At 43.3% G+C, this 144,179-nt stretch overlaps 2 protein-coding genes across 2 annotated transcripts; both read left to right on the top strand.

The window, feature by feature from the left end:
• The first annotated feature begins 8,947 nt into the window (after positions 1 to 8,947).
• Positions 8,948 to 30,865, top strand: LOC115462354 (thioredoxin-like). Its single transcript, XM_030192363.1, has 5 exons — positions 8,948 to 9,168; positions 20,565 to 20,669; positions 26,132 to 26,191; positions 28,206 to 28,271; positions 30,698 to 30,865. The coding sequence occupies exons 1-5, from the start codon at positions 9,142 to 9,144 to the stop codon at positions 30,764 to 30,766; spliced, it is 327 nt and encodes a 108-aa protein (XP_030048223.1). The 5' UTR covers positions 8,948 to 9,141; the 3' UTR covers positions 30,767 to 30,865.
• Positions 30,866 to 59,121: 28,256 nt separating this feature from the next.
• Positions 59,122 to 123,165, top strand: LOC115463333 (thioredoxin-like). Its single transcript, XM_030193740.1, has 5 exons — positions 59,122 to 59,285; positions 86,416 to 86,520; positions 111,536 to 111,595; positions 122,860 to 122,928; positions 123,046 to 123,165. The coding sequence occupies exons 1-5, from the start codon at positions 59,262 to 59,264 to the stop codon at positions 123,115 to 123,117; spliced, it is 330 nt and encodes a 109-aa protein (XP_030049600.1). The 5' UTR covers positions 59,122 to 59,261; the 3' UTR covers positions 123,118 to 123,165.
• The last annotated feature ends 21,014 nt before the right edge of the window (positions 123,166 to 144,179 follow it).

Below are 144,179 nucleotides of genomic sequence, written 5' to 3'. Positions count from 1 at the left end.
AATACTTGTACTTTCTGTCCCAAATGGGCTTACAATGAAGCATTGTTTGTATGTGGGGCAATGGAGGGTTAAGTGATTTGCCCAGGGTCACAAGGAACTGCAGTGGGAATTGAACCCAGTTCCCCACAATTTCATCCCACCGTACATCTTTAAGCTATTCCTCTACTCCAGAGGCAATTGAGGGTTAACTGACTTGCCCAGGGTCACAAGGAGCTGCAGTGGGAATCAAATCCAGTTCCCCAGGTCCAAGGCATGGCCGGTGAGTGCTGATATTCAGCGACACTGTCCAGTTAAATGCTGCTTAATATCAGCAGCTAGGCATGAACAAGAGGGTCTCCTGTCCGTTTAGATCACTTTGAATATTGACCCCTTAAAGTGTGTTTAAATCACTTGTATGCAGTGTACCTATGAATTATTGTGCAGTCGATTTGCATGCTTACAAAACTTCTAGCATACACACAATGCACACCTAAAGAACCACATGTGAATATAGCTATATGTTTATATTTATTATGAATGCTCAATGTACCACTTCATCTGACAAAAGAATATGAAAAAACAATCTGGAAAAATGTGTTGTAAACATGCACAAACCAAACTTTTTCTTCCCTGCACTCCTCTTTTATTGCTTCTTCTATGTGTGAAGCCTTCTTGACACTTAAGCCTTTCAAAATTTATACCCCAGATATATTGCCTAGAAATTTCAAGTTTTCACCCTTGACATCTCTGATTTGTACCAGAGGCAATGGAGGGTGACAATGCATTGCCCAGTTCTTAGAACACTATTCTAGTCACTAAGCCACTCCAACTGAAGCACATGTTTCATAGTTCGCTTGCTTACACACAATCTGCTACTGCCATGACTCCATCCTGGGGGTGTGGGGGGGGGGGGGGGAAGAATGTATGTGGCTATATTGAATATAAGAACATAAGCGTTGCCATACTGGGACAGCATCTTATTTCCAACAATGGCCAATCCAGCTTAAAAGTACCTGGCAAGATCACAAAACAGTACAATATATTGTATGCTGCTTATACTAGGAATAAGCAGTGGATTTTCCACGTTCATCTTAATAATGGCTTATGAACTTTTCTTTTAGGAAGTTATCCAAACCTTTTTTAGACTCTGCTAAGCTAACTGTTTTTACCACATTCTCTGGCAACGAATTCCAGAGTTTAATTACACATTGAGTGAAGAAATATTTTATCTGATTCTTCTTAAATTTACCATTTTGTAGCTTCACTGCATGCCCCCTAGTCCTAGTATTTTTGGAAAGAGTAAACAAGTGATTCACATCTACCCATTCCACTCCACTCATTATTTTATAGACCTCTGTCATATCTCCCCTCAGCCGTCTCTTCTCCAAGCTGAAGAGCCCTAGCCGCTTTAGCCTTTCCTCATAGGGAAGTCATCCCATTCCCTTTACTATTTTCGTCGCCCTTCTCTGTACCTTTTTTGAGATGTGGTGACCAGAACTTATCTTCATATTTCTATTTCGAATGTGATCCCTTGCTCTGCATTTGGTGAAAGCCTTTCTGTGTTTTGTTCTTTTAAAGTTATTCTATATGTGGTAGTAATGGCATGTTGGGAGATCAGGAAAGGAGGCAAGAGGGGATTGGGGTGCTCCCTCCTTAATTTCTGCTCTTGGCTCCAGCATGTCTAACACTGGTCCTGGATATAGAGGGGAGGTCTCTTTCCCATAATGCACATTCCTAATGCAAGCAGAATTAGGCACCTGTTTAGCCTGGATATTTGATGTCTCCAAAATTTGGTGCCCTAAACTCAGGCCTGAGACTGTCACATTCTTTTTCAAGCTAGAACCTCCACAGCTTTACAGTTTACTTTCCAGCCAAAGGGGTGGGTAAAACCTCTGCCTTCAAAAATGCACTTCACAATGGAGATAACTTAAAATCCAAGGGAGTTCCTTTTACCAGACAAAAAAACTACAGATTCAAGCTGAGAAATAAGCTGGTTTTAACACAATTGACACAGAAATCAAAATCAAAGTTCATGCTGCCACCTAGTAGTGATTGGCTAATATAGCTTTAAGCAGAATCATTGCAGCAAGTCCAGATGGAGATTCTGTATCAGAATAGTTTTACCCGCTGCTTACTACACTAAGGAGATTATTATACACAAGCACCTACATGTGTAACAAATGGCATTTACACATTTAGATTGTCTACATGTAAATAGTGATTTCAGAAAGCCACTGTTTCCAAATGTAGAGGGCTGGAGTGGGGAGATTTCAATGAGGTTAGGCTGAAAATTTATGCATTCATTATCCATTTTATAATGGAAGTACACATATATTTAATAAAATTGCCTATTGGTTATTGAACCAGATCTGAGGTATACATAGGTTCCATAAAAGTACTCTTTTGGCCAGGGCTCTAAAAAAGGGATTAAGGGGTAAATTTTCTTTAATCCTCCCTTTTTTTGCTTCAAAGGAAAAAACAATTATTTGCATGAATAGTTTTGTGAAATAGGCCACTATACTGTAGGCCACCACTTAGCCAACCTTTTGGTGTGCACCTAAGGCCTAGGCTGAAGCATATACCTCTTGCTATGAAACATCATAGACATAAACAGCAAGTTCTGCCCTGCAGCTGTAGGTGAGAAGTTGTTGACAGTGTTTCACCAGTTTAAACCAGTTTATCTGTGAAGACCGGCTGGTACAGACATAGCATAGCCTTCTGCTATAGCATCTGGTTCTTCCTTGTGCAGTGACTACCTGAACATTCCTGTCATCATCATTTTATTTATTTATTTGTGACATTTATATTCCACATTATCCCAAACAAGTTTAAGTTCAATGTGGCTTACAATAAACAGTAAAGGATACATAACAAAGAATAATGCATAAGAAAGTAATTTGTTGTAAGAATCCAATTTTAAAATACAATATCATAAACATACTGGGATAGAACATTTAGAAAATCTATTATGAATGAGAAATTGTACATGAAGCAAAGAGAAAGTTAATGGTAAATAGAGTAATAACAAATTGTTTGAAGATGCAGCCAATCAGGAGGCGTGTTTACTAAATGCAGACCAATAGCATGGAGGACTAAATCAATCAATCAATCAATCAATCAATCAATCAATCAATATCTAGCTGCTCAGCAGAAAGACAGAGCAAAGGAACTCTGGGACTCTTCTCTTGTTGACATCTTAGCTCTGTTCTATGTCCTGGCCCCTGTTGTCAGGCTTTGGCCTGTTTCTTTTCCCAGTGCCAAACACAAAGAGCGTACTGACACCTTATCCCTCTTCAAGGGAGCATCCTGAAGAAAAATAGCATCCTTTTTACTACCTGGGTGACCTGGCTGTCTTTTGCACAAAACTGGTTTTATTGGAGGCAGCTCGTAGACTGTGTGAAGAGAGATGTTCCAGTTTTGGAGAAGCTTGGATCGGGAGTCAGATGCATCAGCCACTGAAGGTTGGAGAGTGTTTTAATTCATACTCCGTGAGGGGTTAGATAGGCAAAATGATTTACTTGTAAAGTGTGGGGAGGAGGAAGTCTGATGTACTAGTCCCAATAATTTACTTTATTCCTTATCTACATACATTAGATTTTAGTTTGCAACAAGAAGTCCATGTACCTGAAATTTTTTTTAAATATCTTTATTATAGTACAGAATGTTCACAAACCATGCAATGCATTAATATTTCACATACAAATGCACTGAAAAACAAAAACAAGAAACAAAGCATGCAGGCTGTTAAAAATTGCAGGAAGACCTTAGGAAATTGGGAGACTGGGCATCCAAATGACACATGAGATCTAATGTGGACAAATGCAAATTGATGCACATTGGGATGAATAATCCGAATCATAGCTACCTGATGCTAGGATCCACCTTGGGGGTCAGCACTCAAGAAAAAGATCTAGGTGTCATTGTAAGCAAACAGGATGCTAGGAATTGTATGGAAATATTTTAAAACACATAGGAGGAAATATTTTTTCACTCTATGAATTGTTAAGCTCTGGAACTCTTTGCCATAGGGTGTTGTAACAGTGGTTAGCATATCTGGATTTAAAAAAGGTTTGGACAAGTTCCTGAAGGAAAAGTCCATAGTCTGCTATTGAGACAGACAAGGGGAAGCCACTGCTTCCCTGGGATTGGTAGCATGGAATGTTGCTACTATTTGGGCTTCTGCCAGGTACTTGTGACATGGCTTGGCCACTGTTGGATACATGATACTAGGCTAGATGGATCACTGGGCTGACCCAGTATGACTATTCATATGTTCTTATGTTCATTTCAAAGCAGAATGTGTCTCTTTTAAGTATCTTCAATCAGCTTCACTTAGGTCACCGAAATCTTTACATTCCTTCCTGCTGCATCCCTCCTAGCGCCCAGAGGCTTGTGCTGTTCCTATCCAACCAGTGACACCCAGAGAATTATCTGGATTTAGCTCATTCCTTTTCAGTAGTAATGCCTCTTTCCATGAGCCTGCTGCTAATTATAGCTGCTGTGAGTTCATAGTGGCCGGAATGAAATGCAATGCCAGTTACTGCAAGGAGTCTTTTGGTAAATTCTGGCTTTTCACTTTCTTCTCTACCTAATAGATCATGACATATCTAGTGTATGTTACAAGCAGATAAAGCTGGACAACAGATACCAGAATACATTGGGGCAGAGGCTAAGAAAAAACCAACAAGTCAGGTCTAAAATCTCTCTCCTGGATCACATCACATCTCTACATATGGCAAGTTTGTTTTTATGATGTGCCACAAACAGGCTGTTGCAAGGGTATAAGGTGAATCCTCAGCCTTGTGTCTTCATTTTACCTCACTATCCTGAGATTTTGATGGTATGAAGCCAGTTTTGCTTAGGCCAGGTGGAAAAAGAGACATTCAAGTCAAGACATGCAAAATATTTACGAAGTATTTTACCAAAGGCTCCCTGAATTTTAAAAGCCTTTAGTATAATACCTATAAAAAGAAAATGACATGTATTTAACAGTGTATACATCAGAAACAGGTATTAAAAAGAAATGGGTTAAAATAGCATCACTTGGGAACGTGTAAGTGTCAGTATTAATACATGCAGGTACTTATTTTGCAACCTAAAACTGGATAATCCCCGTCCCTCCCATTATTACTTATGTAGGTTTTCGGTTGTATTAGCTTAATCTTACTGCATTGGCGTCTGCCTTTGTGGTGCACTGTAAGCCACTTTGAGCCTGACGATGTTGGGAAAATGTGGGGTACAAATGAGATAATAAATAAATAATTAATTAATCCAACAGGAGCCAATGAAGGAGGCAAACTGTAAAACTCAAATTTGTGGCTTTTTCAGGAGGTTCTGTTCTCCACATCTGTACGCGGAATTGCTTTCTCAATGACTCCTCCAAAGCCTAGGCCCCAGTGAGCAGTTAGCTGCCCAGAACACACCCCCTTCAAAACTGTGCATACAGCGGGTAGAAAAATAATAATAATAATAGTGGCTTTTGTAAAATCACTAGTCACACAAATAGGACCATTTACATCTGTGAACTCACTATTTGCTTGTGCAAATGGCATCTGACCTTTCTAGAATGAACTCCTAAACTCATTAGTCATGATTCGTCATACACCTTCCGTCCCAGAACACAAATTGGTCATCATAGTCCTGAATATTAAACTTTGTTTTGTATACATACGGTATTGTGGAGAAAAGGGAATAATTGTGCAATGGGATGCCTTTTTGAAGAAATTCATCTAAGGTGGTGTATAGCAAGTTTAGAATTAAAACAGTGAAAATATTCAAATAACTGTGTACTATTTACAATGTCAACACAATGCACTTTAAAGCATCTTAATAGACAGGTATATGGAGATGGAACATATAGACAGAGAAGACAGAGTAACAGGGTTAGATAGCAATAAGGGTGACTAACTTAAGGAAAAATTTGCACATGGAGTCAAAAAAGGTGCATGAAAATGATTTTGTGTCGAGTACATGAGGTAAGAAGATCCTGCTGCAATAGGTGCAACAAGCGTTAGCTCTTGTCTAAAAAGTATGTGTGATAGCTAGTTAGTTGTGGTTATTTTATTAAGTCAACATATGTTCCAATGTGCTTTTGTAAAATTAGCTCAGGGAAATTCTCCTCAAGCCTTTACACTATTGTAACTCACTGTGTTGAAGAATTAAACCACAATAAAACTGCTTAGTGGGGCAGACAGGCATGACCCCTCGTCCGGCTGCTCAGTACTAGCTTCTGATCACTTTCAGAATCCAGTGTAAGAGCCTTCTTCTGGTGCTCAGGTCAATCGATTTAGATTCTCCCACCTTTTTAGCTATATCGATTTAATCGTCCAGTCGGTCCTCATTTCCTTCAAAATCCAGAATCGACATGAGGGAGCACATTTAGCCATTTTTGTTCCTGTGTTTTGGAATGCCTTACACAGGGGGTCTTTTACAAAAGCTTAGCTCGAATTATCTGCAGCAGGGCCCATTTTATTCCTATGGGCCATGTTGCAGATAACTCAAGCTAAGCTTTAGTAAAAGACCTCCATGGCTTCTAGATCTCACTGTAAGGCCAGTCTCAAGCTTATGTGTGCACATACAGGCATAACTGCCCAAATTCTACCTGAGCACTATTCTGCAAAAAAAAAGTGCTGAATGTATATAGTGCATAAAGGCAAGAGGGGTGTAAACATGGGCAGAGGGAGGACAGGGCTCAAACCTATATGCAGAACTTATAGAATAGTGTGTTATGCACTTATTGCAGCATATAGGTGCTAAGACGTACACCAGCTCTGTGGCTGGCAGAAGTGCCTGGTGCCTAACTTTTAAGCATGTATTCAAGCAGTTAGACTACTATTGTATAAAACAGGGGTTCTTAACCCAGTCCTCGGGATACACCTAGCCAGTCAAGTTTTCAGGATACCCAATGAATATGCATGGCATAGATCTGCCTAGACCAGAGGTAGTGCATGCAAATATTATCTCATGCATATTCATTGTGGGTACCATGAAAACCCGACTGGTTAGGTGTGTCCTGAGGACTGGGTTGAGAACCACCACAATAAAGGTAAGTAGGCGCTTATGTTCCTTTATAGAACAGGCTCCTTCCAAGTGTTTATTTATTGTACTTGATATCAGTGCATTTTTTTTAGCAAAAAAGGTGCTGGTACTCAAATGCCAGGCCACCGTTCAGGGGTGGGGTGATCACTGAGGGACCCACCCCACAATAGCCAGGCCCCCTGCAACCAGTCACAGAATCTATGACAAGGTAGAAGTGGTGTGTAGAGCTCTTTCAGTAAAACTTGGGGACCATGGGTCAGTTTTAGCAGACAATGGAAAAGGTGCCGGTACTCAGTACCCCCCTCAAAAAAGTCCTACTTGATAAACTGTCTCTCTGGATGAAACCAATTAAGATGGTTATTATAGGGGCCCGGTTATAGAATAACTTCCTATTTGTCTGTGTGCCTGTTTGTACAAGTATTTTATAGAAGTTCACTTGAGCACATAAAATATTGTTCTGTACACCAGTCAGGGCTGGTCTTAGCAAGTGCGGGGCCCTGTGCAGACCAATTTGGTGGGGCCCCATCCTAGCCCCACCCCCACCCTAGCTCCGCCCCCACCCTAGATCCACCCCATTGATAAGATTATTCCATTTTTAGACATTTTTTTTATTTATGAAATTTCAAATAAAGACAAATGAAGCTAAACTTGTACAAAAAAACTGATTGAAATAATAAGCACAATGCTATCATCATGAAACCTCCCCTCCCCAGAAATTATTCAGTTCAAGTCCACTACAATTAGTAGTTTCAATTCTCATAACAAAGGAGAAAATAAGGAAAAATATTAAGAAAAGATCCAGCACAGTGCTACAGTGTACAAGGTATGCCAGGAATGCTTTATCTGCCTATGGATGCGGTCCCGGTCCAGGTCGGAGCGGAGGCACGAGGCAGAGTTGAGGCACGCTGAGCGGGGCCCCCTTAGGCGCGGGGCCCTATGCGGCCGCCTTGGTCACCTCTGCCTAAGACCGGCCCTGACACCAGTGGCATAGCCACAGGGGGCCTTGGGGTCATGGGCCCCCCACTTTGGTCTCAGGCCCCCTTCAAACCTGCAGCATCTATTAAATGGCTGACAGGGATCCCAAAGCCCTGCCAGTTAAAGAAATTTGCTGCTGAGCTGCTCCCCTCCTCTTGCTGCTGCAGGAAACAGGAAGTCAGTGGCGTGGCGTGCCTCCAACTGTCAATGCCAGGAGTCCTTGCACATGCTCATTTTGCACAAGAACTGAGTCCTGGAGTATGTGGATAGAAGCACACTGCCTGCTTCCTGTTTCTTGAAGCAGCAAGAGGAGGAGGGCAGCGGCTCAGCAGCGAATTTCTTTGGCTGGCGGGGCTTCAGCATCTCCGCTGGCAAAGGTATTTCAAATGCACTGGGGGAGGGGGGAGGTAGGGAGTGCATTGCCCCCAATCCACCCCTACCCCTCCCTCCCCCAAATCAGAGGGCTGGCTACATTTCTGCTGTTACAAATCTGTTATAAAATTATCCCATCTACCTGGGTAAGTGAACTATTTGAAACTTGCTCATTATCCATACAGATAAGAGTGGGCGCTGGTGCTTTGAATTTGTGTGGCTGTCAGGACTTATTGCTTTCTTTGATGGCAGCTGCTCTTTGTCACTGCCCAGAGTCTGAAGCCCCAGTTGGTTGCCTACTTTTCCTAAAGGCTAAGCCACCCTGGTCAAAGACAGGACTTCTAAATTAGTAAGGAGAAGATCAAGAAAACATCTTGGAACAGAAAAAGGCATAGTCACATGTGGCAACAGATATGGAGGGAAACTCTCAGGGACAGCCCACTGCAGCTCCTCTACTTTCCAATTCTAAATTTGCACTGGTTGTAAAATCCCACTGCAATTACTCTATCATTCCCTTTACACACAGAAATTGCAGGGTGTTACAATAAAGCCATCTTGCTCAAAACTGCACTCTGGGTGGGAGCAAGAAGATTAGGTGTGGTGCGTGCTCTCATTAGCTGTTTCAGAGTAGAAGAGCTGGGCGTGCTGAGCATGATTGCTGCTAATACCAGGGCATCAGCTCTGATTTAGGACAGAAGGACTTCAGCCTCCTTTGTGTTCCTGTTGTGATCCTTGAAAACTCTTTGCTCAGGCTCCAATAAGAAGTAAACGTTCACAATGGTGGTAAGGGAAATCACATCAGAGGTAAGCCTTTTTATTCATTGTCCTCAATAATCTGATCTGAGGCTTGAACAGGTGGTTTTTCAGCAGGCTGGTATGTTCAGGAATTCCTCAACACGTAGTCCAGAGTGTGCATGGATGAATGAGAATTTCAGTCCTGTCCCCTTTTCCAGGCTTGCCTAAGAATAAGGGTTTATTAAAACTTGATAAATCAACTTTCATCTGAGACAACAAAACAGTGTACAATGAAACAAATTAATGGGAAAATAACACAAGCACAGAACAGCAGAAACGGAATAGACACAACATAAATAGGGTATTTACAGTAAATGAGTGTAGTGGAGGAATGCCAGTTCGTACGACAGTAGAAGAGGAAATCAAAAGGAGTAACGTAGAAGGGTTAGCACTTCCAAAAATGCAAGGAGACCAGATGATCCTTATATACAACGTTTATTTGAGATACACCAAAGAGACTCGACACGGCACCATGTTTCTGCGCTGAAGCGCCTGCTTCAGGAGTCTAAAAAAACATATGGAGGATTATTAATATGAAAAAAACACAAATATATAAAAATATAAATGAGAATATAATAATTATGAACATTAAGAAACATAAGATATAATAAAAATACAATAGTGAATATATAAAAATATAACATGTTTCAAGCAATAGATCCCAACATAAAAAGCATAATAAAAACATGGTTAAAAATATATAAAACACTTAGGGGGTCAACAAAGATCTAGGGGTAAAACAGAGAATGTATAAAAAATATGTACATCAAAATCAATGTGTATGAAGTGTTGTTAAACAGATATATATGCGCAAGGGTTTAAAAATACAAAAATTGCACAAGCCAGCAATAAACAAATATAAATGTAAAACTTATTAATACATTAAATGGATGTGCAACATTTATCACCAAAGAACCAAGATCAAACACAGGAGATCAACATAGTTGACTATGCCAGACCTCAGAAGCGACTCATTTCACACAGAGTACTTAGCCCTGTGACTCACTTAGATCTTCATCGGTCCACACTTTATTAATGACTTCAATTTTTTATATCTATGTAGAAATCTTATAAATAATTCATCTTGAAAAATTATTCAAAGACTTATCTATAAGGACTGCAGCCGACATGGGCATTACTTCATCAGGGCTGGTCCTACAATAATTTAAAAATAAAATAAATATTAATCAAACCTATTTGTTTCCACTCAGTTATTAAACTTTAAAATTTAAAATGCCTAGCTCACCTTTTATTCTGCTGTAGCTAAATCTTAATGCTACTCCATTTCAAAGATGGTGTTCACTAAAAATATCAACCTTTTAACAGGTCAGATGACCTACTGTGACCAATGGGCTGACTGAAATGTATTTAAAGGAGGACTCAACGTAATAAAGAATGCCAATCTATCTCTTCTGTTCAATTGTCTTAAGGTCTTGTTCCACATTTGAGTTAAAAATCTGGATCAGTGGGACAGCAGGTCTAGGGGGTAGCTAAGTCAATGGGTTCTTGACGCTGGAAGCACTCTTGGAAAAAGACTGGATTATCTGTAACTTTCTAGTGAATTTAAATAGATCCACTCTCATCTGAAAAGCATTATATTTAGCTGTAGAGACGAAAGAAAGGCCTTTCTGAAGAAAATGGGATTCAGTTTTGGTAAGGCTAATATTGGAAAGATTAAATATAGGAATGTTCATCTCCAGCTGTCTAGATGATGTTCTCTGTTCATATGCTGGAGAAATCTGCCCATACCCCTGCCTCTCCTGCGTCCTCTGCCTCTGAACAGATACCTGTCTCAGCTCTGGGGGGTATGGCTGGTGGAGGTGAGCTGACAAGGGCTGGTGAGTTGGACTACTGAGAGGTGAAGTATATAGGTCGCCTGACTCACTCCTAACTCGTGTACGGCTCTGTTCAGCAGGGACTCTCTCTGAAGAACATCTCTGTCTGATTGTTGTGTTACTCTGTCAGGTGGATGAACTTCTATACCTGGTTGTGGTGCAGAGTTCTGTTCCTTCTTTTGACTATAGTATGGTCTAGCTTTCTGAAAAGGATAGATAGGCCCTCTTTTGTAGTCCGCCTTGTCCCTTGCAAATTTTTTTCCTTTTAACATCTTTGATATCGTGCCTAAACATATCTAGTTTTTGATTTACAGCAGCAAGAACTAAATCAAAATTTTGATCTTCGTTTTTAAGAATACGTAGTTTTTCATGACATGCCTTCAGTAAGATGTTAATCTTATTTTTAGCAGTTTCAGCAATTAAAATCAGCAGCTGGTAGCAGTTTTTATTTTACTTTGAGAAGCCCTTTTAGCAATTGTAGAACATTTCCAATTATTTCAATCAATGCAGACCTCCATGAGTAGATATGTTTTCCATAATAGTTTTACCAAGAAACAGTGCTAGTTTATGCCTCAAACGTGGTTTTGCGCCATTAATGCTAAGGACGCTGTTCACAAAGTTCTTCAAAGTTTTTCAGTTTTCTAGTGATGTTTCCACAGTGGCGTGGTACAGTATATGCACTACTTCATATTAGGACCCCTGCTGAAGGCAATTTCTTGCCGAAACACTGCAGTGTTGGGTTTTCCTCATCTTGACGTACTTGCTGTACACTAAAATTGCTGCTCCCTCAGCAAAAGCAGCCCTCACTCTGATGCAAATAACTAACTCCCCATCCCAACAGCACACCTAAAATATAAGTCCACCCCCATATCATCATCAGCCCCTGTACCCCCATCATAAGACTTCCCCCAACATCAGTAGCCTCCTCTTGGTATAACCCAAACCCCTTGACATTACCAGCCCGTTCCCCTTATCAAAGGACCCCCACCCTAACATCAGCAGGGACCTCTTAGTATCATCTGACCATGCCATTACCAGCCCCCACTCTGTATCACAAGATATCTCTGATATCATCAGTCCCTTCCCAGTATCACCTGACTCCCGACCTTACCAGCCTCTTTTCTGCATCATCGGATCCCCCTTCTCAGAGACCTCCTCCCCCACATGTGGGCATAAGCCCAACATGTGCCAGCCTCCCCATACTCCCCCTTGTGCCCAAGGTACTTCAAAATTGGCCATGAGTCACAAGTTCCCCTAGCCCAAACCTGTGGTCTCCTTAGGCCCACTCAGCAATGTTGTTCTCGCCATACTACTGAGTGGCTAAACTGAAGCCAAGTTCTAAGTACAGTTAATCAAAATATGGGGAACTGGTCTAAGTTACAGGGTGTGCAGCAAGCTAGTCCAGGTGCGGAGTGAGTGTATAGTCAGTCACCATCTGTATTAAAGGCTTGGGATGAACCAGGCTTTTACCTGCTTCCTTAAGTAGAGGTAGTTTAGAGTTAGATGTAGCACCTCTGGGATAGGTTCCAGAATGTGGGAGCTGCTCCTGAGAAGGCTAGCTGGTACAAATCACATTGTTCAATTTCTTTTGATGAGGGTATAAATAATGATGCTCCTTGAGAGGACCTTAGAGGTCTCAAAGATGTGTAGAAGGCTAACTTGTTCTTTAAAACTCTGGTCCATTTTGTCTGAGGACCTTGAAAATTAAATGCAATTTTAAATTTAGCCCAGTAAGGTACTGGTAACCAGTGTAATTTTGCAGCAAGGGTGTGATGTGGTCACATGACTTGCAGCCATCTATCAGCCATGCTACAACATTCTGAATTAGTTGGATCTGCTGAAAACTCACTTTGGTTTGACCAGTGTACAGGGCATTACAGTAGTCCAGACATGATATTTTGTCATGGCATGGCCTACTGTGGTAAGACTCATTTATGGAGAGAGATTACATAGCTGCCTCAGGTGATAGAGACAACTTTTAAAGTTCTTTGAATTTGCAGGATCAAAATGAGTGATGAGCCTAGCAGTATCCCAAGATTGCTGACCTGTAATTTTTAGGGGGAGTTCATACTTCCCAAAAGTTGTTTTGAAGTCAGGTATTTGTCCACTTGTGTTAGGTAGCCAAAGAATCTCTGTTTTGCTTGGGTTCAGGCAGAGTGTATTGTTTTTTGCCCATTCTTGAGTTGCAGTTAGTTTACTCAAAGCTGTGGGTAGATCTGGCTCAATGGGTATGAGTAATTGCACATCATCAGTGTACATATACTGGCTGATATTCAGCCCACGGGAGGAAGGCCGGCTAAGTCCTGCGATCGGCACTGAGCCCAGATATTCAATGCCTGGCTGTTTCTGGTGACTGGCATTGAATATCTGGGGAGTTTTTTTGCCCGGTTTAAATTTAACTGGCCAAGTTAATGTTGAGCGCTGGCTGCTTAAGTTTATAGCGGCCAAAGATAGGCCTGCTATTTGCTGGTTAGTTGTGACTGAGAGGGCTGGTTCTGTTGTGGGGTTTGTTGTAGGCTGTTTTCTATTTTAAATAGCTACTTGTTTGAATTTGCACCTTGTTCAATGTGAGCCTGTATTTATCTAGGTAAGATTTTCACCATTTTATTTCAAGTTTATATTCATGACACTTAAAGCCCATAGTTACATAACAATTTCCAATTTCAATGTGTCCACAAATGAGGGTTTCAAAGGGAAAACAACATATAAAGCTCAATTTTACATAGAACATTGAGATGGCAATTGAGACCCCCAAGGTCAGGAAATTCACAATTACCCTGGTATTTAAAAAACAAAAGGCTCTGATCGATGTGGAATAGTAGTAGTGTAGAGGGCCAGAGATGGAACAACAAGACAAAGCCAGAGTTCAGAGGATGCAAATTTGTTCAAAGTCCTGACACGGCCCGTGTTTTGGCTAACGCCTGCATCAGGGGTCTGCACACATCAAAACACACAAATAAAATACACGAATCAATTAAAACATTAAAGAGTTACATAACAGATATAATTTGTAAAAAAGTTGAGAAATATATTCAAATAAAATATGGTGAAATAATTTCATTGCAGTATCAACCATGTATAAATACCATATAGAAGAAACAGCTGTGGACGCGCCTTGAAATAATTTCACCATCACCAAGAAAATCCAACAGCTGCACTAAAAAAATAATCAAAGATGAAAATAAAATAAATCTTATTCCTTAATTATCATTAAAAAAAAAAAAAAAACAGCTGAAAAGAAAGTTTTTGAACACAGCTCATTCAATCCATGATAACCAACATTATATCCAAATGGGTCTCATAAAAAATTATAGCCAATAATGGAATCACATTAAACAATCATGCCTATACTAAGATATGCTATGGGCACGTTAGCATTTTTAAGGTGCGTAAATGGCTTATGCGCATTAAATGCTAATGCCCATAGAAACGTATAGGCGCATTAGCGTTTAACATGCCTTAAATTCAAGGGCACGTTAGAAAAGCTAACATACCTTAGTAAATATACCCCTCAGTGTATAAATGTGTATGTCGCAAGAAGTTTATTCGTGCAGAGCAGCCAACTTTCCTCTGCCAGGCATGCAAAGGACAAAAAGGGGTATATCTAAAAGACTAAGACATGGCAGATAATACTACAGGAAGCACTGTTCCAGGAGTCTGTTTCACTTTGTAATGTGTTTTAATATATTTGACAGTAGGTTTATCGTCAAATATTAGCAAAATTTGCCAGAGTGTATATTTTAATTAAGTGTGGCCACTATTGAATATGCTTTTAAGAACCGAAAGGTGCATGAGACGTATGTGCACAATGAAGTTGCATTTGGAGATTTGGAGTTTATAAAACTTGCTATATCCCCTTTTTGTCCTTTGCATGTTTGGCAGAGGAAAGTTGGCTGCTCTGCGTGATTAAGCTTTTTGCAACATACACATTTCTACAGAGAAAAGTTGGTGTTTGGTGCCAAGATCAACTTCAAGGTTTTGTGTGGGGGGGGGGGGGGGGGACTTGAGTAGGTTCGACATGTTTACAAATAAAGGACCTCTTTTACCTCTTTGCACTAGTGATTTCTGGTGCGGCAAATGAGAGGAAGCCCTTTCAGTTCCTATTGGCTTCCTCTCATTTGCCACGGGGGAATCGATAAGGGGGTTTAGTAAAAGAAACCCAAACTCTTTACCTTTTATTATTATTATTTTTTAATGAAAAAATATGTCTATAATTTTCTCTGTTAGCACATTTGATAACAATAATAGATATCTAACAACATGATAGTTTATTGTGAATTATAATTTGTTTGTTGATCACTGATTGTTTATGTGATTCCATTATGAACTGTAATTTTTCATTGTATGAGGCCTATTTGGATATAATGTTGGTTATCACAGATTGATGAGCTATAGTCAAAAATTTTCTTTTGAGCTGTTTTTTTATGATAATTATAGAATAGGATGAATTTTTATTTTCATCTTTGATTTTTTTTCTGTGTGTGCAGCTGTTGGCTTTTCATGGCAATTGTGAGATTATTTCAAGGCACATCCACAGCCATTACTTCTATATTTATTTATTTATTGCATTTGTATCCCACATATTCCCACATATTTATATGATATTTATACATGGGTTGGTACTGCAATTAAATTATTTTATCATATTTTATTTATATATTTTAAAACTTTTTTATTACATTTGTTATATAACTTTAATGTTTTAATCTATTTATGTATTTTATTTGTGTGTTTTGATGTGTGCAAACCTCTGATGCAGACATTAGCTGAATCACAGGCCATGTTGGGTCTATGAATAAATTTGCTTCCTCTGAACTCTGGATCCACTTTGTTCCATTTGTGGGCTTCTACACTAATACTGCTCCACTATTTTCTGTGCAGATGTTTCCCACTGATCTGCTTGCCCTGCTCATTGTGGAGCCTTTTGCAAAATACTATAATGCTGTCCTGGAGTACACGTGTATCAGTTGGCACATCCTGAAGAAGCAACGATTTAAAAAATTTGTACATGGGGAAAAGCGCTTCCTATTCTCCCCCATTTGTGTATGGGAGTAGCTTTTTTAAATCACTGCTTTGAACACTTGATTCCATTCACTCCTGGTCTTGCCCCTCCCCTGTTCCACCGTCACTGTCTTTCCCCACCTTTTGACATCATTCCCTCCCACAGCAACAATACCCTCCTACCAGCAAGCTGCCCCTACCCCTCAATCATACCATGCTCTTACTGGGTGTTTTTGAGTTCTAGAGGGAGGAGTGATTCTCAGTTGCTCCTGCTCATTGCAGTTCCAAGTTTAAAATGGCACCTTTGACCTCTAATGGTAATCTTGTCATGCTACAGCTAGAGTGAACCTACCAACTCAGGCCTGCTTGATTCCTAATGGTGGTCTCATGAGATTATTGGTAGGGGTCAAGGGTGCTATATTAGACTAGGATCTGCAATGAGCAGGAGCAGCTGGAGATCATTCTTGCTCTCACTAGACCATCAGGGTTTCCTGATAAGAGCTAGGGGTAGGATCAGGGGGTTGGGGTGGGGGGTTTGCTGCTGGAGGGGGGAATTGATGTTGAGGGAGTGTTGCTGTCAGGGGATTTGCTGCTAGAGGGGATTGATGTCAAGGGTGGAGTTTTTGCCAGGAGGTGTTGCCACCATGGGGGGTTGATGTTAGAGGAGTGGTGATTGATGTTGCTTGCTGCCAGAAGAGTGATTGGTTTTAGGTTGAATTGAAGTCAGGGGTAGGGTGAGGTTGGGGGAAGCAGGTGCTGTTGTCAGGAGTAGGGAGACATTGGCCTTTATACCTGGCTCTTCATGCTAACACTTATATATTTGGTCTACATATCTATTCCTCCTGTGAAATAGGGAATACACATGTCAATTTTTAGCCCACCCTAACCACATCAAACCCCCTTAGAATTTATACATAGAGTGGATCCCCACGTTTAAACAGCAGCTTTCTAAACATACTATTTGCACATGTGACCAATCTACACCTGTGAAAACTGATATTTACACATGGAGATGCTTCTAAAATAAGAACCATAAGCTCAGTAACAGATACACCTAACAAAAACAATTCCCATTTTAATCAAAGATAAAAAGCAATAACAATACAATTACCTAAATACTGAAATGTCTGACGTAGCTATTGTTTTTGATGGGGTCTGTATGCATTCAAATAAATGGACAGCTGTTTTGGATCAAAAGACAAATACACTCATATATGCCAGTATTCTGGTAATTTATCTGAATTCTTGGTGCATAAATGTTGACTCTCTCCTGGAGTTTTCCTTCCCTGGTTGGAGTAAAACCAGAAACAGGCATTGTTGCTTTATGTGGGACTCAAACAAGGCATGCAGGCAGCTGATAGCAAAACTTGAACTGGATTCCTTTAAATCAAGCTAACAGGACGCTGTTTGACCCCCTTTGCCCCTGCCATGGATGTTTTAATTTTGCATACCTTTGATGCAACTAGTAAGAGAGGTTCATTTGGAAGCAAAGAGTGAAAAGGAGTCAAGACTGAGAGTAGAGGTGTGAAGGCTGGTCTGCAGCAATCCAGAGCTTTGAGACCTTTGTTTTCCAGGGAGATCAGCAAATGTGAGGATTTCCAAAGAAGACAGTTTAGCTCCCTCCCAGTTTCATATAGCAAGGAGGAAAAAGGAAATGATCTACCCTTGCTAACAAAGGGTCTTCTGGGTTCGGAGTTGAACTGCACCATGCCAGTAACCCAGCAGAAACACAGAGGTACAGCAGTGGCGTAGCCAAGGCCACCCACTTTGGGTTCAGGCCCACCCAGTAGCAGCACACCTATGATGTGGCTGGCAGAGATCCCCAAACCCCATCAGCTGAAAACTCCCAACAACTGTTCCTCCTGCATACCTTGTAAATAGCAGATCTTTGCCTGCAGCGAGCAGCGACTGTTACATACTGCTCGCACCGGCCCCACAGCCTTCCCTCTGATGTATTCTCGCCTATGCAGAAACAGGAAGTTGCTTTGGAGGGAAGACTGTGGGGCCAACATGAGCAGTGTATATTAGTTGCTGCTCACTGAAAGTGAAAAACTGCTATTTAAAAGGTATATGGGGGAGGGAGGATGTTTGAGAGACCATATGGCATATAGGCGAGAGAGGGAGAGACCAAATCATTTGTGGGACAAGGTGGAGTTCTTCTGCCCACCCATCTTGGGCCCAGGCCCACCCAAAATTGGGTGTCTGGCTACGCCCCTGATACAGACATCAGGAAGAATCTCTACTAAGAACCTGTATAAATTTTACTCAGTGCCTGGGAGGAGGATGTGAACAGCAGTTGTGGTTATTCAGCCCAGGAAGGGACTATCTGTTCAGATGGGGCCCAAAATGGGTTGTTTTCAGCACAGAGAACACAGAGGCTGCATAGTTGAGAAGATTCATCCATTTTTAGAACACTCAATGAACCGCACTGGAGAACCAAAATCCCCATAATCTCACAGTGGTCACTAACTGGACCCTGCAGAGAGTATTTGTTCTTTCAGCTTAGCCCTTTTGGTTGCCAACTCTTTATGTTTATTCAGATAAGTTGGGTGGTTTGGCCTAGGACTGCACTGCAGTTCTATGATAGTGCTATAAGGTCACAGTTTTCCGGTATTTGAAATTATTCTGAATGCTCTGTATTACTGTCAGTGTTTAATTTTTCTCCTAAATACCACTATGTGCTACAGTATACAGTACAGTTAATAACTATATGCCAGTGAAGCTCTTTGTTATTGTACATTGTGGGCCCGATATTCAGAACATGGGAGGTAGCTCATAAGCACTGCGATCGGCATTGACCCCAGATATCCAAAGCCGGGCCGTTTCCATTGACCAGCATTGAATATCCGTTTTTTTGGTTGGCTCAAACATAACCGACTAAGGTGCCCTTTTAGCAAGTTGTGGGAGAAAGAGAACGCTTGCCACATGGCCATGCGATGGGGAGCCCTTATCAACACTCACTGAGGTGGCAATAAGAGCTCCCGCACTAACCCAGCAGTAACCAGGCAGCCCACTGCGATGCCTGATTACCACCGCGCAAGCCATTTCCAGGGGTTTTCTCCCTCCCCTGGAAATAGAGCGCGCTCGGGCGGGACTATTGCCGGTGGCAGTCCCGAAAGAGCTAGTGATAAGCCTGCTTTGGGCTTACCGCCACTCTGTAAAAGGGCCCCTAAGTGAATATTCAGTGCTTGCTGATTACATTTATAGCGGCCAAAGATAGGACTGCTATTTAGGTGGTCCAATTTGGCCGCTAAACTTAGCCGACCAGTGCTTAAATATTCATGAATAGTTCAGCAGAGATAACCAGGTACCTCCCACTGAGTATTAGTGGTTAGCCAGCTAAATGCTATTTAACCTGCCAGGAGCCGTTCCTGGCCCGTTAAATAGTGCTCAATATCGGCTGCTGTCTGTTTTTTGGTAAATTCTAGGTACAAAGGAGGTTGGTCACAGAGCTCAGGGAGCAATTACTTGTTATGATACCAGCCAGTGGTGTGCTGGTAAATTTTTAACAACAGGCTCTCTCCGCTGTCCACCTCTGTGCCCCCCCCACCCCACAACAGGCTCTCTCCCCAGTCCACCTCTGCGCGCACGCCCCCCCCCCCCACAATGGGCTCTCTCCCTGGTCCACCTCTGCGCCCCCCCCCCAAATTGCAGAGCTGGCTATAGCCGGGGAGAGAGCCTGGGAGGGGGGGTAATGCATTACTCTCTCCAGGAAGACTGAGATTCTTTGGTGCAGGGCAAGCCAGCTCTGGTCTTCTCCTCTTCCCCTCCCCGCCCCTGTGGTGCAAGGCAAGCCAGCTCTGCTCCTCCTCCCCCGCCCCGCGCGAGCTACAGCATCCCAGGCTCTGAGTCCAGTACATATCTGAAGAAGGCAACCTGGTTGTCCAGTGGATTCTTCAGGGCAGGCACAAAAGATCCCCAGTCTTTCCTGCCCGCTGCCAGCGCTGACTCTCCCACGGCGCTACTGCATCACTGTTCAAAATGGCCACCAAGACTTACAAGGGCAGCCTCCAAGACTTCAGCAAAAGTCTCGCAAGGCCACCGCTGGAAGTCTCGGCAGCCATTTTTAAAGAGCGATCCGGTAGCGGGGGAGGGTCAGCGCCAGCAGCGGGCAGGCAAGACTGGGGATCTTTCCTGCCTGCCCTGAAGAATCCACTGGACAACCAGAGTGGTTGCCTTCTTCAGGTATGTACACTGGACTCGGCGCCTGGGACCCTGTAGTTCGGGGGAGGGAGGAGAGCCGGCTTGCCCTGAAGAACAACCGGCTCGCAAGATGGTAAAAAATTTAACAACCAGCTCTTGTGAGCCGGTGCGAGCCGGTTCCAGCACACCACTGATACCAGCCAACCACATTTGAGCAGAACCCTGAATCCAAATACTAGATGTCTCAGCTCCCCCGCCCCCCCCCCCCAAAAAAAAAGAAAACACAGCTGCAGGATGACAAGGGTGGGCTTAAGGTTACAAAATCTTTGTGCATTCTGAGTAATATCTTCAAAAATGCCTAGTTATCTTCTCAATCAATGAAATAAACTGTGAATGACCTATGACTTCTGGTATTTGTTTTTGCAGGAAATGTTTCACCAGGTACTGATGATGTCATATGGAACACCAGTAATCGCAATTTTCAAAGCTTCCTGGTGTGGGGCATGCAACTCTATTATTCCATATTTTCACGTAAGTTTGAAAAAAAAGAATTAGAAAGAAAATGTGACAAATTGACTGTAAAGCTCATAGGCCACCACTTTCTCCTTTTGGAAAGCACAAAGACATGAACTAAAAACAAGCTAATCTTGTCTATTTCATAACCTCCTTTCCAGGAAAGACAAATCTTACATAAGTATCTGTCTCAAAGAAAAAACAATATTTAAATCAATAAAGGGTGTGGGCATCTATTAATTCTAAGCTAATGTAAATAAAAACCCCTCTAGTTTTAAATTGAATACTTTGCTAAAAAGAAAGCTTATTATGATTTGATTTCATAAGAGGATGCCTAGGATAAAGCTGGGAAAAAGCACCTATTTTAATTTTGTACTATAAAGCAACGTAGGCACTTATGTGTCTATAATATGGGCACCTACAGCCAGCCCCACTAGTGCACAAATGTTCTGCCACAAATTTACATCTACTCAGAAGTGTAGATTTCTGGGTATATTCTATGCATGTACAAGCATTATTTATAAAATGTGTGTATATAACCAATCTGACCCAATTCCATTACCCCTCTACTAGCGGTGCATGCCTCGTTTCGCACGCGTTGTTTGTGTGCACTGAAGGAGTGTGCATAAGGCGAAGGTCCTGCTCCTTATGCATGCACCTTCATACGCACCCTTCATTTAACATCTTTTCTAGCTCCTGCTGGCTCCTTTGCCTACACTGTGCTCCTGTTTTTCTGAAACCTCCGTGTTATCATCATGTGTCTAGCACAGCTATCCCAGTCATCTGGGGCCATCAGCCACAGCCCAACCACTCTTCTTTCTTCCCAGGACAGGTAACATATCTTATAACAATACCTTCTTCCCTTTCCTTTACACATCCTCCCTCCGGACCCTTGCAATCTTTCAGCTGGCCTGCTGAGCTGCCGGTCAGTTCGTAATAAACATACTTTAATATACGATCTAGTTCTTTCCCACTCTTTTGACCTCTTTTTTTTCTCACAGAAACCTGGTCTACTGACACAGATGCTGCCTCTCTGAACCAGGCAGTCCCCATGGCTACAATTATTTTGTCTGCAACCATGCTAGTCGCCGCGGAAGGGGAGCCACGTTTATGTATTCCTCTAAATTAACTCTGTCTAACTTTTCTACTCTATCACATTCTGTTCTGGAATCACTCATAACACTTCTCCTTTAGATTTTTCTCTTAGTCTATCATCCCCTCCCCCCTCAGTTTCATGCAAATTCCTTCACTCTCTGTTAGCAGATTTTTGTCTAAATTCCTCTAACCCAGTTATCTTGGGAGATTTCAACATTCATCTTCATGACTGTCTTTCTTCTATTTCAAAATATCTTTCAACATTCCTGCTAGATCATGGACAGACACAATATGTCACCGGTCCTACCCACGGTAGAGGAAACACATTAGATCTAATATTATCCATCCCAACCCACACTCATTCTCTGCGCATTAAGTCTATCCTTGCATTGCCATGTTCAGACCACTCACTTCTGTGCTCCACTCTCTCCTCAAACACACCGCATTGCTTGCCATCACCTAAGACAAGATCTCATAGAGATCTTTCAATGGTTACTTCAACCTCTCTTCTTACCCAGTCCAACTTTGAACTTAGTTCTTTCTTCACTTGCTCCCTTCCTGATCAAATTTCTACATGGAATGCTCAGCTATGTGCAGCTTTCAACACTGTTGTCCCATTGCAAACTCAAACTCTCAGGATAGCATATGATGCATGGTGGGGCATTTTCGATAGAACGTCTAAATCAGAATTTGGACGTTTTACAAAAACATCCAAATTCTGAACAGGAAAGAAGGTCATTTTTGAAAAAGATGGACGTCTATCTTTTGTGTTCAAAAATACTATGAACATCTTGTGATTTGGACGTTTTTAACGTCCAAATGCAAAACATCCAAAACAGAAGAGGAGTGGCTTAATGGTTAGTGCAGTGGGCTTTGATCCTGACAACATGGGTTCAGTTCCCACTGCTGCTCCTTGTGACTTCGGGCAAGTCAAATGCACAAGGGGCATTTTTGGATATGACATCTAAGTCTGAATTTGGTCATTTTCTAAAAAAAAAAAAAAAGTCTATCTTTTCCTTTTGAAAAAGCTGTTTGGGAAAACATTTTGTGATTTGAACGTTTTATTGTTTGGTCCATTTTCAAACAAAAAACATCCAAATGCAAAACGTACAAAATACACGAGAAAATCTACAATAGAGTGAAACCATTCACATGTTCTAAGTGTGGTAAAAGCTTTGGTTGTAATGTAAATCTCAATGTGCATCAGAAAGTCCACATGGGAGAGAAACCATTTGCATGTGTAGAGTCTGGTAAAAGCTTTGGTCAGAAGGTAAACCTCACAATGCACCAGAGAATAAACACATGAGTGAAACCATTTACATGTCCTGAATGTGGTAAAAGCTTTGGTCGGAAAGAAAGCCTCACACGGCATCAGAGAATCCACACATTGTTTAACATTTTCCTAACTCCTCTATTGACCCTAGCACAATCCCGTGGCATGACCGCGTATGTTTACTCTGATGATATCCAAGTACTCATCCTTTTAGACATCTGTTCTTCTGTCAAAATTCCTACTGTCAATCACAAACTCATTCAGATTTCAGACTGGCTCAAGGAACACAAATTGGCTCTCAATCCATACAAGTCCAAAACCATATTTTTTCAATATAAACTGGTTCCTACTCTATCCTTGCAAATGTTTCTGTGTCCCAGGTTGACACTGTCTGTATCCTTGGAATACTTGTAGATTCCATCCTATCATTACTCCCATAAATCTCTCAGATAGTAAAACGCTCGTTCTACAAACTGCGACGTATTCGCTCTGTCCGCTCTCTGATTCACCTGACAGTGCTGAATGTATTGGTTCATTCGTTGGTCATTTCCCAATTAGATTACTGTAATTCCCTCAAGGATATCTGCCACCTATAGATTATTGAAAATACTGCCATCCATCTAATTTCCAACTCACACAAATATAATCATGTCACCCTATATCTTAGAGAAGCTCATTGGCTTCCTATCACTCATCGTATCACCTGTAAAATCCTACTGCTCATTTTCAAACCCTTGCATGCTGGACTGTCCTTTTATCTCTTCTGCCACCTCATTGCCCAGCGCAAATATTTAGGTCTGCAGAACAGAATCAATTAGTGATACCCAGCCACCAAGAAATAACCCATGAGCACACTAGACACATTAGTTTTAGTGTGCTAGGGCCTCAACTTTGGAATTGTCCCCCTGTCTCTCTCTGTCTACAGATATCACTTGACAAATTTCTATTGATTACCTTTAAGAGTGGAGTAACACGGCTAACACACCTCTTTACTTGACAAATTTAAAATAGACCTAAAGACCCACCTTTTCAAAGACATATACCATTAATGTCTGTATGTGTTTCTGGTGGCTTCCAGAGACAAAATCTCAAAGATACTTGTAGCATTCTCTCTTATCCCCCCCCCCCCCTCCTATCTATTATTGTAGTTCTACCCTCTGTCCTCAAAGTCATGTCTAATCCCCATCTATCTACTTTTTTTTTACTTCTCCTTTTATTTTAGATTGTAAGCCGCCCAGAAGACCTTCTATAGGGCAGGATAGTAAATGAATAATAAACTTGAAACTTTGAAATTACACTCCTAGTACAGATCTCATGACAGTAGGCACACTTTCTTCATGTGTATACCCACCCTCATGCACTTTTATAACAACCCTTTTGTGTATCTAAAACGTACTTTACATACAGAAAAAAACTTTACAAATTTACTTCCTTAATGTCAGAACAGTTTGTTTAACATTACCTTCATTATAATGTTTCCTTGCAGTACTATAGTTAACATTTGCAAGTGGAATTAATAGCAGCCTGCTAAAAAGTGGCATAAAGCAGCATTTGCACGTTTTTCTCACAAAAACGTCCAAATCAGTATTTTTGAAACCTATTTTTAGACGTTTTTCTATGAAGTCCGTCCAACTCTCAAGGGGGCATGTCAGTGGCGTGTTCAAGGTGGGACTTGGGCGTTCCTAAAACTTAGATGTTTTCAGCCATAATGGAACAAAACAAAAACGTCCAGGACTAAAACTTAGACGTTTTGAGATAGACCTGTTTTTATAATGAATAAGGCACAAAAAGATGCCCTAAATAACCAGATGACCACTGGAGGGAATCAGAGGTGACCTCCCCTTATTCTCCCAGTGGTCACTAACCCCCTCCCAACCCCCCAAAAATGTGATTAAAAATATTACTTTCCAGCCTCTGATGTTATACTCAGGTCCCTGGAGTAGTCTAGTAGTGGTGCAGTACACTGCAGACAGGTGGACTCAGGCTCCTACCTCCCCCTGCCTGCTACACTTGTGGAGGAAACTGTGAGTCCTCCAAAACTCACCAGAAACCTATTGTGCCCACATATAGGTGCCACCTTCACCCGTAAGGGCTATGGTAGTGGTATACAGTTGGGGGTAGTGGGCTTTTTTTTGGGGGGGGGGGCTCAGCAGACAACGTAAGGGAGCAATGGTGAGATGTGTACCTGGAAGCTTTTTATGAAGTCCACTGCAGTGCCCCCTAGGGTGCCCTATTGCTGTCTTGGGATGTCAGGGGGACCAGTCCACTAAAAAATGCTGGCTCCTCCTACATCCCAATGGCTTGATTTTGTGCATTTTGCACTTCGACGTTTTTGTTTTGAAAATGGATCAAAAAAACCCAAAACATCCAAATCACAAAACAGTATTTTTGAAAAAAAAAAAAAAAGATAGATGTTTTTCTTTTTCGAAAATGACCTTCTTTCCTATTTAGATTTTGGATGTTTTTTGCAAAACGTCCAAAGTTGGACTTAGACGTCATATCGAAAATGCCCCTCTTTGTGTGTCTAGGTTCTTTGAAAATGAGCCCCTCATCACTCTTATTTTATACAAGCTTCATTGATTGCCAATACAAGCCTGAATTCAATAAAATCTGTTGTTCGGTTTTATAAAATTTTGCATGAATTAATTCCTTACTACATGACGTCATTGACTAATGTTCCTTCTTCTAATAGAACTTTACATTCTAATCATTGTTTACCTTTATATTTTCCAGAAGTTAGAAGTATTAAATTTAAAACATTATTGATGCCTTCTTTCAGATACCAAGCGGCATATATTTGGAATATCCTTCTTTCTACTTACATTTTGGGCTTTTTTGCAAATCCCTGTTGGTATTTTGTATAGTTAATTCATTGTCGCATCATAGGAATGTCTAATTTTACTTTTTTGTAATTTGCCTTAATCTGTCATAGTAATGAACGGATAACAAGTCACTGTAGTATTAACTTTCTTTTTGCTGGCAGAAAGAGCCAGAGCTGCAATGGAAAGTAAAAGAATAAGATTGTTGCAACATTTTTCAGCTATATATGTTATTTGTAAAGTCTTCTGTTTTCTAAGCAAACTAGCATCTCAATTTTTTTTTTTTTTTTTAGGACTTGAGTAACCAGTTTAACGGTTTTCTGTTCCTTGAAATTGATGTGAATAAAGTGCAAGTAAGTGACATAACTGAAACGATACAATTAAGCCTTTATGTTTGGGGTTAATGTTGCTGCTTTCTGACTGGAAGCTTGTCCATGTAATGGAGAGTAGGAGGCCTGCTACATTTGTGGAAGATAAGAAAGTTTAATAATATAACTTTTTGTATACATTTCAAAATGAGATTGATGACTGTATTGAAATACAAGAAGACTCTTGTCCAAGAAGCAGCCAATCTAAGTAGGTACCTGATCTAAAGACAGATAAAGAGGGCAAACCGAGGATGTATGGTGAGAACCTATTTCTTAATGGCTCCTGGAAGTCCAGATTCCATCATAGAATACTAGTGTAACCTGATATCAGCATTTCTACACCTGCAGTTACACTAGCAATAGACCTGCTATAAGTGAAAGCATGCAAATGCAGCAGGGATGCGTGTAACTTACAATATTCTGTACATTACATATGTAAGTGGGAGCCCCTACCCATGCTCTGCCCATTTGCATGCCTCCCTTGCATTTACGTGCTATGTAAGTTAGGTGCACCATAACAATAGTGCATAGGTGCCTTGCTGGCACTTTTGTTGGTAAGTGTATATTTACATGTGTATGTGCTAGTATTGTGTACATTTATGCACAAGAGGGTGCATTAACGCAGATGCATGGTTTATGGAATTGTCCTTCACAGGACTCGGCCAAGATTACAAGGATTGTGAGTGAAGGAGGTAGGATTTGAATTCTGGTTTTACTGTTTCTCAGCTCTTTGTTCTAAGCCCTTGGCCACTTTCTTTTAAGATTTTTGCAGTATTATTTTATTGGGGAGAGGGCTTTGGTAGAAGAGTTTCTCACAATTCCTCAGTAGTAAGTTTCTTTCTTGGCCATTGCTTTCCCTACATACTGCTCTGTATCTAGCATCGGCCATCACTGAAAGCATTGTGCTCTCTCCCATTTGACGTCATGTTCAGCTATTCCAGCTTATACTTAAGTCCTGTGGCATGATGAAAATGTTGAAGAAGTTTATCTAAGGTGAGAAAGAGTCAAAGGCATTCCAGGGTGGTGCAGAAATGTATGCAGATAGTGGCTATGCTCGGCTGCTATCTGACAGGGCCGCCGAGAGGGGGGGACAGGGGGGACAAATGTCCCTGGGCACGGGCCTCTGGAGGGGGTCAGGCGCCACCGCAGTCAGGCCTGCCCGCCGTCGCTCCCGAACTAACCTTAAAAGCCTCCTTCCTTTCTTTTCACCACCTTCGCTGCAAGCAGCAGCAGGGAAGGCCACTCCTTCTTTCCGTGTCCTGCCCTTGCCTGACGTAACGTCCGCAAGGGCGGAGCACGGAAGGAAGGAGAGGTCTGCCCTGCTGCTGCTTGCCGCGAAGGTGGTGAAAGGAAAGGAAGGAGGCGTTTAAGGTTAGTTCAGGGCCCGGCGACCTCGGGTGGGGGGGCCCGGCGGCGACGATGACCTCAGGGGGGTGGGGGTGGGGCCCGGGGGCGGCCTTGTCCCGGGCCCGGCTCTGGCTCTCGGCGGCCCTGCTATCTGATTAACTTTATTCATTTAGGTGGATCACATAAACAGTAGTCATAACTTTAAATGGATAATTATCTTCTGTTGCTGTGGATATCTTGGTATGGATGTGTGCACTTTCCTTTCGATTTATTGGTGCTCTTGTCTGTCTTTTATATTTGTATTTATTTTATTGTACACCACCGTGATCTGCAAAGCTAGGCAGTAGCACAAATGTTAAAAAAAACTGTAAACATGTTGTTCCCTTTCTAAATTCACTGCGTTTATACCTGAATACCCAGCTGCATCTCCTTATGTGGCCAGTTTAAAGATGAACTAAATATTTTAGTACTTTTTCATTCCACCAAAAGATGTCCAAAATCTCATGGTTGCTCCCCAGCTCTAAGGAAATTGCAGCTCCCAGGGTCTATATAGTGACACCTTATAATTGCCAGTATAGAACATTGTGGTTCTAGAAAGAGCATGCACAACACTGGATTGCTTTCTCTCCCTTATTTATGTGTCTCATTGTAGGTCTTGTTTGATTCCTTTGGAATTGGACTCTATCCGACATTCATTCTCTTCAAGGGAGGCTATAAGGTATGAACACAGATTATGACAGACTAATAAGACTAATTTTCTTTCCTTGAGGCTCACCAGATCAGTCCAGATGCTTGGGTTATGCTCTCCTACCAGCAGGTAGAGACTGAGAGCTAATGAGTTATAATGCCATTCTTTAGAATCCTGTGCAGACCCTTGGCAAGTCAGTATTTATGAAAACAAGCATTAAGAAAAATTTCTCAAAGGAAAATCATCAACAAGCAACTCAAAACTAGATTTATACAGAAACTTCACGAACTCTACAGATGGAGAAGACAAGCAATACATACCGACAACCTTATCCAACTTCACTTCAGTGGCTTACCAAGGGCGGGGTGGTGGGAGCGGCCCACCCTGGGTGTATGCTGCAGGAAGGGTGCAGAGAGCAGTCGTGCGGCTGTCGGCTTCACCAGTTCCCTGCTCCCTCTGCTCTGGAACAGGAAATAACAGCAGAGGGAGCAGGGAACCGGCAGAGCCAGCCACACGGCTGCTCCCTGCACGCCAGCCGGCAAGAAGAATGCACCCGGGGAGGGGGGGGGGGGGGGCTCGGAGGTGATGCGCCCCAGGTAGCAGTTGACCAAGGAATGCCACTGTTTCACTTAATGCAAAATACAAAATACTGTTTAATACCATTCCCTATACATGTAGCAGCTACCAACTACCGTATGTAAATACATTGCAACAAGCTCATTAGTATTAAAATGAGCATTCCAAGCAATGCACAGGCATGAGCACCTACCTTTAACATGAAAAACTTTACAGCAGGTCTGGACCTGTTTCACACTGGACTGATGATTATCTTTCTCAACACACATTGAGCCTTATATTCAAATCAATTTAAGCAGGCAGGAGAGGTTCCTACCTGCATAAATTATTTGCAGGGAGATGATATCAAAAACCAGTTTATTCAGAATATTCATATCAAGGACCCTTTCTGAATAAACTGGTTTTTGATATCATCTCCCTATTGGTTTGCACATTTGTCAGCCTCTACTTTTGGTGTTTTGCTTTGACTTTCCGTGGAGGCTCCTTCTGTCTTCTTGGATTTGCATAAATTACTTGGCACCACCCAACTGGCAATATTCAGGGGCACTTAACTGGGTAGTGCATCTGAATATCAGCTCTGATCAGCCATATTTAAAGTGGGCAGGTTAGGGATAGTAAAGGAGGTGGAGTTTGGGAGGAGCCTACAGTAATGCAGTTCCAGCAATATTCACTGCTGACACCCACATAGATAACTGCGTGAATTTAAGACGACTTCAGAGCTGTCCTAATTTCATCCAGTCAACTATGCTGGCCCCGGTTGAATATCGGCCGGGACCCACAAAACTTTGTTTTGGTCGAAGCCTTGTTCCTGGTCCAAGCTGGATTGAGATTAATAAAATCAAGTTGCTTTATTCAACATATGATTACTCAATTGTGCTTGGTTGATCTCTTGGCCTTAGAATCATCAGCTTGGTTATAAGCAGCTACAGCTCACCATTGCTTTTCATTAACCCTACTCATTTTTCTGTCTACCTATTTTTGTGGGGAACCAGTTCTTCTGCTATTTTGTGGTATAACACTGATCCTGACAAAGATCCTCCAGCTGAGGACTTCTTCCGAAGCTGCCAAAACTCCCTTCTAACAAGGTCGGCAGTTGGCGGCAGTGTCAATGGCTGCTGACGCCAACAAATGAGTATGCACAGAGTGCCAGGGTTGGTGGCTCAGGGACACTGCTGCTGGTAAAAGAGAGTTCAGGGACCCAAGCTTGGTAAAAGAGAGTTCTGGCCACCTTTTTAGGAGATCTTCAGCTGGAAGGGCTTGAGGATCCTCACCAGCCAAAGAATTTATATTTTGAGTTGAGAGGCACCAGGGAAGGATGGGGACTGAGAGAAAATGTTTTGCCCACCCACCTTAGGCTCAGACCCAGCCAAAATTGGCTGTCTGGCTTACACCACTGGTTTCTACCTGAGGACTTGCCCAAGATCACAAGGAGCAGCAGGATTTGAACTGTGGTTTCCTTTGTCCTCAGTCTGCTGCTCTAACCATTAGATTACTTTGCCAATATACACTCCCCATGATCACTCACAACCTGCTACTGTAACACCATCCTGGGGGAAGGGAGTGCAGAAATAGTGAATGTGTCTGTATGTGTGTGTGTTGAGAAAGGAAATGAATGCTTGTTCATAGTAAGGGGTCACAAATGTATGTTTGCTTAGGTCCCATATAGTGTTATTTTATCTCTTCAAGCACACTGTTGTCATCTTTAAACAATCCCTTATGTTGATCTAAGAAAAGCAATCACAGCCTGCACAGAACCCAGTTTCCTCCAGAATCACATGGCTACTTGAAACCTACTATATGTATATAGGCACATAAACTGAAATCTTGTTTATCATTCTTTCTTATTCTAAAAAAATGTAAACAATTTTCTTGATTTACAGAGAAGTGAATTTAATGGAGCTGATCCGTCAAGGCTGCAAGCTGAGATTGAGAACCTGAACAACTATTGAAGTGAATGTGGATTCTTGAAACCATGTTAATAAAATGTTAACGGTTGTGTGCAATACTTTGCAACTAATCTGTACCCTTTGTTTAGAGACACTTTACTGTTTTGAAATTTTTTTTGCTTGGGTTTTTATTTTACATTGAAATTTTATTGAAAACTTTTAAAGTTATATACAGTATATATATGCAATGTGGAACATAATTTTCTTATACTAAGCAGTTTTCCAGTTAGAGAGAACAGGTTTTTGGTCAGTAATAAGAAGGATATCAAAGAGTTTTTATAGGAGTCTAAAAGACATTATATTTACGGATTGTGATTTAAAAATGATAATAGATGGTGAAGTTTCACATTTCAAGTGAAACATCTTTTTAAAGAATGGACCATACATCTTTCCAAGTAAGACATGATACAGACATTCAAATATTTGAACGGTATTAATCTGCAAATGAACCTTTTCCGAAGACGAGAAGGCAGTAGAACTAGAGGACGTGAATTGAGGTTGAAGGGGAGCAGACTTAGGAGTAATGTCAGGAAGTATTTTTTTACAGAGAGGGTAGTGGACATGTGGAATGCCCTCTCGCGGGAGGTGGTGGAGATGAAAACGATAATGGAATTCAAACATGCGTAGGATAAACACAAAGCAATCCTGTTTTGAAGGAATGGATCCGCAGAATCTTAGCGGGGATTAGGTGGTGACGCCGGTAATTGGGAAACAAAACTGGTGCTGGGCAGACTTCTACGGTCTACGCCCTGGTCGTGACTGAATAGATATGGAAGGGCTGGAGTGTAAATTTTAAGGGGCTTCAACGTTAGCTTCAAAACTTAGTACAAGAAGAGTGCTGGGCAGACTTCTACGGTCTGTGCCCTGAGAATGGCAAGGACAAATCAAACTCGGGTATACATATAAGATATTACATACCATGTAAAATGAGTTTATGTTGTTGGGCAGACTGGATGGACCGTACAGGTCTTTATCTGCCGTCATTTACTATGTTACTATGACAGTACCAAGTTGCACTCAGAAAACATATGAAGTAGAATGCCAATTCCTGAATTACAGTTCCAGCACTTATTTACTATGTTATGTTAGATGATGCCAAACCTGCTAAGAAAAGCTTAAGTGGTGTCCAGGAGGTCTTATCATATAAAAAATGAGTTGATTGCAGTGGCATACCAAGGGGGTGGGGGCGGTCCACGCCGGGTGTACGCCGCTGGGGGGGTGCCGCGTGCCGGTCAGCATCGTTCATTTCCATGCTCCCTCTGCCCTGGAACAGGAACCTGTTCCGGGGCAGAGGGAGCATGGAAATGAACGACGCTGATTGGCGCGCGGCACCCCCCCCCCCCCAGCGGCGTGCACCCGGGGGGGTTATTTTGCCGGGGTGGGGTTTTTTTTTGCCGGGGTGGGGGTGTCCCTTCGCTGAGGGGGGTCGCGCTGCATGGGGGGGGGGAGTGCTGCACCCGGGGGGGGGGGGGGCGCATCACCGATCCACCCCGGGTGTCAGTGCCCCTTGGAACGCCACTGGTTGATTGTAGAATAGATGCAGATGCTAAGGGTCTCATAGTGGATGACCAAAAATTAATCCACTGGTCATCTGAGAGAATATGACCAGCATCTGTTTCCCATGATTTTTGAAGGCCAAATACATTTTTATGAGAAGCAGTTATTAGCAGTTCGTAAATGGTATATGCCATGTGGCCAGAAGTAAGTAGGTTGTGATGTGATAAATGGAAGGTGTATCACTGGATAGTTCAGAAAGAAACTTTTTAGTAAACAATGTTGAATTTGGAGCCATTTAAAATAGTTTCCATCTGTCAAAGAAAAATGGTTTTGAAGTAGAGGGAATGATAACAATATATTTTCCTCTTGGAGAATGTCTTGAAGAGTCCATATTTCCTTATCTATCCATTCTTTCCAGAAAAAAGGAATCTTATTGATCTTAATTTGAGGATTGTACCACAGAGATACATATACAGTGTATAATAGTACATAAGTACATAAGTAATGCCACACTGGGAAAAGACCAAGGGTCCATTGAGCCCAGCATCCTATCCACAATAGCGGCCAATCCAGGCCAAGTGCACCTGGCAAGCTTCCCAAACGTACAAACATTCTATACATGTTATTCCTGGAATTGTGGATTTTTCCCAAGTCCATTTAGTAGCGGTTTATGAACTTGTCCTTTAGGAAACCGTCTAACCCCTTTTTAAACTCTGCCAAGCTAACCGCCTTCACCACGTTCTCCGGCAACGAATTCCAGAGTTTAATTACGCATTGGGTGAGAAAAATGTTCTCCGATTTGTTTTAAATTTACTACACTGTAGTTTCATTGCATGCCCCCTAGTCCTAGTATTTTTGGAAAGCGTGAACAGAGGTTTCACATCCACCTGTTCCACTCCACTCATTATTTTATAGATGCAGGATAATCCAATAATTTATCAAACTCTATCCAACACTTCAGCTGCACCTAAATTCTAATTCACGCAGTTCAAAAGGGGCATGGCTAAGGGGCAGGGAAATGGGTGTTTCATGGGCGTTCCAAAATTTATGCACGCAGTTATAGAATATAGCCCAGTGTGCGTAAATCTATGCACAGGGATTTATACCACATTTCCATTGGTGTAAATGGAGGCACATAGTTTTAGGCGCTGGGATATCAACTAAGCTTATTCTATATACCATGCCTAATTCTAAGCGCAGCTTATAGCATACACGTAGGCGGAAATGTTTACTGCATGAATTTTTTAGGTGCCTTATATAGACTATGGCCCTATAGACCTAAGATGTTGGAGGCCTACCTTGAGGTGCGATGAGCATGCTCAAATTGTAATGGAAGGTTAGCAGTGATATTTAATGCTTCTGGAAGCCAGGCAGAAAGAAATTTTATCATGTCTGTTCCTTCGGCCCCTTCTTTGAGACTGAGGATCCTGATGATATTCGGTTGATTACAATTAGACAAGTCTTCAGTATCTTGCTCTAACTTTTTAAAATGCTGATGTGCTTTTTCTTTGTGCTGTGCAAATTAAGGATGTTTGATCGGTTTTCGATTCCAGCATTTCAACTCGCAGTTGAAAAGCTGATAGGGAGGTAGTAAGCAAGCATTTGTAGTTCATTTTTTAACTCACATGTGGTCTTGTAATGTTCAGAGGTGAGGTCTCAAAAGAGCTCAGATTTCTTTGACCATAAGATCTGATGTTGTTTGAGATTTTCCTGCTGCCATCTTTTCTGGGAACGGATGATTGTGCTTCATTCATTTCAATCCAGCCGGTAAGAGATTTTGCATTTTAGCTTTCCTAGCTTTCGATGCTGACATGGCAGAAAGGCCTAAGAAGTATTAGGGAGAAGCATGATGACTCAATTTGGTGTTTTATCATATACTTGGGACAATTTTCTAATTCAGCATAAGGAGCAGAGGCTACAGACTTCCATCTACACCAGTGGCTCAACAGTGCCCCACTGTTTACAATTCAAAATTATTAACTTGATATCCTGCTATAATGAAACAAGCAGTTTACAACAAAACATTCAGTAAAGCTCAATTAAATAACTCAGTAGAACTCAAAAATAAAATCAATACAATAAAACAGTAAATGAAAAAATATAATAAAACTATCATCTCTTCAAATAAACCAGCTAGTACATATCTAAGTAGTCATGCCTTTAGATGTTTCCAGACAAACAAGTAATTAGACATGTCTCTCAGTTCTTGAGGCAAAGAGTTTCATAGCAGTGGGGTATAGTAAGACAGCGTTTCCCAAGTTGGTCCTGGAGTACCCCCTTACCACTCAGGGTTTCAGGATATTCACAATGTATATGCATGAGATTGATTTGCATACACTGCCTCCACTGTATGCATATCTCTTTCATGCATGTTCATTGTGGATATCCTGAAAACCTGACTGGCAAGGGGGTACTCCAAGACTGACTAGGGAAACACTGTAGTATGAGAACACTAAGAGGCCCTTTTACTAAAGGGTTGCCGCGTGGCAATCTGGAACTACTGCCGGCTCACCACAGCATTTCCGGCGCTGCCAGAATTTTTTAAAAATTATCACCGCACAGAGTTACCCGGAAGTAATGGGCCAGTGCCACACGCTGCCCATTGCCACTGGGTTAGCACAGGAGACCTTACCGTCACTTCAGTGGGTGGTGGTAAGTGCTCCCCCCGAAATGGCTGCTCTTCTAGTGCGAACTTACCACACAGCTATTTATTTTTTTCATCTTTTTACTCGCTGCAGTAAAAGGGGCCTCTGCATGCGGCAAAAACTCATGCTACCACTAGCGCAGGGCCCCTTGTACCACAGCTTAGTAAAAGGGCCCCTAAATGATGTGTCAAAGTCCAATAAATATCAGAGACTGAAGGCAGAAACAGTAAACCTTTATGAGAAGATTGCAAAGCCTGTTTTACATGCAGAAAGGGAGCTTCATTGTGGACACATTGTTTAGCTTGCTTGTCAATTTTCTTTTAAAGGTCTTTTTCAAGACCAACTACATATTACAACATTTCAAAGAGCTACCAAGACTCCTGAGGCAGGCCTGTGGCCGAAACACAGATCTGTATCGAGTCTTCAATAAATTGCTTCAGGTATTTGTCTGTTGCCCTGGTCTCTTGAGTCATTGGCCCACTTCCCATTGTCTGTGTACTGTTGACTCCTCGTGGGATTTTGGTGTTCGTCTACCTCTGGTAAACATTTTACCTTATCCCTGCTATTGAGACAGACATGGAGAAGCCACTGCTTGCCATGGGATTGTAGCATGGAATGTTGCTACTATTTAGATTTCTGCCAGGTACTTGTAACCTGGTATGGCCACTGTTGGAAACAGGATACTCAGCTAGATGGACCACTGGTTGGGCCCAGTATGGATATTCTTATGTTGCTCTTACACACCTAAGTGCCACTTTTCTGCACATACTCAGTTATAAAATTGCAGTTTTATTTTATACAATACCTGCATATTCATCCTCTTTATGGGCTATCATTTAACACCTGCTCTTGAGCAGGCATAAATATCTGCAGCTTCAATTTGGCCACAATTTTTGACATGTGGAGGGGCATAATCGAATGGCGCCGGCCATCTTCGAGGCTGGCGCCATAAGTGGGCGGAGCCAACCGTATTTTCCAAAAAGATGGCCGACCATCTTTTTTTTTTTTTGCTAATACGGTTGGGCCCGGCCAAATGTCAGAGTTCGCCGGGTTTGAGATGGCTGGCATCGGTTTTCGGCCATAATGGAAAATAATGCCGGCGATCCCAAACCCGGCCAAATCCAAGGCATTTGGTCATGGGAGGAGCCAGCATTCGTAGTGCACTGGTCCCCCTGACATGCCAGAACACCAACCGGGCACCCTAGGGGGCACTTCTAAAAATTAAAAAAAAAATAGCTCCCAGGTGCACAGCTCCCTTACCTTGGGTGCTGAGCCCCCCCCCCAAATCTCCCCAAAACCCACTCCCCACAACTCTACACCATTACCATAGCCCTTATGGGTGAAAGGGGGCATCTACAGGTGGGTACAGTGGGTTTTGGGGTTTTTTGGAGGGCTCCCATTTACCACCACAAGTGTAACAGGTGGGGGTGGATGGGCCTGGGTCCATCTGTCTGAAGTGCACTGCATCCACTAAAAACTGCTCCAGGGACCTGTATACTGCTGTCAGGGAGCTGGGTATGACATTTCAGGTTGGCAAAGAGGCTGGCGAAAAAATGTTTTTAAATTTTTTTTTTGGGTGGGAGGGGGTTGGTGACCACTGGGGGATTAAGGGGAGGTCTTCCCCGATTCCCTCTGGTGGTCATTTGGTGAGTTGGGGCTCCTTTTTGAAGCTCGGTCGTGAAAAAAAAGGGACCAAATACAGCCGGCGAAATGCCCTACAAACCTGGCTTTTTTTTTCATTATTGGGCGAAGCCGGCCATCTCGTGAGCACGCCCCATCCCACCCCCGTCCCGCCTTCACTACCCTACTGATACGCCCCCTTGATGTTTCGCCGGCTCCACGACAGAAAGCAGTTGAACTCGGCCAAAATCAGGTTTCGATTATACCGATTTGGCTGGGTTCAGGAGATCGCCGGCCATCTCCCGATTTGTGTCGGAAGATGGCCAGCGATCACTTTCCAAAATGAGCTGGTTTGTCTCTAATATTGCCTAAGTGTCTTTACATAATACCCTCAAAATACATGTCTAGTTGGGCTTTACATACAGGCAGGTTGTTATTAAATTATCCTCCATATGACTTATATGCATGAAAGTTGTATGCGAAAGCACTGACATTAAAAAAAAAAAAAGATGTATGGCCCTTCTGATTAATTACATGGACAAAATTTAGAAAAACGTTAGAAGGTGAAAAAAATCAGACTTGTATTGTAACAGGATCCTCACCTACATGAATGATAAAATCTCCTATAACATGTGGGTTCTTAAAAGTAACAGCATTTACACTTAGCATTTCCAATAATGCTTGCAAGATACCATCTGCGGCCTCCAGAGGGCAATAAATCAGAGACAGACCACATGCACGCAGCAAGAATTACTCACAGCCACCAACAGAAAAAGATTCAATATGATCAAAAGCAAGAGATTTATGATAAACTCCCAATTCCCCTCTTCCATGTTTATATGGCCAATGATAATACTTAAAACTAGAAGATACGACTGGTTCAAAATAACTACATCACAATCTAACAACCATTAGTTTTATCTGCCAGCATATTATACAGTAAGCAATCTTGTTATGAGTAGAGCACATGTTAATTAAGCACACTGATAAGTGCTCACATATTGCCTCAGGCTAATAGTTGAAGGCATAAGGAATCCTAAGTGTCTACCAATCTGTATCCCCAAAGATACACTAACTAACAAGCCAAATAAATAGGTGTAAAAAAGAGTGATCCTCTTTGACTTGTCCCTTCCAGGGGCGTAGCCAGACCTCGGCAAGAGGGGGGTCCAGAGCCTGAGGTGAGAGGGCACATTTTACCCCCCCCCCCCCCCCCGGTGCCACTGACCCCCCCTGTGCCACTGCCCCTACCCCTGCCGCTGCCAGGTACCTTTGCTGGCAGGGGTCCCCAACCCCCACCAGCCAAAGTCCTCTTCAGCGCATTCGCTGATCTGTTTCTGTGAGTCCTGACATCAGTCAGGAGTCAACACTCACAGAAACAGATCAACGAACGCGCCGGAGACCGGCGCTGAAGAGGACTTCAGCTGACGGGGGTTGGGGACCCTCACCAGTAAAGGTACCTGGTGGTGGAAGCGGGGAAGGGTCGTCGTCAGGGGGGGGGCGAAAGTAGAGGGGGCCAGGGCTAAATCTGTGGGGGCCCATGCCCCCATGGCCCCACCTAGCTACGCCCCTGGTCCTTTCAGCTTTCTATAAAGCTGAGATACAATGGCAGCACCAGTGGTGCTCTTTTCGCAGGTACAGTTTAGTACATAAGCACTGCCACACTGGGAAAAGACCAAAGGTCCATCAAGCCCAGCACTCCATCTCCGACAGTGGCCAATCCAGGCCCCAAGAACCTGGCAAAATCCCAAAATTTAATAACGATCAATGGACTTTTCCTTCAGGAATCTGTCCAGACCCCCTTTAAACTCAGCAAGGCCAGCTGCCGTCACTGCTTTCTCCGGCAATGAGTTCCAGAGTCTAACCACGCGCTGAGTAAAGAAAAACTTTCTCCAATTTGTTTTAAACCTACCACATTCTAATTTCATCTTGTGTCCCCTAGTTCTATTATTGTTAGAAAGCGTAAACAAACACTTCACATCTGTCCGCTCTACCCCACTCAAAATTTTGTAGACCTCTATCATATCACCCCTCAGCCACCTATTCTCCAGGCTAAAGAGTCCTAGCTTTCTTAACCTCTCCTCATAAGGTACTCGTCCCATCCCTTTTATCATTTTCGTCGCCCTTCTCTGCACCTTCTCCAATTCCTTTATATCTTTTTTGAGATGAGGCGACCAGAACTGAACACAATACTCCAGGTGTGGTCGCACCATGGAGCAATATAACGGCATTATAACATCCTCATGCTTGTTTTCCATCCCTTTTCTAATAATACTCAACATTCTGTTCGCCTTCTTGGCTGCCGCAGCACATTGGGCGGAAGATTTCAACGTCCCATCCACGATGACTCCCAGATCCATTTCTTGGTCTGTAACTCCTAAAGCGGAACCTTGCATGACATAGCCGTAATTTGGGTTCCTCCTTCCCACGTGCATCACTTTGCATTTGTCAACGTTGAACTTCATCTGCCATTTGGATGCCCAATCTCCCAGTCTCACGAGGTCCTCTTGTAATCTTTCACACTCCTCCCGCAACGAGACGACCCTGGATAACTTTGTGTCATCTGCAAATTTAATTACCTCACTAGTTACTCCCATCTCAAGGTCATTTATAAATATGTTAAAAAGCAGCGGTCCCAGCACAGACCTCTGAGGGACCCCATTAACTACCCTTCTCCATCGAGAATACTAACCATTCAACCCTACTCTCTGCTTCCTATCTTTTAACCAGCTCTTAATCCATAATAATACACTGCCTCCGATCCCATGACTCTCCAGTTTCCTTTGGAGTCTTTCATGAGGCACTTTGTCAAACGCCTTCTGAAAATCTAGATATACAATATCCACCGGCTCCCCTTTGTCCACATGATCAAGTCTAGCAATGGCATCAGGAGACAAAGCTTCACTGGCCCCAGAATAAATTCCCAACAGGCAGAGCCAAATGTCTTCTCTGGCGACGGCTATTCAATAAAATGCACAGTGCTTAAACAAAGTATCTACCTAGCAGTGGCGTACTCAGATAGCCAATATTGGGTGGGCATGAACCCAAAGTGAAATTTTCCTTCCATGTCCCTCCCATATCCATGGTCCAGCTTCTCTCCCTCTCTCTTCCATTCCTAATCCCAAGGGTGAGCTGGCATCTCTCCCCCCTCCCCTCCCTCCTCCAGCTGGTGCTGTCACCTCCTCCTGTCTTTCAACCCCACTCTCCCACTGGCCCTACACCATTCCCTTTGACATTTCCTGATTCTGCATATGTGGTTCACTGCTCACTGCTGGCAACCTCTGGAAGTGAAGTTTTTTAAAAGGTACACAGGAGGAGGAGGGTGAGAGATGGGAGAGATGCTGGATTGTCAGCGGGTGGAGGGGGTGGGATGGGAGAGAGAGAGATACTGGGAGTCTTCAGCTGGCAGGACTTGTACATCCCCACCAGCCACAGCAAGGGTATGCTGCTGCTGGGTAGGCCTGAGCTCAAAGTGGGTGGGCCTCAGCCCACCTAAGTCCACCCTTGCTGTGCCACTGCTGCATGGAAATCATCAACCACTATGATGGTGGCGCCAGTGGTGCTCTTTTAGCAGGTACAGTTTGGGACTTGGAACTTGATAAGAACATAAGAATCAGATTATTGGATCAGACCTAAGGTCCATCAAGCTCAGTATTCTGTTTCCAGCAATGACCAACCCAGGTCACAAGTACCTGACATAATCCCCCAAACTATCTAGATTCCATACTGTTTAGCCCTAGGAATAAGCAGTGGATTTCTCCAAGTCTGCCTTAATATGGGTGTAACCCTGATTTCACCACAGTTTGAGCACCAGCTAGCTCGTCGTGGGTCAGGGGCACCCGAGACCAGGGCCGCAAAGAATACACTATCCCCCTTTCCCAAAAGCACCGCACCTTTTCTGTTCACATACACTGAGCTGGACACAGGCCAGGGCCAGATAAAAATCTGGTAGACCATAGGATATTAAGCTGGGGCTTTTATCTTTATACACTGTGCACACTTTTCTCTGTTAGTCCAGAAAGTAAGCAAGCTCCCACTCTCTTGCAAAGAAAAGACTCCAGTCAGGGCCGGTCTTAGCAACTGTGGGGCCCTGTGCAGACTAGTTCGGTGGGGCCCCGCCCTGCCTAGCCCTGCCCCTTGTTGACAAGGTGTGTTTTAAAATTAAGACAAATCAAGCTAAACTCATACAGAAAAACTAATTCAAATAAGCATAATGTTATCATAGGAAACCTAGTATCAAGCAACGAAAATATCCAGAAATTATTCAGTTCAAGTCTGCTGCAATTAGAAGAGAATATAAAGAAAAATATTAATTAAGGGGTCCTTTAACACAGGCACACTAGTGGTTTTAGAGCGTGCTAATTATTAGCATGCTCTAATCGCTAGAGATGCCCATATTTTCCTACGGGTGTCTCTAGCGTTTAGCGTGTGCTTACTTTTGGTGCGTGCTAAAAACACTAGCACGCCTTTGTAAAATGACCCCTTTGAAAAAATCCAGGTATTTGGATCAGACCTCCCTGTCTGTCCACACTCCACTCTCAAAGGAGTACCTCTCTGGGCTACCACCTTCAGGGCTGGTCTTAGCAAGTGCAGGGCCCTGTGCAGACCAATTTGATGGGGCCCCATCCTAGCCCCGCCCCACCCTAGCTCCACCCCTCCGAGCTCCAGGGCCCCCTCCCTCTGAGTTCCAGGGCCGGCCACCCCTCCCTCCCTCTGAGCTCCAGGGCCGCCACCCCTCCCTCTGAGCTCCCTCCGAGCTCCAGGACCATCCCCCCCTCCCTCCCTCTGAGCTCCAGGGCCCCCCCTCCCTCCCTCCGAGCTCCAAGGGCCCCCTCCCTCCCTCCCAGCTCCTAGGCCCCCTTCCCTCCCAGCTCCAAGGCCCCCCTCCCTCCCTTACTCCCAGCTCCAAAGCTCCCTTCCCTTTGAGGCCTCCCTCCGAGCTCCAGGGGCCTCCCGCCCTCCCTCTGAATTTTAAAAATCATTTTACCTCGTCTGGTTACAGCGGCAGGCAGCAGCAGTGAAAAGCGTGCGAGCTCGGCACTTCAGGAGCCTTTCTTTCTCTCTCTCTCAGCTCTGGTCCCGACTCCCGCCCTCATTTCCTGTTTCCGCAAGGGTGGGAGGGCGGGACCAGAGCTGAGAGAGGGAAGAGAAGGCTCCTGAAGTGCCGAGCAGCTCGCCCGCTTTTCACTGCTGCCGCCTGCTAACGTAACCCCGATGAGGTAACTTAGATGACTTTTAAAATTCAGAGGGAGGGGGACTGGAACTCGGGCGGTTGGGGCGGAGTTCAGGCATGCTGCGCGGGGCCCCCTTATGCGCGAGGCCCTACGCGGTTGCCTCGGTCGCCTCGCCCTAAGACCAGCCCTGACCACATTTGGCTCTGAACAGGCTCTTTCCTGTTCCTGCTCCCAGGCTGGGATCCCCTGTTTCCCACCTAGAGCACTTCTCCACTTCACGGTTAATGCTTTATCGGCAGAAACCTTCCTCTTTGGTCAGTCTTAGTTTTTCAAACCCATCTAGAATGCCTCCCTTTCCACAAGGGTCCTGGCGGGAGTGCAGGCAACCAAAGAACTCGTGTAAACCCCAGCAACAACATTGATTAACTTCCAAACTCCTCCCTTACTGTCATTCAATGACCAGAAACATTTCCCTCTGCAACTTACCCAGGAACCCACCCCCTTGGGCTGGACCCTTTGCAACAAGCAACTTCAGAAACCTCCCCTCAGTAACTCTAGAGACTTCTCTCATGATCTTCAGTAATCCCCATTCTAATGGGGGATTACATGGGTTTATGGACTTTTCCTTTGGGAACTTGTCCAAACCTTTTATCAAATCTAGCTATGCTAACTGCTTTTACCACACCCTCTGGGAAGCAATTCCAGAACCATACTTTCCCTGCATGTTCAGTTTTGTATCTTCTGTGAATAAAGTACATCAGGATTTCAAGGAGTGTGAAAACTCTTAGGCTGATGATCAGAAGCTAACGTGGGCACTGGAGGCTATTAGGGCCATACTAGCGCTCACGTTTCCTACCACCCCATGATCAGAGCCCCTGAGAGCATGAAACAACAAGCTTGTGGACTCTGACCACAAGTAGCAGCAAATGCATGCTAAAAAGGGCATTAGCTATTCCTTCCCAATGCTCAGCAGGCAACACGCCACACATTGGTGTTGTTCTCGCAGCAAACCCTACACCAGCTCAGAGCTGGTGTTAGGGTTTGTGAAGCATTGGGGAGGAATGGGGAGGCCTGTCCAGCATGCATTTGCATGCTAGCAGGCCACACATCCCCCCAACAGGACTGGAACTCGAGCCCCCCCCCCCCCGCAGAAGACCTGAGCTGCCCACCCGAAGCCAGTGACATAGGGACAGTCCCTATGACAACCCCCCCCAACATAGAGGCATTGGGGGGGGGCTGGAGATCTGGTGGATCTCCAGCTCCCCTAACCCTCCTTGCACCCATAAAATAAGGCCCTGGTGGCCCAGAGGGGCACAAACCAAACATTTTCCACCTGGTGGTCTAGCAGCCCCCCTTCCCCACCCTGGTACCTTTGCTGTGGAGGAGGGAGTAGCACACTCTCTCTTCAGTGCTGCCTTCAAAATGGCAGAGCCCAGTCCTGCCCAGTGCATCCCAGTGCCATTTTCCCTTACATGGTAGGGAAGCCCCGCCCAGCGCATCCCAGGATCCACTGGTCAGGGCTGGGCGCTGCCATTTTGAAGGTGGCACTAAAAAGGGAGGGAATGTGCTACTCCCTCCTCCACTGCAAAGGTAACAGGGGGGAAGAGGGGGCTGCTAGACCACCAGGTGGCCTTATGTTTTGGGTGTGGGGAGTTAGGGGAGTTGGAGGTCTACTGGATCTCCAGCCACCCCCCCCCCCCACATGCCCCTATGTTGGGAGGGGTGTCAGGGTGACTAGAGGTCCACCAGACCTCCAGCCCCCATGTCGCTGACTTGGAGTGGGGGGGGGGGGTGTCGGGGATCAGGGGGCACTAGGCCACCAGGGCCTTGCAGTTGGAGGGGGGTCCATGGATCCCAAGGACCTTCAGCCCTTGTGTCAAACAGTGTGGGAGGATTGTGCCTTAGTATGTGCTCAGGCACAATCCTCCCGCACTTTTACCCTATGATCAGAGATAATAGCATGTTTAAATTTGTATGCTATTATCTCTGATCATAGGGGCAGTATAGCCCCGCATTGTTCCAGTGCTATTTTTAGAGTGCTGTTTGGAACAGCGCAGGGCTCCTGGTCATCTGGGTTTTGAGAGAGCAAGTTACCATGATGCACCCCAAATTAAGGAGCACTTAAAAATGCAATTTGCTTACTTGATTGAACCCTGTGATTTAGTATCTGAGAGCTATTCAAGACCCAGGTGCTAAGCAGGCACACAACAGCTATCGAAGAGAAACAAAAAAGGAGGAGAGAATCCAAACCCTCATGAACGTGTAGACACCAAACAGGATAGTGAGTCGAATACAAGGAGGATATTCACGTTCAAGGACCTTTAATATGACTACACATCTAAGACCCGACATGGCCATGTTTCAGCATATGTGCCTGCTTCAGGGGATATCAAACATGTAGGTTTATGTCATGTGCTGTGTCAATCGCAGCGCCCGTGTGTAAGCTAGTCAGTGGCGTACCAAGGTGGGGGCGGTCCGTCCCGGGTGCACGTCGCTGGGGGGTGCCGCAGCACGCGCCTGTGGGCTCCGACTTCGCTAACTTCGCTGCAGCTCCCTCTGCCCCGGAACAGGTTACTTCCTGTTCTGGGGCAGAGGGAGCTGCAGCAAACGAGGGAAGTTAGCGGTCGGAGCCCACAGGCGCGCGCCGCGGCACCCCCCCCCCCAGCGGTATGCACCCGGGGGGGTGTCATTTCACCAGGGGGGGAAGGTGTAATTTCACAGGCGGGGGGGGGGGGGGGGGCGCTGCACCCGGGGGGGGCGCATAGGCGATCCGCCCCGGTACAATCCAAGCTAGGAACGCCACTGAAGCTAGTCACTGCTGCTCTGCATGAGCAGTACTGAAATCTCAGTGACATATTGCATTAAAAAAAAATTAAGGTCCTTGAACTTGAATATTCTCTGTGTATTCGCCTCACTATCTTGTTTGGTGGACACAACAGCTATCAGCAGCTATTTTTAAAATGGAGTCAGCCGTTGTATTCAAGAAAGTCTGGTTAGAAATGAAACATTTGGCAAAAAGGCAGCAGGCCCCTGTTAGCATTCAGACTATTTGGCTTCATGAGAGTTTAGTTTAAAAATTCACCTTTCTTCTAGTCTGAATAAGCTTTTTACTTTATTCTCACCCCTCAAATCCAAGTGAATTTGATCAGGTGCCAAAAAGCTTGAGTCAGTGAACTCATGCTAAGACATGACACAATGGAGCAACGAGAATAATAGGAGTGTCTTCTCCTTTCTTAATCTTTCCAAACCAACAGAATATTAAAAAGAAATTAAACAGGAACTCAAAAATCTGTTTGGCCACCTGTGTCAAAGCAAAATAACTCTCTGAAAATTTAATGGAACGGGACCAAATTTGGTCTGGGGAAAAAGGTGAGGAAATGACACATTGAGTTTGAAAAATGAGCCAGATTGGTCCAGGGGTTTCACAGAAATAAAGCCCCCTAAAGTAGCTCAATGGATTTCTATGGCAGTTCAGCAGCTAAACAATAGAAACATTGAACACTGTAACAAAGCTTCTTTTCCATTCAAATTGCCCCTCCCTTCTCCTCTTCCAGTCACAGACACACACAGAGCCAACACACACAGACACACACCCAAGACCACACAAATAACACTTCCCCCTTCAAGACAACACCCCCCCTTCCAAGGAAACACAAACATACCTACACACACACACACACACAAAGAAATACATACACAGATGTTGATGATCAAAACTCTGGCGCTATTATGAATAGTGTAATAAATAAAAAGAAACCGTTTTGAATCACTTTTTTAATACATTTTTCTTATTGCTGAGAAGTATCCAATGTGTCTTAATTGTGAAATTGGTGCTCAGTTTTGCATATTCCTCCACGTGACTTGTCTCATAGAGATATGCTACATTACACATCACTGCACCAACGCCCTGCCTACCTACATAGCAAAATTATAATTCTCATACGTTCACATATCCCAAATTGTGAATTATAATTTTTATTCCTGTATATTAAACAGTTTACTTATCCATGGTGAGAAATGCATCACAAGTGATAGAAGACCCGCCCTGAGATAAGTAAACTGTTTAGTATACGGGAATAAAAATTATAATTCACAATTTGGGATATGTGAATGTATGAGAATTATAATTTTGCTATGGAGGTAGGCAGGGCGTTGGTGCAGTGATGTGTAATGTAGCATATCTCTATGAGACGAGCCACACAGAGGAATATGCAAAACTGAGCACCAATTTCACAATTAAGACACATTAGATACTTCACAGCAATAAGAAAAATGTATTTAAAAAAAGTGATTCAAAATGGTTTCTTTTTATTTATTACACAAAGTAAGTTGAAACCAGAAAGAACAGACACCCTAGGAAGTGAAATTTGCTATTATGAATAGTGCCATAAAAATACCGCCAGAACAGCGCAGAAGAAGAACGCTTTAATACTCAAAGCTAATGAGATGCAAATATAGGCAAACTCATAGCTTTGAGCATTAGGGAATTCGGTGGGAAGATTGTGCTTGACACATATGCAGAAGAGTTCAGCGTGAGCTCAGCTCCTGTACGCCAGGGGTGTAACCAGACTTCAGTGGGAGGGGGGTCCAGAGCCCGAGGTGAGGGGGCACATTTTAGCCCCCCCCCCCCGGTGCTGCTGACCCCCTTGCCATTGCCGACCCCCCCTGCCATTACCGACCCTGCTGCTGCCACCAACTTTGCCCCCCTGCCGACGACCCTCTCGACCCCCCTCCCACCGCCAACCCGCCGTCGCCTACCTTTGCTGGTGTGGGACCCCAACCCCCACCAGCTGAGGCCCTCTTCTTCTCGCAAAAGGCTTCTCGTTGTACGTGCAGGATGTCAGAAACAGAAGGAAGCCTTTTATGAGAAGAAGAGGACCTCGGCTGGCGGGGGTTGGGGTCCCCCGCCAGCAAAGGCAGGCAACGGCGGGTTGACGGTGGGAGGGGGGTCGAGAAGGTCGTCGGCAGGGGGGTCCAAGGCCAAATCTACAGGGGCCTAGGCCCCCTGGCCCCATGTAGCTACGCCACTGCTGTGCGCATGCGCCTAGTAAAACCTGAATGTGAAGCACACATTGGCATCTGTTTTCTGCAGCCTAAATATAAGCGTTTTTAATTTTTATTTCTGGATGCTTATATTTAGATGCAAGTAACAGATGACAATGTGTGCTTTGGGGTTTTTTTTTTTTAAAGCATGGCCACTTTAAATTTAGATGCAGGACAAGAACGCCAATGTGTGCTTCACATTCGGGTCTGCTGTTTCTCACAACCAGCGCTAAAGGGTTTGCATGGGATTCCTTCTGCTTTCAAAAGCAATTAAAAAAAACAGTAGATTTTGCAGAAAGAAGCATGAGAGAAGCATGAGAATCATGGTAAATCCTCTCTTCCAACACCCTAATGTCTGCTTGGACCTGACGTTATTTTTTACAGTGGTAAGGCACCTTTGTTTCAGGCGCTCTTTTCTGATTATTGGGGAGGAATAGGTGATGACCTCATTTAAATAAGCTTGACTACATTTGCATGCAATCTGCGCTAAGGCCTGGCATGCTCATTGTTGGCCGTGCTAGAACCCTCTGATCATTCTGCCCCGGTAAGTGCGGGCGCTAGTATGGTGCTAATGGACTCTAGCTCCTGTGTTTACTTTTGATCATCTGCCTTTGGGTGTCAATCCCCTCTGCTGCTATGGAACCACCCCTCCCCCATGCTACCATGCCCCCATCCCCCCCTTACTAGAGTGTTTTTTAGTGATTCATATGCATATCTCTTTTTTCTTTGTTGCAAATTCAACTGTGACATCTACTGACTGAACTGCATAATTTTCTTAATGGCTGATAAGTACGGTGACAGCTAAGACCCGTTTTATATAGAACATTGATATGGGAATTGAGACATCCAGGTTGCGACATCCCCATTTCCCCTAGTATTTTACAAATGTTCTTCTGAGCACAGCCTCTTGCAAAAGACGTGAAAGAACATGCAGGACTGCATGTGTATTTGCCAACACATCCATCAGAAGCAGCAATTTTAGATTTTAAGAAGATGCACAAGTGGAGGAAAAAAGTGTTCTGCTCGCCCCCATTTTTGTGTGGAAGCAGCTTTTCAAAATCGCTGCTCCCAACAGCATTGATCTCACTCATGGCTCTTACCAGGAGTCACTGGATATCTAGAGGGACTAGGAGCAAATCCAGCCACCCCTGCTCTATTCAGGCCCAGGTTCCAAATGACACCCATGGCCCCCAGTGGTAGCATCATGCTATTAATGATAGGAGTCAAGATGCCAAATAAGGGCAGCTGTTGGGGGGGGGGGGGGGGGACTAGGTTTGATCTTGGTGGAACAGGGCTTGATGTCAGGGGAGCATCATGTTTGGGAACCTTCTTTATATTGAGGGGTAGGGGAGATACAGAGGCGTAGCTAGATGTGGCACCAGGGGGGCGACCGCTCCCCCAAACGGACTTCTGACAATGCCGGCGCCTATTTTTCAGGTGGTTCATCATGCTACACAGTGTGCACATGCACCCACGTAGTCCACTCTCCGCTCCCCTTGACGTCACAACCTGGCTATGCTTCTGGGGAGATATATGCTGTTGTTGAGGAGGTGGGGACTTTCAACTTTGTACCTGCCCCTTAAGTAGAAGAGTGTGGTAGCCGTGTTAGTCCACTCTTAAGGTTATCAATAGAAATCAAACAAAATAAAACATGGAAAAGAAAATAAGATGATACCTTTTTTATTGGACATAACTTTATACATTTCTTGATTAGCTTTCAAAGGTTGCCCTTCTTCGTCAGATCGGAAATAAGCAAATGTGCTAGCTGACAGTGTGTATATAAGTGAAAACATTCAAGCATTACTATGACAGTCTGACAGGGTGGGAGGATGGGGGTGGGTCGGAGGTATGCATGGGGACATCAAAGCATATCATTGATATTCTAACAGGATGGGTGTGGATAGGTGAGGGGTGGGGTGATCAACAGAGACATACAGCTTTATGGTTTATAATGGGTTAGGAACCCCAGATCCTTGTTAAGTCCTTTCTGTTGGGTGTTAAAATATTCAATCATTCTGACTTCAAAGGTCTTACGTTCTTGTATGGTTTTAAAGTTACCTTTCAGTATTCTCACTGTGAAATCACTGGTACAGTGTCCTGGTTCTGTGAAGTGCTGTCCCCCATCCTCCCACCCTGTCAGACTGTCATAGTAATGCTTGAATGTTTTCACTTATATATACTATCTGCTACCACATTTGCTTATTTCCGATCTGACGAAGAAGGGCAACCTTCGAAAGCTAATCAAGAAATGTATTAAGTTATGTCCAATAAAAAAGGTATCATCTTATTTTCTTTTCCATGTTTTATTTTGTTTGATTTCTATTGATAACCTGCCCCTTCAAACTGGCACTTGTGCATGCCTCAGGGCAGGTATAAAAGCTGACTCCCTAAAGTTTTGTCCAACACTTGTGTTCCCCCTGTAAAATGAGGAACATATGTCTAAATTTTCAGCCTGCCCAAACCCTTGATCTATAAATAGCAACTTTCTAAAATTACTTTTTGCATGTTTAGCCAATCTACATGTGCAATTGCCTCTATTTAGATGTGGAGGTGCTTCTAAAATAAAGGCCCTGTTGACTGAACTGTATATTTTGCAACTGCTTGCTATGAGTACTCATTTCGAGTTGTGGAGACACACATGTCGGGTTGGCATAGTAGCATCCTGTGGTTTTAAAATTTAAAATGCATCCTTTGACATCTCTTGGCAATTAAATCTAATGGTTAGATATAGCATCACAACTGATTTCATTTTTATTATTCTTTCCAATCCAATGGAATGTTTGGGATCCATACATACTAGGTCTGATATCTGCAGTTGGTACAGTACAAAAGTTTCACTTTCTGCTGTGAATCCTGCTCCTGATATATCCTTGAGTTGACTGCTTGAATTATAAAAAGAAGGAGAAGTTCATGAAGAACGGCCACAGAAAAGTTCCATCGGCTAGAAAAGGAAGAACAGTGCTCTTTAGTAGTATAAGTTACATAGCTTTTGACAAATCTAATTTGCATAGTTTTGACAGGTGGCCACGCCCACTTTCAGTTGTGGCAGGTAATCTTGTGGATCTGCCCTAGCCCACCCCTCCCACTTAAGCCCTGACCCTTTTGGTGATGTCACTGGAAGTGATGTCATAACTCTGCCCAAGCCACACCCCCTTTCCAAGATGATGACACCCATAGGACTGCCCCATGATGTCACAAAATACAAGATGGCGTTGACCATAGTAACCAAAGAGGTTTAATGACAGGAGACGGCATGAGCCTATTTAGACCACTGTGTGGGCTGAAGTCAGTAAATGAAGCTTGCCGCCATATTGAGGGATGCAAAACATTCGTAGACACGATTGAAAACAACAGCAAACTTGTACAGTTTCTATTGTTTTATTAAACCTCCTTGGTTTTGCACTCTTTACGTTAGGAGGAGATCGGGCTAGGGTGTAAGGAGAGTTTGGGGGATTTGGGGAGTTTTTAAAAAAATTTATTTATCACATTTTACATTATCATTCAAGTACAATTCTTGAAACCAGAAAAGATGACAATTGGTCATTTATAATTATATAGGAATTATTTAAAACAATCTTAATTAACTCAAATCAAATCATGATCCTTTCTCATCTTTAGACCACAATGTGGGGGAGTGGTTACTGACTATACATCAGGAAATTTACATTTTTCAACAATGAAAGAGGAGGTAGAGCAAGAAGTCCAAGAATTTTAACTTTACAGCATAGAAGTTATTACAGGTCCTGATGGCACAACGAGTGAGCTAGCTAACTTAGATTCCAAGAAAGAGTTCAATTGTTTAGAATCGTAAAATATATATTTAACAGAATGCAGTTTTATAACACATTTGCACGGAAAATTTAACCAAAATAACGTGCCCAATTGCTGAGCCTTTGGGCGAAGTTTGAGAAATTCTTGTCTTTTTTTTCTGCGTAACCTTCGAGATATCAGGATACATTCGTACTTTATGTCCTAGGAAATTCTGTTCTCTATGTAAAAAATATTGCTTTAGTACCCAATCTCTGTCGGGTTGTAGGATGAATGTAACTTTGAGTGTTGCAGTTGTAAGACCCGCCATATCATCTTCTATCATTTGTGTCAAATTTATATCCCCAGTTTCTACTGGGGGCTCTACTCTTTCTGCTTGTTCAGAGTCTCTCTTCAAAAAAGGTGTAATATAGAATATCTTTGAAATAGGAGGATATGACTGCTCGGGTACTTTTAAGACTTCTGGGATTTGGGGAGTTTTTGAGGAGTCTGTGACGGGGGGGGGAGGTTATATTAAAAATGTATTTGTCAGTGCTCCAGAGGTTGCTTTGTTATTTGCACAGTGCTGCACTATATGCCTTTATTTTTGCTTATGCTGACAATAACAATATTTCTATATAAACAATATCAAATGCTTTTGATTGCATATGTGTGGATTTTTTGACAGCTTTTTCATTTATTTGAAAGCTTCCCATATGTACATATATATCATGAAATAAAATTGGAAATCACTAAAACAGCATAAATTATTGTAGCTGGTAGAAACAGCAGTAATAAACTCTCTGTATTTTGTGCTCATTTATCTATTCTGTTCTATACAATACAGTCATACATGGCCAAATCTCAGTAAGGATATCCTATTTCCTGATGTGTTCATCTTCACTGTTGTTGTAGTTTGCCCTGGGAAGCCTGGTGTTATAAAGATGGAATATATTGAAATTAAATGGAAGTAAAATAAAACTCTCCTTTCACTGGAGCACATGGAATCACATCTTCACTTCACCTCATTTGTAGAAATTTACATTTTAGATACACAAATGGATTTTTCTGTTTTGAACATGTTTCAGAGACAAGTGGTTTTATAAGTCAAAATAATAAAATATTTTGTTTCATGCAGATCTCTCGTTTGTTTAAACATAACAAAATGGGCTATAAGCCCCTAATACAGACCATTGGTCTTCTTATATTTTGTTTTATATTGTGCCAGAACTGAAAACTGTTAATTTTTTCTATCCTGGCGTTAATAAAAGGAGCTTATTGTGAACATTATCTATCCTAAAAAGGTTATTTTGTGGCTGTACATGAGGGATTTTGAGAGTAAATAAATAAGTATGTGTCTGTGTTCCTAGTCAAGCTTCCAAAAGTTATGTAAGCATTTCAAGAAAGCCAGTTAATCGTTTAACTTATTAGTGGAATGATAATACTAAAGCCCAGCTAAGGAACAGGCTATTTTGAGTTAATCTTCACTGGACCAAACTTGCTTTCCTTATGCTATCACCATCCAATTGGAAATACAGTTAAAATGTGGAGGATAAAGGATTTTTTTTTTTACATTTATATTCCACATCAACCCAAGCAAACTAGGGTTCAGTGTGGCTTACATTTGAAAATACAGTGAGACAGAATAATAGAATTCAGTAAAATCATGGGAGCAAGTAGACAGATGTGTCTGAAACATTTAATAAAGTTGAGATTAGCAAATATATCCAACTGGGTATTAAAAAATCTGTCCTTTAATGAAGCCGCATGTTCAGAAATCATAGCCATGAGTATAGAAAGTTATTCAAACATTATCACATACACACATCCATACATACATTGCAATATATAACAACTTCTACAGAGTACATCCAAAACTTAATTTTTATTTTCTCATTTCTATTTTCCAAACTTCTAGACAGCAGATGTACAGATCAGTAGGACCCAAAGCAGTTCAAAACAAGTAAAGTCAAAACAAGTAAAGTAATACCATGTGCATGTAAGGTCTGGATAAACAAATTAAGACCATAAAAACATAGTAGATGACGGCAGATAATGACCTGTATTATTATTATTTATTACATTTGTATCCCACATTTTCCCACATATTTGCAGGCTCAATGTGGCTTACATAATACCGTGAAGGTATTTACCAAGTCCAGTATGGTCCATCCAGTCAAAGTTTTAAGCAAATGCCCCAAATATGTAATACTTGGTAGCAATAATGAAACAGTGATGGAATATTCACACAGCAGGCAGCCAACAGTTTTATTTTCCACTGAAAATAATTAACTTTGTATGACTTGGCAGCTAATAGTGTGTTGCTTGCATTTACATCCAAACAGACTTTAAGTAGAAATAAATATATACAACAGAACTGGCACATTTAGACTGACTCTGGACTTCTGCATGAAGGTAGCGCTTCCCTTATTATTCAATACCTATCTTTTAAATAGTGGTAATAAAAAATATCAGGTACATTTTTATAATATACCACTGCATTCCACAAAGCAAAAGGAGCACATTCCCACATACCATCTTTCTCTGATGTACCCACAGGAACAAAATTATGTTAAATGCTCCCAGGTTTCAACCTGATTAATGTTTTAAATACCATATAAATAGAAACTCTGAAAGCTGAGCACCTGATTCTCAGAACATGATGTCTGTTTTGGTGGCCTTTTACTAGGTGAAAACATCTCAGCATCAATACAATGCATGCTAGGGTGTTCCTATAAGCAGTCCCTCAAAATGACACACTGATTACAATTTAGAAGCAATTACTACTCTAACTCATGCAAGGTTTTTCCATTCTGATGGTTCCTCTGTGTACATCCATATGCTGCACAAGCTGGCACGTTTCTATAACTGAGATTAAATATACATGCTACCAACAAGGATGCAGCAGTGGATAGTTTGCTTTGCGTTCAACAATATGGTGGCCTTGCAGGGGAGGGGGCAGCTTCAACTTTTTGACATCATGCCATCTCCTGCCATTAAACCTTCTTGATAGTAACCCACATCATAGGAAGTGATGTCAATCATCAGACACTGCCCCCCCTACAGGCACAGAGCATGTGCAGTGTGGTTCATTTTATTTTCTTTTACCCCCTCTGCTTCTTATAAATACCCTCCGTAATTAAAGACATCTGCTTTTAATATACAACACATTTTACAATTTTACAATTTATCTCTACGGGTACTTCTGTGAAAAAAAACCCCTCCTTAATGCAGGGGTGTAGCCAGAAAACAGATTTTGGGTGGGCCTAGGCAAGAAGTGGGTGGGCACCAAGTGTTCTCCCCCATCCCCACCCCCACCCAACCACCACCAAAATAAAATCTCAGCCAGCAGGAAAACGCTTCTTTCCACCTTGGCAGTCTGCAGCACGCATGCGCTGAAAACTAATATGCAAGTGCTGGTATCGTGGAGAGTAGCATTTTCATTTCCATCAGGTGGAAGTCTTCAGCTGGTGGAGCGTGGGATCCCCACAGCTACCGCTAAATGTGTGCTACTGTTGGGTGGGCCTGAGCCCCAATTGGGTGGGCCCTGGCCCATCCAGGCCCACTTGTGGCTACGCCACTGCCTTAATGAAAGACATCTGCTTTTACTACACAATATGTTAAAAAAAAAAAAGCACACACAAAGTTATTCTTTCTCTTAATGTGTGACCTTCTGAAAGGCTTTTGTTTTTTTGAATCAGACCTTCCATTTTACAACTTGTGCCATCAGTAACTTCAACCAGGGGTGTAGCCAGACACCCAATTTTTGGTGGGCCTGAGCCTAAAGTAGATTGGTATGACAATCCTGCCCCTGCTGCCTGGGATCTCTCCTTTCCTTTCAAGCAATCAGAGGGTCACTTAACTCCACTCCCCTGACCCCTCCCCCCCCCGTACTTTTAAATCCTTTAGGTCTTTATTGGTAGCAAGCAGCCTCCGCACCTTCCTTCTGATGCAAGTTCATGGTCACTCTATCTGTCAGCCAGTAGAATATGTCTCAGCATGTCCCATCTCCCTACTGACAAAAACTGGTTACTATAACAATCCAACCATAAGCCCCACCCTATACAGGGGATAGGGAAGTAGATCAAAGAAAACATGGCAGCCCCTGTGTATTTATAAAGCATTTGCAAGCAGATTCCATCAAAACATCTATACTGTTTGCATTCTATTTACTGAAAAACGTTATAGGTAAGCAATTCATTGAGTATATGAAATAAAGTTTATGTAAGTCTTTATACATGGTTTGCCTGTTCTAGAGGCTTTTTATTTTTAAATAAAGAAGGTCTAAGTACAATATAAACGAGAGACATTATCAGTAACCATAGGGCAATGTGTTAAAATTCTGACTCATAATTCTTTTGTCATAGATGACTTCTTGAATTTTCTTAAAAACATGGCTCTATATCTCCTCAGAACCTTGCTGAATTCTTTCATGACAAGGTTCAAAAGATAAACCTTGAATTCTCTACTTCGCCACCTCTTCCTCCACTAGTCCATTCCCCTCTCTCTCCTTCCCCTCATTCCTTTTCCTCCTTTCCTGAAGTTACTATAGAGAAAACTACACTTCTCCTTTCTTCCTCAAAATGTACCACCTGTTCCTCTGATCCCATTCCCACCCACCTTCTTAATGCCACCTTACCTGCTCTTATTCCTTTTATCTGTCACATTCTCAACCTCTCACTTTCCACTGCGACTGTCCCTGCTGCCTTTAAACATGCTGTGGTCACACCTCTCCTTAAGAAGCCTTCACTCGACCCTACTTGATCCTCTAATTACCGACCCATCTCCCTCCTCCCTTTTCTCTCCAAATTACTTGAGCGTGCTGTTCACCACCGCTGCCTTGATTTTCTCTCCTCACATGCTATTCTTGACCCACTACAATCTGGTTTTCGCCCTCTCCACTCAACCGAAACTGCGCTTACTAAAGTCTCCAATGAGCTATTACTAGCTAAATCCAGAGGTCAATATTCCATCCTCATTCTTCTTGATTGTTCCACTGCTTTTGACACTGTCAATCACAGCATACTTCTCGATACCCTGTCCTCACTTGGATTCCAGGGCTCTGTCCTTTCCTGGTTCTCTTCCTACCTCTCCCTCTGCACCTTTAGTGTTCACTCTGGTGGATCCTCTTCTACTTCTATCCCTCTGCCTGTGGGCAGTATAGGGTTCTGTTCTTGGTCCCCTCCTCTTTTCTATCTACACTTCTTCCCTTGGTTCATTAATCTCATCCCATGGCTTTTCCTACCATCTCTATGCTGATGACTCCCAAATCTACCTTTCTACCCCTGATATCTCACCTTGCATCCAAACCAAAATTTCAGCGTGCTTGTCTGACATTACTGTCTGGATGTCTCAACGCCACCTGAAATTAAACATGACCAAAACCGAGCTTCTCATTTCCCCCCCCAAACCCACCTCCCCACTCCCCCCGTTTTCTATTTCTGTTGATGGCTCTCTCATTCTCCCTGTCTCCTCAGCTCGAAACCTTGGGGTCACCTTTGACTCTTCTCTCTCCTTCTCTGCTCATATCCAGTAGACCACCAAGACCTGTCGTTTCTTTCTTTACAACATCCGTAAAATCCGCCCCTTTCTTTCCGAGCACTGTACCAAAACCCTCATCCACACCCTTGTCACCTCTCGTTTAGACTACTGCAATCTGCTTCTTGCTGGCCTCCCACTTAGTCACCTCTCCCCTCTCCAATCGGTTCAAAATTCTGCTGCCCGTCTCGTCTTCCGCCAGGGTCGTTTTACTCATACTACCCCTCTCCTTAAGTCGCTTCACTGGCTCCCTATCCGTTTTCGCATCCTGTTCAAACTTCTTCTACTAACCTATAAATGTACTCACTCTGCTGCTCCCCAGTATCTCTCCACACTCGTCCTTCCCTACACCCCTTCCCGTGCACTCCGCTCCATGGATAAATCCTTCTTATCTGTTCCCTTCTCCACTACTGCCAACTCCAGACTTCGCGCCTTCTGTCTCGCTGCACCCTATGCCTGGAATAAACTTCCTGAGCCCCTACGTCTTGCCCCATCCTTGGCCACCTTTAAATCTAGACTGAAAGCCCACCTCTTTAACATTGTTTTTGACTCGTAACCACTTGTAACCACTCGCCTCCACCTACCCTCCTCTCCTCCTTTCTGTACACATTAATTGATTTGATTTGCTTACTTTATTTTTTGTCTATTAGATTGTAAGCTCTTTGAGCAGGTACTGTCTTTCTTCTATGTTTGTGCAGCGCTGCGTACGCCTTGTAGTGCTATAGAAATGCTAAATAGTAGTAGTAGTAGTAGTAGTAGTATATGAGCCACTGGGCTTTGATGAAGGGTAATAGTAACTTGAAGGTAAAGTGTGAACATTTGGAAAATTCTGTTCATACATGAAATCTTCATTGAATTAACTTTCCCAGGATTCTACGTCTTTCCACCCATGATATGTTCAAGTATTATATGTTGGAGATTTTGAAAGTGCCTGTACAAACTTTGCCACCTATTTCTAGAAGCTTCTATTTACCATCTTTTAGAAAGAAACCAGTAGCAGAAGGAGTGGATGTTTCTGCCCCTACCTTGCCCGATAGTTTGCATCTGACTGCCTTCCTGGAATCTTCTAAGAAAGAGGCAGCAATACCTTCCACTCTTCTAGTGAATTTTACTTTGGATTCTGATAGGGATTGGATATTAAAATTATATTTTAACCTTGTACCTGCTATTGTTTGTTCATTAAACCTACAGGCTTTTCCTGATATTGCAAAAGCCACACAAAAATGGTGTAGGCAATTCTTGTTGATGAAACCCTGGGTATTGACCTGTGTGTGTGTGTGGGGGGGGGGGGGGGGGGGGGTTCTGTTTGAGGTTTTCATGTAAATGTGTAACTTAGGAGTCATTTTACTATGTTGCACTAGCATTTTTAGCATACACTAAAAATTAGCACGAGCTAAACACTAGAGATACCCATATGGGTGTCTCTGGCGTTTAGCGCGTGCTAAAAATGCTAGCGCGTCTTAGTAAAAGATCCCCTAAATGTCAATTTAAAACCTATGGGTTCCTTTTACAAAGCTGCACTAGCAATTCCAGTGTGCAGTGGCGTTCCTAGGGGGGCTGACACCCGGGGCGGATCGCCGATACGCCCTGCCCCTGGGTGCAGTGCCCCCCAGGGTGCAGTGTGGCCCCCCTGGCAAAGGAAACCACCCCCCACGCTGCTGGAGGGGGGGTGCCACGCACCTGTTCGCTTCTTTCGTTTCCATGCTCCCTCTGCCCCAGAACAGGAAGTAACCTGTTCCGGGGTAGAGGGAGCACAGAACGAACGTAGCGGACAGGCGCGTGGCACCCCCCCCAGCGGCATGCACCCGGGGCGGACCGCACCCACCGCCCTCCCCTAGGAACGCCACTGCCAGTGTGGCAAATGTGATGAAGCCCATTCAATTCCTATGGGCTTTATTTCATTTGCAGTGCCAGAATTGCTAGTGTGGCTTTGTAAAAGAAGTCCTATGGGTTTTTTTTTTTTAAAATCCCTCTCAACTGACCTTGTTTCTAAGAAATAAGGTAGTGGCATCTGGACATGGCCCACAGACTGCTGCTATGGAACCTCAGATGTAAAAATTCTTCCGCTTTCAATGAAATGTTGTCTAACTAAGTACCTGCATATGTAAGCCGCATTGAGCCTGCCATGAGTGGGAAAGTGCGGGGTACAAATGTAACTAAAAAAAAAATAATAACTATAGATATTTTTTCTTGTAGACTGGCTGATGCCATTTTTCCTTTTGTTGTTTGATCTCTTGCTCCCCTACTTACTGTGGACTTGTAATAGTTGCCAGATATGTTTTCCTTGGACTTGATTAACCGTACTTTGTTTCTATTGGTGTATTGTTTTTTTTTTTGTTTGTTTGTTTTGTACAAGTGGTTTTGCTTGGTTTGTGTAATGTAAATTTCAATAAATAAAATAAAAAAAAATGTCCCATTTACAGAAGCTTTTAAAACTGACATTGTCAGAAGCTTTTGAAGCAGAGCAATCACTTGGAACAGTAATGGAACCATAGTTATATAGAGGCTAATATACTGGGTTTGTTGAGGTTAAAAAGTATTTCTAACATAGTTTTTTTTTTTTTTTTTTGGGGGGGGGGGGGGGGGGGACTCAATGCACAGGTTTGACCCAGGTCCTTCAAAGGTAAGGTAGGACAGGATTGATCCAGTCTTGGGTTTAACCCCTTTGCATACATAGACTTGTAGATCTGAAGTCACAACATGCATTGTGGGTAAACCTAGAACTGCATCAACCTTGTCCTGCGAATCTGGATCCAGTTGGCAGCCTTATCCAAAGGATTTATCCTTTTCTTCTGCTACCAGGTGTAGGGCATGGACCTGTATCCGTCCTTCTCCTCAACCTCGATATCACTAGGAGAAATAAATTATATTTTTTGAAGGGCTAGTGTGTGAAGGTGGTGTGATTTCTTAAAATATCTATTGAGGAAAAAAAATCATCATGGTTGTTGCCAACTTCAAAGTGAATTAAAAAAAAAAAAAACAAACCTAAAGGATCCCCACCACACCTGACAGCCAAGCGGGCGCGGCATGCCGCAGGCGGCCTCGCCCCTTTAGCGTGGAGGAACCAATCAGAGCCTGGCTGAGCAGGCTCGCGCCGAGGCTTGAAGCTCTGCGCTCCTCAGTCAGTCCTCGCACCTCGTGCCCAGCGCATGTTGGCAGCTGCCCCTGCAACTCCCCGCACACTTCCAGCCACCCACCGCCAGCAGAGGGCGCTGCGCCCGCCCATCCTCCAGCAACATGGTCAGGCAGATCCGCACCGAGGTAAGCCTCTTGCCGCTCCTCTTCCCTCATCCCCTCGACAGTCCCCGGAGCTCGGAAGATGCCATTTGGGTCTATCTGGAATGAGACGGGGCGGGGATGCGGTGGTTGCAGCAATGCGTCTTGATCTTAAGTGAAGATCATCGCTGGCGCGTACCTGCCCCAACTTGATAGCAGAGTTTCCCCCAGAGTGTTTGCCGACTTCCAAAAGACAAAGCCTTTGTCAGTGTGTGGCTGCGGATAGATTATAGTGGGGGAGAAAATAAACACTGTAGGGAACTTTTTGTAACTATTTTTTTTAAATAAAGTTGCTGGGAGAGGTGTGTCGGGTATCCAAGCTCAGTAAAGGTCTGCGACTCCAGTCCGCGGGGACTGGGGAGAGCTCGCGGAAACCACTGAGAATCCGCTTCAACCACAAACAACGCGTTGCTGGGAGACGGGGGGGCCAATGGGGTCGCAACTTTTCTGAGGGCCGGATCCATGTGTTTTTGGCCAAGTACCTTAATTACATTTCAAATACAGTAATTCTAACATACAAAAAGAAAAGTAACAACTGTACTTAAGGAAGACGAAGCTGGAGTTCCATGGATTGGAGCTTCGCATTATGGATGGGGGGGGGGGGGGGAATCGACAATAAAATATAGATGTGTACAGAGCAAAGCAAAATGTTCTTTGACAAACTTTCCAATAAGACAATAGACATTTAGGAAGTAATTATGTTTCCAGTGTGCTAGAACTGCTTTTTTGCACAAGAGGTTATCATACTTTTTAGCCTGGTAGGACGGGAGTAAAAACTTTAGGATTACTACTGTGCTAAAACCCTTAGTTTTGATGGGCAGATTATCATCTCCTGTATTTTTCAGTTTGATTTTGAGATTGACTAATAATACTTAAATCTAGTAACACTATAAATGTTCTCCTATCCCATAATACATACATCTAGAACAGTGCTTTTGTTTCCCCATTGGGAATCAGCAGGGTTGATTGATTATGTGCTGTAGTTTGTGGTCAGTAGGAGGCCTAGTGCTTTGGAATGGTTGCAGCCAAGGACAGCCTGTCATGGAAGCTCGTCTTATGTACTAGCTGAGTAACCAAGGGATGTGACAGTGGAATCTAGAACTACCTTAGGAAAGAACTGATGAGAAGGGCTTAGATATCAGTTCAGTCCCTCGTATGTCTTTTAGCTGTAGCGTTTCAGGCTTCAGGTTGTGAACTGTTAAGGATCTTACCAAGCCAGCTTGCAAGAATGCACCTACCGTTAGCCTTATTGAAAGTTGATGTAGGAGTGTGTGTATATGCTTGTGAAAATTTGTCTTCAAAAGTAGCAACGGAGAAGCAAGAGACGACTAGAATAGAAAATAAATGATAACTGGAGGAGGCAGAAAGCATCCCGTGACTAAGCAAAGAAAACATTGTATAGGAGGTGAAATCAAAAGGCAAAAGTGACAAAGAGGGGCATAATCAAATGGGGCGCCTAAGTTTTCCTGAGGATGTCCTGGCAGGATGTCCCCGTGAAGGGGCAGGGAAACCCGTATTATCGAAACAAGATGGGTGTCCATCTTTCGTTTTGATATGGTTGGGGACGCCCAAATCTCAACATTTAGGTTGACCTTAGAGATGGTTGTCCTTAGAGATGGTCGTTTCCGGTTTTCGGCGATAATGGAAACCGAGGACATCTCAGAAATTACCAAATCCAAGCCATTTGGTCATGGGAGGCGCCAGCATTCGTAGTGCACTGGTCTCCCTCACATGCCAGACACCAACCATGCACCCTAGGGGGCACTGCAGTGGACTTCAGAAATTGCTCCCTGGTGCCTAGCACCCTTACCTTGCGTGCTGAGCCTCCCAACCCCCCAAAAAAAACCCACTCCCCACAACTGTACACCACTACCATAGCCCTAAGGGGTGAAGGGGGGCACCTACATGTGGGTACAGTGGGTTTCTGGTGGGTTTTGAAGGGCTCACATTTACCACCATAAGTGTAACAGGTAGGGGGGGTGGGCCTGGGTCCGCCTGCCTGAAGTGCACTGCACCCACTAAAACTGCTCCAGGGACCTGCATACTGCTGTCAGGGAGCTAGGGTATGAGATTTGAGACTGGCAAAAAATATTTAAAAAGTTTTTTTTGGGGTGGGAGGGGGTTAGTGACCACTAGGGGAGTAAGGGGAGGTCATCCCCGATTCCCTCCGGTGGTCATCTGGTCAGTTCGGGCACCTTTTTGAGGCTTGGTCATAAGAAAGAATGGACCAAGTAAAGTCGCCCAAGTGCTTGTCAGGGACGCCCTTCTTTTTTTCATTATCGGTCGAGGACACCCATGTGTTAGGCATGCCCCTGTCCCGCCTTTGCTTTACTTCCGACCCCCCCCCCCCCCGTGAACTTTGGTTGTCCCCGCAATGGAAAGCAGTTGAGGACGCCAAAAATCGGCTTTCGATTATGCCGATTTGGGCGGCCTGTGAGAAGGACGTCCATCTTCCGATTTGTGTCGAAAGATGGGCACCCTTCTCTTTCGAAAATAAGCCTGATAGTAGCATTATGAAAGGGAAAGGGGATGGGATTTGATATATTGCCTTTCTGTGGTAACGATCAAAGCAGTTTACATATTATATTCAGGTACTATTTTAGTACCTGGAGCAATGAAGGGTTAAGTGACTTGCTCAAGAGTCACAAGGAGCTGCAGTGGGACTCAAATCCAGCTCTCCTCCTAATGCTCAGCCTGTTGCGTTAAACGTTAGGCCACTCCACTCCAAGACACTTGGTTATGGATTGATGAACATGCTATGCCAGCTTCGTGAGACATTCAAATTCATCCGTGTGTGCTGATCTTTTTGATGGACACTTAACACTAATAACTATAGATGCTGTTTGAAGAAAGGCCAGGTGGCTGTATCACTGGCTGCTGCTCCACACGAGTCTGTGGATATTGTCTTGTGTGTGATTAAATAAAACTTTTCCCTGAAGTTGCTGAACTTTGTTGGTGGCAGATGAGGGGGGATCTGATTGAGGTCTACAAAATCCTGAGTGGTGTAGAACGAGTAGAAGTGAATTGATTTTTTTTTTTTTACTCGTTCCAGAAGTACAAAGACTAGAGGACACTCGAAGTTACATGGAAATACTTTTAAAACAAATAGGAGGAAATATTTTTTCACTCAATAAATAGTTAAGGTGAGCTGTGGAATGCTTTGCCGGAGGATGTAGTAACAGCAGTTTACATATCTTGGTTTAAAAAAGGCTTAGACAAGTTTGTAGAGGAAAATTCAATAGTCTGCTATTGAGACAGACATGGGGAAGCTACAGCTTTGTCCTGGGTTGGTATCATGGAATGTTGCCACGATTTTGGTTTCTTTCAGGTACTTGTGATCTGGATTGGCCACTGTTAGAAACTGGATACTGGACTAAGATGGACCATTGGTCTGACCCAGTATGTTTATTCTTATATTGTATTCTAATTATCATTAGCTTGTGCTCTGTCATGTTCCCTCATCCCCCCCCCCCCCCCCCCGAACCAGGTTGTGGCCAATGCTGATAATGAACAAAATTATATGAACAATAATGAAAAGTACTGTGGACATTTGGTTTCAAAATGGAAGTAGTAGGGAATACAGAAACATATTTTCAGTGTGTTTAGGGACAAACAAATACTTAAATATGATGGCATTTATTTGTAATGTTTTTTATGTATACTAATTTTAATCTGTTTAGAACAAACATTTTGTTTTGAATAAGGCAGGATATGAATAATAACACGCAATGGAATGGATTCTTTTTTTTTTTTTCAGTTTTTGCCAGTGAGATAATGCACTGATTTCAAAGGTCTTGTGGGCAAACCGCTATCTAGTTCAGATGTAGGATTTTTATTCCTTAATTTAGGAGTAATTTACTAAAGTGCAGTAAAATCTGGGTTTAACCCTCGGTAATGCAGGGTTTTTCTGTGAGCCAAGCCCAAATTTACTACAGCATTTTTGGTTTTTTTGCAGGTTGTCCACCAGTGTTCCTATTAGCTCACAGTACCTGTAGAAAGGCGCGCTAGCATTTTTAGCGAACGCTAATGATTAGCATGTGCTAAATGCTAGAGACACCCACAGGAATATATGGACGTCTCTCGTGTTTAGCGCACGCTTATTTTTATTGTGCACTAAAAATGCTAGCTTGTCTTTGCAAAAGGACCCCTAAGTGCTCCTGCGTTGCATTTATTACGTCACAGGCTTTGCCAGCCAGGCACTGTTTGCTTTGCAGAGCAATTTGTTTGGGACTACACAGCATTTTAATAGCCAGGATTTTGATAGCTTCTCCAAGTCCACCATCATACAAAAAAATTTGTTTGACCCCTGAGGCAGGCTTTTGTTCCAAAACATGGCCATGTCAGGTCAGTTTTATGCCTTTTATTATCATACTAGGAAAAAATGCCCGTTTCTGAGTGCAATGAAACGGGCGCTAGCAAGGGGCCCCCTCCCTCCGTCCCTCGGAGCTACTTGTGTTACTTGTTCGGGGTTCGCGTTCGCCTCGCGTTTCGGCCCTTGAGTGTTATAGCTCCGCCCTCGACGTCATGACATTTTGACGCGAGGGCGGTGCAGACACTCCAGGGCACACCGGATATCTTGGGCGCCTCAACTTCCATGGAGGCTTCAGAACGTTGGGGTTGCCTTTTATATAGAGAGATAGACTCCTATATCCAAAGGGTCGGTTTTATTCCTTTTACAATAAAGACTCTTACTATTTTGATTTCCTTTTTGATTTCCTCTGAGTCTGCCTCACTCTTTTTATTTTTATTTTTTGCTCACGTTTGCTTGAGAGACCTTGCCTCCTTTTTATTTTTCTTCTTCCTTTTTTTTTAACCCTGTGTTAACCATTATAATTAGTGTGGGCTAGCTGGTTAACGTTTTCACACCCACTCTCCACCATGACACGCCCCCTCTGAAAAATATTTGTAAAAAAATGGGTAACATATGGGCAGTGTGCACAAACAAGCAAAATACTTCAAAATGCTTGAACACGTTTCTGCAGTAACCTATTTGTGCTTGCTAACCGTACGTTAAGGCGTAATGCTTTTTAGTAAAAGGGCCCTTTATTGGCCACACTTAGGTTTACAATACTGTGACAAATTGTACAATTGGTGAATTCCATGCAGTGCAGGATTTAGGCACACTCTTCCCCCAAAGAATTTTACAGTTGTTTCATAGGTATCTAGTATTCTCACATTCCTTCCCCCCACCCCATTCGTCTCCACCAACTAACCAGTCCCTCCCCACTTTGCTTTCATATTTCACATTTCACTTTTATTTTATATATTGCAAATCTAGGATTAAAATCGAAGCAGTTTACAAAGTTGTATTGCTATAGGTTCAGATCAACAGGGGAACATTACATAAGGAAGTCTCTTCTATCCAGTGTTGTATAGTAACTAAGTAAATGTAACTAGTCACTGTACTTTAAGTAAAAGTTTTTTTGTTACTTTTACTTGTAAAGTAGTACAGGACAATTTTGTTTCTTTTACTGAAGTAATAATGTTACCAATTTTTACTACTTTTACCTAGTTACTTCTGATGCTTGCAGTTAAAAGTAGAAAGTAAATGTGGCAGAGAGACTTAAATGATGATTCCTCAGTAAAGCAAATGAAACAGCAAAACCTGGAACAGGATTTTGCAATTGCAAACCTCATCACACAAACAGTCGATCAGCTCATCTTAAATTTTGGTGTTCAGGGAATACAACCAATGAGAACGGTAGAGTCGCCTGTGCTTGTTGAACTGGTTACTAGTCTCCCGCCAAACAGAACAGTGATAGTTCGGTCACTTTAAAGCGGAGATGACGCTGAAGCTGTTTACAGTTCTTGGTGAATAGACATATGTCTCTATCACAACAGACTGCTGGACATCCCATGGAAAATTTTACATTGGCGTGACAGTCCACTGGATTGATAGTTTGCTTGTCTGGCCTTAAGATTGAAGAGCTTCCACACATTTGACATTCTTGCATCAGTTCTTGAAGATATTCGGAGTTTGCCATCAGACGAAAAATAGGACAACAACAGACAGTAATTTCAACTTTGTGAAAACCTCTGTAATTGGACAGCATGACAATGATAACGAAGATGAAGATGCAAGTGATGAATTAGCACTACTACTAATGCAGATGATAACGACAACGATGATGATAAAGCATTCTTTGCCATAAGGAAGTCAAGTGTTTCAGACAGATTCCTTTGATCAGTACCCTCAGACTCAGTTAAAAGGTATCAGTAATATTGCGGTCTGGTCTGATTTGAAGGAACCTTTTATCAGACTGAGCAATCCACTTCCTGATATTGCAGTTGAACACCTTTTTAGCTGTGGTGGATTAAAGACTCACAAATGCACTCATATGAGTGATGACTGAATGGCAGAGCAATAAACTTATTGGGATAAAAATGTTAAGAATAGTTGCATTCACTGTAGTTACAGTACTTTTACTGTGTACGCAAAGTATTAACTTTTTTGCTTTTACTTAAGTAAAATTTTTAATGTGCTCTTCATTGTACTTTTACTTAAGTATTAAAACATACATTTATTTTTTACTGAAGTACTTTGACCTAGTACTTTGAACAACACTGCTTCTGGCCTTGAAAAAGTGAGGCATAAATGGCTGGCTGGGGAAACCGGCTATCAGGTTGAGATGACTGCAGGTTGAGCTGGTTGAGAACAGAGGAATGGGGTGGGGAGTGAAATGTGGGGAGGAGCCTGAGGGTGGGGATTGGTGGTGGCTTGCTGGGGAGTAAAGACTGAGGATAAGCTGACAATGCTTATGAGGGGAGTGAGAGATTGTGTTTGTATGTGGGGTAGAGAGAGAGAGAGTGTGTGAATCTGTATGAAGAGATAGAATGAGCCATTTTGTTGGGAAAGTGAGAAAATATGTGCTTTTTGGGTGGAAAGGATGGGGGGGGGGGGAGGAGGAGAGAGAAGAGTGTGTGCTTATTTAAAGACTAGTAAAAAATGCCTGTTTCAGAAAGCAATGAAACAGGCGCTAGCAAGGGTTTCCTGTAGTGTTTGTTTGAAGTGTCGTTCGGCGGTATGGGAGGCCTGGTCCCCACCCCCAGCGCCTACCTGCACGTTGATGGGCACTCGCAGTGAGTGCTTGGCCATTTTCACATGTTCGCCTGTATGGGAGGCCTGGTCCCCACCCCCAGCACCTACCCTCACCTTGATGGGGAGTCGGAGCGATTTTCGTGCATTCGATGGTATCGGAGCCCTGCTGGCTGGCCCCAGCGCCTAGCTCCACCTTGATGGCCACTCCCAGCGAGTCATTGGGCATTTTTGTGCGTTGGACGATATCGGAGCCGTGTTCCTCGGCCCCACCGCTTAGCTCCACCTTGATGTCCGCCTCGTTGGTGATGGTGTGGCCGCATTTCACGCACCTCGGGGAGATCTCCGCCCTCGTTCATCATCACGTTGTGATGCGAGGGCAGGGCACACAGCAATGGGCCAAAACGGATATCTCGGGCGCCTCACACTTCCGGTTGAGGCTTCATTTAGAACGTTGGGGTTGCGAATTATGTCCAGAAGGGGTGTGGCTGAGGGCGGGTCTATGAGTGACAGTGAGTGGTGCATGAGTGAGAGTGAGTGTTGCTGACAGCCTAGCCTTCAGTGTTTCCCTCCCACAGAGTGAGCTTCAGAATGTTCCAGGTGAGAATTATTGATATAGATATACATATTACATCTTTCTGAAGAACCACAACTCATATTGTTACAGTGTAACAATATAAGCAATGTCAAACAACATATTGCCAAGCAAGAACAATATATTAAATAAAATAAATGACCCACATAATCACAATAATACCTAATATGTTTCCAAAACAGATTCAACTCTCCATGAAGCAGATTATATTTAGCCCCCAATAGGAGCATTCAATTATTTATTCACAGCATCAAGACCTGTTTTGAAAAACTGTTGTTAAGACTCTGCCTAAAGGGAAAAAAGAATCTGCCATTGCGCTTACCATATAACTTAAAACCTTTTCATGGCTATAGTTGAATTTGTATGGCAGCTGGTAATTTGAGGCAGAAACTGCCCTGTGAATGTAAAGCTCAGTTTGGAGTACAGCTTTTCAGTTCCTTCTCCAGATACTTTAGATATATGCTTTGAAGCAACTTAAAAGTTAATGTCAACGCTTTGAACTAAACCCTGCACTCTCTACTGGAAGCTACTGAAGATTGGCAAGGATTGGGAAGATAAGATCTGTCCAGCCCAAGCTGATAAACAGTTGAATGGCTGAGTTGTGAATCAAATGCAGCTTCCTTAAAACCAGGTACATGCTGTTATAGTAATTCAGAAGAAGGTTAACGTGATATGTGTTACTGAAGCTAAATGTTTTTGTTCAGAGGGGCAAAGATGTCTCATTTGATGATTAAACCTCCTCACAACAGATTTAATTTATAAACCTCTATCAATGACTCCCCACCTCAGAATTGTCACCTCCTTTTTTGCTACCGTACTATGGGGACCTTTTACTAAGTTGTGCTAAAAAGTGGCCAGCGCTATTCCCAGCACGGGTCTTTCCTGCGTCCTGAGGTCACGTGTTTAGCGTGGTGGTAAAATGGTTGTATTTTCCATTATTCCTATTAATGGCCACACACTGATTCCCCCGTTAGCACGTGAGCACTTACTGACAGCTATTTTCTAGGCAGGAAGATCTCGCATACTAACCATACGCTAATTGGTTAGCATGTGGCGATGCAGCTGCGCTAACTGATTAGCGCAGAACACGCCTACTCTCTGCTCTCGGACACGCCCCAGAACTAAATAAATTCTATTTTGTAACGCGTGGGTAAACGCGCCAATTCCGAAACTACTGATGGATGGCTGAGCTCACCCCGCGATAGTGGTGTTTAACCTGCAGTAAGCATGCATTAGTGCTTACAACAGCTTATTAAAAGGGCCCTTTTGGCTCTCTAAAACTTAAGGATATATTATCGAATGTCCTTTCACCATGAATTCATGGGACCTCTGCCTTTTGAGTGGTTCAATGTGAACCCATTTAGGAGGGAATTCAATAAATGGCATTGAAAAAAATTTAGTGCTAAGCAGTATTCTATAAAGGGCACCCCCACCCCCTTGATTAGAATAGTACTTAGTCAAGGATCCCGTGCCTGACTTTTGAGCTAAAAACTAGGTGTAAATTCCAGTGCCCAAGTTAGGCCTTCTTAGGCCAAATTCTGTAATTCCGCAAACAACGTTTTGGAATGTCCCCGATACCCCCCCCCCCCCCCGGCCATGCCCTCTTTTCAGATACAAGCTAGAAAAGTGAGCACCAATCCTTATAGAACAGCGAGCAGCCAGATGTGCATTCAACTTCTAATCAAGGCCAATTAACTGCTGTAATTGGTTGTTGGCGTCCAATTATTGCTTGTTTTTTAAGAAATTTTATTTATAACCATTTAAATTTTTACAAGCGATAAAACAACTTGCCAGAAGTACAGAGAATGTAATATATAGGAATTATTTCAATCGGGTAATTCTATTCTCTTCCTTAGACCACTAAATAAAGAGAGTGAAACAAGACAAGGAGATCAATTAAACAATAAACAGAAAAAAAAATGTGGTATTAACCTGTTTATCCCCAGAAATTACTCATCTAATTCATTATTCCACATTGATCATCTGGTTGGCTTCTTCAAGCCCAATACGGTGTATAGTCAATTCATTTCATTGAAAACATACTTATTATCCAATATTAGTTAGAAATAATTCATCTGATTACTCTCTTTCTCTTTTAAAAACTGGGATTACTTTAATCAGTGGGATCTGAATTAGAGACAAGTAGATGCATTGTCCAATTATTGCTTGTTAAGGGCTTGTTAATTAAGCTGTGTATGCATTGGGTGTGCACCCAAAGTTTGGCACACAATTTTGGACGTGATATATAGAATCCAAGAGTTAATGTCATCTGGTACATAATTGCCCTCAAACGGCTGTTCAGTCTCATCAGGCCATCAGTTCAAGTACTGTTCAGCTGTGTATACAACTGGATGTTGTCAGCAAAGAAATATCTTATCCCCTATTATTGGATCAACCTCACCAAGAAACTTTAAATAAAAGAGAGAATAACAGTGACCCCTGAGATACACCGTAAGGTACAGAGTAAAACCTGGAGACTCTCATTAGCTATCAGAGAAGCCGAAAAGGGCAGCCATTGAAGCACTATCCCTCTAATCTTTCAGTCTTGCACTTAATAGTTGATAATAATGGATTGTATCGAATATAGCACTAAGGTCCAACACCAGAGCATCTGACCCTGGCTGTGGGTGTCAGGGAGAAGGGGGAAGAGACTAACTTTCAGGACTCAAACAGCAAGAATCCTATATATGAAAAGGTAGCACTGCAAATATTAACAAATACTAAAATGCCCAATATACCATCTGTTGGAAAAACAAAACAAGTTGGCGTATTATATCACCCTTCACAGAAACTGTGTACTAGAGCACAATGTTTCCTGCATCCCCATATATAACATAGACAGACTCTGATTAAATACAGAGTAGGGAGGGAAGTCAGTAAATTGTGCTCAAAATTCCATGCCCCCAAAAATTGGTGCTAAGTGTGGATCTGTGCCTAACTGTTGATCGCAGGACTTATGGCTATTAAAAGCAGCTGTAAATGCCTGCGCCTTAGGTGCGGCGCGATCTAATTCCATAATTACTTGCACAACTTTTGGGGATGCCTTCGGCATGCCCCTGGCCATATCCCTGTGACGGGGTTTATAGAGCACTGCCCCTCACCCTTAAGAATTAAAGTCCCTGTCTGACTAGTGTGGGCCACTTTAAGAGCGTTGATCCCAACCTCAGAGGAAATGAGCCGGGAGGGGTGGAATCAATACCTGGAAGTTTAAAAGACAGGGCCAGGCTGAGGTTAAGGAGGCCCAGGGAAGGAAGAACTGAAGCCCCAGCATATGCCTTTACTGAACACTTCTAGTTGCTGCAGTGGTGTTCCTAGCCTGCATGACACCCGGGGCGGATCGCTGATGCGTCCCGCCCTGGGTGCAGCACGGCCCCCCCCCCCCCCCGACGAAATGACACCCCCCCCGGGTGCACGCCGCTGGGGGGGGGGTGCCGCGGCGCGCGCCTGTCGGCTGAGTCTGAGTTCGCTAACTTTGCTAACTTTGTTCGTTTGTTCGCTGCAGCTCCCTCTGCCCCGGAACAGGAAGTAACCTGTTCCGGGGCAGAGGGAGCTGCAGCGAACGAACGAAGTTAGCGAACTCGGACTAAGCTGACAGGCGCGCGCCGCGGCACCCCCCAGCGGCGTGCACCCGGGGCAGACCGCCCCCACCCCCCCCCCCCCTTGGTACGCCACTGAGTTGCTGTGATTTGGCTGGTAAGATTGGTTGGTAAGCCAATCTTTTATATGAAGAATTGAGAGCCTTGTTCTGAGGTCTGGCTGGAGCCAGACCTGGAAATACAAAGAGAGAAAGAGAAAGTACAAACTGTTAGGGGTGTGTGGCTGTCACAGGCCATAGACTGTGTTATGGAGCCCTGTCGGCCACAGACCCATACAAACTCTTTTCCTCCTCAGAAGATAATAGACTTTAACTTTGCTGTAGGCCTGTGAAGGAACAGGTCTCAGATATAGGTTAATAAGGCACTTATTTCATGTTTACAATCTTGTCCGGCTGTGTTATTGACAGAGCCACCCTATAACCCTCTCGCGGGGTCTCACAGTCCCCTTTTCAGATACATGCTATAAAGCTTGCAATTGGATCTTTATAGAATAGCACCCAGCAAGATGAGCTTGCAATTGCCAATCAAAGCCAATTAACTGCTATAATTGGTTGTTAGCGCCCAATTATTGCTAGTTAAGGGCTCATTGATCAATTCATTTGCGCATGCCCATAATTCAGCATGCAACTTTTGACTCAGTATAAAGAATCCAGGGGTAAGTGACAAAAATTAGAAATACTTGATTTTATGGTGTGGGAGAATCCAAACAAAATAATCTCTTAGCTCCCACTGTATCAGCAACACTCACAATCTTATACAAAGTCCAACATCAATATGCAGACTAATCTTCCAAAAGTGTATTCAACAAAGAATGATTTTCATCTTGAAAAATAACTTTGAAAGTCTTGGTGACCTCAGCGGTGCCACTTGCCTGTGCAATCACACTAGCAAAGTAATTACACGCACCTCCTCATCGGTAACACCCGATTGAGCAAACTTATATGCAATTCAAATTTAATTTATAAATGATGAAACTATTTAGTACTCATCTTAAATATTGTCAGATGGGGGCAGGGGCGCTATGTCTGACATGCATGTTTCGCTTCCACAGGTTGTCTCAAGGACTGTCCCCTGAAAAATATGTCACTGCATGAGAATCATCCCTTACTATTCCCAGAGAACATACAATTCTACAGCTCTTACCCATAGCCGTCTCTAGCGCCAGCTCAGCTTAAACTTATGGGTAACCCCTGCTAAGATGGCGACGGCGTCTTACTGACAGATTTAAATACTTCTTCCTGGAAGTAACATCATTCCCCCCTCCACCACTCTAAGTGGTCGGCTAGAGCAAAGTTCATTGTAATTGGTCTATAACAACGACATCCATTCAGGCTCCAAATTTAAACCTCCTGGCGCCACTGTTTGAGACAGCACGTGGAGGCGAAACACACACAGCAGATTCAGAAAGTAAAGGGTTAAAGACAAACCCACAGAGAGAGAGAGAGAGAGAGACAGCTCACAACTGTGCCGGACAGCACAGACCAATGGAAGAGCAGCTCACACAGACTTGAGCAACAGATTTAGAAGTAAAGGCTTAAGGACAAAACCCACACAGAGGTAAAGCTTCAGGAACAAGGTTTAGAAGCAAGGCTTTCAGATACATGGTACCAGAGACAAGCCACACAAAGGAACACAGATTCAGAGACAAGACTCACAGGAACCAAGCTAGGCAGGAATCAAGCCATGCAGGAATAAAGCCAAACAGGAATTGGATCCGAACAGGGAACACAAAGGATAAGAGACCTGTTGCAAAGGCAAAGCATGAAAGTTCCAAGGTGAATTATAAAGGACTTTGCTGATGATGTCACAACTAGGAATGAGGCTTGGATGCAGGAACACCAGAGCGAGGCTTGGATGACAAGCAGCAGAAGCAGCCATGCAAAAAAGGGAGTCCGGAGAAGCCACAGAGCCAGATTAATGGGGAAAAAAATGAATCTGGATGCGGGACGACAAAGTACCTGTATATAATATATAAACCACTTTGATTGTAACCACAGAAAGGAGGTATATCAAGTCCCATCCCCCTTTCCCCATTCTTCTATTTTTCTCCTTACATATATACGTGTTTTTCACAGCTCTTTGTAATTCATCTGTGCAGAATATTAAATGAGACTAAATAAATACCCCTCCCAAATGATGAGTCTCACTGTACCCTTTTCCCTATTGCTACTCATTTTCCATACTTTCACTCTCCTCCCTCCCCCGCCCCCAACTTCTTCCCTTCAATCCTGGAGACTCTGCATTACCTCTTCTCTCTGTACTCAAATCCAACTTGAACTCTAGTTCTTTGCCTTCTAATTTTCCTTCCCTTTGCTGTTCCTGGATCTCTGATGCCCTCTGAGCTTCAAACCTGTTCACCCTGACAGAGAATATATCTCCTCATCTTTACTCTCTCAGAATAGGAGATGCAACTGGGTTGCTAGCGTTTGGCCATGTGTGCTAGGCCACAAAAAGTAGAGGAAAAGGGGAGGGAGGTTCTGAAAAGCAAGAATGGTGCACAGTTTGGAGTAGGTTCAGGCACTGTGAAATAGAGTATGAGCATCATTTTTCATAACTTCTGGTTTCTGTTGTTTGCTATTGCTTCTGTTCATAGTTTGAGCAGTACTTGGCCCATAGAATAGCAACATCAAGTCTCCTATTTTTAAACTGTGAAGTGCTTTCCATAATCCAAGACTGCCATTACTTTTGTAATATTTTTTTAAATTGTGATTTAGAAGAAATGTTTCTAGTGAAATGGTACTGTGGTGGAAATCAAATTTCGCTTGAAATGCTGATTTGTGACATATGGAAGCAAGGCCAGTAGTCATTCAGGTCTAGCTTTCCACATAGGCCTACAAATCCTGTATCAAGGGGCAATACATTTTCAAGGGTTAAGAAATATTGTGGAAGATCTGGGCTGCAGCACCTTTTCTACCTGTTAGATGATACAGGGACAAAGTTTTGCAACCCTGGATGTTCATAGGGCTAGGGAAGTTCTTGGGATTATGAGCTGCCTGCAGCTGTCTTTTCATTATCATTGAACAGTGGAGGCCATGAACGAGAGCCAGACTGTCAAGGTACAAGCCTGACTAGGAAGAGGGAGGCTATGGTACCAATAGCACCTAAGATAGGAAAATGCTGTCATCACTGTACCAGAACAAAGACTTATCCCTGGGGCACATCACTGGTAGCACCCTTATCCTCAGTGAACTCTATTTACCACTACCCTTCGTTGCCTCCGAGTCCCACTCAACCACTAAGGACACTTGGAGGCATATTTTCAAAGCACTTTGGGAGGCTAAGTTCCATAGGTTTCTATGGAACTTTGGGAGGCTAAGTGCTTTGAAAATGAGCCTGTTGGTGACACCATCCGAGGTTTTGTCACTCAATCAATAAAATTAAACAGTCTAATCTGACAATACCTACTTTTTATCTAAAACCATGCCAACTGAGATCCTGCAATCCATTGGATTGCAGAAATTGCACTAACCTCTATTTTAGCAACATTTTCATTAGTTTACTCACTATGTAAGTCAGAAGAGCCAGCCTGTAGGTCACAACCTCCTACTTACTTTTACTTTTGCTTTTGTGGAGAGAGATTACATCCACCCTTCTCCAGTCTTCCAGGACCACTCCTGACTCTAAAGAAGCATTCAAAGGATCAGACAGCAGAGTTGCTAGAACTTCCCTGAGTTCCTTCAGTACCCTTGGATGTATCCTGAATGGCCTTATTGCTTTTGTCTACCTCTAGCTTGCTTCTCATGAATATAGTCTGTCTGTTCCTATTTGTGTTTCTTTTTCTGTGGTCCTGTTCTGAGCCCTTTTCATTGTGAACACAGAACAGAAATATTTGTTAAGTAATTCTGCTTTATCCTCATTAGCTACTGCCTGTTTCTCCCCTTCACCTCTCACAATGCCACTTTTGCACTTCCTCCTGTCCATTTTATTGTATTGGTTATTTTTTCTTCCAGTTACATCATTTCCTTTCTGGCTACCAGCTTCTCTTAGCTTTTGCAGATGTTGTTTCTTATTTTCCTTATTTTTCTTATTTTTTTTGCAATCTCTTGTAGTTTCTGAAGGGGGTTTTTCCCCTTACTTTTTCAGCTGCTTCTTTTGAGATTCATAGTAGCTTTCTTTCCCTTTTACTTTAATTTATTTTTTTTACATTTAGATATCTCCTTTCTGTTTTTCCCACTGCTTTTTTTTTGAAAATTCTAGGAGTCACCATTGATCGAAACCTTACTCTCGATACCCACATGAAAAACACGATGAAAAAGATGTTCTATTCCATGTGGAAACTCAAAAGAGTAAAACATTTCTTCCCGAGATACATATTCCGTACCCTGGTACAGTCAATGGTAATAAGTCATCTTGATTACTGTAATGCACTGTACACAGGCTGCAAAGAGCAGAACATCAAGAAACTCCAAACTGCCCAGAATACTGCGGCCAGACTCATATTTGGAAAAACTAAATATGAAAGCGCAAAACCCTTAAGAGAGAAACTTCACTGGCTCCCACTTAAGGAACATATTGCATTCAAGATCTGCACGATGGTACACAAAATCATTCACGCAGACGCCCCAATCTACATGCTAAACCTCGTGGACCTACCTCCCAGAAATGCCACAAAATCATCTCGCAAATTTCTCAACCTGCACTTCCCCAGCTGCAAAGGACTAAAACACAGGCTGATGCATGATACCACCGTCTCTTACATGAGCACAAAGTTATGGAACGCACTACCTAGAGACCTGAAAACAATCAACGAAACAACTATCTTTCGCAAATCCCTCAAGACATATCTCTTCAACAAAGCCTACAATGAAAACCCAGAACCTCACTAATCCACTTCTGAAAACCCACCGTCTACTATACCTAATAAATTCTTTCCTTCTTCTCTCTACTTTCTTCCATTAATTAATCTCTGCACAACAATAATTGTACCTGACATCCAGGATTAACTGTGTTAACAAAACTATGTAAGCCACTTTGAGCCTGCAAATAGGTGGGAAAATGTGGGATACAAATGCAATAAATAAATAAATACATTTTCTAATTCCTCCTGATGTTCCAATCCTTGAAACAGTTTGTCTCCATCCGCATGGGATCTGTTCATGCCTGCGCCCCACTCCTGTGTCATTCTCTAATCAGCATCGCTGGCACCCAAGAAGCATCAGCACTGAGAGGACTGCACCCCCTCTGTAGTTCTGGTGCCGTCGCTTCAGTGCCTGTGCAGCCGGGACCCTGCTTCCAATATGGCATTGAAAATTCAGCAGGCTGTCTCCACATCAGCATTGGCCCAAGTTGTACTGATGCCAGGTTCTAGGCCATGCTGAGAGAGAGGAGGTGGCAGGATTGCTACAGCTTCAAAGAGCTTGGGCATTGAGGGCGCTTGTGCCAGCCACAGCACTCGGCCACTCCAACCTCAAGGTCCATGACACCCCTGTGGAATGATCTCTGACCCCTGTATCTCAAGAGGCATCTGTGTTGGTGCCTCCCTGTGCATGGCACTGCTCAACATCGGGGGAGGAAGCTCCCTCAAGGTTGAGACATGAGCAGACACCTCAGCACCTGACCCCAAGGCCTGGATATACCTCCAGCCAGCTGAGACAGGGGCAGTCTCAGTAGTCTCATCAAGACCTTTTTGCTGAGTCTGTCATGGACCAGTCATAGGAGTCTGAGGATGAGCTAGACTACATCTTGGAGGACGGGTCTTGTATCATACCTTCAGATCCCTCTTTGCCTGATGAGAGAAAGAAGTCTTCACCTGAGCCCTAGAGTTTTATTCTCCACCCAGAGATGCTGTGACAGTTCTGCTGCACAAGATTCTCCAGGATGCGAAGATGAAGAACTGGGAGATCCCTCTCTCTGTGCAGGTTGCATCAAAGAAGGTGGATTCCATGTATCAGATCCAGAAGACTCCCAGATTCAAGATGTCCCAGACTGCCACACCACTCCTTGATGAAAAAATCTGCTCTCAAAAGAGCTAGGAGTTTCAGGTCTCATACCCCAGGACCTCTAGGTTCGGATCCTAGATTCCTTTGGGAGAAAAGATTATCAGTCTCCCGCATCCAGGACTACCAGCTCTACATGTGCATTTTACTTGCAGTCTTTGATTTGCAGTGTACTAGACTTTGCAGACACTATCACACGGGAGCAGGCTACTGAGCTTTGATGGCTGGCCAAAAAGCAGAAGGAGTGTTGAAAATATTTGGCCAGGGGTGTCTACAGTACTTTTGACATTGCGTCCAGACTCTCTGCTGGATGTCGAGAGCATAGAGTTCGCCTCCTTGCACCTGCCTGAGGGTGTCTCCAGAATTGTTCCAATGTTCAGATTTCATTTTTGTTTCACTTGGTGGCTGCCAAAAAGGGTTGGCAGTGTCTAAGGATACGATCGCTTGGTGGATTAAAGAAGCAGTCTGTTTATCTTCTCATGGGCAGGCAATTCCAGTGGGTGTGAAAAATCATTCCACAAGGAGTCAGTGAGTGAGCCTGGTGGAAGGAGGACAACCAATGGGACATAGTGATAGGGTGGATCAAATTGGTGGAGGGGTAGCATTATATATTAAGGAGGGCCTTGAATCAAATAGATTGAAAATTCTGCAGGACACAAAACACATCTTGGAATCCCAGTGGATTGAAATTCCATGTGTAAAGGGGAATAGGACAGTGATAGCAGTGTACTGTTGTCCACCTGGCCAGGATGAACAAACAGATGTAGAAATGGTATCAGAAACAAACTGGGGAACATAATAATAAAGGGTGATTTCAGTTATCCTGATATTGACTTGGTAAATATGACATCGGGGCATGCTAGGGAGGTAAAATTCCTTGACAAAATGAAGGCCTGCTTTATGGAGCAGCTGGTACAGGAGCCAACAAGAGGAGGAAAAATTCTAGACTTAGTCCTTAGTGGAGCGCATGATGTGGTGCAGGAGGTAATGGTATTGGGGCAGCTTGATAACAGTGCTCATAATATGATCAGATTTGATATCGGCTCTGGAGTAAGTACACATAGGAAATCCAACTTTCAAAAAGAAGACTATGATAAAAGGAGAAGAATGTGAAAAAAAAAACTTAGAGGAGCAACTGCGAAGGTCAGAAATTTACAGCAGGTGAGGATGCTGTTCAAAAATACCATCCTGGAAGCCCAGGCCAGTTATATTCCATGTATTAAAAAAGGAGGAAGGAAGGCCAAGCGACAGCCGGCATGGTTAAAAAGTGAGGTGAAGGAAGCTTTTAGAGTTAAAGAAAATCCTTCAGAAAATGGAAGAAGGATCTGACTGAAAATAATAAGAAACAGCTTAAGGAATAGCAAGTCGAAGGCAAAGCACTTTGCCTCCAAGGCAATCTTTTTTTCAAAGTATGTTACAAGCAAGAAGCCGGCAAAAGAATCAGTTGGACCGCTAGATGACCAAGGGGTAAAAGGGGCACTCAGGGAAGACAAAGCCATAGCAGAGAGATTAAATGAATTCTTTGCTTTAGTTTTCATGGAGAAAGATTTCGGACAGATACCAGTGCTAGAAATGGTATTCAAAGTTGGAAGATGTAATGGCACAATTTGACAAATTGAAGAATAGCAAATCACCTGGACCTGATGGTATACATCCCAGATAGAACCAATTTTTTTTTAAAGGTTCCAGAGGTGATCCGGGAAATTATAGACCAGTGAGCCTGACATTGGTGCCAGGCAATCATAAGGAACAAAATTACAGAGCATATTCGAAAGCATGGATTAATGAGACAAAGTCAGTATGGGTTTGCCAGCATGGATTTAGTGAAGGGAAATCTTGCCTTTGAAATCTACTACATTTCTTTAAGGCATTTGACAAAGTACCTCATGAAAGACTCCAGAGGAAATTGGAGAGTAATGGGATATGAGGTAGTGTTCTATTGTAGATTAAAAACTGGTTAAAAGATAGAAAACAGAGAGTAGGGTTAATGGTTAGTTTTCTCAATGGAGAAGAGTAGATAGGGTTCCCCAGGGGTCTGTGCTGGGACTACTGCTTTTTAATATATTTATAAATGATCTAAAGATGGGAATAACCAGAGGTAATTAAATTTGCTGATGACACAAAATTATTCAAAGTTGTTAAATCGCAAGAGGATTGTGAAAAATAACAGGAGAACCTTACAAGACTGGGTATCCAAATGGTAGATGACATTTAATGTGAGCAAGTGCAAAGTGATGCATGTGGGAAAGAGAAACCCAAACTATAATGTGATGCAAAGTTTCACATTAGGAGTCACCGACCTGGAAAGGGATCAAGGTGTCATCATTGATGATATGTTGAAACCCTCTGCTTAGTGTGTGATGGCGGCTAAGAAAGCAAATAGAATATTTTCCTAAAAGAATGGAAACAAAAATGAGGACGTTATAATGCCTTCATGTCACTCTGTGGTGTGACTGTGCCTCAAATACTGTGTGCAAGTCTGGTCACCGCATCTCAAAAAAGATATAGTGGAATTAGAAAAGATACAGAGACGAGCGATGAAAATTATAAAGGAATGAGACGATTTCCTCATAAGGAAAGGCTGAAACGGCTAGGGCTCTTCAGCTTGGAGAAGGTTGAGGGGAGATATGATAGAAGTCTATAAAATAATGAGTGGAGTGGAACTGGTAGATGTGAATTGCTTTTTTACTGTTTCCAAAAATACTAGTACTAGGGGGCATGCAATGAAACTACAAATTAGTAAATTTAAAACAAATCTGAGAAAATACTGCTTCACTCAAGAATGTTGTAAAAGCAGTAAGCTTAGGGGGGTTTAGAAAAGGTTTGGATAGCTTGCTAAAAAAAAAAAGTACGCAAGCAAATATTAAGATGGATTTGTTGAAAATCAACTACTTATTTCTAGGATAAGCAGCATAAAATGTACTGTTTTGGGATCTTGCCAGGTACTTGTAACCTGGATTGGTCAGTGTTGGAACCAGGATGCTGGGCTTGATGGACCTTCGGTGTGTCCTAGTATGGCAACATTTATGTACTTAGGGTTCTTCTTGGACTGAGCATTCTCTGGTCACTCCATTGGAGATCTGTAAGGTGGTGACATGGTCTTCTCTATATTCTTTTGCCCATCATTACCAGATGGATGTGCAGACGCATCAGGATGCTGTGTTTTTGAGAGCGGGTACTTGCAGAGGGGCTAGTTGGGTCCCTCCCTTGAAGATTTTTAGAAAGCTTTTGATAAAGTTCCTCATGAGAGACTCCTGAGAAAATTAAAGAGTCATGGGATAGGAGGCAAGGTTTGGTTTGGATTAGGAATTGTTTATTAGATAGAAAACAGAGGGTAGGGTTAAATGATCATTTCTCTCAATGGAGGAGGGTGAACAGTGAAGTGCCGAAAGATCTGTACTGGGACCGGTGCTATTTAACATATTTATAAATGATATGGAAATCAGAACAACGAGTGAGGTGATTAAATTTGCAGATGATACAAAACTATTCAAGGTTGTTAAAACACATGCGGACTGTAAAATATTGCAGGAAGACCTTAGGAAATTGGCAGATGAAAATTGGCACATGGCAGATGAAATTTATTGTGGACAAATGCAGTGTGATGCACATTAGAAAGAATAATCCAAATCATAGTTACCTGATGCTAGGGTCCACCTTTCGGGTCAGCACGCAAGAAAAAGATCTAGGTGTCGTTGTAGATAATACGCTGAAATCTTCTGCTCAGTGTGCGGCAGTGGCCAAAAAAGCAAACAGGATGCTAGGAATTATTAGGAAAGGGATGGCGAGTAAAACCCAAAATACTATAATGCCTTTGTATTTTTCCATGGTGCATCCGCACCTTGAGTATTATGTTCAGTTCTGGTCGCCGTATCTCAAACAAGATATAGTGGAATTAGAAAAGGTTCAAAGAAGAGGGACCAAAATGATAAAGGGGATGGAACTTCTCTCATGTGAAGAAAGGCTAAAGAGGCTAGCGTTCTTCAGCTTGGAAAAGAGATGGATGAGGAGAGATATGATTGAGGTCTACAAAATCAAGAGTGGTATAGAATGAGTAGAAGTAAATTGATTTTTTTACTCGTTCCAAAAGTACAAAAACTAAGGGACACTCAAGGAAGTTGCATGGAAATACTTTTAAAACAAATAGGAGGAAATATTTTTTCACTCAACGAATAATTAAGCTCTGAAATTCTTTGCTGGAGGATGTGGTAACAGTGGTTAGTGTATTTGGGTTTTAAAAAAGTTTAGACAAATTCTTGGAGGAAAAGTCCATAGTCTGCTATTGAGACAGACGTGGGAAGCAATTTCTTGCCCTGGGATTGGTAGTATGGCGTGTTGCCACGATTTGGGTTTCTGCCAGGTACTTGTGACCTGGCTTGGCCACTGTTTGGAAAACAGGATACTGGACTAGATGGACCGCTGGTTGGATCCAGTATTGCTACTCCTTATGTTATTATGTTCTAAGAGATTGCTCTGTTACATCCCATCAGTTAGTTTTCTGGGCCGGTCCAGAGGGATGCTAACAAAGGAGCAATTGGGTCTTTTGCTTTCCTTTAGTCCCTCTCATACTGGCCCAGATCCCGCCCACTGCTGTACTTTATTTTTGGAGAAGTTGGTTCTGTTGGATCCAGTTTTTGATTTGTTTCCTACGAGGAGGAACTGCTTCATTAGTTCGTATTTAAAAAAAGAAAAAGATATGCTGGAAACACAGCACAATTTGTCAGGTTCTAATGGATGTTTTTACAGGTGGCTGTTGGAGAGTTCGAGTGCTGCACAGATGTTAGTGTTTCTTCTCTTTCTCCTACTTTGCTTTATTATGATTCTAGCTCAGGCTGGGCAGGGGTCTTTTTGGCGCTCATAAGAGCCAGAGTTCTCAGTCTCCACCTACTGGTAAGCATGCACAACCCATCATTCAGTTTTTCTGGGCCTGTCCATAGGGACTAATAAAGCAAATTTAGCAGGTAAGAGTGAGTTGTTCCTTTTCTGCCATCATCTACAATGTTACCCCTGGGAACACCTTTGCATATATTGTGTAAAAGTAGATGCTGTGTGTTTGTGTACCTTTTTTATTTTATGTGCGTATGTCCTTGAGCAATTATGAGTTCACTGGAGTGCAGCTCAAGTCCCTTTATGCATTTAGTCACAAAGAATGTGACCCTAATATAGTTATGTGTTAAGAATAAGGAAAACAATCACTGTTGTATTACTTTCTATCATTTTTCTCCTTAATAAGCAAATCAGACCTATAATGTGGCAGGGCACAGATTTTGAATGTACAACAAAAGCCCTACTATCTGGTACTCAGCAAACTGGAATGCTCAACTAAGTAGTATCTCAGTGTAACTTTTGTTTTCCTGGCCATGCTGCTTAGCTTGACCCCTGCCTCTCCCTTGGTGGTTTCAGACCTCAGCTTTCTCTGATCCTTCAGGATGCACCCGTTCCAGTTTTCTGTTTGTCATCTAGTTCTTTCTCCCCCTGCCCTCATCCTTCTCTCTCTCTCTCTTTGCCCTCCACAATTCTCTCCCTCCACCCCTCAGCTGTCTCTGCCCTCCTTCTAAGATGCTCAGTACTGTCTGTCCTCAATGTCTCTCCTCCTTTCCGCCCGGCACATATATCTACCTTTTATTCTTCCCTCACCCTAGCTTGTTTTGCTTCCCCCCCTCCCCCCCAGTTACGGCAAGAGGAGGAGGTGAATATCTGTGGATTAGGGTATATCCTCCTCCTTTGCTGTCCTGGGCCTGATTGCTGACTTGAACTGTGTAGGACTCTGTACAACCACGCAGTTCAAATGACCAGTCAAGCTCAGATGGCATAGAACAGTGGTTCCCAAACCTGGTCCAGGAGGCACCCCAGCCAGTCAGATTTTCAGGATATCCGCAATGAATATTGTTGAGAGAGATTTGCGTGCACTGCACACAAATCTCCCTCATGAATATTCATTGTGGATATCCTGAAAACCTGACTGGCTGGGGTGCCTTCAGGACCAGGTTTGGGAACCACTGGTATAGTCAACGTGCAGCCATTCACCTATTACCTCCTTCTATACAACCGCTGAGGAAGAGGGACCTAAGAGAGCTGCTACTTTTTCCTTCTACTGCCTGCACACAATTCTGGATAGCTGGTGCAGTCAGAATTCTGCACAGGTGGGAAATTCTGCATTTCACAGTTGTGAAGAATTCCCCAGAAGTAGAGTGGATGAGTGGCCTAGTGGTTAGGGTGGTGGACTTTGGTCCTGAGGAACTGAGTTCAATTCCCACTTTAGGCACAGGCAGCATCATGTGACTCTGGGCAAGTTGCTTAACCCTCCATTGCCCTGTGTAAGCTGCATTGAGCCTGCCATGAGTGGAAAAGTGTGGGGTACAAATGTAACAAAAAAATGTCTGACTTTTAATTATTTGAATCATCAATTAAGATGACACCAAGTGTTTCTAATATCAGTTAGAAGCAGGGCAGGATTAAGGTACATGTGCCTAGGGCCCTAATGTTTTTTTTTTTTTTTTTTGTTATATTTGTACCCTGCACTTTCCCACTCATGGCAGGCTCAATGCGGCTTACATATTGTATACAGGTACTTATTTGTACCTGGGGCAACGGAGGGTTAAGTGACTTGCCCAGAGTCACAAGGAGCTGCCTCTGCCTGAAGTGGGAATTGAACTCAGTTCCTCAGGACCAAAGTCCACCACCCTAACCACTAGGCCACTCCTCCACATGGACCCTCTCAAATGTGCAGTTCAGTGGTTCTGAAAACAGATTTTTCCCTGGTAGGTAAGCTCCGGTAGAAAGATGAATAGTGTGGGGTCACTGTTGCCTGCAGAGGTCTCTGGCTGTTCTCCCCACTGTCTGTGCATTGTCCTCCAGTTAGCAGGAATCAGCGAGCAGCATTTCTTATCTGCTGTTTGCCCCTCTGCTGGCTTTCTTCTTCAGTTAGAACAAAGCGCAGCCTGGTTTATGAGAGTTTTAAAATGCATTTATATTGCTAAGGAGGGCCCAATGCATGTGGTGAACAATAGGACCCTGAGGTTTTACAAAATACTTATGTGAGTTGCAGGCTCATTTTTAAAAGAGGTAGACGTCTCAAAAGTGACATAAGTCAGCATTTGGAAGTTTATCTCACAGAAACGTCCAAATCAGTATTATCGAAACCTCTTTTTGGACATCTTTCTCTGAAGTCCGTCAGAAGGATGTCCAAATCGCAAGGGTGTGTGCCAGGGGCGTGTTCAAGGCGAGACTTGGGCGTTCCTAAGACATGGACATCTTTCAGCAATAATGGAACAAAACAAAGATGTCCAAGACTAAAACTTACACACTTTGAGCTAGACCTGTTTTTATAGTGAATAGCTGCAGTAGGAATTGAACCCACTTCCCCAGGATCAAAGTCTGTTGTACTAACTACTAGGCTACTCCTTCACTCCACACAAGAGGTACCCCAAATGTCCAGATGACCACTGGAAGGACTGAGGGATCACCTCCCCTTACTCCCCCAGTGGTCACTATCCCCCTCCCACCCCAAAAAAATGTGATTAAAGATATTACTTGCCAGCCTCTATGCCAGCCTCAGATGTTATACTCGGGTCAGTAAGAATAACATGCAGGTCCCTGGAGTAGTGTAGTAGTGGTGCAGTGCACTGCAGACAGGTGGACCCAGGCTTCTACCTTCCCCTACTTGTTACACTTGTGGAGGAAACTGTGAGCCCTCCAAAACCCACCAGAAACCCACTGTACCCACATATTGGTGCTCCCTTCACCTGTAAGGGCTATGGTAGTGTACAGTTGGGGGTAGTGGGTTTTGGGGGGCTCAGCAGCCAAGGTAAGGGAGCAATGGTGTACCTGGGAGCATTTTATAAAGTCCACTGCAGTGCCCCCAAGGAAGCCCTATTTTCCTTGGATGCCACTTTTCTGCTATTCTACCTGATCCCAAGCTTTCTGTTTTTTTTTATACCATCTGAGCCTTGTGTCTGTTGTTTATCATTAGATTTGGGCTTTGAATTCAGATCTATAGATGAAAAGGAGGCCTCATTACATATATCTAAATACCAGAGTGCTATTTTTCCATACTTTATAGCAAGAGTGTACATTCTCTAATTACCTGTCCCAATGGAACTGAAGGTTTTACCTCCTCAGTGCATGTAAATGGTTTCATCCCTGTGTGAATTCTCTGATTCCATGTGAGGCTTTCTTTCCAACCAAAGCTTTTACCACACTCAAGAGATGTAAATGGTTTCACTCCTGTGTGTATTCTCTGGTGCATTGTGAGGTTTACCTTCTGACCAAAGCTTTTACCAGACTCTATACATGCAAATGGTTTCTCTCCCTTGTGGACTTTCTGATGCACTTTGAGATTTACCACACTTAGAACATGTGAATGGTTTCACTTTATTGTGGACTTTCTTGTGTATTTTGAAAATGGACCAAAAAATAAAACATCCAAATCACAAAACATTTTTCCAAACAGCATTTTCAAAAGGAAAAGATAGACTTTTTTTTGTAGAAAATGACCTTTCCTGTTCTGATTTTGGACTTTTGACAAAAAACGTCCAAATTCAGACTTAGATGTCATATCCAAAAATGCCCCTTGTGCATTGAATTGCCCAAAGTCACAAGGAGCAGCAGTGGGAATTGAAGCCATGTTGCCAGGATCAAAAACCCACTGCACTAACCATTAAGCCACTCCTCCTCTGTTTTGGATGTCTTGCATTTGGACGTCTTTTGTTTGAAAATGGACCAAAAAAAAGGACGTCCATAGAATTTTCGAACACAAAAGATAGACGTCCATATTTTTCGAAAATGGCCTTCTTTCCTGTTCGGAATTTGGACGTCTTTGTAAAAAGTCCAAATTCTGATTTAGATGTTTCTTTCAAAAATGAGTGTAGAACGTAGGCATAAAACCAAGGTGCGATTCACACAACTTGATCATAATTTCATGCAGATCACCCCAAATTATAATAGATTGGCGGGATGGTGTAAACTGATCAGGGAAAACATGCGGGCGCCACATTTGATAAAATTAGCGGAAGCGTGGAGTGCAGGTGTGGTAGAAGAGGTATCAGTAAAGCGATTAAGTGCCATTTTCCAAGATTTGCAGGCATTCACCCCGAATGCATCATTGCAGGATACGCAGCATCGAATCCTATATAGGGTATACATTACTAAAGCAAGAGGGAAAGCCCTGGGAATGTGGGAGAGTGACACATGTGACAAGTGTGGGGTCGCGGTGGACACTTTTTTACACTCTTTCATGGAATGTCCGACCCTGCAAGAACTGTGGTCAGGGGCGATAGGACTCCTGGAAGAGATCTTATGCTGCACAGTGGAGTGGTGGTATTCAATCACTTTATTGGGCTGCGGGCAGGCCCTTAAGGAACAGGGGTTGAGGGAATCGCAGCGTAAGTTTGTCTTGCTAGCGATGATCCTGCTTAAGAGATGCATACTGAAACAGTGGGTAGACAGAGAGCCTCCGTCTTTGGCAGCCTGGAAAAATTGTATGAATGAAATGGCCAACTGGGTATCCATGAGATACAAATTCACAGCCTCTCTGGGGGCCCGCCAATATCGAGATTTGTGGGGAAGAGCCCGTGCACTGTTTATGATGTCAAAGCCCGACTCTGTCCAAAAAGGGAATGTGAATTGAGTAAGCGACATGGTGATAGGGGGGAGAGAGGGGGGGAGAGGGGGGAAGAGGGAGGGATAGGTGGGGGGGGGGGGGGGGTTGTTGCTTGGGAGGGAGGGAATCAAAAAAGAAAATGTCATGGAGGTCAGGGGACTGTCACTAAGGATATTATTGTATACTTTGTATGTGTGCAGCACTGTTTTAATTATTGATGATTGTACCTGACTCCATGAATCAATAAAAAGAGTTTAAAAAAAAAAAAAACACCCAAAAATGCTCCTCTAAGTAACATACAGGAGGTATACACCGGTTCCACATAGAACTGAACTTTATTTTATTTTTTAGGGAGAACTGGACTTGGCATTGAGACGTGCAGGGAACAGGCTTTCAGTTCTTTATGTCTCATCCCCAAGGTGTGGACCATGCAGATATATGACTCCTTATTTTGAAGTAAGTTGCAAAGCACTCATTTTTGTTGCATTTTCTGATCATATGTTAATTAGAATGTTAAGAAGCTCTTCTTCTAAAAAGGCATTACGCCTTTTGGGAGGGGGTATGGCATAGGCGGGGAATGGGCGTGGAGCATTATCCAGCTGGCGTGTTATGATTAGCGCATGCCAACTGGATAATGCATGCTTTAGGAGCATTTATTTTTTGCAGGTCCCACGTGCTAATGGAAAAATTAGCATGGGACCTTAAAGATAAAAATACAAGAAACCCCTTGTAAACTGCTGTGTTAAATCTGGCCTTATCGAATGGGAAAGTCCCGTGTTAAAATGTGCTAAGACTAGATTCTAGTTCGTTTTAGTAGAAAGGCCTCTAAGTTAGCTACTGTTCTAATTCCTGGCAAAACTGTTCACCACAACACAATATGGAACTGGCACACAGTTCCACCCCCCCCCCCCCTGCATCAAAATGGGCCCCTTGTGGGGAGGGAATCAGCAGCAGCCTGCACAGGTAGAAGGAGGTGAGAGGGGTGGCCCATGAAGAGTGACAGATGCATTGGTGGACCAGGTGCCAGAGAGTGGCACATGGACATAGGCAACAGGCTGGCAGAGGGCCTGAAATGAGGCCAGTGAATAAAGCATTGTGAGGGGAAAGGAAGCTGATAGCATCTTGGCATTTTTCTCCACCAGCCCCCTCCCCTTCTCCTCGGAAGAAGCTAGAGCTGCTTCTTCACAAGTAGAGCACCGGTAGTTGCTTGGACTGGGACTGCTTTGCTCATCAGACTGGCTGAGGATGAATGACTTGTTCACCACTTTCCCCCACCAATCCCCACCCCAACAACAGGCTGGGTTGGTGAGAAAGTGGTGGGCACAGACAGGTACAGAGGGGAGAGTGTTCTGTAGAGGCAGGCTGGTGCAGGTGACCAATACTTGCTAACTCCAGTGGAATGTTGAATGTTCAGCTTCAGAAGAGATGCCTTTTCTAGGCTTACGGCATATGGGAATCTTGGTTCACTCAGAATATCCTTCACCTCTAGCACTCGTGCCTCTTGGAAATATCTGAAGCAAAAAAAACCCCAAAAGCCTATTTTCATGTAGCAGCAATTTTTCAACCAATGAATTGGAGCAATAAACAGAAATTTGGAACAAAACTCCTGACTGAAGCGCTTGACAAGGTTGTTCCTTTTGTTGAAGGACAGTCTCTATGGTTTATGGTTTGTTTTATTTAATATACCACCTTTCCTGCGACAGGGCAGTTTACATAAATAACACAATTTTTAAGTTAGAAAGGACATTTTGTTCAGTAGATTAGAGGAAAAGAGGGAACAGATGAAGCTAAACACAAAAAAAGGTTTTTCAAAAAATGTAAAGGTAGACACTATCCAGTTGCATCCCGACTGCCGTAGAGGGCAGAACAATCAAGTATAGTGGATAAGCTTGGTTCAGAGGGGCCAGTTTAAAGAGAGAGGTCTTTAAGGCTGTTTTAAATTTGGGAAAAGATTTCTCTATTCAGAGGGGGACAAATGGATAGAATTCAAAAATGAGGGGGGCGGTAAAAAAGAAAACACTGTGATGTGTGGAATCCAGTTGTGCATGTCATACAGGTGGCACATAAAGATACCCATCATGAAGTGAGTGTAATGCTCTTTATAACTACTACTACTACTACTATTTAGCATTTCTATAGCGCTACAAGGCATACGCAGCGCTGCACAAACATAGAAGAAAGACAGTCCCTGCTCAAAGAGCTTACAATCTAATAGACAAAAAAATAAATAAAGTAAGCAAATCAAATCAATTAATGTGATTGGGAAGGAAGAGAGGAGGGTAGGTGGAGGTGATTGGTTACGAGTCAAAAGCAATGTTAAAGAGGTGGGCTTTCAGTCTAGATTTAAAGGTGGCCAAGGATGGGGCAAGACGTAGGGGCTCAGGAAGTTTATTCCAGGCGTAGGGTGCAGCGAGACAGAAGGCGCGAAGTCTGGAGTTGGCAGTAGTGGAGAAGGGAACAGATACGAAGGATTTATCCATGGAGCGGAGTGCACGGGAAGGGGTGTAGGGAAGGACGAGTGTGGAGAGATACTGGGGAGCAGCAGAGTGAGTACATTTATAGGTTAGTAGAAGAAGTTTGAACAGGATGCGAAAACGGATAGGGAGCCAGTGAAGGGTCTTGAGGAGAGGGGTAGTATGAGTAAAGCGACCCTGGCGGAAGATGAGACGGGCAGCAGGTGTGTGCAATAAGCAAAGAGGAAAGGGGGGGGCCCATTCTGTGGGTAAGTGTGAAGATTTTATGGTGGGATTCTGTACTGTACCGTTAGCCAATGGTGGTGTATCATAAGTACATAAGTATTGCCATACTGGGAAAGACCAAAGGTCCATCGAGCCCAGCATCCTGTTTCCAACAGTGGCCAATCCAGGTCACAGATAATGACCTGATAAAGATCCCAAAAATGTCACGATTGTGGTCGTGACCCCTCTCAGACTCACCTTATTTCTGGCGGTCAGCTTCCGAGCTGGCTTCTGTCTGTTCTTCCTGAGTTAGCTCTGTCTCTGTGTGCTGGCTGCTTCCAGCATGGCTCTAATTGCTCCACTATATTGCAACTGTGTGTGTTTAGCCTCACTGTGCTTCAGTATGCTTTCTGCCTGTGTCCTGTAGTTGTGACATCATCAAACAACAAAGAGAGCGGGAGAAAACCAAAATAGACCAGAAAGAAACAGCAAAGAGTAAGAGCACCAGAAAAGTTTATTAAGACCCAACACGGGCCATGTTTCGGCCAACCGGCCTTCTTCAGGGGTCTTCAAATTGAGGTATACAGATGTGCCTCCAGAATTCTCATGGAGTGCAAGGCGTAACCGCTGGTGCTGTCTAACATTAAACGTCAGCAAGTGTACTGGAGCTTCAGCCATTGCTCTGTTCTCTGTCTGTGTTTGTCAGCTACTGGATCTTCAGCCACTGCTCTGTCTGTGTTTGTCAGCTTCTGGAGCTTCAGCCATTGCTCTGTTCTCTGTCTGTGTTGGTCAGCTATTTGCACTTCAGCCCTGTCTTGTCTGCGTGCCAGTGGGCACCTCTGTTTTGATTCCAACCCTGTCTGCTTTTGGCTTCCTTTCCCTCCTGTCTGAGAACCCTAATCCTGAACCCTGTTTTAGTCAAGCTTGTTTAGAGTCCTGTGTCCGGTGTGAGAATGCTGTTGGTCCAGTCTGTCTGCAGGTTCAGTCCAGTAAGTCCTGCCGGCCGCCTGCACCTGGGGGCTCAACCCCTGGGGAACGGTGGTCAAGCGCAGGCAAAGACCAGCTCTCTGTCCTGCTTATTCCCTGCTTGCCTACTGCTGTAGTTCCAGTCCTGTGGTTCCAGTTTGGTTGTTCCAGCTTTGCCAGTCTACAGCTTCTCCTGCCTTGCTTGTTACCCAGTCCTGGTTGGGGTCTTGCCTACTGCTGCTGCTTGTCGGCATTGGTCCAAGGGCTCACGCTTCAGTGCTCGAGAGCCCGAGACCGTGACAAAAAATGTATGAAACATTTTATACTGCTTATCCCAGAAATAGTGGATTTTCCCCAAGTCCATTTAATAACGGTCTATGGACTTTTCCTTTAGGAAGCCGTCCAAACCTTTTTTAAACTCCACTAAGCTAACTGCATTTACCACATTCTCTGGCAATGAATTCCAGAGTTTAATTACACGTTGAGTGAAGAAAAATGTTCTCCGATTCGTTTTAAATTTACTACATTGTAGCTTCATCGCATGCCCCCTAGTCCTAGTATTTTTGGAAAGCGTAAACAGATGCTTCACATCTACCCTTCAACTCCACTCATTATTTTTTAGACCTCTATCATATCAATCAGGAGAGGGATGACGCGATTTGATTACCAGAGTGTATAAGACTCATCTGTGAAGATGTTTCCAGATGGTAGCATTTCACCCTGAGATCTGGGCTTTGAAGGTCAGTCACTGGTCAAGAAGGACACCTAAGTATTTGAACTGTGAAGCTAAGGAGATACAGGTGCCATAGGTCTATCTATAAACTCCTGTTTTGGAGGGGTTTAGTATTAAATAATTTTCTGCTAGCTAAGGGGGGGACAATGTTTTTGGAAGTTTGTGAGATCAATGTGGGAGGGGTTGAAATAGGCAAGTAATAAGATAATATCAGCATAGTAAAGGCACTGAAACTGTGATCCTGGATAAGAATAGTAAGAGGACAAAGAAAACTATTACATAATGTGCCAGGACAGAACCCTGATGTTGCCTCTACTCAAGAGGCAACATTATCTTTGGTAGGGATGCATATTTTTAAGCATCAAGTACATAGATCTGAGTGACCGTGGCGTAAAAATAAAGCTTCTCAGACCCTATCTATCTATAAAGAACATGCTTATTTCTATCAGCAAAGGAAATCAATAGAAATAAAACATGGAAAAGAAAATAAGATGATACCTATTTTATTGGACATAACTTAATACATTTCTTGATTAGCTTTCGAAAGTTGCCCTTCTTCGTCAGATCGGAAATAAGCAAATGTTGGTAGATGACAGTATATATAAGTGAAACATCAAAGCATTTCAGTGACAGTCTAACAGGATGGGGGTGGATAGGTGAGAGACAGGAAGAGTTGGGTGGATGAGGGACAGGGAGATATGCATGGAGACAGGAGGGTGACAAAGCAGTACAATTTTATGGTTCATAATTGGCTAGAAAACCCAGATCTTTGTTAAGTCCTGTCTGGTGGGTATCAAAATATTTAATCATTCTGACTTCAAAGGTCTTACATTCCTGTATTGTTTTAAAGTTCCCTTTCAGGATTCTTACCATGAAATCACTGGTACAGTGTTCTGGTTTTGTAAAGTGCTGCCCCACAGTAAACAGGTAGTGAGCTGCACTGCCCGATTTTACCACTGCAGTATATATTTTTTTAAATCAAGAAGCGCTGGAAATGGCACATGCTGAAGGCGTAACTACTGTCGGTGGGCTGGTGGTAGTTCTGGGTTGCCGCACAGCAACCCTTTAGTAAAAGAGCCCCTCAGTGACCAAAGTGGGAATGTTATTGTAACCTATGGGTTAAAAGTATTAAATATCTATTTACTCGGACCTGGGGGTTTTAGGGGCTTCTTGGGTCATTCTGTAGCATCACTGATGGCCAACAGAGTGAGTTGTTTGAGGTCTGGAAGCATTTTGGGGGTCTTCAAGAGGTTGCACCATCCGTGACCTTCCCCAACGCTACCCGTCCGAGGAGTGATGTTTCCTGGTGGGTATAAGTAAGAAAATGGCCGTATTCAGCCTGTCAGAGGGCACTCCGAGCATGTACAGCCTTTCACGCATGTGCGGTAGCTCTCCCAAGCCAGCATTAGGCCTGAATTGGAGCCTGGGCCTAGATTTGAGAGGCGCCCTGGTGAGGCATTGCGGTAAATTGCTGTTTCCCACTACCAAGGAGGGTCCTCTGGGACACAGTTTAGAGGTAGAGGTCATGTCCTTACCATGTGAGAAAACCAGGTAAGGGGTCTGGTGGCCCAGGATTTTATTGTTTGTTTCAAAAATGTGGGGTTATTTTTGGTCCTGTTGGGCCAGGGCTTAAAGGGTTAATTTTTGGTGGAAACTAGTGGTAGTTATGGGTTCCTGAAAACTTGTTTAGGTGGGCTAGTGCTTTGAAGTTTTTAGAAAAAATCATTTTGAGGGTAGAATGAGAAGGTTTTTGTTTGGGTCAGTTCTGAGCTTTGAATGCGTTATTTAATTTATTTTTTTGAGTGGGCATTGCTTGGGTGTGGACGTTTAGCGATGCAGAATTTTATTAGAGTGAATGTCTCTAGATTTATGGGGGTTTTGAGAATAATTTTTGACAAAAATGCATGAACGCCTTTTAATCTGTATTTAAATGTATGAAAAAAGTATATTCTGTGTGGTTTGATGGGACTAAGGGTTATAGAACATTTTGAACAAATTTCATGGTAATTTTTGTGGTATTTTTATTAAAAATGCAACTTTTCTATTATGGAAATTCTGGAAAGTTCAGTTAGGGTCCATGCTTCACAACTTTTGTGTATTCAGAGACCTGATTGGCTAGCGGAGGCTGCTGATGCAATCAGAGTCACCGTCTCCCGCTTAGCAACAGCTTGCTTGGCAGTGAGGAGAGGGCCTGAAGACACAAAAGAGTGAGGACATGTGTGAGAGAGCTTTGTGTGATAGATTTCTGAGCCAAAAAGTGTTCAAAAGTTAGTTTTCCCTCAAAGGCTTAAATACTGAGTAAAGGTAAAGTGAATTGGAAATGAAAGATGTGGGATTTTCTTTAGAAAAATCTCAAAACTAATTTCTTATTACCTGTGTGCTGTTTGAAAGCTTTCTAATTAAGACTGATGTGAGAAAATGATTGTGACTGTGCAAAACAGGTTTATTTAAACAGATTAGCCTCTGTTAAGTCCCAAGGGATTCTGGTCTTCAAGGCCTAAGGTTTGGCTTGATGTAAGACAGTTGTGTTTTATGTATGGTTTGCTAGTGCGGGAGCTTGCACCCTTTAGGAGAGACCTAATTTCTGTGGGCAATATGACTGCAGTATTCAATGAAGAGTGGCGTTCTTTAGTTAGGGTATACAGTGAAAAGTGTAGGAGAATTATTTAGGGTTGCAAAATTAACATTTATTTTCTTAGCTAGAAAGCACCGGTAACCCCTGTGCACAAGCTAGGGCTGTTCCTGGTGTTAGAAAGGAAAGAATTTGAGCTCCAGTGGTCAACAAGGTGAAGAAAGAGGCACAAAGAAACCAATGTAAAGATGTCTGCACTAGAGACCTGTATGGGAATGGGGTTCATGGGAATCCTGCAGAACCCACGGGGCTCCTGTGGGGATGGAAGCAGTTCTGCTGGTTTCCCGTGGGGATGGAAGCAGTACTGCGGGGTTCCTGCGGGGACGGAAGCAGTTCCTGTGGGATTCCCATGAGGATGGAAACAATTCCTGCGGGGTACCCATGGAAGTGTAAGCTGCATCTGCGCCAGCCTCTCATCTACCAAGCACCAAGTTCTTTGACTGCTGTCTCCTCCTCCTCCTCTTCCTTGCTTTAACAGCACAAATGCGGAAAGTCTTCCATTAAGGAGGTGGTAGAAACACAAATGATGATGGAATTCAAAAAGGTGTGGGATGAACACAGAGGATCTGTAATTAGAAAATGGAATTTATAAAAAACCTAACCTTAAATGGCCACATGTGTGTGGATGTGTCGAGTGACACTTAGATGGCGACTGGCTGTGATGAACTAGGGCCGATACCGGGCAAACTTATATGGTCTGTGTCTCATATATGGCAATCTGGTTTAAGATGGGCTGGAAAAGGCTTAGACAGCAACTTCAGTAGCTGGAACATGAGGACAGTGCTGGACAGACTTTTACGGTCTGTGTCCCACAAATGAAAAGACGAATAGACTGGAATGGGCTTCGGCGGCAACTCCAGCAGTTGGAACATAAGGATAGGGCCGGATAGACTTCTATGGTCTATGTCCCAGAACATCAAAGAAAGACCGTAATCAAGTATATAATATCACACTCGTTGGTTTAATCATAAATTGATAATGAGTGTGACTATTGGGCAGACTGGATGGACTGTTCAGGTCTTTATTTGCCTTCACTTACTATGTTACGATTAATCCTCTTTGCTCCCGGACTGATGTGCAGACCTCAGCTTTGACACAGGCACGAGCATCAGATGTCACCTGACCTGGCGCGTACATGTGGCAACCTCTCAGCACACAGTGCCAGTGAATCAGAGACAAATCTTACATATGTGCACCAGAGTGTTCCAAGTTTCAGCGTCCGTTCCTTACTTGCCTGCAGTGCTGTGGCTCAAATCCAGAGAGATACTGAGAGAGCTGACAGGAATTTTCTTTTATGTACCATTAAATTCTTGCAGGGATGGATGAGGACGGGTTAAATTCTGGTGGGGACAGGTGGGGATGGGTTGGAACTGGTTAAATTCTGGCGGGGATGGGTGAGGATGGGTAAGAGTCTAGCAGGGACGGGCGGGGATGGGTAAGATTTTTGTCCCCGTGCAACTCTCTAGTCTGCACCTCCACATACAGCAAGGGAAAGGACATTGACAAGTCACTGGGTTTAATCAAATTTACCTTTTCTAGAGACTGGTTCTGGGTGTCTGTACCTGAAAAACATAAAATAGATCACAAAGAATTAATTCTTAAGACACACACTACAAAAGAAAGTTACAGCTATAGAATAAAACAACTTAGTCAATACATATTTGATGGTATCACTGTTGTTCCAGAGCTGTATTACTGTACCTGTTTGACAGAGTACCTCATGAAAGACTCCAGAGGAAATTGGAGAGTAATGGGATAGGAGGTAGTGTTCTATTGTAGATTAAAAACTTGTTAAAAGATAGAAAACAGAGTAGGGTTAAATGGTCAGCATTCTCGATGGAGAAGGGTAGATAATGGGGTTCTGCAGGGGTCTGTGCTGGAACCACTGCTTTTTAACATATTTTTAAATGATCTAGAGATGAGAGTAACTAGTGAGGTAATTAAATTTGTTGATGACAAGGTTATTCAAAGTTATTAAATCATAAGAGGATTGTGAAAAATTACAAGAGGACTTTACGAGACTGGGAGACTGGGCATCCAAATGGCAGATGACATTTAATGTGAGCAAGTCAAAGTGATGCATGTGGGAAAGAGGAACCCGAACTATAGTTACATGATGCAAGGTTCCACATTAGGAGTCACCAACCAAGAAAGGGATCTAGGTGTCATCATTGATGATACATTGAAACCCTCTGCTCAGTGTGCAATGGCAGCTAAGAAAGCAAATAGAATGCTGGGTATTAGGAATGGAAAACAAAAATGAGGATATTTATAATGCCTTTGTATCGCTCCATGGTGATGTGAATCGCTTGTTTACTCTTTCCAAAAATACTAGGACTAGGGGGCATGCAATGAAGCTACAAAGTAGTAAATTTAAAAGAAATTGGAGAAAATATTTCTTCACTCAACGTGTAATTAAACTCTAGAATTCGTTGCCAGAGAATGTAGTAAAAGCAGTTAGCTTAACAGGTTTTAAAAAGGTTTGAATAACTTCCTAAAAGAAAAGTCCATAAGCCATTATTAAGATGGACTTGGGGGAAATCCACTACTCATTTCTAGGATAAGCAGCATGAAATATATTGTACTGTTCTGGGATCTTACCAGGTACTCGTAACCTGGATTGGCCACTGTTGGAAACAGGATGCTGGGCTTGATGGAACTTCATTCTGTCCCAGTATGGCAACACATGTTCTTAAAGAAATTTGACTGGTTAGTTAAATTGTTCTACCAGAAGAAATGTTCAAATGTATGTTTATGCAACAAAGAACCAATTTTGTTAACTAGAATGCTACATTTTCTGTACTCTAAATTGGGTCTGGTTACTGGATCTCAAAATCCTTTTAGTTTCTATTCCTCTCCTTAGAAAGAACTTTGGAGACCAGGTTAGTTTAATTGTGTTTGATCTCAGAGGTGAGCCATGAGCTTCAGGTATTCGGCCACAGGTAGTAGTAGTAAAGCTTGCATGGCACTCTTAGACTCAGCAGTTACATTATTTCCTTAAAGAAAACAAAAGCGGTGCCTGTAGCATTTGGAGACTAAAAACTCTTTGTAAAGCCTGTTAGTTAAATTAGCTTCTCTTGTTCCAACCTGTTTGTCTCTGCCTTATCCTTTTTTTTTATATCTTGCATTCTTTGTCTTCCTCACCCTGGCTGGCTTTTCACTCCCCAGCCAACAACCTTCTCTCTTCTTTCCTTGTTTCACATTTCAGTCCTTCTAACTCTCTAGCCTCTCTCCCACTTCTTTTCCTTTCTCCTCTGCTTCACAATTGCAGCTAACCCCTATCTGTTTTCTCCTATTGTTTCCATGCTTTCCTATCTTTCATTTTATTTAATCATATTTGTTTTCTTCAATATCTAAATAGAGAACAACATTGTTCCGTATTTCTGGGCAAGATAAGTGATCATTTTTGATTTTTTGATATATTTTTTGATATATTTTGATATGGCCATTAAGTTTTAAGGCTAAATTATATATGCACAGACATTGATATAGTAAAATTGAATAAATTTAAAAAAATTAATAATCGAGGGTTTTTAAGTCGATGATGACTTTTTCTATGGGCTACACAACGAATGTTTATGTGTAAACAACAGCCATAGCAGTTGAGACTTTTCCCTCATTGGCAAATTAACATCTGCTTTACAAATATTTAGATTATCTATGATAGCTAGCAGAGAATCTGTTATGCAAGTTTGATATTTGAGATTCTTCAATATCTAACCTTCTACTTTTTTATCCTTCTGATACGTTTCCATTTTCCCTACCCTGAAGCAAAAGTTCAAATCCTGGGTCCCCAAGCAAATATTTGCTGAGGGTCTCCCAAAACAGGGGGACCTCAGCACATTTTCCCCCAAAGCCTATTAAGGAGGAATTCGAGCTGCAAAATCTGTACTTCAAAAATTTTTCCTGTGCTTCTTCAATTAAATTTCCTTCTCCCATCTGGCAGCTAAAGAAGCCCATAATCTCCTTCTGCCAGAGCCAAAAGATAGCAGTAGAGGCAAAAAAACATAGTAAAATTTTTTTTCAGTATATTAAAAGCAGGAAGCCGGCAAAAGAATCGGTTGGGCCGCCGGATGACCGAGGGGTAAAAGGGGCGATCAAGGAAGACGTAGCGGAGAGATTATATGAATTCTTTGCTTCGGTCTTCACTGAGGAAGATTTGGAAATGGTATTTCAAGCGGACGAGTCGGAGAAACTTACTGAATTCACGGTAAACCTGGAGGACGTAATGGGGCAGTTCGGCAAACTGAAGAGTAGCAAATCACCGGATGGTATTCATCCTACAGTACTGATAGAACTGAAAAATGAACTTGCGGAGCTACTGTTAGTGATATGCAATTTATCCTTAAAATCGAGCGTGGTACCAGAAGATTGGAGGGTGGCCAATGTAACGCCCATTTTTAAAAAAGGTTCCAGGGGAGATCCGTGAAATTATAGACCGGTGAGTCTGACGTCGGTGCTGGGGAAGATGGTAGAGGCTATTATTAAAAATAAAATTACAGAGCACATCCGAGGACATGGATTACTGAGACCAAGTCAGCATGGCTTTTGTGTGGGGAAATCTTGCCTGACCAATTTACTTCAATTCTTTGAAGGAGTAAACAAACATGTGGACAAAGGGGAGCTGGTTGATATTGTGTATCTGGATTTTCAAAAGGTGTTTGACAAGGTGACTCATGAAAGGCTACAGAGGAAATTGGAGGGTCATGGGATAGGAGGTAATGTCCTATTGTGGCTTAAAAACTGTTTGAAGGATAGGAAACAGAGAGTGGGGTTAAATGGGCAGTATTCACAATGGAGAAGGGTAGTTAGTGGGGTTCCTCAGGGGTCAGTGCTAGGACCGCTGCTCTTTAATATTTTTATAAATGATTTAGAGATGGGAGTAACTAGCGAGGTAATTAAATTTGCTGATGACACAAAGTTATTCAAAGTTGTTAATTCGCGAGAGGATTGTGAAAAATTACAGAAGGACCTTACGAGACTGGGAGACTGGGCAGCTAAATGGCAGATGACGTTTAATGTGAGCGAGTGTAAGGTGATGCATGTGGGAAAAAAGAACCCGAATTATAGCTACGTCATGCAAGGTTCCACGTTAGGAGTTACGGACCAAGAAAGGGATCTGGGTGTCATCGTTGATAATACACTGAAACCTTCTGCTCAGTGTGCTGCTGCGGCTAGGAAAGTGAATAGAATGTTGGGTATTATTAGGAAAGGTATAGAAAATAGGTGTGAGGATGTTATAATGCCGTTGTATTGTTCCATGGTGCGACCGCACCTTGAGTATTGTGTCCAATTCTGGTCGCCGCATCTCAAGAAAGATATAGTGGAATTGGAAAAGGTGCGGGGGTGGGACGACTTCCCTATGAAGAAAGACTAAGGAGGCTAGGGCTTTTCAGCTTGGAGAAGAGACGGCTGAGGGGAGACATGATAGAGGTATATAAAATAATGAGTGGAGTGGAACAGGTGGATGTGAAGCGTCTGTTCACGCTTTCCAAAAATACTAGGACTAGGGGGCATGCGATGAAACTACAGTGTAGTAAATTTAAAACAAATCGGAGAAAGTTTTTCTTCACCCAACGCGTGATTAAACTCTGGAATTCGTTGCCGGAGAATGTGGTGAAGGCGATTAGCTTGGCAGAGTTTAAAAAGGGGTTAGACGGTTTCCTAAAGGACAAGTCCATAGACCATTATTAAATGGACTTAGGGAAAATCCACTATTTCTGGGTTTAAGCAGTATAAAATGTTTTGTACATTTTTGGGATCTTGCTGGGTATTTGTGACCTGGATTGGCCACTGTTGGAAACAGGATGCTGGGCTCGATGGACCTTTGGTCTTTCCCAGTATGACAGTCCTTACGTTCTAAGTTTTCCTGTGCTCACCATTACTCCTCTAAACCCCAGGTCCAAATGAGTACTTAGCTGGCATGCATTCCTCAAAGCAAGTATAAATGCCATCTAGCTCTTAGACAGTAGATATATATTTCTGTTGCAAAAAAGAAAATGTGCATACTTTTCAGCCCTCCCGAAAAACAGCCCTTTGGAAACTGCATATACGTGTAAGTAACTGCTTTTCTAAAATCACTACTTAGCTCTGTTGGGCCATTTGCACGTGTAAACCCAGTATTTGTAAGTGCAAAGCCATGCAAGCCTTCTAAATTAATTAAATTAGCACATGCGATCATGTGAGCAGCAGCACCAACCTTGTGCAAATTCAACCCTTTTTCTTTGAATATTTCTAAGAGGAAAAGTTCTAGATTGTTTAATTTATACATCTCCCCACATTCCATCCTGTATACTTACTGGCACTCCTCTTGTCTCTTAAGTATATTGCATAAACCTCTGCAGTAAGACTGGTTATAACCTGTTCAAGTGCAGTGAATCTGCCCCACCCAACCCCTGCTTGCCATCAGTTAAGCAGCCACTTGAACTTAGTATGAATTCTTCTGCCCCCTGCTTCCATACACGTTTAGAGTATTCAGCATTGAATTGTTTTAATGACGGAGCATAAAATTGCAGATCCAATTACTGTACTGTAGCTAAAACCTCTGTATCATATGTAAACAGTGGCTTATACTCATTTTTATATTTTGCTAGACAGGTTACAGCTAATACAAGGGTGCAGCACATTCCTGTATACATAGAAGTGCAGTGGACTATGCAATGTAAAGTTTATCAAATTTGATGCGTGGTTAAATCGCACTATTAAACTAAAAAGGAGTGTGCCTGGCACATGCTCACAAAGGTTTTGCAGAAAGCACGGCTCTTGTGAATATGCCCAGACAAAAACGGAAATATCGGCACACACTAGCATCTGTTTCTCTGTACCTAATACGCGTGCTCTCAGTTTCAAGTTTGGTTCAGAATTATACTCAATTGTGTAGCTTACTATCTGCATTTAAAACTTAAAATTTGTGGTCATCTGTACAGCGCACGTTAACACCTGTGCTTGAGCATTCGGCACACAATAATGTGTAGCAGCTAATACATAGGTGCAGCTTATGCAGAGGCACATTTACACAAAGGCAGGAAATCTGCAGCTTATACTAGGTTGTGGCTTATATGTGCAAAAATATGGTACTTGCCAGACTTGCATCACTAAGGTTCCGATGCTCAGAAGCAAATGCGGGCGCTAGAGGCCATTAGTGCCAGACTAGCACCCGCATTAGTGAACGCAGAATACTCGGAGGCTCTAGCACGGGAAACTAGTGCACCAGCATAAATAGCACACTAATGTAGTCAAATGGATGTTAATGAGGTAATTTTCCCAATGCTCAGAGATCAGCGCAGAAAACAAAGCCATCCTTACTGCTGAAAAAAATAACATCAGCTCAGAGCAGGCATTAGAGTGTTTGGTTTCAAAGCAGAAGGAAGCCTGTGCAAGCCCGTAAGTGCCAGTAGTGAGAAACAAATGTGCATGAGTCTGAGCAAACCTGAAAATGAAAACACACATTGGCACCTGTTCCCTGCATTTAAATATAAGCCTTTGTTTAAAAAAAATGGAAAAGCTTATATTTAAAGGTGCAGAAAACAGACACCAGTGTGTGCTTCATGCTTGGATTTGCCTGGCGCATGCGCAGAGGAGCTGGGCTTACTGAGAAACACTCCTGCACCAATCATGTCCCCCCCTCCTTGCTTTCGTTTAAAAATTGTGCATCTAGTTTGCATACCATTTCCTTTGAGCATTGGCGAGCTAATTTTCTGCACTGTTCCAGCGGTATAGTTTCTGCGTTGTTGGCTTACCACAGGAATTCTGCACATTGGGGTATAAGATAAGCTATGGTTGGAAAGGAGGAAATTCAATTATCACGTGTACCAAAAAGATAATCAATATGTGAGCATTGAACTCTTTCCTGTAGGGCCAATTCAAGTGGGGTATTGATGCTCTAGGAGAATCTTCAACATGCACCCTACCACTACTGAGGTGATTAAGGAGGTGTCATGCCTTAATCCCTCCAGTGGTCAGCTTCTCAGAGCACCTTTTGTACCCTAGACATGACTGAAACAGATCTAACTTAGGACATCCTTCTTTTAGTTTTGGACATTTCCTCCCGTTCAATAATAGCTGTTGGACGTCCTGATTTCTTGGGCTCTCCCTTGTCTTGCCCAAAACATGCCCACAATATGCTCCCTTGCTATTCAGATGTACTGTAGTGTTGAATGTCCCTTTTCTGCTCTTGCAAAATCGGGATTTGGATGTTTAAAGTAGATGGACATCTCTTTGGGTATTCTGAGACATCCATTTGCTTCAAAAATAAGCTCTAGTGGGTATGGTGATCTGGGACACAGGGTGCTTGTGAGAGGGTACACAAAGGAATTAGAGATGCTCTTCTGATCCAGGATCTGATCTTTGTCCTCCCAAATTCCCTTCTAACTGAACAATAATATCTGTTTTCTTTTTCTTTTTAAGGCAGTCTGGAACTAAAGTAAATTTTTTTTCTCATGCTGATAGAATCAGACGCTACCAGGAACTTTTAGCGTTACATCTAAAGGACACCTGCTTGAGAACAGAGGCATCCCTCACTGACAAAGGGCTGGAAGGTTTTGACTTTCCACTAAAAGGAGCGCACTATTGTGCTCCACACAATCACACATTATACAAGAAATTCATCAGACTCCTGATGTAGGCCCTATGGCTGAAACAAAGGGTCGAGTTGTTTGAAGATTTATCATTAAAGACTTGGAAGTATCAAGTTTTCCTTTGTCGTCTCCAATGTTTTGCTCGTTTCAACAAAAATCAGTGGGCCTAGGGAGGTGGAGTTGGATTCTAGACTCAAAATAGATTTTGGAGGACTGTTTGGCCCGATCGAATGTTACAGCAGGGAAGGACCCCTCCACTGTCTTGTTGTTGCTCTAGTACAGCTGCATCAGCCGCCTCCACCCAGTCTCCCCCCCCATACCTCTGCTACTGATGATATGCATGTTGAGTACACTCCATGGAATTATGTGCCAAAAAGAATCAAAACAGTGCACCAGAATAATATAACATTAAATAGTACAATATTTGCACTATTCTGGAAATAGATGCAGGTACTTTAACACTCAGCTCCCAGCAGTCCTAGCAACTCAGTCCAGCATCTTTCTATTGGCCATGTGAACAGTCATGTTCAGCAGCATTGTAACAAATCCTATGGTTACTGACAACCATAAAATGATTTACTTATCATTTTTTGGGAGGTTGCCCAGTGACCTCCTGGGTTCAGATCTGCCGGCCTTAAATTTATTGTTGAGCTACCCAAACATGTTTGAAATATGTACTATCCGTATTAGCTGTACCTAATAGTTAGCGCAGCAGAATGATAGCCAGGGAAGCCAGGGTTCAAATCCAGTTGCCATTTGGACAAGTCACTTAGACCCCAATACTCAAAAGTTGCCGTTAAATACGGCAGCTGCAATTCAACTTACCAGTTCCTAAACAGTGACCAATGCTGAAATGGAATCACATGCAGACAAAATTCATGGAATTTCAGCAAGCAGCTCATAGGGAAAGAGCCTAGCATGTTCACAGAACAGTCACTCGGTAAACATCCATGTTCTGCGCATGCCCAGGAATCATTTTGTCCCGCTGCTGGATGCTCTTCTGGTTCTTGATCCTGCCTATGCCTGACAAATCATGGAAAAACTGGTTGAATGGTAGGAGACAGAGGGTGGTGGTAAATGGAGCTTGCTCTGAAGAAAAGGATGTCGTCAGTGGAGTACCGCAGGGATCAGTCCTAGGGCCGGCTCTTTTTAACGTCTTTGTGAGCGATATTGCGGAAGGGCTGTCTGGTAAGGTTTGTCTGTTTGTGGATGATACTAAACTCTGCAACAGGGTGGACACCCTGGAGGGCGTGAATGACATGAGGAAGGACCTAGCAAAGCTAGAGGAATGGACCGATATTTGGCAACTTTTAACATCTTTGTGAGCGATATTGCGGAGGGGCTGTCTGGTAAGGTTTGTCTCTTTGCGGATGATACTAAACTCTGCAACAGGGTGGATATCCTGGACGGTGTGAATGACATGAGGAAGGACCTAGCGAAGCTAGAGGAATGTACCGATATTTGGCAACTAAGGTTTAATCCTAAAAAATACAGGGTCATGCACTTGGGTCACAAAAATCCGAGGGAACAGTACAGTATACTGGGTGAAGTGCTTCAGTGTGTGAAGGAAGAGCGGGACTTGGGGGTGATTGTGTCTGATGACCTTAAAGCTTTCAAACAGGTAGAAAAAGCGACAGCCAAAGCCAGAAGGATGCTTGGGTGCATAAAGAGAGGCATGACCAGCAGGAAAAAGGAGGTGATAGTGCCCTTGTATAAGTCTCTGGTGAGGCCTCATTTGGAGTACTGCGTGCAGTTCTGGAGACTGCACCTTTGGAAAGATATAAACAGGATGGGGTCGGTCCAGAGGGCGGCTACGAAATTAGTAAATGGTCTTGAATGCAGAAATTATAGGGACAGGCTTATGAACCTCAACATGTATACGCAGGGAGAGAGGAGACATGATAGAAATGTTTAAATATCTCAAGGGCATTTATGTACAGGAAGAGAGCCTTTTTCAAATGAAGGAGAGCTCTGGAATGAGGGGGCATATGACAAAGTTAAGAGGGAATAGGCTTAGGAGTAACCTAAGGATTATTTCACAGAAAGGGTGGTGGAGGAGGCATGGAATGGCCTCCCGGTGGAGGTGGTGGAGTCGAGGACTGTTCCAGAATTTAAAAAGGCATGGGATAAGCATGTGGGGTCGCTTAGGAACAGGAAGAATTAGGGGTTACAGAGGATGGGCAGACTGGATGGGTCATATGGCCTTTATCTGCCTTCATGTTTCTATGTTTCTAAATCTGGGGTTCATCTTGCCACCGTTTCCAGGATCCCAGGTTCAGACCCTCCTTACTGGTGTCTGCAGAATCCTGGGATTGGCCCCTGCCCATGTCTATTTTGTTGAAACAAACAAACAAACACAGAGTGGAAGGAGACAGTTCCAAGAACTACCAGAAGTCCAATATCTTCAAGAAATAAAAATGTATTGTCCAATAAAAGTTGTATACAGTCCAGTCCCAACATGGACCATGTTTCGGCAATGTGCATTCCTTTAGTCTTTTTGGACACAAACACTGATCTGCTTTTCGCTGACTGTTGGGTGATCTGCTGATACTGCGGTTATTCTCCGTTTTTTCTATTCCAACAAAGTTGTGACCCCTGAGGAAGCCACATTGCTGAAACACGGTCTGTGTTTGGTGTGGACTGTTTATATAACTTTTATTGGAGAATAACATTTTTATATTTTTAAGATATTGAACTTCTGGTAGTTCTTGGAACTGTTTCCTTCCACTCTGTGTTTGTTTGTTTAACTGCTGTGGAAACATAGTAACATAGTAGATGACGGCAGAAAAAGACCTGCACGGTCCATCCAGTCTGCCCAACAAGACAACTCATGTGTGCTACTTTTGTGTATACCCTACTTTGATTTGTACCTGTGCTCTTCAGGGCACAGACCGTATAAGTCTGCCCAGCACTAGCCCTGCCTCCCAACCACCGGCTCTGGCATAGACCGTATAAGTCTGCCCAGCACTATCCCCGCCTCCCACCACCGGCTCTGGCACAGACCGTATAAGTCTGCCCAGCGCTATCCCTGCCTCCCAATCTCCAGTCCCGCCTCCCACCACTGGCTCTGGCACAGACCGTATAAGTCTGCCCCGCACTATCCCCGCCTCCCAACCTCCAGCCCCACCTCCCACTACCGGCTCTGCTATCCAATCTCGGTTACGCTCCTGAGGATCCTTTCCTTCTGAACAGGATTCCTTTATGTTTATCCCACGCATGTTTGAATTCCGTTACCGTTTTCCTCTCCACCACCTCCCGCGGGAGGGCATTCCAAGCATCCACCACTCTCTCCGTGAAGAAATACTTCCTGACATTTTTCTTGAGTCTGCCCCCCTTCAATCTCATTTCATGTCCTCTCGTTCTACCGCCTTCGTATCTCCGGAAAAGGTTCGTTTGCGGATTAATACCTTTCAAATATTTGAACGTCTGTATCATATCACCCCTGTTTCTCCTTTCCTCCAGGGTATACATGTTCAGGTCAGCAAGTTTCTCCTCATACGTCTTGTTACGCAAATCCCATACCATTCTCATAGCTTTTCTTTGCACCGCTTCGATTCTTTTTACATACTTAGCAAGATACGGCCTCCAAAACTGAACACAATACTCTAGATGGGGCCTCACCAATGACTTATACAGAGGCATCAACACCCCCTTTCTTCTGCTGGTCACACCTCTCTCTATACAGCCCAACAACCTTCTAGATACAGCCACCGCCTTGTCACACTGTTTCGTCACCTTCAAATCCTCAGATACTATCACCCCAAGGTCCCTCTCCCCGTCTGAACCTATCAGACTCTCGCCACCTAACACATACGTCTCCCGTGGATTTGTATTCCCTAAGTGCATCACTTTGCATTTCTTCGCATTGAATTTTAATTGCCAGACCTTAGACCATTGTTCTAGCTTCTTCAAATCCTTTTTCATGTTTTCCACTCCCTCCGGGGTGTCCACTCTGTTACAGATCTTAGTATCATCCGCAAATAGGCAAACTTTACCTTCTAACCCTTCGGCAATGTCACTCACAAATATATTGAACAGAATCGGCCCTAGCACCGATCCTTGAGGCACTCCACTACTCACCTTTCCCTCCTCCGAGCTAACTCCATTCACCACCACCCTCTGGCGTCTGTCCGTCAACCAGTTCCTAATCCAGTTCACCACTTTAGGTCCTATCTTCAGCCCATCCAGTTTATTTAAAAGCCTCCTGTGGGGAACCGTGTCAAAAGCTTTGCTGAAATCTAAGTAGATTACGTCCATAGCTCGTCCCTGATTCAATTCTCCTGTCACCCAATCAAAAAACTCAATGAGATTCGTTTGGCACGATTTCCCTTTGGTAAAACCATGTTGTCTCGGATCTTGCAACTTATTGGCTTCCAGGAAATTCACTATCCTTTCCTTCAGCATCGCTTCCATTACTTTTCCAATAACCGAAGTGAGGCTTACCGGCCTGTAGTTTCCAGCTACTTCCCTATCACCACTTTTGTGAAGAGGGACCACCTCCGCCGTTCATCTTTATTGTTTGACTCGACTTTCTTTTGAAGTCAGTGCTCTCCATTTTAGCTTTCAGGGTACAGTGAGGGTTCAAAGAAAATAAAGGACTCATTTAAAAGGAGTGTTTGAAAAGAAGGACTTGTAACAGACCAAAGATTAAACTGGGGAAGCGGTTTGCAGAAATTTGTGGCTCTAGGATTCCGGGACCAATTAAATCAGTGGAGAGCAGCCTGTTCATTCTGCTGCTGGTGGGCAAAGGGCAAAGTCGCCCTCACACAAGGACAGCTCCAGACCTGTCAGAAAAATTTGCTCAGTAAACATAGGCACTCCTTTCTGTGAATCGCATGGAATGCTCATTATAATACTAATGATCTTGTTGTAATACAGCTGCATGGGATTCTCAGTAGCTGCTATGGCATTTGAAGAGAAGTGCTGGAGCAATCAACACATAACGGAGGTTTCTTTCAGCAGAGACATCGGATAAAATACCTATATCCGGTATTACGTAACACCAATATATCACAGATAATAGAATATACAAAATCAGCTGTACACTATAAGACTCCTGAGGAAGGCGCTTTTTAGTGCCGAAACACAGCTGTGTTGAGTCGAGTTTTTCACTATGTAATTTGGAATAAAGGTTTGATTTACAATATACGTCTTCCCCGGTTTCTTGGAGGAGCCTTCCCTTCCTACTCCCTGCTGTATATGGTTTAAAGCCACAGAAAACCCCTTTGTGCAATTAGACGCTAAATAATGTTTGCTTTAGACTGACTACAACTGGTCTAAAGCAAACATTGCAACCTCTGTAAGCTTTGTGCTTCACACCCTTAATTCTCTATTGCCTCATGTGCTAACTTAGACTATAAGCCTTCCAGGAACAGGAAAATACCTCTTGTACCTGAATATAACTCACCTTGACTTACTGCTAAGAAAAATGTGAGCTAAATCCAGATTCAAAATCTATTACCAGGAATATCACGAATCAATACAAACCCTGAAAGTCACTCAAGACCTATAAGGCAATTCTACCATACTATTTTAGGAGTCGCACAACAAGGGCCTATCTAGGAAAAGGCAGCACTATAAACATTGCAGTGAATAATACACCTATTGGCAAAACTAAATAAGCCAGATTAGTACAGATCAATCCTTCAAAGACATTTAATATCTTTGTCACATATAGAGAATCCAGATAAATCCTCACCAAGTATAGAATTAGTAAACACAAACTGAAAATAGAAATATACATTCAAAAATTAAACCAAACCCCTAGGATGCATACAGTGCAACACCAGTGAAAGACCATTGGTGTTGCATGTCCCCCTGTACTGTGAAGACTAATTAACACAAATGCAACAAAAAGTGGAAAATATGGTGTTGCTTTATTAGTGGACTAATTCAATACTTTTTCTTTTTTTTGTTTGACTAGCTTTCAGAGGTCAAAACCTCTTTCCTCAAGTCAGGAACGCTGCTTCCACACTACTTCACCCTAAATTAAAAGTAAATTTATTTTTTCTACCTTTGTGGTCTGGTCATTTACCCCCCCCCCCCCCCTCCCTCTCTGTATACTAAGCCACGTGGCAAATGCTGACAAAGCCAGATTATCGCATTAACTCTGCTCTGCTGGCCACATCCTGTCTCCTATGTGAAGTACTTCCTATTTCCGCATAGGCGGGAGGGGATGCAAAAAGAAGAAGGACCCATGGCAGGCAGAGCAACGTTAACAAGATAACCTGGCACACAAAAGCAGGAGATAACAAGCAGTAAGCCAGTTGAGGGGTCTCAGGTGGGAGGCCTGAGCCGCCCTCAAGATTTTTTGCCCCAGGACCAGCTTGGTCTCTCTGCAGCCCTGGTGCTGGACTCCCAAACAGGCAAGAACTTTACAAAGCAGAGCAATATAAACACTCTTACATCACTACTTTGGAACAAGAGACTGCCCAGAACAGGCTTGTCCATGTTCAACCCTCAAGGGCTGCAAGCAGACCACATTCCAAGGACATCCCCAATGAACATGCATGAGAGAAATCTTAATAGAAAGGCCTCACCCAGGCCCTCCCATTCCCCTTCCTTTTATTCTCCATTCTTTCATTTACCTTTGATTTCTCCCCCTGCCATACAGCATCTCCTCTCTCTTTCTTTCTCTCTTTCCCCCCCATCCGCCATGCAACATTTCTCTTCTTCTCCTCCTGCCATGCAAAATCAGCATCACCCCGTCTCTCTCTATCTGTTTTCCTCTTCCAGAATTACCCTGTCTCTCTCTCTCGCTCTGTCTGCTCTCCATCCAGCATTACCCCATCTCTCTGTTTCTCCGCCCCCCCCCCCCCCCATCCAGCATTATCCCCTTTCTTTCTCTCTTTCCCCTCCCTTCTGCTAACCCTCTTGCATTTATCCCAGGTCAGCCGTATCAGTTCTAAAAAAAATGTTTAAGATGTGTTGGACCATTTTCCTGTGTGTGCCCCTGCTAGCTGTGCTGATTACACCCCTCTAATGCAGAAAGTTTATATTAGAGGGGGTGTAACTGGCAGAGCTAGTGGCGGCGTGCACAGGAAAATGGTCCTGCAGATCTTCACATTGCTTTTAGTACTGCCACAGACCTGGCAAGACAGTGGGCCTGGCAACGGTAGCAGCGAGAGAGAAGGTAAGGTCATAGAGTGCCTATGCAGTCTTACATACCCTCCCTTTTCCACTTTGAAATTGTATTCTGTCAGCTAGAAATTTGAGTGTGTAGGTCCCATGCTGCCAACATTGGCAGTGAATATTAGGTCTGACCAGAGTGCTGCTGTGCACCTGAACTTATATTTAGTGTAATGCGTGCTAATGCAAACTTTGGTTCACGACCTGATAAAAGAAAATAATGCACTACATCCTTGGCATACTAGAAATGGGCTTAGCATGTGGGAAAATCCTGCGTTAGCATGCATTAAGTCCATTTCCTAGTGCCCTTTAGTAGACATACAGCAAAGACACATACCTTATACTGACCTTGCCGCCCTGATGAAACACACTTTACCGTGTATTTTCACACCCAGTCCGTGAGTAGACATGCATGCCATTACCAAACGGTGGAAGGAGAAATGCATCATCTTGTCATGCTAGTGTGTGTATTGTAGAAGTGCTATTTTGGTTTGATACATCCATAAACCAGCATTTAGACATTTTATATTGCATAAACAGCTAATTCTCAATTTTACAAAGCCAGGATATACGGTACATGTCTAAAAATCCAGAAAGCAGTCTGGGCATATTTGGGGGCTAGAATGAGCCTTAAAAATAAACTTATATTCCCCATTTCGGAAGAAGAATGCTTGTCAACACACAGAAAACAGTGAAGGTGACTCAAATGTGTAGACAATGTACTCGGCGTCTAAAAGTCTGAAAAGCCATATACATCTTGCTGTTAGTCTGGAGAGTGATTGGTGGTTGAGTATATATTGACGGCATGTAGTACTTCCTGCTAAGCCTAATGCCAATGATGGATTGTAGGATTCTTCAACATATACTCTTGCAGCGTTTTCATTATCATACAGACAGCATTAGGAGACTCCCGAGGAAGGCCAGTTGGCCGAAACACGGCTGTGTCGAGTCTTTGTTGTTGGGCAATAAACTTTTACAGTCCGAGAGCATAGCCTACACATTTCTTGAGTCACCTTCGCTGTTTTCTGTGTGTTTTCAAGTCTGCGAGGGCTTGTGTTCTGTTTGTACGGGAAAAAGATCAATTCTAGGATTTACACCTGCCACCTAGGACGTCAGTTTTTAGAAACATGCATGCGACAAGTAGCACTCCATTGGCTGGATTAGAGGAAGTCTTCTCCTTAATCCTTCAGTGGTTGATGCTCTCCCCAAAAGCGAAAGTGGCAAGGCATACTGGGATTTATGACAGCTTTGTGAAAAATACATGCCTATGTTTCTAAACCTGCTGACCTAAATGTGTATATTCCGGCACAAAAAGGTCTATGGCATCAATATTGAAAGCCAGTTAATCAGATTGGGTAAGAGAACCTCTTGCCTGCCTATTGCTCATGTTTGACCTATTCTTACTGTACACCACCTTGAGTGAATTCCTTCAAAAAGGCGGTAAATAAATCCTAATAAATAAATAACTGGTGCTGAGCATGTCCCGAGGGAATATTCAGTGGTACTTGGATACAGGGACATATCTGTGTGGGGCCACAGGGGCCTGGGCCCCCGCAGATTTCGCCCTGGCCCCCCCTCCCGCCATCAACCCTCCCCCGCTGCTTACCTTTGCTGGTGGGGGGCCCCAACCCCCACCAGCCAAGGTCCGCTTCCTCCTGCCTTTAAAAATATTTCTTCCGCTGGCGGGGGACCCCAACCCCTGCCAGCTGACCCGAAGTCTTCATATTTCTTCTTCGTCCGACTCCTCCGTGGCCATGCTGTAAGTAACGCTGTTGATTGAATCCAGTTCGGAGTCTGACCTGACGTCGCAGCACGTGCATACAATGTGCTGCAACGTCAGACTCCGAACTGGATTCAACAGCGGAAGAAATATTTTTAAAGTCAGGAGGAAGCGGACCTCGGCTGGCGGGGGTTGGGGCCCCCCGCCATCAAAGGTAAGCAGCGGGGGAGGGTTGACGGCAGGAGGGGGGTAGAGAGAGTCGGTGGCGGCGGGGGGGGGGGGGGGGATAAAATGTGCCCCCTCCCTCTGGCTCTGGCCCCCCCTACCACCGGACTCCAGATATGCCCCTGCTTGGATAGTGCTGCTGAATATCTCCTCTAACCACTAAAGTTAAAACCAGTTATTTTGTGTGCAGTCTGGGTACAGAGTCGGGGCAGAGTTGAAACTTAACCAGATACATGCCGATTACTCAGCCCTTAACCTGTTAAGTTAACCAGCAAATAGGACGGTATAAATAGCAGTTCTATCTTTGTCCACTTTAACTAAACAAGATAAGGGCTGAATATATCGGCACGTTAAGTGCCATCTGGCTGCACATACCTGGATATTTAATGCAGGTACCCAGACGTGGTCTGACATTGAATCCGTGGGTATAATTTTGGCAGCGGCGGTCAGCATTAAAAAAAAAAAACACTGACTGCCACTGGCTGAAAATTGCCCTCCTATGTTGCTATTTCATAAGCATGTGTGTGCCAGCACATAAACGTTTAAGTGCCTGTGTTGTCCCATTGGTATTTAGACATTTATGATTCTAAAATGGATGCATCTGTCGTATGTACAAGGGTGCATTGGTATTCATTTCTTCATGTATTTTACAACAGGCTCTATGTTGGCAGATCCTGTTCTAAAATACATACGGAACTCAAGATGTCCTGACCGGGATTGCTCAGTTCCAATTTATAAATCCTTTCTAAAATGTTGCTCTAGAAGTGTGCACTTTTTCAACTTGCTCTTTTTTTTTGTTTGCTTTTTTTGTAGGAGCTGTGCGCAGAACATTGTGATGTACAGTTCCTCAAAGTTGACGTGACTGACTCAGTGGTAAGCTATTAAAAGTTTATTTATTTATTAGGATTTATTTATTGCCTTTTTGAAGGAATTCACTCAAGGCAGTGTACAGTAAGAATAGATCAAACATGAGCAATAGGCAATTAACAGCAATAAAAATATTTACAATGTCAACACAATACGTAATAGAACATTTTAACTGATAGTGAAGGGTAAAGCAAAGATGGAACATATAGATAGGTAAGAGAGTAAGAAGAGTTAGAAAGTAAGGTGATTAATTTAAAGAAAGTTACACATGAGGTCAGAGATGGATTAGTATTATCTCAGCTAGGGTAGGAGTGGATAAACATGTCCTGCTGCATTATGTGCAGCCCGTGTCACTCCTTGTGTATGTGAGTGAGACTAACAAGTTAGTTACTTCTTCCATTAAAGGCCTGGTTGAAACAAAATAAAATACAGTTTTCTCTTTTTATTTTCCAGTGCCAGTCTTTGTTCCATTGTCAGGTTCAGTTCAAACATTTCCATGGGACTGGCTGAAGTTATGCTTCCACTTCAACATAGTTACACACTGGGCTAACAATCTATTAACTCCTATGCTCACTGGGGTCTCCATTCAGTGGCAGCATAACCTTTCTGTGTAACTCTGCCAGTCATTTGTACTGTAGGTTTCTGACATTTCGTAACTGCCAGTTGACTATCAGGCTTATTTTTGAAAGTGATCGCTGGCGATCTTCCGACATAAATCGGGAGATGGCCAGCGATCTCTCAAAAGCAGCGAAATCGGTGTAATCGAAAGGTGCTTTTTTGACACCATCGCTGCTTTCCCGTCGCTGAGCCATTGAAAGTTCAAGGGGGCGTGTTGGCAGCGTAGCGAAGGCGGGACATGGGCGGGCATGGGCGTGGCTACCAGATGGACGGCTTTCGTGGATAATGGAAAATAAAAGCGGCGTTAATCAGTATTTCGCCGGGTTTACTTGGTCCTTTTATTTTCACGACCAAGCATCAAAAAGGTGCCCCAACTCACCAGATGACCACCGGAGGGAATTGGGGATGACCTCCCCATACTCCCCCAGTGGTCACCAACCTCCTCCCACACTAAAAAAATAAAAATGAAAACTTTTTTTGCCAGCCTCAAATGTCATACCTAGCTCCCTGACAGCAGTATGCAAGTCCCTGGAGCAGTTTTAATGGGTGCAGTGCATTCCAGGCAGGCAGACCCAGGTCCATCCCCCACCCTACCTATTACACTTGTGGTGCTAAGTGTTGAGCCCTCCAAACCCCCCCCCAAACCCACTGTACCCACATGTAGGTGCCCCCCTTCACCCATAAGGGCTATGGTAATGGTGTAGAGTTGTGGGGAGTGGGTTTGTGGGGGATTTGGGGGGCTCAGCACCCAAGGTAAGGGAGCTATGCACCTGGGAGCTATTGTGTATTTTTTAAACATTTTTAGAAGTGCCCCCTAGGGTGCCCGGTTGGTGTCTTGGCATGTCAGGGGGACCAGTGCACTACAAATGCTGGCTCCTCCCACGACCAAATGCCTTGGATTGCGCCGGGTTTGAGATGGCTGGCATTTTTTTCCATTATCGCTGAAAAACAAAACTGGCCATCTCAAACCTGGCGAACTCTGGCATTTGACCGGGCTAAACCGTATTATCGAAAAAAAAGATGGCCGGCCATCTTTTTCGATAATACGGTTCTGGCCAACTGTTGTGGCGCCGCCAAAATAGATCACCGGCAATCTATTTCGCCGGCGCCGTTCGATTATGCCCCTCTATGGTATCTTCTTGACTTAGGTGGCTGCAGTTGCATTTCATGATCAACAGGGGTGGTATTTTTGGTCTGCTGGAGCAGCAGACTCTTCTTGCGTCCTTTCGTTAGTGGCAGGCCATGTTGAGTTCAAGTGGGTGAGGGCAAGGAGGAGTGAATTCTTTCTAGTTTTGTCAGGAACTCTCATGCTACTGGATTGCATGAAGAGCTACCATGAGATGCTTTATCATCTTCTCTAGTAAGATACTAATTAAATGTATTCATGAGCCTGCAAAGTGCAGTAGGTATCTTCAGGTCAGGTATTTTCTGGCTGTGTTCCCTCAAGCTGAGTGCTAGCACTTTTGAATATCAGTATCAAATGTGCTTATTGGTAAGTGGGTGTTTGGTTTATTGTCCCCCTAGTTGGTTCACTGGAAATGGTTCACCGGTGATAAAGACATTGCTGGCATCATAGGTTGATGGTAGAAACAGAATTTTTCTTGGCGATTCTGACTTTAGTTTGCTTGTTCTTCACCTCTGCCTTTGCTTTGCGATGACTTCCTTCAGGCAATGTTTGCTGTTGAATGGGTACAAATCATTCAGGAGCCTACTGTATGCAGGTTCAAGGGCATACCCTTGATTTATTTTTCTGATTATATTCACTGAAATATCATAATTCACTGAGCAACTTTTTCAAAAATATCAGTAACAAAATCAAACCCAGTAGGTTAAGGTAATAAGGGGAGTGCTCAGAGCACAAAGACCGTCATATATAGCCTCACAGCAACGGATATCAGGCTCAAAATTGCATTAGTTCTAATAATTGCACTCCCTTTAAATTGACAAAAAGAACCCATTTAACCAACATATCAGAAAATCGAGCATGCCAAATTTAAACTACAGATTTCTTGGATACTTAATAATGGATCCAAATGGAGCAGGACCTCCTGGTATGTATACTTCAGAATAAACCACGTTTTGCTGAATACAGGTTCAAGGGAAAACGCTGAGACGCTGTGTTTTGAAGAAGTAGACATTTTAGCTTATTCTTAGGTACACCTTGCAAGTATTTCAATAATCTAAACGGGTTAAAATCATTTCATATGCCATAATAAGAAGGTTTGTTCTCTAAGTATAGCTGCAGCTGTTGAATCTGGCAGACCCTAAAAAGGTGTTTTTACTGTTTGTGACAGTCTCTGGGAAAAGGTGACTAAAGTAGCAGATCCAAAAAGTTAAGAATGAGCGATTTTCATGTTATGGGTTCATAAACTTTGTCTCAAAAGTTACATGTTTGAACTTCTGTAACTTTTTTATTTTTTTCACATGAAAAGATGAAGTTTACATTGTTGTATTATAAATTGTTTGCTTTACAGAAATCATTAAAACCTTATTTTTTGTTTCTGGTGACTTTAGTCACCTTTTCCCAGAGATTGTCACATTTGGGAGATTTTAGGTACCATAGTTAATCATCAATTTTAATTTCCAGTGCAGTAATTGTACCATTTAGGGATCATCCAAAGCCTGGCAAGTAGTATTGGGTGGCAGCCATCCTCCTCCACTGTTGCTCAGCTCAGCGCCATCCCTCAAAATGTCACCTCTGCCCATAGCAGTACGTCTCACAAGACTACACCTGGGGGCATCGTTTCCTTATAAGGTATTGGAAAGGATGCCTCCTAACAGTAGTCTTGAGACTGCTGCTAAGGGCAGAGGCACCGTTTTGAGGGATGGTGCCGATCCAAGCAGCAGCAGAGGGCAGCTGCTGCCCAGCACCACCAGCCAAGCTGTGGACGATCCCTGGGTGAGTTTTGGTGGGGGTTGGAGGGTTAGGGGTGGATGAGGATTGGGTGAGGGGTTTGCCTTTTAGGGGTGGAGCTGAGTTATTGGGGAGCTGATGTTGGCTTGCGAGGGTATGGGGAGGACTGAAATGAGATACAGATGTGGAAGGCTGGGGAAAGAGGACCTGATTGTGGTGGTGGTGGGGGGGGGGGGGGGCTTGCTGAAGAGAGACAACTGTAGAGGGGGCGGATGGGGATCAGATACTTGACTGGTTATTTCTGTCAGGCAGGGATGTCAGGGAGGTGTGCTGTTGCAGGAATGGCCTGCAGTATATTACGTGGGGTTCTGATACTGGCTATCTGCTACTAGATATAGATAGATATGCCCCATCTGTAAGAAGCTTTCTGAATAAGATGTGAATTATCATTTGTATGCTGACAGTATTCAGTTTTTCATCCCTGTAACCTTCACTCTGGAAGATGCATTTACATGAACAGTACAACTGCTATTAAGAACTGGATGTTTGTTTTCAAGTTAATCTATACTATCAGTAAACCCAAGTCAATGTTGGTTGTCAGAACTTTACCTTAAGCTATTTCTGCCTTTTTCCAGCTGGAGGTTATTTGGACCCTGCTCTTTTTTTACAAGTGCAGATTTGTTAAGAATGTTTCTGTAAGCTGTGTTTAGGTCTCAGTTGTAAGCTTTTTCTTTCATGTGATGAATTTTGCACAGTGCTTCAGGCCCTCATGTTATTGGTTTTGATTGTTGTAAGTCTGTTTTATTCAGGCCTGTCTGATTCTGTGTTGTGAGCATTGCAGGTCATACAGATTACTGCTGCTTAAGTGTTAAACAGAGCTCAATACATAGCTCATAGCAGGGGCGTAGCCAGCCTTCCGTGGGAGAGGGGTCCGAGCCCGGGGGGAGGGGGCACATTTTAGCCCTCCCCCCGGCGCCGCCCCCCCACCGCCGACATTGCCGCCCCCCCTCCCGCCGCGAACCCGCCGCCGCTGCATCCTACCTTTACTTTTGCTGGCGGGGGATCCCACTCCCCGCCAGCCGACGTCTTCTTCTTAGTCGCTTCCCGCTCTTCAATTTGTTTGCTGACGTCCTGCACGTTGTACGTGCAGTACGTCAGACTCAGAGAACAGAACTGTTCTCTGAGTCTGACGTCCTGCACGTAGTCAGCAAACAAATTGAAGTGCAGGAAGGACTGAGAAGACGTCGGCTGGCGGGGAGTGGGATCCCCCGCCAGCAAAAGTAAAGGTAGGCGGCGGCGGGGGCGGGTTCGCCGGGAGGGGGGTCCTGGGGTGAATCTGCGGGGGCCCCGGCCCCCTCAGGCCCCACGTAGCTACGCCACTGGCTCATAGTTCACCAGTTTTGTACTCACTGTATTGGCTTCTCATTTAGTGGTGATGCAAGTTCAAAATATTTATTTTGCTTTATAAAGCCTTGAAGATCAAAGCTGTGCAGCATGTTAGCACTGTTCTAAAAATCTACAGCCAATTAATGGAAATGTAATGGGTATCCCTTCAGTGTATCTGTTGCCCGGACTGTCGCTGTTAGAAGTTTGTTTTTTTATAGCACTCTTCCAAATGAATTGAGAATTAAGACCAGTGGCCAACCCCTCGATATTCAAAACTATTTAATCATCCAGGACTGGCTCCTGGCCGGTTAAATAGCGTTTAAACTCCTAACTGTGGATATTCAGTGGAAGATAACTGGTTATCTCCCGCTGAATATCCTGGTTAGCGGCTGGCTGCTAACTGGCTATATCGCGTGACATAGCCAGTAATGTGCAGATATTCAGCACCAAACTGGCTATGTTGAGCGGTCAAAATAGGCCACTTAAAGGCCTATCTTTGACTGCTATAAAGTTAACTGGCTAGCGCTGAATATCGACATAGCTGGTTAATGTTGGGGGAACCGGCGGTTTGATGATTACAATTACGGATGCATTTCCCCAGCCAACCCAATTTTGGGTTTTTGGTATTCTCAGTGACATTTTTCACCAATTTGGAACATCATTGCTGTTTGAAGAATATTCATACAGTGTACGCATATGGTGCAGCATTGTATTAAGTTCATTTTAGTCAACTAAGGACAAATGATATATTGTACACGCAGGTTCAAGTTTACAGAACTAGTGTGGACTGTGGACTCTTTTATTAAGTTGACAAGTTTCAAGTTGACATGTTTGCAATGCATCTGTTAGCAATAATTTGCTGCAGTTTATGAGATCTGTATAATGTTTTGTACTATTATCATGAATATTCACGGGTGGCTGGAGTATGCATGTGTTTGAGTGAAGTAAGTGTGTATTATATGTTGTTTGGTATGGTTGATTGACATTAATTGTCAATAAAAAAGGTTTTGATACGTTCTGGAGTCTTATGTTGCTATTTGTTTAAACTGACTCTGGTTTTGAATAAGTTCCTTATTTTTAGATAGTAATGTTTTAGCAGCCAAAATAAACCTGGATGTTCAATGCTGGTCACCAGAATTGGCCTGGCATTGAATATTCGGGTTTAACACCAGCGGTGGACAGCAAATGCATTGCCCACCACCCGCTGAATATCGGGCCCCTTGTGTTTAGGAAAAAAGCTGAAGACCATTTATAGTTAGGCATTTGTTTAATAGCTGTCTACTTGGCTGAAATTAGGGACCTAATTTATTTTGGAAAGTGATTTATGGATCAGCGTTGTGTCATCTTTTGTAATTTGAGTATGTTTTTATTTAAAGTATATAAGATAATATTGTTGCTAGTAGATTGATTTGGTTCTGTGAGCACCACCTAGAATTGTCAATAGTGTGGATAATTGTTTTCAAATAAATAAAATGTGCATGGTATGGTATGTGAGAACATCTAGGTAGCCATATGGTCCCTCCCCACCCCTACTACATATATTTTTTATTCTTTTATTAAGTTTATAACAATAATTCACAAGTATCACACTTTCTTAAGAAACATGGACGTATATAGACGTAAGAAAAAACATCAAAGAAAAAACAGACAAAACCCCTTGTTAGACTACAATACAAAGGAGGGAGCGTAATTGAAAAAAATTAGGAGATATATAAGGGAAACAAAACTTAAAGCAAAGTCCCTAAATAGTGTGTATGTACATAAGAACTTAAGCGTTGCCATACTGGGACAGACCGAATGTCCATCAACCCAGTATCCTGGTTCTAACAGTGGCCAATTCAGATCATTAGTACCTGGCAAGATCCCAAAAACATACAATACATTTTATGCTGTTTATCCTAGAACTAAGTAGTGGAGCTTATTTTGAAAAGTTTTTGCTCAAGGCAAAACATAAAAAGAGCCCTTGAGACAGCTGAGCACAGCCATCTCTGCCCATGCCTCCTGAAAGATGTTTAAAATATGGGAAAAGTAACAGCACTCTCTCTGTTACTATAAAAAAAATAATCAGATGGAGTAGTAATATTACTACAGCAACCCTTCCATATATGAAAGGAAAATGTTGCTGTAGTTATGTTCCCTGCATATTGACTCTTAGTAACACCTTAACTTATCCCTTGAACAGTTCACAACACTCTTTTTAGAAGATCAGGTAGAGGCCTGAAATGGGTCATTGCAGACAGCTTTTAATACGTTAGCATCACTAAATATAGCCTCTAAGAAAATACCAAGGAGGAAACAATGGTTTATGGCTAATTTGCATCTTTTATGAGACACTATTTATGAACAGAAATAGAAAAATAAATGCAAGACACAAGCTCACCTAGCTGGTTAAATGGTTCTTAGCCTGCTAATATTTAATGCGAGTTAGCTGGCTATCTTGGCTGAATATTAGCGCTTAGCGGCTAGCTGGATGACCAGCTATGTTGCGTGACATAGCCAGTCAGTGCTGATATTCATTGTCTGGCCAGCTATGTTTGGCGGTCAAATATGGCCGTGTCAATAAGTGGAATATTTTTGGCACTGAATATCAACGTCTGGTTATATACAAACTGGCCCAAAATTTATTTTTTTTGTAACATTTGTACCCCGCGCTTTCCCACTCATGGCAGGCTCAATGTGGCTTACATGGGGCAATGGAGGGTTAAGTGACTTGCCCAGAGTCATAAGGAGCTGCCTGTGCCTGAAATGGGAATTGATCTCAGTTCCCCAGGACCAGAGTCCACCACCCTAACCACTAGGCCACTCCTCCACTAAACCAAATATTCAGTTCTGGTCACTGGAAACGACCAGACATTGAATATCCAGGCTTGGCACTGACCATGGGAGTTGGCTGGGCTATCTCCTGCAGTTAGAATATTGGGCCCAAGATCTTTAGTATAAATGCAACCATATAGTATACATCTACAAAAATATATTTATACATCAAAAAGGCATTACTATTGTAAACAAAAAGAGCCCCTAATGTAGATAAATTACACAGAATACTAAGGAACTTTACAGACAAATCAGTCTTGAGTCTTCCACTAGATTTCCCATCAGCAGTTTACAATTTATTTTGTGATCAACATTAACAGAGCAAACATTATCATCACTGTCGCTGCCTTCTTTTAAGCTCAGGCTCAAAGCTCCTTTTGACTCTCATTTCTGAGTAGTTCTCAGGCTGCCTTTAATCCGCCCACCCCTCATACAGCTTTACAGACAACAAAGGCAGTCGGGACCACAATGGCTCCACAGGATCCTTGATGACATCTTGAATCCATATATCTTTACCATGGTCTCCAAGAGTCTTATGGAAGGTGGTGTTCTTCCCACTTGGAAAACCACAGTGATCAGGCCATGCCAGAAAGATCCTCACACTTCTAGGGCCACCGTCTCTAACTACCATCCCATTGGAAACCTTCCTTTTCTTTCTAAGATAGCAGAATCTATTGTCCTGGATCATCTTACTACATTCATTGATCAGTCACATGTCCTACATCCCAACCAGATCAACTTTCATAGACACTATAGCACTGAATGCATGTTATTTACTTTTCAGGTTGCCCTGGATCACAATAAAACTGTGCTTCTCCTATTTCTGGACCTCTCAGCTGCCTTTGACCTCATAGACCATCAAATTTTACTGGAAACATTAGGAAATATAGGGATAATTGATGTTGCTTTGCAGTGGTTCCAGTCTTATCTCATACCACATCTCAAGGCTAGACAGTATTTCTGACACCTTTATACTTACTTGTGTACCTCAGGATTCTCTTCTGGCTCCCACCTTGTTCAACATTCTTCTGGCCTCATTAGCAACTCTCACACAGATAATAGAATTGACCCCCTTTATTTATGCTTAGGACACCCAGATCCTGGCTGTCCTGGATTCAATCACTAGTATCTGAGAAATTCAAAAAGTATATACTCCTGTTCTCCACCAAATACAATACCAAGTGGCAAAGTATGAAATATAAAGAATCCTAAAAAAACATAGATAAAAATGTGCACAATTGCATCATATTTTTATATATGTTTTTTAAGGATTCTTTATATTTCATACTGTACTAGTATTCTGTCCTGGATTCAAGCCAGACCCAGGACCTTGCAACATTTGACTCCAAATTGCCAACTATTTTCGACTGGTTGTGAAACAGCCAGCTACAATTGAATCTCAGTAAGACTAAGGCAGAGCTGTTTGTCAGAAACACAAAAACTAAACCCCTAGAATCTATTATTTTTTGTACTAAAATTCATTTTACTGACTCCACAAAAGTCCTAGGAGTGATTATAGATATTTCCTCAGTTATTGAAAAATGTTTTTGTAAGCTGCACCAGATTCACTCAAGTTGTCATCGTCTGGAGCCTAAGGGCCTTCGAATCCCATAGTAATCTCTTAGATTACTGTAATGCGCTGTTCAAAGAACTGTGCCATAAAGAACTTGAACATCTGCAACTTATGCAGAATATAGCTGAGAAGCTAATCACTGGTGTCCAAACATTTGATAATGTTACCCCGCTTTTAAAAGTGGAACACCGACTACCCGTAGAATTATGCATCATTTATAAAATTCTGACACTGGTCCACAAAATTTATCACATGGGTCACCCACTTTTCTTTTCTTGTTATCTGATTCCATGTTCCAGTTCGCATGCACTTCACTCCTCACAACAGAACCTTCTAGTAGTCCCTTCTTTCTGTCAAATTTTCCTCGACACTTTCAGGGATTCAAGGCACCAGCCCTACATTGTGGAACTCCCTCCCATCCCTGCGTATAACAGCTTCCCATCAACAGACCTATTTTTTTCAAAATTCTTTTGAGGTATAATGACACCCTGCTCAGCGGGGCAATCATTGGGGGAGCAGTTGCCAATGTGTTGGGTTTGCTGGCATGATAACGCAGTTCTCTATTTATCCTCTTTTTCCTCTCTTATGATATGTAACTTTCATTCTGTTCTCCTTTTCTTTTCTTTTCTTTTTTTTTTCTAATATGTATTATTATTTGCAATGTAAACCGTCTTGATGGCTTGTCTGGAAGGTGGTATAGCAGATAAAATCAGACTTGAAACACTACTTTTTGAAAGAAAGTATTTTCCCCATGGGCTTCCATTGAAAAACTGTAGATGAGTTCTCATAATACATCCAGAGAGGTACCTCTATAATGCTGGTGTATAATAAAAATTACTTCCCAGGGGCTATAAATTAACATGTTATCAGTTATTTTATCTTCACTTTTGACTCTTTGCTCCTTTTCACGCGCTTTGCCACTTTAAAACATTCTTCTTGTTTGCCTTTTCCCAACATCTTTACTCTGCTTTATGCCTGATCATTTCGCACATTTCACTTTAGTTTTCTAATCATTGCTCCAGACTTTTGATTTGTACTATCTTGTTTAAATTTTTGAGTTTTTATACTTAAGAATAATTATTAAACAGATGAGGTAAAATCGGACAAGTTTCCTTTTATAGGAAGTCTGCACTGCCCATATTGTGAATCCAGGTAGCGAAATGTAATTCTGTTGAAGCAAAGTTCTCTTGAGTTGCTGTGCTTTAATCTGTGCAATCAAGTCCTGTGTTGTTCTGGTAGTGCACAATTATTGAAAGGGACCATCGGAAAACAGTAACAGTGGGTTGGTGTTTCTTCCGGTTTTTCTAATGCAGAAAACTGTTTTTGACAATTGATGTATGCACAAAATGGAGAGCATGAAAACTGTAAATAAATGATGTATTTATGGACTTTGATTGCACTATGTTTGGGACCGATGAGTTGAAAATAAGTAGCCTAATGGTTAATGCAGTAGGTTGAGCACCAGGGGAACTGGACTGGATTCCCACTGCAGCTCCCTGTGACCCTGGGCAAGTCAGTTAACCCTCCATTGCCCCAGGTACAAAACTTAAATTGTGAGCCCACTAGGGACAGAGAAGTACCTGCATATAATACATGTAAAAACCGCGTTGGTTGTACTCACAGAAAGGCGATGTACCAAATCCTTGATCCTTTACCCTTATTCATACTGAAAATAGCTGCCATTAGGGCTATTACTGTTTTCTGATGATCCCTTTAAGTAATCATGCACTACCAACACAGCATAGAACTTGATTGCACTAATTGTTGGTTTCATAGCTTGTCCTAGTGTGCTTAGGGGTGCATTGCTTTGGTACTTTAATCTGTGGCATAGAAATGTAGCCTAATTACTGGAACTAGATAGCGTAACAATTCAGTTTAGAGATCAGTCATTAGATCTTCAAACCTGATACTTTTTCTTCATTTTGAGTATCGGTATACTAAACCTGACTAGAGCTTGAGGAAATAGATAAGACAAATAAATAGTGCTTCTGACTTTATGCAATATTTTTTCTGTCTTGACTGTAGGACGATTTTGTTGAAAAATTCCGGATCACAGGCTTACCAGCATTCTATTACTTCAGGAACAGCGAAGAGGTATGGTGTGCATGCTACCGATTTAGCTTATTTTTTCCGTAAAATAGCATTTTGAGTTTTGTGTATGTTTTTTTTAATAGCAACAAGTAATATTGCTTTCACTTTGCTTTCCTGCAGGTTGATTGTTTTGCTGGAGGAAATAAAGATTATCTGCTCCAAAGTCTTACTAGGAACAAGTCAAGAGGTTGACAATTCTGAAATGATATGATGTCAATAAACTGTCAGTTTTGGTGTCTACCTTAATAGTGTAAACTCTGTTTTTCCAACGCTGTGACTACATGTTGCCACCCCTCAATTATGCATCCTGTACTGGCTACTTGTACGTTTAGGAAACAGTGTTAGAATGAGTTTAATAAAACGCAATTAGTGTGCTCTGATAAACCTATTTGTTGTCTTACAATGTTGTTGATGTCCATTCTGTCTGAGTCATTGAATTGAAATTAAATAAATTGGCCCCGATATTCAGCCAGCGGCGGGCAGCAAGGTGATCACCTGCTGCCGGCGCTGACCCTCGATATTCAATGCTGGGCCATTTCTGGTGAGTGGCATTGAATATCTGGGTTTTTACTAGCCAGCTAGCGCATGCACGGTTAAGCTGATATTCAGCACTAACTAGGAATTGGCTAGTGTATAAAGATAGGACAGCTATTTATGCGGTCCTGTCTATGTGCTAACCTTCCCTGGAATAACTTTTACCTACCCTGGAAACATCTCCAAGATAGCCAGCTTGCGGTTGTGCACTAAGTGCAAATTTTCAGCCGAAATAACAGGTTATCTGTGATTTAACTGGTCAGTGGCCGTCGCTGACCAGTTAAATCATTTTGAATATTGGGGAGACTGGATCTCTGACAAAAAAAAATTGAGGCCGATTTTCAAAGCAATTTAAGTGTGCAGGAGCCTCTCCTACCCACTTAAATAGCTTCCCGCCACCTAACCAGGGATATTCGGGAGCACTGAACCAGACAGTGCCACTGAATATCCCCTGAGACCACCCAAACAAAAAGTGGGCAGGTCAAGGGCGGCACTGGGTAGGAATTCCAGGTTATGCAGGTGCCGGCAGAATTCAGTGTCGGCACTCAAATCGCTAAGTGGCTTCATTTTAGACAGCTCACGAGCTGTCCTAAATAAGGCTGCTTATCTATGCAGGTGCCAGCTCTGAATATCGGTCTGGAACCTGCATACTTTTTTTCTTTTTTTTAAAGCCCCCGAGTGTTTCTGGTCTCTTAAAGCGTAATATCTTAAGGCAGATATATACTAAAATAACCAGATGGTATAACCTCGGCATGCAAGCAAGCACCAGAAGTCTTTTATCCTTTTCTGAAACTTTTATTGAATAAATGTAGCCAATTTACTCACAGTTAGTAGATTCTCAGAAGTTACTGTCCCGATGCAAGAGACTTCGTAGTTCCGAGAGCTGTAACAGAAGGTGAAGATGAAAATTTGAAGAGAAAGAAGATTTATGGCAGAGGTGGGAGAGCTGATAGGTGAATGAAAGTGGTTCAGAGATGGGATGCTGAATGAGTGGTGATAAAAAGAAGAGTTCACTGCAGGAGAGCAAGAGGACATGTGCTATCCGAGGCAAGGTGGAGAATGTCTGTCTGCCTTGTGGAGACAGGGAGGTCAAGAAACGGCACACACAAGCCCAGGGAGGGTGAGGTAAAAGGACCAATAGGGAAAGAACCTGAGACCAGGTAGCAGGGGTGGTCCTAGAGGGCAGTCCTCAATTGGAGAGAAAGGTCATACCCTAGCTGACCCATCAGGACAAAGATAGTAGGAATAATCAGGAAATGACAGTAGGTAAACAAAGGAATCAATCTTGACTGAGAAAGGGAGGAGGCCTTTGCAGGAGAATAGACAACTAGTAACAAACTTTATACAAACAAGCAGGGGCGGATGCAGTACATGTTCAGAGTACATTACACATAATGCATTGCTCATATATATTTGCAGTTAGTGACTGCAGCAGTGAAAATCCTTAGAAGTGAGAATAACAGTAAAAGCATTAAACACATTTTAGAGCTAGACTATAAAACTAGTGTAAGGCTGCCAGGGGAGCAGAACACCAAGCCCCCTGAACCCCCCCCCCCCCCCCCCCCCGCCAATGTCCCCTCTTTCCCTCCCCCCTCCCAGCCCACATCAAGACCCCATCCCCCAGCCATGCAGGCAGGCTCTTCACCTGTGTCCCTGGTGGTCCTGATGGGTCGTTGGGAGCAGGAGCTTCTGCCCCTTGCGGCACTTCTCTAAAATGGCTGCTGCGACCTCTCGCAGCAGCTCAGTACTACAGTACCGTGAGCTGCTGTGAGAAGTCATGGCAGCCATTTTAGAGAAGTGCCGCAAGGAGCAGGAGCTCCTGCTCCCAACGACCCATCAGGACCACCAGGGATACTGGTAGACTTGGGAGGAGGGCCTGCCTGCACAGCTGGTGGGGGGGAGGAGGTGTTGATACGGGCTTGGAGGGGGAAGGAAAAGAGGGGACATCGGTGGAGGGGGCTTAGGGGTTTTAAAGAAAAGGAAAAAAAATGCTATGCAGGCTGGCTGGCCCAATTATTCAGCCCTGGCTGAATATCGGCTAGGCCCGCATAGGTGCCAGGTGCCCAGCCTGCCCAAAACTATCCTCCAGTTTTCAGTGCCGATGCCCAGACATGGCCCAGCACTGAATATCAGGGGAGAATGTAGCCGGCGATCAGCGTTTAAAAAACGCTGACCGCCGCCGGCTGAGTACCGAGGGTCTATATTTACATGATTTTTCCTTTCATGGTCACTAACAGGGCCAGTTCAAGGGGTTGTGATGCCCTGAGTTAAGGATTGTAAGAAGAAAGGAAGATGCTGTCACTACTGTGAAGGCTGAGCAAATGAGGCTGGCTTTTAGCACCCTTGACTTTGGTGCCCTGAGCAAGTGCCCCACCTGGCTCATACTGTCCATGGTCTCTAGTTCAAATATGAGCCACTTTATTAGAGATTAAGGGCCTTGTCCAACAAAATGTTTCCCTATTAGAGAATGGAAAAATCATGTCTGAATAAAGTACTAAATGGCAGATGATCAAAAACCCCATGCTATTCCAAACAGCACTGTAAAATTAGCACCAGAACAGCACAGGGAAAAAAAACCCAATAACCAGAACTGCAAATTTAGTTGTGCTATTAGGGCACAATCCTCCCGCAGAAGTCGTTTGATAGGTCCAGGCTGTCAAAAAAAAAGAAAGCCCAGACCTGTCAAACAGAGTAATACAAAGGGCTGGAGATCCGGTGGACCTCCAGACCACCCTAATCACCCCCGCACACAAGGGGTTGGAGGTCCAGTGGACCTCCCCCCTTCCACCTGGTTACAAGGGACTGGAGGCTGGTGGGCCCCAGCCCCCCCCCCCCCCCGCAAAACAGTTTCCATAGTGACCCAGTTGGCACCACCCCCACCTGCCCTGGTGGGCTAGTGTCCCCCCCTGTGCCTTTGTAAAGCAGGAGGAGGGAGTAGCACACCCTCCTGTGAGGGCCACTTTCAAAATGGTGGTGCCCTGCCCTCTCAGTGCATCCTGGGATGCACAGAGCAGGGCTTTAGTACCATATAATGGAGTTTCTCCCTTATATGGTATTGAAGTCTCGCCAGGATGCACCAGGCAGGGCACCACCATTTTGAAGACGGCACTCACAGGAGGAATGGGGGTGGGCTCGGGGGAGCACTAGGCCACCAGGGAAACTGTTTTGCATGGGGGGGGGGGGCTGTAGATCCATCAGACCTCCAGCCCCTTTTCTGGGGGGGGAGGGGTGGCCTGCAAGCATGCAAATGCATGCTGGACAGGGCTGTCCATTCCTCCCTAATGCTCCGCAAACCCTATTGCCAACTCTGAGCTGGCTTAGGGTTTGCCCTGGGAGCAGTGTCAATGTTTGGCACGCTGCCCGCTGAGCAATGGGGAGAAATACCTAATGCCTTGTTTAGCATGCATTTGCATACTACTTGCACTCAGAGTTGGTGAGCTAGTTGTTAGACGTGCTCTCCAGCTCTGATCATAGGGCGAAGGCAAACGCGGGCACTAGTCTGGCACTAATGACTTTTAGCCGCCCGCGTTTGCCTTTGATCATCAGCCTATAAGAGCCATAGTTTGATAGCTGTTTTCAGCACATGAGCTTGTAGTTCACTGCATCACCACAAAGAAAGGTATTCAAGCCTACTGAACCTTAAAACTCTATAATAGTCCATAAATTCACACTTAATCTCTCTGTATATAAGCACTCAGTGGTTCTGTTATATTTGTACTTTTGATTAGCTTCTAGATTTCTATATTGTGGTATACAGACTTCCACAAAACATCACATCAAAATCTGCCAGGCCTGAAAAGGGCGAATGATATCAAATATTTGAGGTCTGGTGAATGTTTGAGAGTTATTTTATTTATTTATTTTTATTGAATATTTCAGAGAATTACATTACAGAAATTTTTTAAAATAGATATTTGCTGGACTTTTCCACTAAGCCCAGAAGCATATTTGACCTGGAGAATGACCATGGACTCTATAGAAACTGCCCTGTACTCTTAGCTAGCTGGGAACTGTAGAGCAATTTTGGCCAACATTTGGACATCTTACAGCAGTCTGACAGACAAAACATTCGTGCCCTTTGTTGCCTTGGTTGTTATTGAGTGAACCTTTAGTCAACATCGGTGGGTTCTTTCAATTGTAACCAGGCAAGGTGTTCTTGAAGAGTGATGTGTAGCATAGTGCGGTTATGAGACACTGGACAAAAGCAAAGGGGGCTGAAATGTCTAATCTAGAAGAAGTACCTGTACTAAGAGAGCTCCATTGGTATGGCTTTTTAAAGCCAACACTAACACATCTGAGGTAATTTCAAAAACTGATTCCTTTGAACACTGTGGTGTCTGGATTGATTCTATGGTCCCTGATTTAGGGCCAGATTTACTAAAAGGCACTATTGCGCACTAACACATACTAACGTGCTTATTTATTAATAATGGTTGTTAACTTCATTAGTGTGCATTAACACAGTAACTCACTTTAGTAAATCTAGCCCTTAGTTTATAGGCTTAATTTTGACATAACGGTGTTCCTTACAGCATATCGTATTGAGGCTGGGCTTCTAGTTCATTGCAGTGTTGCATATTGTCATATGGCGGAACTGGGCTCAATTCCCAGGTCAGATCTTCTATTCTCTAGGTTGGCTGGGGATGTGCAGAGGCAATGTTCACAGCTCCTGGGGAAGAGGGAGACTCTGAGAGGCTCATTTTCAAAGCACTTAGCCTCCCAAAGTTCCATAGAAACCTATGGAACTTAGCCTCCCAAAGTGCTTTGAAAATATGCCTCTCTGTCATTACTCAGTGATAACATCTGGCCAGCCTTAGGTTGTACCAGGCTCTGGTGTTCTGTGCTCACTGGCCAAAAGCTTTCCCTACAGTGGCTAAAGGAGCATAAGTGCATTGAAGTATTGGAGTTGGAAGACTTAAAGGATAGTGTTGGGGAGAACCCCGGGAATTCATCATGCCATAGCTGAAACAGAGGCTGGTTCTGATAGAGCTGGAAGCTCAAAGGAGGAGGGGTGAACTAATAATGGGGAAAAAAAATCTCATTGAAGAACTCATGGAAAAAAGGTGCCCACTGTGCAATTCATTGTTGACAGAAATAAAATCTATGGTAATGATGGGTAAAATGCCTATATATATCTATTGTTCTATCTCTTTGGATATAAGTAGTCCAGGTTCATTGGAGGAGTGCTTGGGCTGCTAGCCCCATGGGAATACAAAAATGAATTTATTTATCTCAGTAATTGGGTCCTGATAGACAGGAGGAGGCTTTAAGGCCTTGACCAGATGATTTTCATGAAACTGCAAAAGTCCACTCAACTTAGAAATAAATGTTCATGCTGTTGTGTGCTGTGAGATAAATAGTTTGCTGGAGGAGTAGCCTAGTGGTTAGTGCATTGGACTTTGATCCTGGGGAACTGAGTTCAATTCTCACTGCAGCTCCTTGTGACTCTGGGCAAGTCACTTAACCCTCCATTGCCCCTGGTATAAAATAAGTACCTGAATATATGTAAACCACTTTGAATGTAGTTGCAAAAAACCTCAGAAAGGCAGTATATCATTTCCCTTTCCCTATTTGAGATTCTAAATGTAATGTTGAGATTCTGTTGCTACTATTGGAGATTCTAGATGGAATGTTGCTACTATTGAGATTCTGTTGCTACTATTGGAGATTCTACATGGAATGTTGCTATTCCACTAGCAGAAAACGAGTTCACAATATCAATGTCTCTGGTAACATTCAACTGCTAATAAACACAAACCAGGACTCAAAAGCCACCTACTGCGAGTAAGTGTAGTAATAAACAGTTATTTCACCCGTATGTGATCAATAATTTTTATGTGTAGAGTACCCTCAGATATAAACCACCGTGACTGCAGTCAATAATGCTGCTACAACGTGGCATAGCACTTCTTTCATTGGGTAACTCCTACTATATTTTTTTGGGTAAAGAGCAACCTCTGCTTATATTTTTTTGCATCCCAATCACCACAGTGCTATAAAATCACTTATTCATTTGTTTAAAAGATTACATATACTAGGTGAAAAAAACTGTACACTTATCTCGTGAGTTCTTGCCTCTCTGGCAGAACTGTGTTGCCTTGCTGAAACAATTAGCAATTGCCTTCCCCTGGATCCGCCCGACTCCGCGGGGTTTCAAAACAATTTCCTCAGGGACAAAGGGTTAAGGCTACATAAATCGCTTCTTCTTCTTTATTCTGTCTGAAGCAATCCACAAAACAAGGCAAAACCTGCTTTTACCTTGTGGCTTATAAAGCATCTGCGTCCATGTGAAATCGGAGATCACGTCACTTTTTTCTTTTTTCAACTAGCTTTATGCAAACAGTTACAAAGCTAGCAAACAGACGAAATACCAACAGATGTAGAAGAGCTTTGCAGATCAAATTATGGTGTTCCATTCAACATTGTCATTAAGTCCCAAAGGGTTGATTGTTTTTAAAGTGAAGATCCACCACTGTTCCCGTCTAATCAATGCCGTAGTCCGGTCCATATTATTTGTCCAAGCAGGAATATGGTCAATAATAAACCACCGTAGATCTGCAAATGTATGTTTAAATTGTTCACAATGTGGAACCAGAGGAGCTGTCATGGTTTTTGTAGATAATCTGCTTTTATGTTCTATCAGTCTTACCCTCATATGTCTAATAGTGCGCCCCACATAGAACAAGTGGCAGGGGCACTCAATAATGTAAACTACAAAAGATGTAGTGCAGGTCGTGCTGTGTCTTAGTAGAAATGTCCTTAACGTTTGAGGATGAGTCCACTGTGTCATAGAATGAGTTTGACTACAAAATTGGCAAGAGCCGCAAGGTTGGTGAATACCTCCCTCTATGCACAAGTTATTATGTGTAATAGAGGTATGTACTAATCGGTCCCTAAGATTTTTTCCTCGAGTATAAGCAATGCATGGCTGTTCCAAAAAAATATTATGGAAAGTTAACAAATAATATGGACCGGACTACGGCATTGATTAGACGGGAACAGTGGTGGATCTTCACTTTAAAAACAATCAACCCTTTGGGACTTAATGACAATGTTGAATGGAACACCATAATTTGATCTGCAAAGCTCTTCTACATCTGTTGGTATTTCGTCTGTTTGCTAGCTTTGTAACTGTTTGCATAAAGCTAGTTGAAAAAAGAAAAAAGTGACGTGATCTCCGATTTCACATGGACGCAGATGCTTTATAAGCCACAAGGTAAAAGCAGGTTTTGCCTTGTTTTGTGGATTGCTTGAGACAGAATAAAGAAGAAGAAGCGATTTATGTAGCCTTAACCCTTTGTCCCTGAGGAAATTGTTTTGAAACCCCGCGGAGTCGGGCGGATCCAGGGGAAGGCAATTGCTAATTGTTTCAGCAAGGCAACACAGTTCTGCCAGAGAGGCAAGAACTCACGAGATAAGTGTACAGTTTTTTTCACCTAGTATATGTAATCTTTTAAACAAATGAATAAGTGATTTTATAGCACTGTGGTGATTGGGATGCAAAAAAATATGAGCAGAGAGGTTGCTCTTTACCCAAAAAAATATAGTAGGAGTTACCCAATTAAAGAAGTGCTATGCCACGTTGTAGCAGCATTATTGACTGCAGTCACGGTGGTTTATATCTGAGGGTACTCTACACATAAAAATTATTGATCACATACGGGTGAAATAACTGTTTATTACTACACTTACTCGCAGTAGGTGGCTTTTGAGTCCTGGTTTATGTTTATCAGCTATTCCACTAGCAACATTCCATGTAGAAGCCTGCCCTTGCAGATCAGCAATGTGGCCACGCGGGCTTCTGTTTCTGTGAGTCTGACGTCCTGCACATACGTGCAGGACGTCAGACTCACAGAAAAAGAAGCCTGCGCGGCCACATTGCTGATCTGCAAGGGTGGGCTTCTACATGGAATGCTGCTAGTGGAGGAGTAGCCTAGTGGTTAGTGCATTGGACTTTGATCCTGGGGAACTGAGTTCAATTCTCACTGCAGCTCCTTGTGACTGGGCAAGTCACTTAACCCTCCATTGCCCCTGGTATAAAATAAGTACCTGAATATATGTAAACCACTTTGAATTTAGTTGCAAAAACCCCAGAAAGGCTGTATATCAAGTCCCATTTCCCTTTCATCATGGTGAAGTCCCCAATTTAAAAGTACACACAACAGATTCAAAAAGCATATATTGAAAGCAATTTATGACAACTTAAAGAACACTTTTTAAAATCTCTTTTTAAAATCAGAAAAAAAAATCTTTTCATTGTTGGGTGAACCAGCTCTTGCATCTTCACGGACCATTTCTCAGATTCCTCTTCTTCTCTCTGTGCATCCCAGGCTACATACCACGGACTAAGGCCAACCGAAACCAAAAAGCTGAAACCGAAAATGAAAACTAAAGATTGGTTGTGTGAATGTGAACCAATGAGGCCCTCAGAGCTTGTATTCAGTAGCCCTCTGCTAAACCTACTGGAGATTATTACCCTCCAATCCCAGCAACTGCAAGCAAAGGCTGACAATAGGGAGAGCCATTTTAACAAGGTCTTCTCAACAAGTCTGGCATATTTAGGTTCCCAAATCAATGCAGATGTAGTTAAATATCCTCTCTGACAGGAACTTTGGGAGAATGTGGAAAAAAAATCATGATTGCTAGCTTTGTGTGCTTACCCTAACGGTGCACATGTAGCAAGAGAAAGTAGCATTGAGATGTTTCTAATTTTGTATTTACTTATAAAACTGATTAGGACAAGCATGATATGATTCTTACTACAATAGGGTAAAGGAGTCCAGACAGTGGTCTACCAGCCTGATACACAATCCAGAATAAAAAAGCATATTGATGTCACTGATTGCGAGGACTATATGCTCTGAAAAATTACAATCAAGAGCAATAGATTTGCCAAATTATTTTCTAATATATAAACTTCATTTCATTGTAATGTCATTTCCCTACTAATACTGTAAGCTGACCAATACTTGTACTTGAAAACAATCATTGCAGGTTCCTCTCTTATAAAATCTAACTTCTGCACACCATGAGTTTGATTAAAACACTGCATCTTCATCATACCCAACAGAGTCTGGAAATTCTTTAGGATCACCCAAATAGTATCCAAGCAAAATACCCTCCACATGCATGGACCTCAGCTAATGAAAACAAACTAAAAGCCACAGTGCTTTTACAATGGCTGACTGCACCATATTTGGAGTGACAGCTGCTGTCATATCTCAACAGACAATCTAATTCCTAAGGAGCTTATCATCCCAAATTTACAGACTTACGTTCCTGCTAAACTTTTGTATCAAAAGGATTGATTTGGCGCACTCTACACACACACAATGCAAGGAGTAGCCCCCCCCCCCCCTCCAACTATCTTACAATCTCTGGTGGTCTAGAGGTATATTCCAGGTTGGAGTAAACCCCAGTTGCTGTTGCCTGTGTCAGCTGTACTCTCAAAATGGCTGCTGTGACCTCTTGCTGCAGTCTCACAAGAGTACCACTAGAGGTCACAGCAGCCATTTTGACAGCAGAGGCAGCATGGCCAGGAGTGACTGGGGATCACTCAAGGAGGTTTAATGATAGGAGATGGCTTCATGTTAAAAAGCTGAAGCCCATTTCCCTAGCAGCCGCCAGCTTGGTATGTCCAAAACAATCAGCTGCTGCATCCACATTGTTGTGCAGTGTTTTATCTTAGTTATATTTTGAAACATGTCAGCTTGTGCAGCATAGGGATGTACACAGAGGAACTACATATGGGAATCTTTCAAATAAATAAAAAAGCTGTCATAGACCGGCAAAAGGCTTCCAGGGAGTTCTGTGTGCGAGACAAAGAGCAAAGTCGTGGAGAGAGAATGGAAGATGTAAACTTGCCGGTCAATATTCAGCCTTCACCACAAGTGATTTAACCAGGCAGGAGCCTTTCCTGCCCAGTTAAATTGCTTTGCATTGGGCGGTTGGAGTCTAATCCTGGGATAAACAGAGGCACCCAGGCCATGGGTTGCTGCTGTCGCTGTTTTTTGAGATTAAAATAAAGGCATATAGCGCAGCACTGAAATCCACAATACAGCATTGCAAATAACAAAGAAGGCTCACCAAAATTGACTTTTAAGGAGTACAAGAATGCTACAGAATAGCAGGAGAGTCCAGGAAAATAGTCCACAGCATTATAAACATCTGAAGGTATTAAAAATAAAACAAAACAAAAGGGGAATGCATGTAAAACATCTGCATCTCAACGATTGTGGAACAAAAAAGTGAGCTTTTATAGGTTTACTAATAGGATCCGGAAGGATCCCGCAATATCCTTTGTTTACCTTTTACTGCTCTGGAGCACTGACAAAAACATTAACCCCGTCCCCCTTCACAGACCCCCTCAAGCTCCCCAACCCCCTTAACTCCTTACATCCCCCCCCAATCCTCTTCTAACAGAGAGAATGCAAAACCTAGGAGGTTTAATAAATATAAACCTCACAAATTTGCTATTGTTTTGGATGAACCAATATGCTGACAAGCTCCGCCCACTGGTTTCAGCCCAGATAATGGGCCAAATAGGCTCATGCCATCTCCTGTCATAAAACCTCCTTGGGACCACTCCTACCCTGACTACACGCCTAGACTGCTAGGGATTATAAGATAGGCCTGAAGGGAGCACCTACAGTTGGGCAGGGAGGAGAGGCAGCTCCTGTTTTGGAGGGGAGGGGGATGAGGCAAACAGGATAAATCACAAATTTTCAGCTTCTGCCGAAAACACACAGTCACTTTTGGCTGAAACTGAAACCATGGCCTTAGTCTTTCAGCCAAAACCAAAACTGGGCAAAAAAAGTTTGTTCTCTAAAAAATACTCAGAATGTACATGTCCCAAAACATAGAGTATCTATGGTGCTTGGTTTAAGCCCTGGTGTCTATATCATGGACCTTCTACTATAAAATTCCCAATTACATATGCAAGAGTAGGTACCCTTGGAAAAAGGCGTTAGTGGGAAATTACTTTGAGCCTCCAAAGACAGAATTAAGGAAAACACTATCTCCTGAGGGGGTCAATATTCAGCCCGTGGTGATGTGACTTACAAGTTGCTTCAGCCACACCCTAAACCCTGATATTCCCAGCCCACCCCTAACCTAGCTGATTAGGGATAGCTGGTTAGCAGTATTCAGTAGTACTAACTGGTTAATTGCCACTGAATATTGGCGGCTGACTCACTCATCAGTGTTTAACTGGCCAGGAGCCTCTCCCACATCAGTTCTAATGATCTTATAATCGCAGAGAGGTAGGGGCTTAACATTGAAACTTCCATGGTCCTCTTGCTGTTAAAAAAGATATAAGCAGGGCAGGTTCAAGAATGCATATTTAACAGAATGATATTTAACAATGCATTTACACAGATTTTTAAGAAAGAAAAGAGCACTCAATTGAGTACCTCAGGCCTTAAAAACTGAAATTGTTTCCTTCTTTTCTGAGATTCTCTGGATACATCAGGAAAAATCTTTATAAAGCAATTCAAAATACAAATAGCATAACATTTAAAGACTAGATGCAACAACTCATCTGTCATGAACTCAGGGAAGGTGAGCCCTTAGGCTGCCTCCAGGCACCGGCTAGCAGCAAGCAAGTCACTCGGACTAGGCACAGCACTAGGTGAAGAACTAGGCAAGGACGGCTCGGATTGGAGACAGGTAAGGCTGACAAGGCATGCTGGAGACAAGACAAGCAAGGCTGGGGCCCGGCAAAACTGGAGCTGGAGACAAGCAGGGCTGGAGATGTGCAAAGCTAGGCTTGGCTGAAGACAAGGCAGGCATGCTTGGAGCCAGATGAGGCAACAAAGGCAAAGCAAGGCGACCTTGTTGCAAAGGCATTAGAGGAGAGTCAGGGGCTCCCTAAAATATACCCCCACCTGGAAGTGATCTGCAGCGTGTCACTGGTATTCCTGAAGGCAGCCCCTTCAAAAGAACATCATGCGTGCATGCCTAGGAAAACTGGTGTTAGCCAGTGCCATGTGGGAATGGAGAAGCGGACTGCAAGAGCACCGGGGACCACTGTGCCAGCAATCTGGCCTGACGGGAAAGAATGCCAATGGCCTGGAGATGCCACAGAGCCCAACCACCAGAAGACAAGGTGAGTCGGGACACAGACACATGGTAACGATCATGACAGTATCTCCTCCCCAAAGCCCCTCCCTCCTGGCATCTAGACTTGGATTTATGAGGACATATCCAAAGAAATCTGCTGGAGGATAACGGACTTCCACAAGTTGTTCTCGGAACCGTAGGCCTTCCTGGAATCACAGGTGTCCTGGGCCATGAACCCATGGTCCCGTTCTTCGGACACAGTACAAGAAGTAGGCTGTTCTGGGAGTTTCTTTGGTAGGCCCCTCATCATGACCTGGAACTTGGATGCTAACAACGAACAAGATTTACTCTGAAGAAGCCTCCCTCCCAGTAGGAGATCTGTGGCATCTTTGTTCTCCTGATGCAGAGGACTTGTCTCAGTTGGCAGATCTTGGCTAGAACCCCACTGGCCCGGGGTAGATCATCGGAATGCTAGCAGTGGATAGGGTGACAGTAGATGTCTCGGAGTTCAAGCAATGTTGATCGCATGCATCACTCTAAGTGGTGATTTCTTCCCTCTCCCAGTCCAATGTCAGGTTGTGTTTCTATAGCCAGGGCAACCCTAAGACAATGGACTTTGCGGATGCCTGGAGCAATGTTCTCCTTGTGGTTACCTATGCATAGGCATAGCAGGACTGGTTTTGAGATGTTCTTAAATATTCCCATAAACTGAAGAGACTGGAATGGTTCTGGGCTAATTTTGGGTAGGAATGTTGAAACACTGGACAAGGGCTTCATCAATGAAGTTTCTGCGTGCTCCAGAATCCAGGAAAACCTCAACATTTCTCTCTCCTTGGTCTACATCAAGCACTGCCAATATTAGAAATAGAGTACTAGAAGCCCCTGGTGGGGGGACATCCAGCACTGCCCCCCCCAGCCAGAACTAGGCTGGAAGAACCAGACTTGTTGGGACATTTTAATGCATAATGTCCTTTCTCATCACAATACAGGGAAAGATTCAATGTCCGGCGCCTCTGCTTCTCCTGGAGAGATAGGAGAGCAGTTCACCTTCATGGGTTCTTCAAGATGAGGGGGGAGGGGGGAACCTTCCTTCAGCTTGGGAGTATGTGGAAGGTACTAGTAACTAGGCACGTTCAAAGTCGTCTTCTCTGGAGAGTGCTGTTCCTGAGCGTGCTCCTGGAACCAGATATTAATCATATTACAGAGACCGATAAGGTCATTCAGAGCAGTAGGGAGGTCTCATCCAACCAGCTCATCTTTCATTTGGGGTGCCAACCCCTGCTAGAAGGTTGCAACCAGACTTTCATTATTTCAACTCAATGCTGAAGCTGAGGTGCGGAATTATGTAACATAATTACCAAGGGTCCGTGTACCCTGCTTCAATCTGTGATTTTCCCAGGCTCTTCGAAAACACTCTTGAACTGTCCCGGGAAACTGTGGAGGCCGTTGCACACTAGGTCATCCCATTCCCAGAGTGGAGATGACTATGCCAAGGCTTGGCCAAACAACAGGGAAATAATGTAGGCCACTCGTGCCCTATCGAAGGAGAAGTCTCTAACTTGGAGCTCAAAGATGATCTGACACTGACTGATGAACCCCCTACAGTCCATAGGGTTCCCATAGTTTCTCAGGGGACCCACGAGATGAATACCTGGCACTGTGGATGCAAGAACTGAAGCAAGACCTGGAGGGGAAGAGGCCAAGGCCTGGGGTGCTGCAGATATCTGGTGATCCAGGTGATCGATCAGAGCTTGCACAACCCACGCAAGTTGCTGGAATTGATCCATGTGAGAAGCCAGGTCTTACACAGAACCAGACAAATTCTAAAGCTGTAAAGCCAGGTGCTGGAGAAGCCGTAAAGCGGGTGACTCATCTGAGCTTGTGGCCTTCGCAATCTGTCATGAACTCAGGTAAGTGAGCCCTTGGGCTGCTTCTGGGCACTGGCCAGTGGCAGGCGAGTCACTCGGACTAGGCACAGCACTAGGTGAAGAATTAGGCAAGGCCAGCTCGGACTAGAGACAGGCAAGGCAGGCTGTGGAAAAGGCAGGCAAGACTGGCTGAAGACAAGACAAGCAAGGCTGGGGCTGGGGCTCGGCAAGGCTGGAGCTGGAGACAGGCAGAGCTGGAGCTGGAGACTGGCAGGGCTGGAGCCAAGGACAGGCAAGGCTGAAGCTGGAGCTGGACAAGGCTAGGCTTGACTGATGACAAGGCAGGCAAGGATGACTGGAGCCAGACAAGGCAACCTCATTTCAAAAGCACTAGCGGAGAGTCAGAGGTTTTCTAAAATATGCCCCCACCTGGAAGTGATCTGCTGCGTGTCCCCCGGCATTCATGAAAACGGCTTCTTCAAAAGAACATCCTGCGCACGTGTGCCAAGGAAAACTGGTGTTAGCCAGCACCATGTGGGAACAGAGCAGCAGACCGTGAGAATGTCAGGGACCACTGCGCCAGAGATCCAGTCTGGTGGTAGAGAACGACAATGGCCTGGAGATGCCATGGAGCCTGACCACCAGAAGACAAGGTGAGTTGGGACATGGACTCACAGCCATGGCTGTGACATCATCACTATTTTATTTTATTTTTTTTGTTACATTTGTACCCCACGCTTTCCCACTCATGGTAGGCTCAATGCGGCTTACATGGGGCAATGGAGGGTTAAGTGACTTGCCCAGAGTCACAAGGAGCTGAACTCTAAGCCAAAGTTAGAAGCAATGTTGCAGGAACTGCAGAATCCACATCAGATTTTTCTAATATCTAATACATCCATTTCTTGACTGTCAGTGTTGCAGATCCCCAAATCCTGCAACACACAAAATAAGTAAAAATAAAAAAAACAAAACAAACAAACAAAGGAAAAAAGACAAAAGTGTAATCTTTAGTGTGCCAGGATGCCAAAGAGACTGGACCCCCGCCAGCACAAGAAGAAGACAGAAGCCATGGCAATAATGAAGGAAGTGATCCAACAGCCAAATAAGGTAATAGGATTTTTGGTGGGGAGAAGGAAAAGAGAGGTGAGGGAAAAAAGGTAAGAGAGAGGAATGATGCAAGAGGGTGCAAGGGTGGAAGGTAGCCAAAGGAGGGGAGATTTCAAGGGGAAAGTGACAGAGTGTAAGGGGAAGAGAGAAAAGGAGTGAGAAACTGCAAGAGGCAGGGGGATAGAAGGGAAATTACAAGGAGGGATAGCAGGTTGAAGAAGTGAGGGGCAGAGAACAGTGCATAGGGGGAGGTGTGGAGAGAACACCTATTACAGCTGCAAACATAAACCCACACCCCCTAAACTCCACACATCCCCAAGTCATACTATTCTTAGATCTTCACATATACACACCTACACTCTCTCTAGAGCCACAAATATACACACCATACTACTCATACACACACCCCATACAAACCCTTTTGCCCTTCCACCCACATAGCCCCTACCACCCTACTGAGACACTTTACTATGTCTCTTTCCACCAGCATCTATACAATTCCCTATTGGGCAACACATGCATTCTTCTATCCAACTAGAACAATCAACTGTCAGTAACAGGCTGTGAGATTAATTCATTTTTTGGTCACAGCAATTCTCGTGCCAGTAAGTGATAATGGATTATAGGGCTCTTTAGTTTAAAGATAAAACAACTGAGAGGAAGTGTAATAGAAGTCTACTGTTTATGCTTTCAAATGGTACTGAAACTAATAGCACTTATACAATAAATTAAAGTATTTTTTCCAATTAGGATACAATTAAGCTGTGGACTTTGTTGTCAGAAGATCTGGGCAAGGCAGTTAGCACAGCTGAGTTTAGAAAGGGTTCAGACAAGCGCTTGGAGCCAAAAGTCATAACTCATTAATAGTCATGTAGGTTTGCAACAGTTGCCATTCATTTCTGGATAGCAACAACGAGGAATTGATTTACTCCTTGAGATTTTACAGGGTGCATATGATTTGGATTGGTCACTGCCAGAGACAGGATACTAGACTTGGTGAACCTTTGGTTGGTGTAACCCAATATGGCACATCTTATGTTTTGTTTGATTTTGCCAGGTTCAGTGCAGAGGTCCAGCAAAAATAAAATAAAACAAATACTGACACAGAATGAATTTGCAGTACAATGAATACAATCAAATTTCAACAGATTACATAAAATATTTTTCAGGCCTTCAACACCCATTGAAAAATCACATGGGAAGATGCCATCTACAATTCTAAAGATATATTACTTCAGATTTTAAGAGCCATTCCCATATAGTTCTCTCCTAAGTCGATGTTAGATGGAACATATTTGGAGGAATCATTCATAACATAAATCTTTCTGAGATTTCTCAAAATATCTTTCATTTCCCTTCTTATGTTTCTTACCCTAGAACTCTTATAACACTTTAACAACCCCATTGTTATGTTTTCCTTTGAACAGGTCTCCATGTTATTGTTTTCTTTTTAATATACGTTTTCTGTGACGTGAAATAAACTGTTTTACCGTCTCGTCATTAGTTTGTCTTTTGAGCTATTCACTCTCTTGCCCAATCAATTCTTTCAATCATTTTACTGCCTTGGGTGAATCTCTTCATAAAGAGAGTTAATAAATCCAAATACATACATAAATACATAAAATTTAGAAAATTAATTTTTAAAATACTTCTTAACATTTCCTTCTAAGTTGCGCATGCAGCTTCAAATTGTCATTCTACAATATCTGTCCTATCAGCCTCCAACAATAATATTTTCATTTTCTCTTGTATTTCAAGTATCAGCTTGTGGGGATAATATGAATACACTTTGTACAGCCTTTTCTTTCTGAATATATTTTGTTGATTCCTTCAGGGCCGTGCCTAGGGTCTCTGGTGCCCCCCTGCAGACTATCAGTTGGCGCCCCCCTCCCCCCGTGTGGCACAAGATGCAAAGGAAATAGGAGCTGAAAGATGGAGTGCATCTTTGTGGGATTGCTCAACAGAGGGTTTACAACCACTTAGCTTTTCGTGCTTTCATGTTCACGAAATTAGTAATTACATCTTTGATATCTAACTGGGCACATATATCATTCTCAATAGCAATCATGGCAAGTCTTACAAGCCTTTCTTGCGAAATGCTTGATCGCAAATAATTTTTTATGATTTTTAACCGTGAAAATGATCGCTCACCACTTGCCACACTGACAGGAATTGTCAGCAATATTCTTAGAAACTAATTGCTATACATTGCAGAATAAGATAGCAGATGTAAATTGAACATATTCCAAACGCTAAAATGAAAATAAAATGATTTTTTTTCTACCTTTGTTGTCTGGTGACTTTCTTTTTCTGATCATGCTGGCCCAGTATCTGATTCTGCTGCTATCTGTCCTCTTAACTCCGTTTCCAGGGCTTCCTTTCCATTTATTTCTTTACTTTCCTCCTTTCTTCTTCATTTCTTGCTCTATATCCATAAGTAAAAGCTGGGTCCTCCACAGACTTGACTGTCCAGTGAATCCAGCTTCTGCCAATTTTCTCCATCCATGTGCAGTTTTTCTCCTCTCTTCCTTTTCCCTCATTTCATCCCCTTCCTCTCTCTTCCATCCCCTCCATCCATGCCCAGCATTTCTTATCTCTCTCTCTCTCCCTTCCCTTCATGTGCATCTCCTTCCTCTGTCTTCTCTTCCCTTCCCTCCATCCATGTCCAACAATTCTCCTCTCTCCCCTCCATTTCCAGCAATTTCTCCTCTCCCTGGGCCCTGTCCTCCCATCCATGTCCATCCATGTCCCTCTCTGCCCTTCCCTCCTCCATCCATAGCCAGCAATTCTCCTCTCTCCCCTCCCCTCCATTTCCAGCAATTTCTCCTCTCCCTGGGCCCTGCCCTCCCATCCATGTCCCTCTCTGCCCTTCCTCCCCCATCCATATCCAGCAATTCTCCTCTCTCCCCTCCCCTCCATTTCCAGCAATTTCTCCTCTCTCCCTGGGCCCTGCCCTCCCATCCATATCCATCCATGTCCCTCTCTGCCCTTTCCTCCTCCATCCATATCCAGCAATTCTCCTCTCTCCCCTCCCCTCCATTTCCAGCAATTTCTCCTCTCCCTGGGCCCTGCTCTCCCATCCATGTCCCTCTCTGCCCTTCCCTTACCTCAGCTCCGCACCGCCCTGGGGGCTTTAAATCTTTTACCTCCGATGGGCGCAGCAGCTGAGCAGCGTCAGTGAAAGCGCTGCCGACGTCTCCAGCCTTCCCTTCGCGCTCGCTCGTTTGTTCCCTCAGTGTCCCGCCTTCTTCTGACCTCATTTCCTTGCGAGGGGAGGGCGGGACACTGAGAGAACCAACAAACAAGCGCGAAGGGAAGGCTGGAGATGTCGGCAGCGCTTTCACTGACGCTGCTCAGCTGCTGCGACCGTTGGAGGTAAAAGATTTAAAGCCCTCAGGACGGCGCAGAGCTGAGGTAAGCGGCAAGGGTAAGCACTGCGGTGGCGCCCTCCAGAGGTCGGCGCCCCCCTGCGGTGCTTACCCTGCTTACCATGTTGGCATGGCCCTAGATTCCTTTTCCATTGTGCTCCATTGTAGTTTTACAGACTTGATGAACTGAGATTTTGTTGGCTACTGAATGATTCTACTGCTCATTTCCCTTCTGAGATTGTAGTATCTGATACCACAATTATGAGTTCTTCTGTGATAAAGAATTTGGGGGTACGTTTTGATATTACATTGTCTTTTTTAGCTCAGTTTCAATCTGTGGTGCATAAGTCATTTTTTAAGTTGTGTTTGCTTAGTAAATTACGTCTGATCATTCCTCAATATGATTTTTGACAGGTCTTGCAGAGTTTAATTCTGTCAGGTTTAGATTATTGCAGTATTTGTTATGTTGAATTGTCTGCCGTATGCATTCAAGCATTGCAAGTTCTGATTAATTCTACAGTTCATTTGCTATATGGTTTGTCTAAGTATGAACACATTACCCCTTTTCTTCAGCGGTTGCAATGGTTCTCTGTGCAAGATAGAATTAAGTTCAAGCTTATTGTGATGGTTCATCAATGCATATGTCACGAGTCATCCCAGTATTTATTGGATTGTCTTCATTGATATCATCCAAAGTGGACACTTCGTTCTGAAAATTCCTGTACATTGGAGGTGCCTGACTTTTGACTTTCTCAATTGAAATGTACCAGGAGGAGGATTTTTTTCTGTAGCAGGCCCAAGAGAATGGAATAAACTCCCAGGTAAGAACTCAGGATTATTTAAAAAAAAATTGTTGAAACAGCATTTTTTGATGCAAGTTACAAATTAACTTTGATATAGTAAGGACAGAGTGCAGTGATAAGTCTGTTTGTATTGTTTTTCTTATTTCCTTGTGTATTGTTAGTAATTGCTATGTTTAATTATAATTATGTATGTTTATTTTGTACTCCGCTCTGGATAAGAGTAGTATATAAATGGTAATAAATGAAATGTATGGTCTTCTCCTGTAATCCCAAGAGCCTTATTTTAAAGGGTTTTTGCAGTGTGTGTGCAGAAATCTTAAAAGATACACAGCTCATAATGGTACTGTCCAGGGCTGTTTTTTGTGAGGGTACTTGGGGGTACTGAGTACCGGCACCTTTTCCATTGTCTGCTAAAGTTGACCCAAGGACCCCAAGTTTTAATGAAAGAGCTCGGGCTCTACACACCAATTCTGCCTTGTCGTAGGTTCTGTGACTGGTTGCAGGGGTGCCTGGCTATTGTGGGGTGGATCCTTCAGTGATCACCCCACCCGTGAAGGGTGGCCTAGCATTTGAGTACCATCACCTTTTTTGCTAGAAAAGATGCACTGGTACTGTCCCTCTTCTAATTTTTCTATAGTGTTCTATAAGCTATTTTATTTTTTGTTATATTTGTATCCCACGCTTTTCCCACTCATGGCAGGCTCAATGCGGCTTACATGGGGCAATGGAGGGTTAAGTGACTTGCCCAGAGTCACAAGGAGCTGCCTGTGCCTGAAGTGGGAATTGAACTCAGTTCCTCAGTTCCCCAGGACCAAAGTCCACCACCCTAACCACTAGTGCCATGAATAAAAATGTCTTTTTTTTTGTACTACAATCAAAACAAGACTCGCAATGTACAATATGCCCATGGCAAGGTGTGGTGTCTTTGGTGTTGGCTGAATGACACAGCAGTATGTTACATATTAGCAAAGTCACTGTAAAGGGTCATAGATCTGTGATACAACCAAAGCAGTTTACATTTCTTAGATCCAGGTCATACTTCTGAATTGAATCAATAACACTAGAGACTGTCTACTTCAATAGCTGAGTGGAGGAGTGGCCTAGTGGTTAGGGTGGTGGACTTTGGTCCTGAGGAACTGAGTTCAATTCCCACTTCAGGCACAGGCAGCTCCTTGTGACTCTGGGCAAGTCACTTAACCCTCCGTTGCCTACCACATTGAGCCTGCCATGAGTGGGAAAGTGCAGGGTACAAATGTAACAAACAAACAAAAAAAAAAAAAGTCAGTCTCTAAACAAAGATATTAATGTGTCTTGCTGGCTAACCCACTGACAAGCCAACTGAATCAAATTGGTTTGTATAATAAGCATACGGGAAGAGACACGCTGTAGTGTATAACTATACACCCAGCAGTACATGCAGCTTCTGTTTCAGTAATTCTTGCACCATCCCTTCCCTCTTGCCTGCCTGAGTTGGTGCTGTACCTTCGCTTGACAATCAGCTGTGGCTAAAGCAA

This window comes from Microcaecilia unicolor, chromosome 2 (genome assembly GCF_901765095.1).
Source record: "Microcaecilia unicolor chromosome 2, aMicUni1.1, whole genome shotgun sequence".
Taxonomy (NCBI): Eukaryota; Metazoa; Chordata; class Amphibia; order Gymnophiona; family Siphonopidae; genus Microcaecilia; species Microcaecilia unicolor.
Note: the sequence above shows the minus strand (reverse complement) of the source record. Positions and strands in the feature narration are given on the sequence as shown.

Coding starts and splice junctions, on each gene's coding strand:
- LOC115462354 (XM_030192363.1), top strand. CDS start 9,142: ATGGTGGTAAGGGAAATCACATCAGAG. Junction 20,670..26,131: donor CTATTATTCCATATTTTCAC/GTAAGTTTGAAA, acceptor TTTTTTTTTTAG/GACTTGAGTAACCAGTTTAA. Junction 26,192..28,205: donor TTGATGTGAATAAAGTGCAA/GTAAGTGACATA, acceptor GTCTCATTGTAG/GTCTTGTTTGATTCCTTTGG.
- LOC115463333 (XM_030193740.1), top strand. CDS start 59,262: ATGGTCAGGCAGATCCGCACCGAG. Junction 111,596..122,859: donor TTGACGTGACTGACTCAGTG/GTAAGCTATTAA, acceptor TCTTGACTGTAG/GACGATTTTGTTGAAAAATT. Junction 122,929..123,045: donor ACTTCAGGAACAGCGAAGAG/GTATGGTGTGCA, acceptor GCTTTCCTGCAG/GTTGATTGTTTTGCTGGAGG.